The sequence below is a fragment of the Odontesthes bonariensis genome, chromosome 4, assembly GCF_027942865.1.
Source record: "Odontesthes bonariensis isolate fOdoBon6 chromosome 4, fOdoBon6.hap1, whole genome shotgun sequence".
Lineage (NCBI taxonomy): Eukaryota > Metazoa > Chordata > Actinopteri > Atheriniformes > Atherinopsidae > Odontesthes > Odontesthes bonariensis.
The window spans coordinates 32,133,645-32,273,371 of NC_134509.1; the positions used below are offsets into that span (position 1 = coordinate 32,133,645).

Genomic DNA, 139,727 nt, shown 5'->3' on the forward strand with positions numbered 1-139,727 from the left:
ATAAAAACAGATTCAGAAGCACAGAGGCAGATCCCAACAGTCAGAAACTAAGAGTAAAAAAAACGGGGAAACAAAGAGATTGATTTTCTTCGCTCTCTGTTCTCTCCTGCCCCATGAACACTAACTCCTGAAATGGAAAGGTTGCTTTGCGACCTCTCTTCTTCAACCAGAAGAAGAGCAGAGAGAGAAGTGCACCTGACAAACAGTAGGGTCGGGAGACAGTATCTCGTGGGATTGGAAATCCACAGCAATTAGTCCGCCTCCTCTCTTCTCTTTATCATGCTCATTCTGCACCTATCTGCTTATTCAAACAGTACTTATGACTTAATTATGGAGGCATGCGTGATATTTGCCGATTAGCTTTTTGACATTTTTGAAAAGTCACTGATCATTTTGAAAAAAAGTGTTGATTGCATTAGACAGTAGTCTAAGTGTCTGTAGTTTACAGGTTGGGAGGTAAGTCTCTTATTTGCACTTTTTTGTTTCCTAAATTGTCTTTGTTTTTTCATCTCTTCAGGAAACACTACCCAGATCAGCCCTCTTAGGACATCACCTGTTTCGTCCCAGCTTCCCACGCATTTTTTTGTTTCCTAAATTGTCTTTTTTCCCATTTGTCTAGGTACCTGACTTATTGCACTTACTCTAGCACTAGTTATGCTCTTAGCTGTTTGGTTTTGGAATTAAATGCACTTGTGATTTCTTGTGACCTGAAATTGTTGACCTACCGATGTTGAACACACTTATTGTAAGTCGCTTTGAATAAAAGCGTCTGCCAAATGACCGTAATGTAATGTAATGTAAGTCTCTATAAACTGAATTCTGAAGTCTTCCGAATTCTGTTGGTTTATTTTCTTTTTATTGCACATATGTGTGACCTAATGTAATATATACGATCCAAAACAAAGACCTCGGGTTCATGGAAAAGGAAAAAACACAAGCAGAGCAAGACTCCAGTGCAATTGCTCCACTCATGCATGCACATTTGAGACACTGAGAAACTCTGTCAGTTCATGATGTCTTCATTTTTACTTTTCAGGATTCAAACTCCCTTTGCTAGATTGTGGCTGAGTGAATCTCCGATATTTGTGCAATTATTTGACCCCCTGCTAAGATAGATAAGATTGTCAAACAAAGTAGAAAATCAAATGAGACAATCTACACTGATCAGATAATTGGGTCACTTCCTTATACAATTTAGAGCGCATTACCTTTGCATTAGCTTTGCGTTCTGTGTTTTCTGATGAACTGATTCATTTTTGAATAAATGATCAAAGCTTACTCATTCTTTCGTTTTTGTGAATGCAGTGAGCTAGTTGCTGTTTACCCCTCTGGTAACAGCTTTTGATGAGCGGGGAAAAAAAATAAAAAAATCATCCCGACCGGGTCAGTTAATGTGCAAAACAAATTGGAATAAACAAGACTAAGAATAAAGCAGCAGCTTGTAAAGTGTGATATTGCAAAAATAATATCTGTTCCAATTTAGTGCTTTGCACAGAAACTGACCCATTTTCATTTGGTGTACAGACTGCCTGTCATCTCAGTAATGGTCTAATTTGTTGTGTGCAATATTAGTATCGTCTTAAAATGAGTGTGGACATAGCTTACAGATGTTTCCACTGTAACTGAGAATAAAACAAAACAGGAAAGTGGAACAAGACAACTACGGTAATTATAACTGTCTCATTATGGATCTTCCTCCAAAACTCCATTTCGAGCAGGAAAGCTCTGAGAAAGAGGTCAACTAAATGAACAGATGGACGAACAGATGTGGTTGCGTTGCACTGATCATTTTCAGTGTTTGGGTTTACTTCATCACGACTGCACTATGACTCTTAACTCTGCACTACCGAGAAGTTCTCTCATTTAAGATATTGAATTACCAGGTTGTCCTCTTTGGAATACTTCAAAGTTGTGCTTTTTTATTTCTTTTTTTTCCTCTTCTTTCTTATATTCGCTCTCCCTCCCTCCACATTGCTAATTCACCAATCCACCACCTTTTTCTGTCTGGCTGTGACTTTGCTGGCGGTGCTGGAGCAGAGCAAAGGAGGAAGTTTCGAAGTAGGCCAGGTTGCAGCAGGTAACGCAGAGTCATCCATGCAAACTGGAAGCTCATGATGAGAGCGAGTGGAACAGGACACCCTGGTTTACCCTCAGGCAACAAGGGCCAGAGAGAGAGGAGGAGGGAAAGAAAAGGAGGAGATAGAAGACAATAAAGAAAAAGTGTTTTGGGATGTGACAAAAAAAAATTCATCAGTTGTGTGCTAAAAAGGAAAATGAAAGAGCAAAGACAAAGAAGGAGGAGAGAGAAGAAAAGAAAGAGCTACACTGACCTAAATTAGACATGTACAAGTAGGACTGTGCATGTGTCTACAAGAGCTGTTGAAATACTCATAGATCTGCATAAATTACCACTTGAAAATTAAAACGTAGTGCTAGTGCTCATGCACGAACCTCTGCACACTCTAAGATATCCTCCTTTCCATCCATTAGCTGTACGAATTCTATCCTGCAAGGGCTGAAGTGTATCACAGCTGACATTAAGGGAGAGGTGCAGCACTTCAGCCTGTCACAGAGTAAAACAGAGAAACTTACATAGAATAGAATAGAATAGAAAAATACTTTATTCATCCCCCCAATTCAAATGAGTCAAGTAGCTCAAAAAAAAAGTATTAATATTTACAATGATTGTATATTAACAACAACAATAATACAAAATAAACAATTCTAATAAAAATACTACTACTAACTAATAATAATGATAATAATAAATTACTAAATAAATAAAATAAAATAAAAAATCAATCAATTAATTTGAGAAGAACTCAATTGTCACTGTTAAAAAGCCTTATGGCTGCAGGGATGTCCTGCCAGGATGTTGTGGAGAGGATGTTTATTGTTCTCCAAAACATAATATAATTTCCTCCTCATCCGTTTCTCCACCACAGCACTGAGAGGGTCCAGCCTTCTGCCTACAACAGAACCAGCCCTTTTTACCAGTTTGTCCAGGCGCCTACAGTTTTTGTCTGTAGTGCAACTCCCCCAGCAGACAGCAGTATAGAACAGTGCACTCTCAATGATAGTGTGATAAAACATGCACATCATAGCACTGCAGACATTGAAGGACCTGAGCCGTCTCAGGAAGAAGAATCGGCTCTGGCCCCTCCTGTACACTGCGTCTATGTTGGCAGACCACTCCAGTTTATTATCCAGCACCACCCCCAGGTATTTGCAGGTCTGAACAGTCTCTATCTCCCCTCCATCAGTGCAGACTGACTGGTATGGAGTTTTAGATCTCCTGGGCCCAGTTGTTCAAAAAAATTAATCTGGATCAAAATTATCCGGATTTGGAAATCCCATGTTTTGCTATCCAGGATCACCTGATCCAGATTACTTTTATGCCAGTTTTTTAAAGAAACTTTGGATCACTGTGATCCGATCCAAATACCGAATTTCAGAATTACCAAATCTTGGTTAGCAGAAGTTTAAAATAGACTCAATAGTGTTGCCTACTGGCTTAGAAAAGAACAACAGGTACACCTAAAATACAGGTGGCCACAAACAGCCATTGTTTGTTTTAATGTGAAGAAACAGAACAATTATAATAAACTGAAACATTTATATTGCTTATTTTCTTATGATTAGTAAACAAAAAAACAGCACTGTCCAATATTCAAAAAATATTAGGCTTGTTTACAGGACATTGACCAGCTCTTTCCATCTCTGCCTTTAGGAGTTGTATCTCCATTTTAACTTTTGTCTGCTGCAGTTAGGTTAGCAAGAGTTTCTCTTTTGCCAGTTTCCGTTTCCCGTTGCAGAAGCAGCTCATAGGTGTCACCATCTTGGCCCGAGGAACGTTTACGTTTTCTCTTACCAACTCTAGATACAACTGGCTCCATGCTCACTTGGGATCCATCCATCTCCTCCTCCTGAATCACTGGAGTCAGGTCCAGGGCAAATTCCTCTGCAGGAAGATTCAGCTCACATTCTCTAGCCTCTGAAATTGTGGCCTCTCCATTCCCTTCTACACCTTCAATTACATGAAGAGCCTCTGAATTTTCACCTCCAATGATATCGAGGACCATGTCGGTGTAATCACCCCTTTTATATGGCTTGTTACCTGTGCTAGGGTTTTTTGCTTCACTGAGGTCCTTTGTTGCCTTGGCCCGCAGGTTTTTCCAGCGCAGTGTAACTTGTTTTGTGGTCCTCTTTTGGCCAGACCCCATGGCATTAATCCGGTTGGTGATGTCTTCCCAAATGCTCTCTTTACCTTTCTTGGTGACTTCCCCACCCTTTGCTGAGCTGAAACCACCTACAATAGTGGCAAAATTGGCCCGAACACCCTCCAGCAGTGCATACGTTTCTGCCACAGTGAAATTAGGCCCTTTTGACTCCATGATTTCTCCTTGGTGTAGCCAACACTGATCTTATAAGCCTTGACCATTATTGCTTTGGCTTGTGATCAATTAGGCATGCAGCAATCAGCTCGTTGGTGGTTAACTGGACCGACCACTTAAACACATCATGTTTTGCACACATTTCTCTTAACCTACAGAGGCATCCACATGGCGGGTCTTGTTCATCGTTACCATAGGAGAAGGCACCATGCTAGGGTATATGCTGAACGTGCCAAATCACTTGAGCAATACACGTCAGAAGAACTATATGCACGGTTTCGCTTTGGGAGAGATGACATTAAGTACATTGCAGATCTGGTCAGACCAACACTACAACACAAAACCCAAAGGAGTCATGCTTTGTCTGTGGAGGAACAGTGCTTAATTGCGTTGCGCTTTTATGCATGTGGGACTTTCTATCAAGTAATAGGAGACAATATGGGAGTGGATAAATCAACCGTGAGTAACGTGGTGAAGGTTGTGTCAGTGGCACTGGGCAGTCTGATCAATCAGTTTGTTTCCTTTAAGGATGACCATATTGCTCAGACTAAGCACACGTTTTTTCACATGGGGAACATGCCTAACACTATTGGTGTTATCGATTGTACCCATGTGCATATCCAAGCACCTCGTGAGAGGGAGTGGGAGTATGTCAATCGGAAGGGGAGGCACAGCATCAACATACAACTTGTGGGTAACGCCGACCTCATCATCACCAACTGTGTTGTAAAATGGCCAGGGTCTGTCCATGATGCACGCATTCTAAGACAGAGTGCACTTTACAGAGAGCTTCAAACCAACCGACCAAATGGCATTCTATTGGGAGACAGCGCTTACCCTCTTCTACCATGGCTAATGCCCCCTTTTCCAGTTGCAAATACACCTGAGCAGGCACGCTTCAACACTGCTCATTGCAAGACAAGATGTGCCATTGAGCGCTTAAACGGAGGGCTGAAGAGAAGGTTCGCCTGTCTGAACTACCTGCGAGTAGAACCGAAGGTGGCATGCAACATAATCTTGGCCTGTATTGTTCTGCATAACATTGCAACCAGGCGTCATGTCCCTTACGATGCCAGTGACAATTATGATGGACCTGAGCCTGATGTAGACCCAGAACAGCCACTACCTAATGAGGGACACACTGGACATGTAATAAGAGACGGAATGCTACGAAACTACTTTTAACTTAGCTACTGAATAAATGAGTAACATTTTTTGTTGTCTTTAATTCATATGGATGGCTGGTAGCTCTGAGATTTTTCTTTCAACATATCTCATTAGATATTAAATGCTTCATAGCTTTTTTTTGTTTTCTTTTTACTCATCATTATCATTTTTAATTATCATTTTTTTTTATTTGTATTCATCCAAAATATGAATAAATGTATATCATATGAAAACATTGATTTTGTCAGAACTCATTTTGTTTTAAAAAAACTTGAAATATTTGGAAAATCACAACTGAATCCACCCTTCTGATGGGATCAGGATTATCTTGTTTTTTTGGATCAAATATATCCCAAACCAAGTTCAAAGTTTTGAACAACACAAAACGAAGGTTTTATCCAGATCAAATGTAAGATCAGATTACATGATCTGATCTTCTATCGGAATCCATCTTTTTGTTTAGAGCAACCCATTTTCAAGATTTGATCCAATCCGTTGTCCGAAATCCCATTGGATTACTTTTGAAAAACTGGGCCCTGAAGTCCACCACCAGCTCTTTGGTCTTGGTGGTGTTCAGGAGCAAACAGTTATTTTTGGTCCAGTCAGTAAAGGACTGTAAGCATGTAAGCATGCTCACACCCACATGTACGGCTAATTAGGATTCACCAATTCCAGGGGTGGAAAGTAACGAATTACATTTACTCACGTTACTGTAATTGAGTAGTTTTTATGAGTAATTTGTAATTTTCTGAGTAGTTTTTGAAATGTGTAATTTTTACTTTTACTCGAGTACATTTTGACCCAAGTACTTTTACTTCGCTACATTTGAAACCCCTCACGTTACTGAGTAAAACAAATATTTATGGTGAAAAATTAAATGCGGGCGGAAATTTAAACAGCTGTCCCGGAACTGAAAGTCAATAGCTGGCTTTCACTTGACGTCACTTCTGTATTTTCTAAGCGCGCAAACCTAAATGGTGGGCAACTGGAGCTGGGTCCCATTGAAAACACTGTGTTTTGTCTGCCACTTTTTTGCCCTAAATGCCTCAGTTTTGTGCCGTTTTTGGATGTCGCAATCGGTCTAACCGAGAGAAGGGAAAGTGTTACTATCGAGTACCTAAGGTAATCGCCCATAGAGGTGAGAAATGGAAAAAACTCACAGAACAACGCCGTAAAACGTGGATAGCTAACCTACGTTTACAGACTGGAGGAGCTGAATCTGCAAATGCTCGTGTCTGCGGTGACCACTTCGTCAAAGGTATGCGCGAAATCTAACTGTTTTGTAGTAGTGCAGTAAAGTATAATGTTGTTAAATGCCAATCAACAGTAATGTAATACGGGCTACGTTTGGGCTTTGTTTTGAAGGCTGCCCCAGCGCGTTGTTGGCTACTGAGTCAGTGGACTGGGCTCCGACGTCAGTATTTGGACATTTGGATCTCGGCATTTTATCAAAACATAAACATTTTTTATTGTTATTCCACAATGAAGTCCCGCAGGTCAGAGGGTTCTGGGGAATTGGAGGGGTACCTTGCCTGTGTGTCGGAGAGCATGGACCTGCTGAACTCCTTCCCAAACATTAAGAAGCTGTCTCTGAAACTCAACACAGGCCTTCCAGCCTCAGCTGCCTGTGAGAGGCTTTTTAGTTCAGCCGGGTTGCTCTTCACAGCAAAGAGAGCAAGACTTACAGCAAAAAACTTTGAAAATCAGCTGCTGCTGAAATTGAACAAGAGCTTTTCCGGTCTAAAGTTGTAGATTATTGGCAGATTTGTGGGATCCTGTGGGCACTGTATTTTGTATAGTGGGATCCTGTGAGCATTTTGTTTTATTTTGAGATGTGGGATCCTGTGGCATTTTATTGTGAATAGTGGGATTCTGTGGCATTTTAGTTTGATTTGTGGTATCCTGTGGGCACTTAATTTTGTGTGCATTTTGTTTTTTTAATACTTTGATTGTAGTTTAAATTTCTTTATTCTTATCATAGTGTTGTCCATTGGACAATAGGACTGAAAATGGTTTGCACTTTATTCAATTCAATTCAATTAAAAAATACTTTATTTATCCCAGAGGGAAATTAAATGTTGATGTAACTGAATTAAATCAAGGAGTTATTATAGATGCTGATGGCTGTGGGCAGGAAAGATTTCCTGTAGCGGTCCGTTTTGCATCCAAACTGAAGAAGCCTTTGACTGAAGAGACTCTGTTTTCCGATAACAGTCTCATGGAGAGGATGTTCAGGGTTGTCCATAATTATGGTACAAGTTGTGACTGTCCTTATGAGGAAGTATGTTCCTGAGCCCAGTTGATCTTTTGCAAGTGTGGATGTGCACTTTAATACACCTCGAAATAGATTAAAACAACTTGTACTGAATTTGATTCATAACTCATCCTTTTTTGCATTAAGAAACTGAAAGTAATTAAGTAACTTTTACTCAAATTACATTTTAAATGAAGTAATTTTGTACTTTTACTCAAATAAATTTTGAGATGGGTAATTTTACTTTTACTCTGAGTAGAATTTAGGGAAAATAAAGATACTTTTACTTAATTACAATTTTTCAGTACTCTTTCCACCTCTGGTCCAATTCACATTGCATGTTTGTGGGGGAACTCAGAGCGCTCAGACAAAATGCACGCAAGAAGAGAGAGAACATACAAAGTCCACATGGAAAGGCCCCAACCACTATCCTCTCATGCATTCCTACACCAGTTCTTAGACATGAGGAGAGATGAATGTGGCGTCCATTTTCCCCAGAAGAATGTGACTCAATGAGTGGAGTTGCTGTTCTCTGTTCATTTGATAACAGTCATTGAGCTCTGCTCAAGTAATCTGCACTCTGCACCAAATGCAAACCTACAAAGTTAGCAAAATTAACCTTGTAAACAAAAGATGGGACATATTTTCACATTAAGTTCATGTTGTGAACATGTTGCCCCATCACTCTTCTTTTAGATGTGATTTGGTCTGTAAAAACTCTGCTGAGTGGAAAAGAATTTTGTCAATGTTCAATAGCTGCCCCCCTACTTTATCCATCTTGTGTATTTCACACCAAAGGTCACAATCGGTGAGTTGATCTGCACTGTTTTGTTTTAGTAGGCTAGATAGATACAGGTCAGTATAGCTTTTTACCCAGTCAAGTTCTGGTTCTGGTGTGTTTTGAGGGTCACCCGCAATAAAGATGACTACGTTGATTTCAGCCTGTAAGTTTTTGTATTTGGTTGTTCATGTAAAACAAGTACTTTGAAATATCTACCAAATAAATTCACCTGTGTAAAGTCTTATTTTGTCAAGATATTTATCATGCTGCACTAAATGCAAGTGCAATACATAGGTGGTTTATACAACACTAGAACATAGAGGCTGAACCAACAGCTGCACTGGACTGTTAGACCACCACTATGAGCAGAAAGAGAATGACACATTCCATAAAACTTTGAATATAATGGAACGATGGATTTGTGCAGCCTTAAACAAACATGGCATGTGGTTTGCAATTGGTCATCAAAAACAGCCAAGACCTCATGGATGTTTGGCTTTGTCTTATTTTTCTTGTGATCAAGTACATATACGGTATGCAGTGTTTCGAAAAAGGTACTGTAGTAACTACAGGGAATCAGTCAGTGGGGTTACATGGCACTGATAATTGGATAAATTACAATAAGAATGAGTTGAGCAAGGGTAATTATCCTTGGATATATGGCGGTGAATGAATCAAATCAAGCTCAGGCATTCGAGAAAATGGCGAATGAAGAGCAAGATGAAGCTACGTCCCTCTACATTTGGTCTGTGATGAGCTGCTTGTTGCACAAACGCCATGCACAACGGCGCATTCTCCATTGCGGTGTTTTTCTTTCTGACGGCGACAACAACAGTAATATCGTCTCTTCCAACTTCCGGTTCACGACCCCGGGAAAAAATCTCGAGCAAGCGCAGAACTCAAAACTAATTCATCACGTGCTTCATCGTCTGCAAACACGTTTAATTTGACTTTCAACCGAGTTATCTCGGGGTCTTACTCCGATCGCGAGTAATCCGATCCAATTTCTTGTCAGATTAAGGTGTCTACATGCACTTAATAAATCAAATCAAATCAAATCAAATTTAATTTATATAGCCCTTTACAATCACCAACTGGTACTCAAAGTGCTTTACAACAGGATAAAAAACAACAATACGTAAAACAAAACATAAAACACGATGCAAAAATGGTAGAAGTGCTAAAAGTGCTAAAAGTGATGCAGGGCATTAAAAGCCTTCCACAAGTGCAATAAAAATTAATTTAATAAAATTTGTATAAAATTAAGATAATTAGAGCGGAAAGAATGAGCATAGTGGCCCTAATCAGAGTTGGAACGCCAGTCTAAAAAGGTGGGTCTTAAGCTTCGATTTAAAAAGGCCGAGATCAGTGATGGTGCGGATATCAGGGGGCAGTTTGTTCCACAGTCTAGGAGCAGCATTGGCAAAGGAACGATCACCCCACTGCTTAGATCTCGACCTTGGGACCTCTAAAAGAAGCTGACCTGAAGAGCGCAGGGTTCTACCACAGTTGCGAAAAGTTAAAATGTCCGACAGATAAGAAGGTGCCAAGCCATTAGTGGCGTTAAAAACAAACAACAGGAGTTTAAAATCGATTCTGAATCGTACCGGAAGCCAATGAAGAGACGATAGCACAGGAGTAATGTGTTCGCGCCTAGAAGTGTCCGTTAAAAATCGTGCAGCAGCGTTCTGCACAAGTTGAAGACGTGAGAGAGACGTCTGACTGAGGCCAACATAGAGAGCATTACAGTAATCCAGTCTGGAGCTGATAAAAGCGTGGATTGCCTTTTCAAGGTCCTGCCGACTGAGGAAGGGCTTCACTTTGGCCAACAGGCGGAGCTGGAAGAAGCTTGTGCTGACGACTGAGCTGATCTGTTTGTTAAACTTCAGCCCACTATCAAATGTAACACCAAGATTTTTCACATGAGATTTAAAATGCGGGGCCAGAGAACCAGAATTTAATAATAACTCAGTCTATTTGTAATTTAGCCAATTATCCGATCCTTTTAGTGCCATGTAACCCCACTGAGTGGTTGGACTACATCTGTGTCTCCGACTTCAAAAAAAATATGAGCACTGAAATTGCAAGACAGCAAATATCAATGTACACGAGAATTTGGGGAATTAACTGAGTCTTGAATGTTAACAAAGGTAAGGTAATAATGTGTGTCCACCACTAATAAGCTGAATAATTAGGCAAATATTAGACAAAGGTTATTAAACTTATTTCCAAGTAACTTCTTTATCCTTAATTCATAGAGTTATGTGTAAATTATAAATTATACTAAGTCACTGGTTGCCTTTCAGAAATATTTAGTGATCATTATGACAACTCTCACACCCAGACATCTATTCCCTCTACCTGCTTTATCCTCTCTAGGGTAGTGGGGGCCTGGAGTCAATCCCATTCTCAGCTGTCATGGCACATTCTGGACAGGTTGCCACTCCATCACAGAAAACCACTCTTGTTTGCAGTGACTGTTGTTGGCCCTCTATCTGGTAAGTCTCCTATTTTATTTATTTATTTATCTTTTAGCAATTAACTTCTAAAAGAGAAACCTCTGTTTGCATGTTCGTCAAAGATCAGTAATGTTCTCCCTCACTTTGAATATAAAATTCTCAGACTTAAATCAGGTGAAGAAGGGGGTCAGGTCATATGTGGTCTTTGAGGCCTTTGTTGTTCAACAAGAAAGATTTGGCTAGCATTTGACTTTTGGACTGCAAAAAGAAAGCATATTTCAGAAACTGCCTTTCATGTTCATTCTATCTTTAACCTGAAAAGGTCCAGCCAGTTCATTGTTAATGATAGCAGCCCACAACATGTCACTCCCAGCTCACCTTACTAGAGGTCCGTTTCACGAAGCAGGTTTAGTGAAAACTCTGAGTTTGTTAACCCTGAAATGAGGGAAACTCTGAGTTTTCCGTTTCACAAAGGGAGGTAACTCAACCCCAAGAAAGAGGGGTAACTCTAGCCTGTTTCACAAAGAGAGGTAACTTAACCTCTCGGTCAGTTACCGTAGTAACAGACTCTCTGAACCTAACCTGGTCGGGACCAGGTTTTATTCAAGAAACCTCGAGTTTCTCTCTGTCTCCGCCCTCTTTGAGCCACACACGCCATTTGATTTCCTCATTCATTCAGTCAGCAGAGTGAGTTCTTCTACTTCTGGAAGTCCATTAGGCACAGTAGGAGGCGACTTTTTTTCACATACATGGCATGTCCTTTTGACAGCGATCCCGTGGATGAAGGTGCAGCATTATTGCGCAGAGAATTAAAGGTAGGGTAGGAGATCCTGGATTCTGAGTAGAAGTCTGTGTTATTTTAAATAGGCTTTATTATTTAACAGAACATGACAGAGATGAGAAGACATAGTTTATGTGTGTGAAAACAGCATTATGTTGGGGATAAAATAACTGCACAGTGAAAAAGCCACTTAATATTTATGTTACAGTGTAAAACATGATCAAAATGAGGTACCTCCATGCCGAGTTCTCACCTGTTTGAACAATGGGCCTCATGCAAGAACCGTTCGTACGCACAGATTTGTTCTTAAATCGTCCGTACGAGTGATTTAAGAGAATTTGCGCATTCACCAATCTTTTCTTATTTTACGTTTTCTTTCGGGTATGAACTGACTTTACGAGTGATCCTGAGCTGTCGTAGGAGTTTTGTAAAATAATCCGCTGTTGTTCCAATCAAGTTTGCTTGACTAATGTATTGTATATTTAATTACTTTGAAGTGTGCCATCATTATGAGGCAACAACTGATTGCACGGCTTTAGTTGCAGTCATCGAGCGCCTGCCCATGGCGAGATGTTTTTTTTTTAAGCTATTTTTATATTAAACTATTTCTTTTTTTTTTTTATTTCGGTGACATTACGAACCACATGTGACTTTGAATTAACAGCACTCCTAATTGCTTCCCATTTCTTCGCTTTAGCAGGTCCCGTAATTCCACTGCTGACACTGCTAAAAATGACAGATTTTCCTTTTTGGATCTCTGAAAGCAGAACTTCAGTCTCAGAGCCCGTAAAGTTGTTCTTCATGCACCTTGATTCCATTTTCATGACTCAACACTCAACTTTTCCTGGCAAAGGAGCGAGGAAGCACTGCCTTATATGGTATAATTTTGGGCGTTGAGTATGCAAATTTGAAATGTTCTTACATGACCTTCGTACGAAAAAAGTAAGAAAAATTTAGAATAAAAATACGAAAATGTTCTTGCGTGAGGCCCAATGTTTTTATATTTCATTTTAAGCTGCTGCCAAGTGCGCTTCTCCCCTGCGGGATTGCACCTAAATGAAATAAATGAATGGGCTACCATTCAAGCAGTTTCCCCCTGTAATATTATTGTGATTGCAAAGGACTACATTTAAACTTACGCTTTTGCTGCTGCAGCAGTGTTGCACTTATTTCTAAAAACGTATTGAAACTCGCCGTATGAGCGCATTAAGATTTCCAATTCAAAGTTGGTGAAAAACGTGGCCCCTCCTCTTCCCCGTTGCCATGATGACTCGTCGAATCGGGGCTCCATTGATGCTGGCTTTTTAAAGTTGTGGTGCACGCGCTAAACTCAAGGTGAACCTACTCAGAGTTGATTAACCTCACTCAAATCAGCGTTTCTGGAACCGAAAACTCAGGGTTTTCTATCTCAGAGTAGATCAACTCGGAGTTCAGTAATAGACTCAGAGTTTGTTGAACCTGCTTTGTGAAACAGACCCCAGGTGTCCTTATGCTTTGGTTACAGATGGCACATCTTCTAAATACTGACAACAAATGATCCAAATGTCATTCTACCTTTCTTCTTGTGTCCTTTATTTAATTTATTTGCTATGAAGTATTGATTTTATTTTTGCCCACCTAACTTTAGGCATTAAAATTGCTAACATGGACTCAGGCAACACATTTATTGGGTTAGTTGGGACATGTCCTACAACAATTTGATCATGTCTAAAAATGACATTGTAAGGGCACCCAGGGCATTGACAAATAACAGCAATACCTCCTGACCGAGCATCAGCATATCATCTCTGTATTAGGGAGGGAGAATGGGTTGATCTAAGCCAGGAGTCCACTTCCTCTCTGCTGGGGCCTGAAGAGGTGCCCTGTGCCCATTAGTGATCCAGGACAAGGTCCAGCCATCTGCTCCATCAATGCTCCACCATAAAACCGTGAAAAAACTGCCACTGGGTATTTCTTGGCTCAACCTTGAAGTATTTAGCAGGTAATTTGCACTTTTTCTCCTCCAGACAAATTTTGGGACCTTGTTGACTGTTAAATAAATAGATTGGTGATCACATCTGAATTCTGCTCTTTCAACAGTTTTGCATTCGCACAAAAGGCTTTTTATTTTTTTTACTTTTCAGAGGTAGTTGCAAAATTATGATGCATACAGTAATGATAAGATGTTCGTTACTTTAGGCCACACCATCCTTTGTTGCACACATACTTTTTGCCCACTAATTACTGAGCCAGTTAGCATTATAAGGTATTCTCTTATATACAGTATCAGGTTCAAAATTATGCATAGAATTAATAATTGGGCCAGAATGCTCACTTGCCAAAAAAGCGAGCACACAAAATGTAGTGGAAACTCTGGTGATTCCTTCTTTCAATTGCTTCATTCACTTCATATAAAAGTTATCGTGCTGTCACTAGATTGACTGACACGCTCTGATGCTTCATACAGTGCATATGATCTTTATGTAATATTGTTTAATAATATAGTGTTGTATTTGAGAATGTGATGCAAATGGAAATATAGTATTTATACAATCAAATACATTGTGCATTTCAGGCTAGTATGTTCATCCTATTGACTTTGTTGAAGCCCATGCTGTGCCCTTTATGCACCATTATGTAATACACTTCTGGAAATATGATCTTTAATTAAATGCAAATTCCGCAACTTCACTGGCCAAAGTCATATGTTTAAACTGTTTGTTTATTTTTTAATAAACAAACAGTTGATGTGATCAGACCACCCCCAGCACAAAGTGACATATTTGATACATTTTAGCAATTTACTGACTTTCGTATTTATACATTTTTACCGCAAAATCACCCTGAGTATATTGATACAAAACTTTAATTCTCTTATGGGTTTGATCAGCAGGCTTTGATCAGGAGTCTTTTAAGATGCAAATACCAAAAACAGAAGACAAACCAGCGTCAGATTTTGTTGGTGCAGAATGAGTTCATACGAGGCAGCAACAACAATGCAGTAACAATGCCGTGCTGGCCATGATTAAGGGATTTGCTGTGCCTCTCCTCTTGTCTCTGGCCATCAGTAACCAGAGTGCAGCAGGGACTTGAGGCTGTGGCTGGATGAGAGGAGAGAAGGAGGAGTCGAGTAGAATGTTAAACATGTCCTCTAGACCCAGAGGAGGAGGAGGAGGAGGAGGAGGGAGGGAGGGCAGCCAACATGGCAGACTATTCTCTCTTCTCCTTTCTATGGCTCTGTCTCTATCCTTCTGTATCACTTTCCTCTCTTTCTTCCTCCCACTTAATCATCATTTCATTTGGAAACTGTTCATACTTGTCATTCTCTGTGCCTCACTGGATCTCTCAGATTGTGTTTGTGCCTCTAAATGTAATTCACTAAAAAGCATGGAATGTTATTGGACTTAATGATTTGCGTCACTGCATGAGGTAAGGCTCATTTGACAAAAGTTCCCTCTGTTCTTTCAGAATGAATGAATGAGTGAGAGAAAATAAAATTATAGTACCTTGCAAAACTTTGTAAGTAATGGCAAAGCCTTATGCACACTTCACTAACACCCACATGACCACGTAACATGTTTGCATCTGCCTGTCACCAGTTTTATGCGATGGATTACAAAAATAAAGAATGAATAGACAACTCGAAGCCTTATCTTTTGCCTCAGATTTGCTCAAGGTCTGTATAAAGATCGGAGACAGAGAGAAACATGTAGCCTGGCTTTGTCATTAATTTGCAATATCTGCCTACATTACCAACTGACTTCAAACTTACAAACTAAAATATTACATAGCATCTAGTTTGTTTAATTCACACAAATGTGAAGTTTGATGACAAAAACACTTTATATCAAACAATGTAAGCTTAAGCTGCAGCCATTGACAGGAGCATATACACACATACTGTACTTATAGACCAAGACTTAAGCAATAGGTAGACTAAATGGCATGAACCATAAATGGTGCAAGCAACAAGGCAGTCAGTGACAAGACAGAGCCTCCCTCATTATATTCAGATCAGAATACCTGTAGTGCTGCAGTGTGTGGGGCCTTTTTAAAGTTATGACCCGACATGCAGCTTAGAAAAAAATTTAAATTAACAATGTAGAAATCCATTGTATGAGCATTATTTAGCAGTAGTAATGTTTATCATATGAAACGTGTTGGATGGATGCAGAAATGATCTGACAGGCTGATCTAGTTGTTACATCGTGTCTCTCATGTTATGCATTCACATCTAGTCTCCTGAACTGCTCTTTCAGGTCTGCACCGGCAGCAGTTTTGTAGCTAAACCTGCAGTGAGCAATTTTGCATATCAGAGGCAGCAAATGGCAGCTGGAGATAACTGTGAAAAATCTGAACTTTGGTACCCAGAAATCATAAAATGCTGTGCAGGATTGGCACCTCCTCTGCGAGTCAGCCTTTGTACTGCATAGCCCACAGCTATGCTGCTCCTTTATGAGTAGGATGTGAGCTGCATGCATCTAAAACGTCATAGCTAATCTTATCTCAAAGAATGCTTGGTGCCATTGTGTAATATTTCAGTTTAAATCAGGGTTTCATTCCTTATTTCTGATGTTGTTAAAGTGTAATTCATGATTAGTTTTGGTTAAGACATGATTGTTTCTTACCTTTTCTTGTTGTACCAGAGATCTACATGAGTTGAAAAGCTACCAAATGATTTTGGATCTTACTATTTCAGACATGAAGATGACATCTCAGCCCATGACAGAACATAAAACACCACATTGTCATTTAATGATCTGAAGGACCTTTCCAGAATTTGACCACTTGTGAACTCTTTTAAATTTTAACATAATCATAATATCCTACAACAAAAAATACACTTTCTGATTTCTTCAAAAGTGGCTCAATTCTTCTTGACCCATAAGAATAAAGCGCCAGGGTTGTAGTTATAGTTATAATTAAAATTACAGCACTGTGCAAAAGTGTTAAGCCACCCTTCAGTTCTTCATATTTTGCTTCCAAGGAACAGCCTTACATGCAATCCCAGATAGCAAACGGACTCCGGAACGGATTTAGGGTAGACTCAGGAACGTATCCGCAAAACGAACCCAGATCGGAGTCCACTAGCACACTGGACCGGATCCGCCCCGGACCCTATCCGGATCCACACAGTGCTACATCCGACCCGGATCCGTTCATAGATCACATCATCCGGCCCGGATCCGTTTTGGATCCATTAATAGAACACATCATCCGGCCCGGATCCGTTTCGGATCCGTTCATAGAACACGTCATTCGGCCCGGATCCGTTTCGGATCCGTTCATAGAACACGTCATCTAGCCCGGATCCGTTTCGGATCTGTTTATGATACTTATAACGGAGGTGGTATCATTTGGTCCAGAACCTTTATTTATTATGAATTTATTAACAAAAGTAGATACAGATAAAAACTTGCTTACCAACTAGAAATGACTCCCACCAGTTTAGCTTTATACACCTGAAAATGATTTATTGTGAAGCTGCAAAAGACCTAAAATTGGATTATTATTACAAGTAAATTTACAGTTTTGAGGATGCACAGTGGTGCAGTTGGTAGCACTGTGGCAGGTGTTAGAATCCAGCCAGGGGTATTTCTGTATGTGGATTGCATGTTCTCCCTGTACATGCATGGGTTCTCTCTGGGTACTTCATCTCATCTGCTATCCATTGTGCTGTACTGCTCTCCCTGCCTCCCTCATCCTCCATACCAGGACAGTAACCTCCACCAACCTCCCTGGAGATATATGGGACATTATAGTATGATCCTTGTGATCATATGATTGGTTGGATACAACCAATTAAGTGGAATTGAGTTCACTTAAAAGAGCTGGCACAAACACCAGATTGACCAACACATAACTACAAGTGGCTAATAAGATAATAGAAACAAAAAACCATGAAAAAATGTGATGGAAATTTTTTAATTTATTTATGAATACTCACATACTCATTTAAATGAAAAAAAAAATAATAATAAAAAAAGAACTGGCATAACATGTGATGTGCTGTCAGCAGGGTGAACCTCGTGTGTACTGCGTCTCCTTGAGGTTCCCCTATCTGCTGCCAAGTTGAACCACCGGATGGCATGCTTGCAGACATCATGTTCAGTGGAAGCACGAGCGACAGGATTTTTTCTGACAGAATCTGTAATCACAAAAGGAGAGTTTCAATTAAGTTATCATCATCCGCCATTATAATCACAATTTGTAATGTGACAGGATACACATAGTGATGCACTCCAAAATAGACAATCTGTCACATACTTCAGACATAGAATTTCTAAATATAGGAATGCAGTTTAAGACTAACAAAAATAACCTGTGTATTGTCAACTTAGATGAATGAGTGATGAGTAAATGATATAGTGACCAAAACTACCAGGGTTAACGCAAATCTACATTACCTACCGGCAATAAGCTATGTGAGCTAGTTAACCACGCTGGCCATTCTATATCGCTATGGTATGCTATATCACTATGGTATGCTATATTACTGTGGTATGCTATATCGCTATGCTATATTAGAAAGTTAAATGTTAAATCCTAGAGACAGATTCACCCGCTCTCCATCTGCATAAACAAGCACATATTAACAGTTTACTTACAGTGTACGATCTGCCGAAGGAGACGTTTCGCTGTTGCTTTCCAACTTCGAATGACGCTGTAACAAAGAATGGTGCGGATTCGCCTAGTGTGCAACGCTTCCGTAGCCTAGCAAGCCAGACCCCTACAGCAAAAAGTTGTACAGGGGTCTAGTGAAGCTGGATAGCAGTGTGGGCGGGATAAACGGTTGTCTGTTAAGTTGCCCCTGCACTCAACGCCACGCAATAGGATGGCCCAACAACCAATCAGAGCGATGAAGAAGGATTACGTAGTCAGCGCAACCCATGTGGAGACCCATGCGTTGTCCCACCAACGGAGGAAGCTGGTAAATTAAACTTTTACCGTACCCGGTGGGCAAAACTCCGAAAACGTCCTTTTTTTTCAAGAAAAACTTCAAAAAACTTTTTAAAAAAGTGCAGTTCTCTCTGGAAGTACACACTTAAACGTCGCACCTCTGTCGTCACTAGATAGCCCGGCCTCCGACCCCGCTCCTCACGATTTGATTGGCCTGATTAAGTTTCGATTTTCAGCCTCGCAAAACGACCACAACTGATTAGACTAGCCCGGGAGCAAATTCAATTTGCGGTCGCTAGGGGTGTCTAGATTTCTAGGCTAGCGCTTCCGCTGTTTCACAGTACATTGTTTGGGGGCGGGGCGTGTCGCTGACCAACTCCGAATGCAGCTGAAGCCGAGGTTTGAAAACAGCGTATACAATGTGCGGATCCGCCTAGAGTCAGCAACGGGTCCATTGAACACCGTGTGGAGGCGGGGTGAGCGGTTGATCAGGATGGCGGATCTGCCCCGGAGTCCACTGCTATCTGGGAAGCGCGTACAATGTGTGGATCCGCCTAGAGTCCGCAACGGGTCCTATAACACTGTGTGGAGGCGGGGCAAGCGGTTGATCAGGACGGCGGACGTGCCCGGCTTGAGGGCGGATCCGCCATCAAGCCGGAGTCCACTGTTATCTGGGAATCTTTTAAAGTTTGTCTTGAGCAATAGTTCTCAAAGCATTCTGAAGATCTTTCAAAGTTATTCTTTGAACAGTTGCTGCTTTTTCATTAATTTCCAGTCCAATTTTAGTCTAACCTATTAATCAGTCAAGCATAAAAAGCACCTAACCCAAGAGATGAACCCGGACAACTTAGAATTTAAAACCGATATTGAATTATATCTTTGGGCGCTTTGTGATGAGCAGCCTGTCTCAAAGACACATAATTTGTGCCCCTTTCCTTGGTTGTATCTATAAAAATGCCAACAATGGCACTATTTGAAAGGGCAGATAATTGTATTTTTGCTCAGAGAAGGCGATATCCAAAAAAACATATTGGTATATCTCAGCATTGTGTGCAGTGTGTCCTTTCTAAACATTATGAACAGTGAACAAATATCTAAAAGTGATGTCCTTAAGAAATAGGAAAGGACCTGAGAGATGCATCTGGCTCTTCAGTTGATCCATCTATAGTGTGTTTGCTGAAGCCTCATCAGAAATGGTTTCCATGGAAGGGTGGCTGTCAAGAAGCCATTCTTAAAGGTGCCATGGCATGAAAATAAATGGAGGCTTTTATTTATTTTATAGGCTTTAGTGGTCCCCTAATACTGTATCTGAATTTTTTTCCCCAAAATTCTGCCTTGGTGCAGAATTACAGCCAGTCCCAAAAATTAGCTTTCCTTAGGATCCTCAGAATGAGCTGTTTAGGGTCTGCAGCTTTAAATGCAAATTAGGAGGAGAAAGGCGGGGCAAAGATTGCTCTGGTTTGCAAAGATGCACGTAGCGCTAGTCATTTCAATCAGGGGAAAGGCAGATATCGTGTGCGCCATAACACCAACAGCAGGACGGCTATCAAAACAACAAATAAGTACACAACACTCGCGTTACAGTAAATGAGGTGTACACTCGCATACCTCATGCTATTTACCGTTACATTAACGACAGTGACTGAGCTATTAGCTGCAGAGCTAACGACACAGACAGACTGACCGTTTTGACTCTGGAACCATGAATGAATCATTATCCTGATGAAATGCACTGAATTTGCGGATTCATTGTTCTTCAGGAAGCTTGAAGTAGGGGCTTTTGGTCTAAAATGAGCGAGCTAACCATCTCATGGGCATGCAAACACTTCCCACAGCCTAGTTGATGCTATTAGCTGCATAGCTAACGATACAGACACTTTCTTGTGGTAACAAGCTATGTAACTATCAGAGGTGGAAAGAGTACTGAAAAATTGTAATTAAGTAAAAGTATCTTTATTTTCCCTAAATTCTACTCAGAGTAAAAGTAAAATTACCCATCTCAAAATTTACTTGAGTAAAAGTACAAAATTACTTCATTTAAAATGTAATTTGAGTAAAAGTTACTTAATTACTTTCAGTTTCTTAATGCAAAAAAGGATGAGTTATGAATCAAATTCAGTACAAGTTGTTTTAATCTATTTCGAGGTGTATTAAAGTGCACATCCACACTTGCAAAAGATCAACTGGGCTCAGGAACATACTTCCTCATAAGGACAGTCACAACTTGTACCATAATTATGGACAACCCTGAACATCCTCTCCATGAGACTGTTATCGGAAAACAGAGTCTCTTCAGTCAAAGGCTTCTTCAGTTTGGATGCAAAACGGACCGCTACAGGAAATCTTTCCTGCCCACAGCCATCAGCATCTATAATAACTCCTTGATTTAATTCAGTTACATCAACATTTAATTTCCCTCTGGGATAAATAAAGTATTTTTGAATTGAATTGAATTGAATAAAGTGCAAAGAATTTTCAGTCCTATTGTCCAATGGACAACACTATGATAAGAATAAAGAAATTTAAACTACAATCAAAGTATTAAAAAAACAAAATGCACACAAAATTAAGTGCCCACAGGATACCACAAATCAAACTAAAATGCCACAGAATCCCACTATTCACAATAAAATGCCACAGGATCCCACATCTCAAAATAAAACAAAATGCTCACAGGATCCCACTATACAAAATACAGTGCCCACAGGATCCCACAAATCTGCCAATAATCTACAACTTTAGACCGGAAAAGCTCTTGTTCAATTTCAGCAGCAGCTGATTTTCAAAGTTTTTTGCTGTAAGTCTTGCTCTCTTTGCTGTGAAGAGCAACCCGGCTGAACTAAAAAGCCTCTCACAGGCAGCTGAGGCTGGAAGGCCTGTGTTGAGTTTCAGAGACAGCTTCTTAATGTTTGGGAAGGAGTTCAGCAGGTCCATGCTCTCCGACACACAGGCAAGGTACCCCTCCAATTCCCCAGAACCCTCTGACCTGCGGGACTTCATTGTGGAATAACAATAAAAAATGTTTATGTTTTGATAAAATGCCGAGATCCAAATGTCCAAATACTGACGTCGGAGCCCAGTCCACTGACTCAGTAGCCAACAACGCGCTGGGGCAGCCTTCAAAACAAAGCCCAAACGTAGCCCGTATTACATTACTGTTGATTGGCATTTAACAACATTATACTTTACTGCACTACTACAAAACAGTTAGATTTCGCGCATACCTTTGACGAAGTGGTCACCGCAGACACGAGCATTTGCAGATTCAGCTCCTCCAGTCTGTAAACGTAGGTTAGCTATCCACGTTTTACGGCGTTGTTCTGTGAGTTTTTTCCATTTCTCACCTCTATGGGCGATTACCTTAGGTACTCGATAGTAACACTTTCCCTTCTCTCGGTTAGACCGATTGCGACATCCAAAAACGGCACAAAACTGAGGCATTTAGGGCAAAAAAGTGGCAGACAAAACACAGTGTTTTCAATGGGCTCCAGCTCCAGTTGCCCACCATTTAGGTTTGCGCGCTTAGAAAATACAGAAGTGACGTCAAGTGAAAGCCAGCTATTGACTTTCAGTTCCGGGACAGCTGTTTAAATTTCCGCCCGCATTTAATTTTTCACCATAAATATTTGTTTTACTCAGTAACGTGAGGGGTTTCAAATGTAGCGAAGTAAAAGTACTTGGGTCAAAATGTACTCGAGTAAAAGTAAAAATTACACATTTCAAAAACTACTCAGAAAATTACAAATTACTCATAAAAACTACTCAATTACAGTAACGTGAGTAAATGTAATTCGTTACTTTCCACCCCTGGTAACTACACTGTACATACAGGAAAGCAACACAATTATAGAGCGTTAAATTACTTACTTGTCCGAGGTCTGTATTTGGGCCAAAGAGAGTTGGTACTGATACAGGGTTAATTTTCAGACGTTCGGCAAGGCCAGCTCGGTATTGGCCCAAGTTCTGGAAACATTCGTCGGTGAAATGTTTGGCGCACACATACATAAATCCACTTCGGTTCTGTCGTCACTATCCTAGAAAAAACAAAATCTGTCCACTGGCTCTTCAGAGGTCCTGATGCAGGAGCTCTAAACAGATTTTTTACATCCATGTACAGAGCAATGAGCTGGCCAAAGAGCTGTAGGTGGGGAAAGGCAGTTTTGGCATAGCCATATACGGGCTCTGGGGGTAAATAACCTCAACGTCATAAGAGGCGCCACGTCATAACAGGCAGCTTTCCCGATCAGGCCATCTGCATGGTCACATTACCAAAGGCGGAGAATAATTTCCAGTTCATGGTTTAGGTCTATCGTCATTTTTAGCCACTGGGGGACCGCAGGCAGGCTAGGGGAACTCATATTAATATTAAACAACCTTAAAAAGGGAAAATTGAACTGAGCACAGAGTATCACTTTGTGCTGATGACCTTTTACTCTATGTCTCAAATCCCACTGTCTGCACTGAAAAGATCTTGGACATTCTACGCACGTTTGGCTCCTTCTCCGGTTATAAATTGAATATTAATAAAAGTGAATGCTTCCCTCTTAATAATGCAGCAAAACAGATCCTGGCTCAAGCACTACCATTCCGCTTAGCCTCTTCTAGCTTTCAGTATTTAGGTATTACTATCTTGGATAGTCTCCCTTTGTTGTATGAACATAACATTGGTTAAACTGGAACTGGTTAAAAAGGTTAAATCGGATTTTCAACGCTGGAATGTCCTCCCATTGTCGCTCATAGGTAGAATTAATTCTGTTAAAATGAATGTCCTACCAAAATTCTGATTTATTTTTCAGTGTTTACCTATATACCTGCCTAAAGCATTTTTCAAAGAATTGGATAAGATTATTTCACATTTCATCTGGGCAGGAAAGAATCCAAGGGCAAGATACTCAATTTTGCAAAAAACCAAGGATGAGGGGGGCCTTGCCCTACCGGATTTTAGGACATACTATTGGGCAGCCAATTTGCAAAAAATTCATACCCGGTATAACTCCCCCAGTACAGATTGGTGTCAGATGGAAGCTTACTTATGCAACTCCATCTCTTTATCAGCCTTAATATGTGCTCCTAGTAATGTACATCCATCTAAAGTCACCTCCAACCCAATTGTTTTGTCTACTATAAGAATCCTGAAAGAGTTTAAACAGCACTTCAAAATCACCTCCCTTTCCCCATTAATGCCCATCTGTGAAAACCATTTATTTCCCCGTCACTTGACTAAACACACACTCAGTGGAAAGAGAAAGGACTGGTGAATTTTGATCAAATCTTTGATAAAGACTTTTTTTTTCTCCTTTGCTGACCTACAAACTAAATTTGCCCTTCCACAAGCTCATTTATGTAGATACTTTCAAACCAGAGATTTTGTTCGCTGTAATTTTCCAAACTTTCCGCAAAAACCACCTCATACTCTCTTTAATGCAATTTTGTCTCTTCCTGCAGTTCGTGGATTCATTGCAATCGTGGTAAAATGAATTTTGTCTTCACTATCAGCCCCTCTGGCGACTAGGAACTCATGGGAAAAGGAGCTAGGTGGTACCTTGTCAGACGAATGGTTGCATAGTGCCCTTGACAGGGTTAACTCCACCTCTTCTTGTGCCAGTCTGACATTAATCCAGTTTAAGGTTTTACACAGGATACATTTTTCTAAAGCTAAACTTAAAAAAATTTTCAATACAAGTGACATGTGACAGATGCTTTCTGTTACCAGCTAGTCATACACATATGTTTTTTTCTTGCCCGAGATTGAGCTCTTATTGGTCCTCCTTTTACGGTACTCTTTCAAAAGCTCTAAACAAGCCAGTGCTTTCGAGCCCTTTAACCTCCATCTTTGGTGTGCCGCAAGATTTTACACTCCTCCCCAACAGGGAAAATAATTGTATGGGGGGTGCTCTGACAAATTCTATAAAACTTGGAATCCCATTCTTTCTTTGATTGATTCCATTCCATATCTAGATGATTAATGATTAGGATGGTTGGTGCTGATTAAGATATTGGTGTGTATATATCCTGTCAGAGTTCTGTAAGAAGCCAGTGTGTCTATGATTCAATGTAGTGGTGGTCATAGTGTATTTGTGCTGTTTGGACTCCTCTGAATGTTCCTTTTTATTATTATTATTATCATTATTATTATTTTTTTTTTTTTTTCCTGTTCACCCCTACCTCCCCCTTTTTTTTTCTTTGGGGTGGGGATAGAGTTGTATTTGCTTATTAGCATTATTACCCATTGTTATGTGACTAAATCAAGTAAATGTGACTCTAGGTTGGGGGAGGTGGTTGTGGGAGTTCTAAAAGGGGAAAAATAGGTTAAATGTATCCTTTCAGATTGATCTTGGATTGTATATTGACAACCTAATAAAGATATATATGTAAAAAAAAAAAAAAAGTGAATATTTCATGCCATGGCTCCTTTAAGGAAGGAAAATAGGGAGAAAAGATTTAGCCATGCCGAATGACAGAAGAATCAGACTGAAAATCAGCTGTAACAGGTCTTATAGAGTGATGAATCCTTCCCAGAGCCCAGCCTTCTACATTATTGAAGCAGTGTGGGATCATCTTGACAGAGAACAGAACAAAAGGCAGCCAACAGCCAAAGAAGAGCTTTGGAATGTCCTTCAAGAAGCCTGGAGATCTATTCCTGAAGACTACTTAAAGAAATTACAAGATATATTGCCTAAAAGTATGCTGGCTGTATTAAAGAAGTAATTAATCTTATATTCAAGCTTGTTAGAACTGTGCATAGTCTGTTTTTGCCTTCATACTGTCTTTCCATTTATGTTTGCCCATGTTTCAATTAATCAGTGCGAGAATTTTCAGTTTTCCTGGCAATATGTAAAGAAATGAGTGGTGGTTCCTGAATTTTGCACAGTACTGTGCTTCATTGAAGACACTAATATGATGATTCCATAAACAATTAATCAAAATCAACAAGAGGCAAACACTTTTCTCTTCTCTCCTCAAAGCCTGAAATAAACCAGTATCTGTTACTTCCAGGCCAGCCTGCTGCTCTGAGTCTTTTTATTTTTGTGCATACATCTATGTCTACAGTCTGAAAATACCATGTGGCAACAGTGTAGCCTATCACAAGAGGGAGACAGCTGCCATGCTTCTGGAGCCATTGAGGGAGCTGTCCATTTCAGCACCACGGAGCAGCAGAAGTCACCACACATGAGACTGTTAAAATGTAAACCATCACAAATGCAAACTTTTTTCTTTTCTTTTTTTAGTCTTTTTTTATGAGATCCACTTTGCATTTTATATGAATTCACAAAGTTTTGCAACTCTAAGAATAGCCTATTCAGTAAATGTAACATATCTGAGGGGTTATGACAGTATCAGAATCAATGTCTTTTCTGCAAGGCGAGGGGATATGAAACATATGACTGAGCCAAACATATAGAGCACGGATGAGTGACTTCTACAGCCTAATACATCTATTTTAGTTGAAGCCATCCAAGCCTCTAACCGCTCATTCAGGTGTTTTACACTCACTGCTCACCCCTTTCATCAACTGTCTCTCCCCAACCAGGAAATTCAAATACACCACAGCCTGCTAAAAAATAATAACATGCCTCTGATAACACCTGCCTTCTATGCAGAGGTCATATGTTGCAGCAGATGTCAGATACAGTGGGGAGTGTTGTTTGCACTTGGTTTGTATATCCACTGCCTCATGAAACTGAGTCATCATGGTCTCACATGATCTCACATGTACAACAATGAACAAATAGTATCATAATTAATCTTTTCTTCTGGTCTTTGCTTTGCCTTCAGTACACTGCAAAGGAATGACTACAGAAAAGTACATGTCAAGCAAGTAGGTGAGAAACGTGACATTTACTTATTAGTTATTTTTAAAAAAAGACCCACCAAGATTCTGTGTTGACTTGCAAGTGACTTTTTTTCTGTGCGCTTGTTTTTGCGTAAAGTGCTGCTGCGCACGGAACATCTCCCTCGCTCTCTCTCCCTCTTCCTCGCTCTGGTTGTGTCGATTTTTTCATCCCCTGCTTCTAACCATCATCCACCCCCTCCTCCTCCTCCTCTCCTCTCTCCACTTCTATCTCAGCTCTGCGAAGAAGAAAAACGAGGAAACAAGGATTGATGTGTTGCTCCGCTTGAAATCTCTCTTTTTTTGCGCACACGACTATCATTAATGCCGGCTTTGTCAAAATTTCAGCTTTTTGATTATGTCCGATCCTTTTTATGTGATGACAGTAAGTGGCCGTGTGTCTGTGTGCGCTCGTTGTTCTCATGTTGGCCGTGATATAACCGTCTAGGATCATTTGGATCCAGGAGGAAGAGGCTCTAGCGCTCCGGGAAGCTTCCTTCTCATCGTATCCCCCTCACTCTTGCGACCGGCTGCATGACCGGTGATGCTCGGCCTCTTCGCCTGGATGCGCCCCTCTCTCCGCGGTGTGCCGTCGCTACCGCTGCTCCAATCCCCTAATAGCAGATTTCCACTGTTGCCGGAGAAAGGTCTAGGGACCACATATGGAAACTGGGGATCAGAATTTTAGGAAAAAGGGAAACTAAGCGGGCTGTTGTTTGATTTTCACAGCTTTTTTTATTCTCTTTCAAGCTTTTTATTTGGAAGCTTGTCATCCCTGGTTGGTTTACTTTCCATCATCTCTTAAGGAATGGCTGGGTTTTATGGCAGTCATGGTACCGGCTAATGTTTGGCATTATTTGGTCTTCTGTCCTTGATTTAGTGGTAATGTTTGGTCCTTCTGGTTTGAATCAGTTATCTAATTTCTTTCAGTACATTTAGTACTAATTCTCTGAACTGGGCCCTACCTGTCTGTCTTGCCTGTCTCCCATCACCCTCTTTACACAAAATACATGTTTGTTATAGCTTGATTCTTCAGAAATGTAAGCGATGGGCATCCACATTTTACTGATCCTCTTGGTTACATCAAGGTAGTCAGATCATCACGTATATGTGTCATCCTTCATTTGAGATCTCTGCTTTTCTTTCTTTTTGGGGCTGTTTTAAAGAAATCAGGCCGCCAACTGTGTTAGTCTGAACCATACTCCACCCCCATCCCCCTGTTTTTTCATCTCTTTTCAGTATGAATTAATTCACACTGCATGCATGCGGCTGCTCATCCATGTACAGGTGTGTGCGGATGAAAGTTTCAGTCTGTAAGCGAGTGTGTGAACCTGTGTAGGTTGTATGTGACAATCCATGTGGGATAGATCAAATGGTACATGCACATTATTCCATACATCACCGCTGAAGCTGTGAGGATTGTATTACATGTAACGGCTATTTTAGTCAGTTCAGAAAGCCAAAGATCAGGGCTGAAACCGCCAAATAGACGCTGAACAAAATCATCCATCTTCTCATTATCTCGGCGACTTTCAGAGTTTGACGTTTAGAGGCCTTCAAACTCCACAAAGTAGGCCCAGATCCCAGACCAGGTCTCTTGTGGGATCTGCTTGAAGCCTGTGTTTTTAGGTCAATGATTATTTCTTTCCAGAGCAGGGCATATTACTGCCATTAGAGGACTAGAGTCTTGAAAGCTTTCAGCTCAGGGTTTTGTTGTCATCTCCAAAGTGTGTTTGGCCCATCTGTTGGGCCAAACGCCAAAAATCCCCCTCAAATTTACTCCCTTATCTTATTTTTCACCTGTTGGCTGCACCCCCCAAAAACCAACCATACGATTTCCCCCGAGCTCCCCTAACTCCCCCGTCCCCCCAGCAGCCCCCCGCTACCGTCGTCCACCCGACGTTGCCCATCCCCCGGTGTCCGAGCTGGCGTGGCGACGCAAACTTACAAATATTTACTTCCTGTACATAAAGAGGAAAGGGGGCCCCCCTTTCGTGGAATGCGGCAACATGGGCGTGTTTGATCGCGGAGTTCAGATGCTGCTGACCACGGTGGGGGCCTTCGCCGCCTTCAGCCTCATGACCATTGCCGTAGGGACAGACTACTGGCTGTATTCACGTGGCGTCTGCAAGATCAAGAGCACCAACGAGAATGAGACCAGCAAGAAGAACGAGGAGGTGATGACGCACTCAGGCCTCTGGAGGACCTGCTGCCTGGAAGGTGAGCTGGAGACACAGAGGTAGTCATACATCTATGGACAGATGCACCAGCAACTCCCCGCTCAGGCACATGAGCAGATCGATCCCTGAATGCCCACACACACACACACATTCACACAGTCCTGCATTTGTACTCACATGCCCACACATACACTCACATGCCCACACTATGCTGTATGTACTCTGGATCCATCACACATAGAAACATTCACACTTTCTAACACACACTTTTCTGTTTTCTCTATCTATCCATCTATCAATCTGCAACAACCTCTGACACCACACTTTTTGTGTGTTCAAATGTGGAGAAATAAATACATCCGCTTTCTAAGAGAAATGTCCACCAAACAGTTGCGTTCAGGGCTAAGAGTTTAATCTTGGTCTGTCAGGGCCAGAGTGCAGAATGGTCTTACTTTGATCAGCCATAACATTAAAACTACTGACAGATAAAGAGAGTCACACTGTTCATTGTGTTAAAATGCAATGTTCTGCTATAAACCTGTATTCTGTCATTTGACAGTTGCCACCCACCTAGACAGTTTTACATACCAGTCACCAAGTCAGTTTGCTGCAAAACAAAATGCTTTGGAAGGACTCAAAGAACACGGCAAAGTTGTCTGAGGTGTTCACCCAGACAGCAGATAAGGTGGGAATCCGGTGGGATCCGATGCTATTTGTTTGGCTGACAGACAGAAAGCGAAATGAATGGATATGTGAGTTGCAGTGTGACTTTATTTGTACAATAAGAGAACTGTAAAATGTCTCTTAAAATGTAAATGTAAACTGCAACTTTGACACATTCACACACAAACCTTGTTTCATCTATCATCAGACAATACCAGGCCTCACCAAAATCACAACACAAAGCTTGGTGCTGATGGCATCAAATCACTCCATTGGTAGAATTTTTTTTTTTCATGATTCACCTGGTTGTCTTTCTGTTTGTTTAAAATGGCCACATGATTAGCTTCTGTCTTGACTTTTTATGTGGGTTTATTATGGAACGGCATTATGTAGCGATGTTCGTGTCATATGGAAGCCTCTGACTATAGTATCATGACTTTGATTGTAAATATCTCAAAAGTCTGCTTTGCTTCTATCTTAAAGAACCCTCTGCAATTTAATGCATGTCATAAGCAGCAAAGACCCATTAGTCATTTGCTATGTGTGTGTGTGTGTGTGTGTGTGTGTGAGAGAGAGAGCGCACTCTCATGCATATCCAGTTATTGTGTGGATGATGTGATGTGTTTCTCCCTGATTGTGACCTCATATTATCGCATCGGTCAAGCCGTGCAGTCAAATCCTGTCCCAGACCTTGTTATTCATCCTCACTATATCAGAGCAACTATACGGCTAATTATAATGAGCTATAGTAGCAAAGATAGTTAAGTCTGTCTTCACGTAGTTTTCTTCATCTATTCTACATCAGCAATGCAGATAGCTGTCTCTATAATCATTTAATCAAATAAATGCAATGAAACGGCATGCATATTTCCTGATATCTCCCAGATAATTCATACTACTATGCACATCATATGGTATTTAAGGTAGTTGATGGACGATGGCCATCTTTGCTGAGTCTTCACATCTTGCTGATGCAGTATTTCTGTCATCTCCCCAGGGTTTTACACTTTTACCAGTTCCACTGTCAAACTAACTGTTCCTTCTAGTTATTTCTTGTATCTAATTCATAGAAAGTTAAACTGTTTCTGAATCTGAGTGTTTTAAGGTTCAGATGAGTGACTTTCTGATACTAACAGGCAGAGATTGTACTCTGCTCAAATATGTCCCCGTGGGGCGTTTGTTCATGCAGGTCAAAACGACCTATGCTTACAAGCATCTGAATGGGAATTCTAAAAATGGCATCCGAGAAGGTAACTGGGGTCTCGTAAAAAGAATGTATTTTACACCAAACCTTGATCTTTTTCTACTACTAATCAAAGAGCATTGCCTTAACTAAACCAGGAAATGACCAAAGTGTTTTAGTAAAGTCTTGTTTTTTTTTTTTTTACTGAATGAAACTTTGAGGTGAAAAAAACGTTGTCATTTGTTGGTCTTATACACATCATGAATGCATGATCATGCTACCATGCCATTTAACCTTCTCTGCTACCTCCTTATGAAGATTTTGTGGCTTCATAAACGAAACACACAAGAATGATAATCACTCTGATTTCAGTCTCATTCGAGTCATATTTTCCTTCTGCCCTTTGTAGAAGCGATACTTTAGCGCTGCTTTGGGTCATATTTAAGGATTTGAGTAAATAACCTAAATATTGTTTCAGTTGGACGGCTCCATTGTGATTAATGCATGAATTAATGAAAGAAGAATCATTCAGTTTAGTGTTCACAATTAACAAAGTATCACTTTGTAAGATGAGGAATCAATAAAGGAATGTTACTACAGAGATCATTCAAACATGAAGTGATTTGCAAAATTAGGCAAATGTTCATTTGCTGTATTCATATGCTCATAATATACATTTTTACATCTGAAAGCCCAATTTCATTACAAACAGCTTCATTTAGTTATGATCCTTGACTGGAGCAGAAGGAGTGAAAGCACTCAAATGCAGGACTTACAAGCAGAAGACAGGCAGATTAAGAAAACAGTGATTTTATTGATCAAACTAACAAAAGGTGCTGCCAAGGCAGGAAAAACAAGGAACTAATTATCAAGGAATAACAAGTAAAACAAAATTCCGGAGGAGACACATGACTGACTGACTGACTGACTGGAGAGAGAAATCACCAGGAACTGGTGACGAACAAAGAAAACCAAGGAGTATTTACACTGAAGGAGCAAATGACCAACAAAAGGAAGGAGGTGGTAATTAGCTAAACAAATTTGGGTGTAAAACGAGAACAGGAAGTAAGATTCACAGAAAATACAAAGGGCCAGGCTCTACAAAAATATCAAGAGGCAGGACAAACTACAATATTAGCGAAATCAGAACACAAGATACAGAACCAAAACATATAAGAACAGGTGTTCTGTTGATTCACTGTAGGAGAGGCTGAGATAATGTAGTTTTTTATGTAGCTGAAATCCACACATCAGTTTATCTTTGAAATGAACACTCCCAAACTGTTGATATATTAGGTTTGAACTAATCACATAAGGTGAAAATCACTACAACATTTGTAAGTAATGAGCATCAAAAATTCTTGATATATCTTGCATTAGTTAATGGATGAGTAAATAATTTGTGCCTTTTTTCTCATAGTGTTACTTACCCATCATACCCACATTTACTTCTTATCATTCAAATCAGTCCATCCATGCATATACTATTTCATAGCAAAGTCGTCTTTTCCTACCTATGTGTGCTCAGTCTGGGACTGGAGTCACAAAAAGGCTTTCATGTTCTCTAACAGTAGCACAGCTATAACCTTATGGCTCAGTTTTGTGCAGTACTTGTTTATTGCTATCATTGTTATTGTCGTTGTTGTTTTTATATATTTTTTTTATTTTTTAAGCTACTCAAGCTCTTGATGTGAGCTAAATTCAGTGTTCTGTCATTTGCAGCAACTACCAATACAAGAAATGCGGCCAACAATGTAGCAGACCCGAAGCAAACAGAAATAAATAACTGCTAATGCTGCCTTATTCAGGGCACAGCCTCTTCTGGAAAGCTTCTTTTTTTCCTGTAGCTTTATTGCACCAGCAGAGCCAAAATGAAGTTCCACCAAATCATCCACAAGGCTACCACTTTAGGCTCCAAGGTGCTAATGCTAGCTGTGTACGAACTGTTTAGAAAAGCAGTGAAACAGAGACAACTGCTGGGTGTCAGGCTCACCCACCGACATTGTTTTTCTTTAGTTTTGCTCATGAAAAGTGAATATAGATTTCCAGCATACTCTCATTGATGGTACCGAGATGGAAAGCAAGATGTTTTACAGTGTTGGCTGCTTAATTGTCAAAAAAAATGCCTGATTCTGTGCAGGTGTAAAAAAAAAAACAGTGATTATCTTAATTATGTAATCGTTTTAAGGATAAATATGTATTTGAACTACTTGGAGACATAAAACATCAAATCTTGTCAGGAGTTAGAAAAATGATGTCAAGTGTCATTTACTGACGTGAACGCAGCCACACCAACTCACTCCACGTGACGTTGCTCGTTTTCCTTGCTAAGTGGCTTTACTTTTCACAATCTAAGCTTGGTCAGTGTCCTTGGCATCAAAGATTTGAAATGGTTAAGAGCACAGAGGAATTCGAGAGCGATCCAGCTTGCTCTGTATGCCTCGCCTTTGGAGCTACAGTTGCTTTATAGCTGTGTGGTGCAGAGAGGAAAAACGAGAGGGATAAGGGGAAAATTGGGAGGTGTTAAGAAAGAGAAAAAGAAGGGAAAAAAGAAAAAGAGACAGAAAGAACAGGCAGCTCTGGTTTGCTGTCACACACCCTCAGGCATCCTGTGCTATCTTTAACACACAGGCCCACGTTCTATCTAACCTATCTTAACCCGGCTTTTGAGATAATACGTCACAGCTTGACTGTGATTTTTTTTTTTGTTTTAGTCCTTGGGGCATGGTGTATGTGATTTTAGGTACTGGTTTTGGGACTGTTTCAGTTTTGTAATCACAGTGACCTGTTAGCATTACAATGCAGAAAAGGTCACAAGTAACAGTGGAACCCAAGTTGAGCTTTGAGTTCTTCACAGTAGATTTGATCATGTTTAAGCGTTAATGCTCCAGCTTGTGTACAAATGTAAGAGTGTCTGTGAAGCAGACGGTCTCCGAATTAGAGTACATTAAATCTCTGATGTTAATCATCCTAATAACCAACGGCTCCAGTAGTTTTGCTGTGCTGATCGTCGACACAGCCTCAGTACGCTGCCGCTTTATCTAAAGCTGCAGTTAGTGATATGTTAGGATAGGGAGTATCTAATTACATGGAATCAGATTACAAAAATAATCTGCTGCTACAAAATAAAAAGGCTGATTACTTTTTTTTTTATCTAAAGCTCCAATAAGTGGTTCAGTGGCTGGGGAGAACAAATGACATGCAATCTGATTACCAAAGTAATCTGATTGGGGGGGGGGGGATCACATGATCTCTGATATCAAGCACCAGTCAGACACTCAGTATAGGTAATAATGACAATTAGTCAATTCGATGAGGTGTTGTTACAAAAACATTTTTAATCAAATGATTCATTCTGTGATGTGTGATAAAGTCCAAAGGTACCCTGTACTGGTAGTTTCCCAGTTTCCCCATCTAGTAATGAGTTTGATTATGGTTTATATTCCCAAGTGTTTATTCTATGTCAAAATTCTAGAAGTTTTATGTAAGTATCTAAGTTTGGGGTGGCTTAGATGCTGAAATATGAACCCAGAATATTTTTCATACTTTTTAGTTCACACAACACTAAAACATTTGACTACAAAATGAGGCCAGTAATTGACCAAGCAGGGATTTCACTGTTATGCACCTGCGTTGATATTAAGCAGAGCTAGAAATAAACCTTTCAAAGTCCCCGCGGTTATGGTCTGTATTTTGGTTTAGGTCACAAGAAAGGCAAACATTAATTACAGTGACTAGTTTTAGACTCAGAAATAATGCAAGTTAGTAAACTGTGATCGCCTACAATTATTGAACTAATGTTAAGGAGAGCAAAAGTCAAAGCCGCAGTCCCTTGATAAACAAAAAACGCTAAAACACATAACACATTATTTATGATGTCTGGCATAGGAGTGCTGGGTAAGGAAATAAGAGCCATTGTTCTTCCTCTACAATGAGGCTTGCAAACAGTCAGCATCCAGCAGCACTCTGTGGGCGGCCTGTTGATGATACTGTAATAGAAGTGACTGACAAGTCAAGGCTTCAAATTCTCAAACTTCAAATTCTTCCCAATAAAACAACAGATTCTTTTGGAGAATATTTGTGACTTACCAATTTTTGCATCTGTCATAAGACAGTAATGGCTATTTATTCTAAAATTCAAACACTGCCTTATTCTTGGAGGATAGAAACCATCGCTTTCAAACACCAAACTTATTGCATATTTCTCTTTTGTCATCACTTGATATCATAAGACTTTAGAGCCTAGTAATTATATAGATTTAATTGATTTTACCACGTTATTGTGAATTTGCAATCACACACCTCGAACTAGATGCTGGCAGCATAAATTATATAAATATATATATATGTGTGTATGTTAATCGCTTTAATGGCAGATGATATTAAAGTAGGGGGGGATACATACAAAGGTGGCATCAAAATTAAGCTACATATTCAAACCTGGATGTAACACTTATGTCTATCCTCTTCTGCCAAAATCCCACGCACCTACAGGATTAAACTTTAAATATCCAGTGAAAAGTAAATACAGTCCTGTCTGGTCCTCCCGATATACAGCCATTACTTGTTCCCTCGGACCCCAGGTCCCTCCATACAGCAGCTATCGAGTCTGCTCCAGCTGGATTCACCTATCGCGCCTGTCATTCTGGACGGATGTCCCCATGTCGGTGGTCCAGCTGTGGAGGTTGGCACTAGAGATCCAGTCTGTGGCGGACATTCATGATGGATCTTGCCTCAGGACAGTCTCTCATTCTTGGGCACCGACAGGAGCTGCCCTGGGGGCTGCAGCCTTGACAGGTGGAGCTCAGCAGGCTTTAAATGCTGCTATTAATCTCCATCACAGCAGGTATGAGAGTGGGGGAGGTGTGGATAACAAGAGATATGTTTCTGGGAATGAGGTGTGAGCTTCGGAGTGTACCATATATACGTGTTCATACCAGTAGGCAACTCAAAATCATTTTTTTAGTAAAGACATCTGAACACTTTGAACCTCTGAGAACCTTGAATGATTCTTTTTCAAGCAGGACTGGTTGTCATTGTCTTTGTTATGAAGTTTTTGTGTATGTATGCTTATTTCTCTTCATGCAAGATCAACAATTAATTCGATTTTATTTGGTTTCAGCTCTCATAATTGTGTATTGAAACTACATTTTGTGTATTTTTCCCTTTTTAAAATGTTAAAGAAGATACCTGGTACTTTTAAAAGTCAGGCAAGTTAAAATTTAAAAACTTTCTCTCTCAACCATATTTGAAAAAACAAATTGAAAAAAAAGGCAAAAATGATAATGATCGTTATCATGTTCAGTGAGTGTTTATTTGTGCACATATGACCAGGTTAGTTGTTATCTTATATGCTGCCACCATACACATACAAAGTCGCTAAAATCCTTACTCTTGCAGATGTTTTCTGCTTCCAACACATCAACTTTAGACATAATGTTTTAGATTATTGTGTATTTCATTCCACAGAAATAGGTGAAATGACCATAATGTCCTCATTACTACATTACAAAAGGCCTTGTAAATATGCTTAAATTACATGCCAGCAGTCATAGAATATCAGTGAGAGATGGATGACGCCACCATGACATCAGACTCTGCAAACTGCGTTTTTAGAAACCTTACTGAGCATTTAGCTGTTGACACCTTGGGTGTGGCTGCTAGAAGTGAAGAACAAGAGGCAAATCTAAGCTGGAGTGCAGAGACATAATGCACTTCTGTTCTATATTTGGCTGTCACTCAAAGCAGCCACAGTCATAATTATGCACAGTGTAAAAAGATGAGTTATCTTGAAAAAAAACATGAGACCTAAATATTTCTTTTGTAGCAGACAGTAGATGCAAATGGTTAAACACCATTTGCATGTTTTTTTAATGTGCTTGTGGCTTGCTACACACGTGTGGTTATGCCAATCCATTTATTTTCAGATACAAAAAAAATGAAACGCATACAAGAAGCATTCCAGCTTCATCTTGCCTGACTGTTAAAAAAAACAATAGACTTCTTTTGTACCGTACCTGTGCTAATTAGTGCAGCACTTACATATAATATCATGGTACCTGCATGTTTTGTTGTATAGTTGGTCATTTGAGTACGACAGGTATTGGCCGTTCCAAGTTGGTTTAGTTTTTCAGCGTATATATCTTGTCAACAGAAGAGAAACAATTAAAGTATAAAGTCAATAACTGGCTTTTTCACATCAGGTTCCTTGTTCATTTTAGGAAGAAAGAGATTGGCAAAAATCCTCAGGGTAAGAGATAGAAGATGATCAGAAACACAAGACCTGCAAGCAGGAGACTGCACTTTACCGCTAAAATTCCATGGGCTATTCTTACTTTTGTAAGTCAAACTGAATGAACACTCAAGGTATAGAAAAATACGGAAAAATGGACACTATTACTCAATTTCAGCTATTATATGAATGAAGTGCATGTAAAATCTACACGTGAGGGGCATCACTTACTGTCAAAACAATGAAGAAGACAATAAAGGAGAATGCCTGTGGATGTCTGAGGTGCTGCACCTTATTTGCCCACACTGCATGCCTCCAGCACACAACACAGTGTTCAGAGTTCATGGTAATTTTCTTAAGGCCAAGCGGATATTTCTTCTGAAATAATAGTACATATTGTAGGATAAACCTTTTAAAAAAAATGACTTTTATAGAACTGATATTTAAACCGGAACCCCTCTTATAATTACCTAATGATGCCATTCCACCTTCTACTTGGAGCAGCTCTTCTTGTCCTCTTTCATGGCATTGCCTGGTATTGATGGCCACATGACACAGTAACTATGGCGATGCAGCACTCTGTTGGCAGCACAAGGCCGCCTGTCAAATGGGCATCACGGCCTCTCAATCAAAGAGTCTGTTTACGTGCGCTCACACACCACCTGGGACTGACACACACTTTGCTCGGCTCCATGGGAGGGACATCACACACAAGTGTGTGTATATGGCACACACACACACATACATGTTAAACATATTAACATGCATGTAAATAAGATTGCTCTCTTGTCAGCCACTACATCAAATCCACTGTGTTTGTTTATTTTTTATACTGCTGTTTGCGTATGTATGTGTCTTCAATGTGCTCGCCAACAGGCAATCTAAGCTTCTTTTTCTACATTTTTCAGGGGTCAAGCAACTGCATTTACATGAAAAACACAAGATGATGTGGGGTTTTAGCGACTGATGTTCTCAAACTCAAGAAATCTAAACATTTCATATATATTTTGAAGAAAGAAATCGGCCTTTTTAGATTCAAATCAAATTAGACCATTAATTGTAGTGAGGGTTGTACATTGTGGTGGGGTTGCTCTGAATCTGATCTAATACACAATCTCCTCAATTCTACTGTGTAAGTCTTAATTTCTCGGATGTTCTGTGTGTGGACAAGTTGGCAAAAGCCTCCAGTGTAAATCTTGAAATTGCCTTTGAAAGCTGCAGCGGTGTGTCCAGTGCTGTGTTAGCTCTGCTGCAGATGCTGAAGTGTTTCACTAACAGGGTTATGCAACAGGACACAGTCATAAGCAGTCTGGGATGTGACTGGAAGCAAGTGGCCAGTGTGGAGTAGCAAGTATAGTATATAGCCATTACCATCATGCAAATATGCTCTATTATGACCATAAGCTTGAGTAATTACTGGTCACCTGCATTTCAATGGCAACGGAAGCCTTCAGTCCCGTTTTGATTATGTTGCTGTCTTCAAACGGCATCCCACAACTTCTCAAATTATGCTTGGCAGAGGGCAAAAAGGATCAATTATCTTGTAAAAAATGGTAAAATGCCTCACTTGATCTTTTTTTTAAACTGTTGAAGCTGTTTCAAGTTTGCCTCTGAGTAAAAAAGAGTTCACAATTAGGCCAAGTGAGAAACTAGAGCGTAGGCTCCTAACTCGGGGTTTGGGACGACATGGTAACTGGAGTATGAGGGACTGCCATCGTGATTATAGATAAACAAGCAAAAACCTTCAACAACAAAACATTTCCACAATTATACAATATTACAGAAATCTGAATGTTGGATAAAGCCATGTTGAACATTGTAGTTACATCATGTTGACATACAGTCAAAGTTATACTTTTTGCTAAGTTTTTGGGAAATAAATGCTCTATAAATCAGGATGTGAATGAGTTATGAAGAAACTCTTCAGGATATACTCAGGAGTAAAACTGTAATGTTTAGTCTGTGTAAATGTGTCCAAAGTGGGTCTTGGGAGAAACTTAAAAGAGACAGATTAGAAATTTGGATATACCATCTTTATCCAGTAAAGGCTCACTGGTAGTGAAGAACTTGCAGCGGAGAACTCTCTGGACCATCACAGCCAACGCAGACAATCAACACAGACAAAAACGCAGACTCATGCCTAGTCAGTTTTAAACTAATTCATCTAACATGCATGTTTTGGGACCAACAAGTCTTCCAACCCCTTATGGCCTTAAAGGTTGTTTGTTCATGCTGTTAAATGCAGCCCTGAGGAGTAATTCGAGAAATTAGATCCACTACAGGTGGCAGGAAACACATCACTTCTTAGCTCTAATGGCCACATAGGTAATTTGTTGGCACTGTCAAATTAGCATTTTTCGAGGCTTACTGTATATTACACACTAAAAACAAACATTATTATGAAGTTTTCACTTTCAAGCAAGTAAGCAGCCTGGATAAAAAGTGAAGACTAAAAAAGCATTGACTCAAGTTAAATGATTAAGATAGTTTTTAAATCTTTATCAGTTCATTCTTCCTATTCTTTCAGTTTCACTTCCTGTTTCATTCACTGTTTTCTTTGGTTTAGCCATCATAACTACCTGGTTATGGTTAGGCAGAACAGTTTCCTGTTTAGGTTTAGGAACAGAAGCTACTTGGTTAGGAATCAAAACTTCCTCGTGAGGGATAGAAAGGATTAGTCGCTTTACTGCGTGCTGTTTTGGAGGCTGCCTTGGTAACACACCAAAAGAACATTTGACATGTACTTCTTTACATAGCAGCAATTAGTCACATACCTTGGAAGAAAACATTACTATTTGCTGAACATACAACCCAAAATGTTTATTTTTTAATTTTTTTAATTTTTTTTTTTGTTAAAGTATTTGCAAAGACACATTGGCATGTTATTTTGGAAACCAGCAGTCTTTAAAAATTGTATGTTCTGTACATTTAATGTTTTTAAACTCATATCCAAAACCTCTACCTGTACATGCCTGCTGATCTTCCGGCTACTGGACTGATAATTTACATCAAGCCAACCATTTTATTTTTTTTTTCCCCAAACCATAACCAAGTATTCCAAGTTCTAACATTAACCAGGTATTTTAACTACTAACTTTAACCTGAACTTAACCAACTGATTTGGTTTTGTATGTGAAGCCAAAGAAAATTGTCGGTTGATAGCATTGATACTTACATGTTACCCAAAATTGTTTGTGTATGTGTTTAAAAAGAAAACAGTCATGTTAATATGGCTAAGGGGATCGCAATAATACAATAATTCATCATTCCACAGTCGAGAGTAACAGTTCCATGTCTCACTTGTTTTGTTTAACACAACAACACTAAACAGTGGTACGTCATGTGCTGTATTTCACAGTAGGGCCCCACATCTTAGAGTAGTAACAGTATGTCATACTCTTTGTTTTACAGCATAGTAGGTTGAGAGTGGTGTATCAGTGAGCTGTTGGCACCTCCAAATAGTCTCTTTAACGCCTGGTGGGAGAGGTGCTGACAGGCCGACTGCTCCCTAATCCTACAGACATCAGGAGCCAAAGGGAATGACCAGGGAACGCAGTGTGTCTTTGTGTATGTGTGTGTATGAGCAGCGTGTGTAAGACTCTACACATAGAGCTGTCAAACATTTGTGTGGATACAGAAGCTAGGTAGACACAGAAACAGAAGTCCATGCTAAATGGTCTTCCAGCTGATGGCCAGATAAATGCTATCAGTGCCCACGAATCGCCCACCATCAGTCAAAGTCAGATCGACCGGGCTGTGAGCACTGGATAAAGCCGCCATGAAGTTTGTGATAGTAGTAACATATGGCCAAACTGATGGAGTAACAATGCTGTCATGTAAGCCACATGACTCACAGTGCTTGTGAGTGTGTGTGATCCCAGTCTCTTTGTCTGTACACAAAACATGAGCTCATTGTTTAAATGATGTGCATTAGATCGAGAGTTAGATAAACAGACCCCAGCAACACACACACGTTTGTTCTTAAATCCCGATTTGGTTCTCTGTTGATACAATGCGTTCCCTAGCTGCTTGGGAACTGTTGACTTCCCAGTCACAGCTTGACCTATATGGAAACTAAGATCCAACTGTTACTTCCTTTTGATTGATCCTGTTAATCCCTCGCGTGTCTGGGCTCAAGCTCAACAAAACATTCGGTAGCTTGGTAAGGAGGGAGTCTGGGCTTTTAGGAGGCAAAAGTACACCACTGCAAAGAACGGGGGTTCATGGTTCAGCAAAGTGATAGTTATATCTTAATTATCTCATTTTCAAAATTGTTGGAAAGCAAAATGATGATTGGAAATATAGTTTTGGTTAATTGCTCCTAATACATGCTGATAAATTGGAAAGCAAAAACTAATTTCTACACTTAATTTTTTAGAAAAGACTATTTTGTACATAAAAATATAAAGAGGTTATGTACCTAAATACCATAGAGGTTGCATTCAGGTACACAGATACAGGTACATTTACCTGGTTAGTTAAGAATACAATACAAAAGGGAAAACGAGGACAGCAGCAAGAAAGTTGGAACTGGCTTTGAGCCCTTTGCCTTTATTCATTTTTTCACTTCAAACAGTAACAATAAGTCCATCCTAACCACATTTTTCATCTAACTTTAACTTGAACCAATTCTTAATGTATGCTACATCCCTAATTCTAACAAGGACCAAAGAAATTATGTTTTGCTTCATTGGGACTAGATTTTTGTCCCAGTAAAGACGACACGTTGCAATTAATGACAGTTGATGAAGTCTTTGCATGTTTGTCCCATCACATGTTGATGCTTTTCATAATACATATATGTAAGGATACAGCCAAGTGCAGAGTTATGCCACCTTGCAAACACCAAATAGTGTGTATGGAATAAATTAGGATTGGCTGTACTTCACTGTGCGTGTGCGCGAGTCTTTGAGTCAAGACTGAGGTTGGATGAACATTTTTGCTGCAGTTTATGTTCCAGATCTTGTTGCAAATCTTTTGGTACAACAAGACAACACTAAAGTTGATGCTACCCACTTGATCAGATGCTTTCCATTCAGATGTGTTTAACAAAATCAAACAGACAAACAAACGGGAAAAAAAATGTAATTAGGGTTTTTTATTTGTTGAAGGATATGTTTTTGATTGAACTTGTACATATTTTCCACATGTTCCTATTCTAAGTGAAAGCAATAAATCTGTGGGGACTGATAGCAAATAGCTCATCAAATGCAAAGTTAGACCCAGCAAAGTATGTCATGATTCATCGGATCTTCATGGCAAATGGTATAGTGTATAGCTGTGGCTAACTGTACAGTTGTGGCTAACTTGTGTTGACTGGAATGGTGCAACACCAAGAAGGCCATGATGGACTCTGGTGTCGCTTTTTATGACTTTTGATGTGCAATGAATCCTCAATGTGTTTATGTACCGTATAGTATCTGTGTGTGTGTGTGGATCTAAACATACTTTTATGAGTTTGCACTTTTACGGGTACAGTACCTCAGTCGATAGAATTAAATGAGTAGCCCTTGCAAAATTTGAGATGGAATCTCATTCAGAAACTTTTTGTTGGCTTTGGGAGATGTCGGAAAAATGTCGGATGAATCAACTACTAGGAGTGTTAAACTTATGAATAACAACTTCCATCCTCTCGACAATAACTATCTTTTTTTGATTGTTTTTTTTCTACAGAAGTACACGTCAAAATTAGTGAATGTTTTTTTTTTAAGTGTTACGTAATAAATAAAAAAAAGAGAATGAAGTGACAAGTGTGTGTCAATAAATATTACATTTGTTTTGACATGCACTGAACATTTCTTATCATTGTCAAGTGATTCAGCTCTCAGCATGCTGAAATGATCAGTCTTAACCCCTAAAGAGGAGAGAGGCCAAGTAGGTTGGTGAGTACTATTATTAGCAGTTGAGTGTTATCCTGGATTGATCCTCCAGCATTTCTGATTGTAATGCTACACTCAAAGGCTTGAAGGAAATGATATTCAGAACTATAAGCCCTTAGAGATCAAATTCAAGCAGTTCAGTTATGAACTTTCAGCATTTTTTTTATCCTTTTTTTTTTCACAAAAAAAAGCCTTACAGTATTAATTTTTACAGGATCAGGTCGCACATCTGCTATTTAATAAGGAAATAAAATGTAATTAACATTTAAAATTAAGATTAAAACTTGGGGAAAAAAACAACCCCAGATGCTCTGCACTGCATAAACCTTAACTTTACAGCTAATGACAAAAAGGCAAAAGTAGAGATGCATTTTTCCATGCTAAGTAAAGTAAAAATAAAATTGACTTTGGTTTGAGTTGCACAACTCTTCTAGCCTGGGAATTCCCATGCTGCTTTGCGCACGATTTCATTCACACTGCAAAGGCAGCCTGGAAGCCACCGCTCTTATTTTTGCCTGAGTTAGGGAACCAATCACAGAACGGGGGGGGGCAGCAAGACGATGACGACGTCTATGCCCGACACCGAAGCTTGTAGAGTGTTAATCCAACATGGCAGCGGACACAACGTTACCGTTCGATGCAGCCTTAGAAAGTGTTTAAGTAGCTTAGAACGCAAGTTTACTTTTAAAAAAGAGCAACGTTTGGCGTTGGCGTAAAGCGTCTTCTTCTTCCTCGTCGAATTTCTGTCGCTCTACATACGTCATCTGGTATAAGTGATACAATTGGCTATGAATCGCGCGCAAAGCAGCATGGGAAGAACCAGACGCCATTTGATAGACATTTGCAGCGCCTAATAAACGGCTCTAGGCATTCGTAAACCACGCCTCAAATACGAGAAAATGCACACCTAGTTCCCAGACCACCATCTCATCGAGATGTGGACGCGTCAGCCAGGCTACTACTCTTCTGTCCTGCAGGACTGAAAAGGAGAGTCACAGAGAGACATACAGTAAGTGCTTGTAAAGGGAATCAGTTACTCAGATGTTTAACTACTAATTGATCAACTGCAGCTACCAAATGACCCAGTAAAAGACTGGGGTTATATTGTGCAGGTGGTGGTGTGTGATGCTGTGTGAATGTAACAATGAGATGTGTGTTCTTCATCCATTGTTCCATTGTCAGCCTAAGTTACTTTCAGCTGTTTCTTTCGCATTATTTTGTTTTAAATAGACGCGCAGGAAAGACAGATCCAAATCCCCTGCTATATAGGGAAGTTACATGGACGATCATGTTAAAAGCCTGATTTTGGGATTGAAATTTATAAATGTTACAGAAATTTTAAAGTAAAGATTTGCTTCATTTGGCAGGTTGACATCAATAACCAAATAAAAAACCTCCCTGAACATCGGGGAAAGATCCACACAATGCCGAGCCTTCAAGAGCTTTTTGAGAGAATGTTATTGGACATTTTTTCCTTTGATCCTTTCTAATCAAATTAAGAGAAGAGTATCCTACAAGATAGACACTAAGTTAACACTTGTGATGTGCATGCACATGCAGGTGTATTTTTCTAATACAGTTCCCTGTAATATGATTTACTGTTAGAACTCAATCAATAGGTCACCTACTTAATGTACCGTGTCACTTCACTCTCAACATCACATTTAGGTAAAAGTTTGTTCTGACACTCCAGTTCGTCTGCTGTCATTTCAAGTCTGTCCAACAAAATGTTGTCCAAAATTTAATTTTTTCACTTTTCATCTTCACTGTCAGTCACAGTTGGTTAGGTTATAAATACATAATTCTGGTTGGCATTGATTAATACATAAACCGCTTTCGGACAGAGCCATTCTAAGAACGGTCCTCCTCGAACTGCCCTTCCCCAGCGGAACTGTTTCAGTCTGCATTCGCACATGAGTCGGGACCAGGTCGGGATTGATGTGGCGCAGCCGTCTACGACAGTGACGTGTTACTTTAGCGCCACATTCAACAACAAAACAAAACAAAATCTGCGAAAAGTAAGGAGAGAAGGAAAAACACCATCAAGAAGCTGATATGGAGAGCGGGAGGCCACCGTGTTCATGGTCTGCATGATGGTGATATTAATCATGGACGATCACATCGGGCGTCTAACAATCGAGGCTGGAAGAGCTCACAGAGAGAGTCAGGAGACGATGGATGGAGCGCAGGCGATACTTCTTCGTTTCATGACGGAAGGAGAGCAGAGCACCGCAGACAAAGGAGACAACGTGTAAGTTTAACTTATTAACACAGTGAATACCGGCCGTTTTTACAGAATTATGTCGTAGAATCCCAGCGTTTTAAACCATTTTTTTTTACGTTTTTTGTACAGTCACAGCATATTATGTGATAGGGCCACTGAAACATGTTATGGCTCGTTTGAAAGCTGAGACTTTAAACTCTTTGTGGGTCAAAACTGCGTGTCTCTAGGTGCCGCCATTAACGAGCTATCCTTAGCTAAACCAAGGCGGGTATCCACCAAAATCAACAACAAACTGAGATATCGGGGCTTTTGTGAAACGTGCGCTCTTTCAGCCTGTCGCACTTTAGATAGGCCTACTTACATATCCGGGTCAGAGGATTTGCGTCGTGTCGCATGTTGCAAAGCTAACCTGTTCATAAGACCGCCTCCTTAGACTTGTCGCGTGTCTTCTTCTCCTTCTTGTTGTTTGTTTATGTTACTTTACCGTCACCCTCTGGAAACCGACACGTGCGATTGGACAAAATGCGGAAATGCACAACAATCAATGCAGCGTTATCAAAATTGTTCTTGAGTTGACGCAAAGCCATTGGCGTAATGATCAAAATGTCCAGATGATGACACCAGTTTTTGACTGCCATCTATGTCAGTTCTGTTCATCACATAATTACAAAAATCACACAGAATGTGCATTTGAATGTATAGATTCAGAATCCATAAAAAAAAACGTAAAAACATATTTTTACCATGCGGGAGCCAACGCATGGGCAGTAAAAACGTAGTTTTACGTGACTTGGGAGTCAATGTGTTAAACACCCGCCGGTTGTGTCTGTGTCGTATGAGTAAACATTTCAGCCGTGACAGCATGACATGGAGCGTAGCTACAGACCACCACACACCTCCGTCAGATGTGTTCCTATAGAACCATGAAAAGACCCGACCTCGGAGAAGGAGCTGAAATGGTTATAGGAACTAAGGGAGATAGTCCCGAGTTCCTGTATGTCTGAATGCGGGAGAAAACGGCCCCGTGGATTAAAAGGCTATAGGAACTGCCAAAGGTTCCTACAGTCCGAATGCGGCTATAGTTACCAGCTGGTCTCTTGTCCCATGAACACCTCCCTATACAGAACAACAATCACGGCAAACATCACCAGTTTACATTTTCTGTGCCTTTGTTGTAACACTACTGTGTTTTGGAGATGTGGACAAACCCACCCACCACACGTGGTCTGTGAGTCTGGGGAATCACTCTAACCCTGAACCTTTCAAGGATGTAATAAATGAATGAATGAAGCTGAAAAAAAAAAATACAATCATCTTGAACAACACCAGAGGACATGCGTCATCTGTTGATAGAAATGGCTTACTCTAAGGAAATTAGAGCACAATTATTCTTATTTTCACATCTTTCTACATCAGTAAAAAGTTTATATATATTTCTTTTATTATTTCTGCTAAAAGATGTGCGGCTCTAATGTTTCACTAAACAAATGATCACTTTGGAAATATAGGCAGTCACAAAGCTTCAGTTAATTTATTAGGTCGCTGGAAGTATGGCAGATAGAACCTCAAAGTATGACCTTTTTTTTCCAGATACAAACTGCATAGTTTGAAACTTACTTTGACATCAGACAGTGAGCAACTATATTTTAGCTGTGACTTTGCTGAAAGCCTTGACCTCTTTGGGGAAGTCTGTCCTCCCAAAGAAAACCAACACTGTCAGACATTAGTGCCACCGTCTAAAAATGGCACATGTGTACATTTAAGGAGCCAAATCTGAAAGAAATGGGGCAGTCACACAAGTTTGTGGGAAGGAAGTCAGGGCGCAAAGTGAATGACTTTCATATCCATGCCATCCTCTTTCCTTTTAGCTGGATCTAAGGTGGCAGATCAGCAAGTATCGGACATTATGAAAGACAAACAATAGCTCCAGCAAACATGGAAGTTACATTGGAAAATACTTACATAGAATATAAATGCTTTATAGAAGGCACAGACAAACTAGACTTCAAGCTTTGATGGGATAAAGTTTGATATAAAATAAGAATCACTGTGGAATCACTGTTTTGAACTCATTGTGAAACAGCTAAAAGTTGGCCTCTTGGTTTCAGTGTTATTAATAAAACTAAACAGCCTATGAACTCAGAAGGGTAAATGCTTTCATTTTGTTTTTATCTCTAAGCACTTCACCCTCCCCCTCCCCTGACTGTAAGTTCCTTCCTGCTTGTTGCCAAACACTCAGGCATTTGTTGAATATTCACAGATGAATTAGACGACAGAGGTGGCACAGAAAGGCACAGGCTAAAAGAGAGTGATGAATGAAAAAAGTGGAAGAAGAAAAAGAAGAAGATTGGAGTGAAGGAGAGAGGGATAGATGGAGGTGATTTTGCAGATCCAAACTCTGCACACATTGGCTTTTTCTTAAACGAAAGACTGGAGGCGAGAGCTGTAGCGAGGAACTACTCAGAATACTGGATGCTCCATCCTCCCCTTCCTTGCTCTCTCTCAATCCCTCCCACATTCTCGAGGAATCAATAGTTGCAAATTAATCATTCTGCCCCAAGCACTTTGAGCCACAGAGAGACAGAGGGATGTTTTGCATGAGGCAGTGAAGCGGCATCAGTGTGCATAATCACACCTTCAGTGCGTTGAGCCTGATTAGATGTTATTCATTGTTGTTTCACTTGTTTGGGGATGAGTAATCATTGTTGTCATGGCGATTGTTGTGGCGCCCCCGTTAGATGCTCTTTATATCATTTCAGGGAGGAAATACATCTCGGCTGGGTTGGAAAACCACCAGTGGGAGACTTTAAATCCTCACATACACTGAAAATATCTGCTGTGGTGAAAAATATCAGGAAAACCAAGAAATTGTTTGAATTTTTTATTCCATATCATTGTAGTGTGGATATATTTATATATTTTGCTAACAGTTAAAAAGGGAAGGTATTGAAGGAGAAACCCTAAAAGTACAGAAAACTTGTTTGAACAGGAATGGTCGGTAGATTTTTCTAAGAGCGAGATGGCCTACAGTGCAAAGGTTTTTCCATGTCTATAATAAACCAACTGCTCATCATAGCAATGTATTTCAGGATCAAAGTAAAAGCTTTATTGATCTTCTCAATTAGTTCTCATTAAGAAAGCTAATAAGCATATTTCTTCAGTTTTCTGTCTGTGTCTTGTTTATAGTACCATTTTAGACCTTTGTCAAAATCAATGACCAATGTCTTTATCGTACATCTCCTGTGATACTTTAGTAAGAACCCAGAGAGATGTCATGTGTATTTGTACTGACCAAAATTAATTACTGGATATGTAAATACTGTCAACCAATTAAGACTTGTCATTGGTGATTTGGTCTGAAGATCTAAAACAAATCTAAAATGGAAGAAGAAACAGAGTAAAGTAGCAGTTAGGCACAAATCTTCCTTGAGTTTCAGCTTTTTCATATTTATTTAGCCGGACTGTAGTTGAAGCTTTCATGGAGCCGTAATCATGAGCATGGGTGATGGCATATGAAGCTGTGTCTCCTTAATACAATTGTTGGCGTTCCATTTTTCTTGAAAACACAGATATGTGTCATTGTAACATTTCACAAAAGGAGATCGGTGTCATTACCACCCTGTCCCAGAGAGACGCTTCATCAGGAACATGGAAGGTGTTAAGAGCCATTTTTTCAGCTAAATTATGATATTTGCCGACATTCTTGTCATCTAACTTGGGTTCCCAAACATATTCAGCTTTGTTAAAGTGATCAAATTGAAGACTGAGTTAGATTTAAACAAAAATAAATAAAAGGTTGAAATATGTATAGAAATGGATGAAAAGTGCTGTAAGTTTATTACAGAGATTCAATGTCTTTTTCACTCTAGATACCTATCAGGGAAATCATATAAAAAGACTAGCAGGGTGATTATACCACTTTTTTTTGTTTTTCATTTCTTTTATGTTTTTTCCCTTGAAACATCAAATATAAATATATATATATATGCGGCTTAATTTGACACAACACGGGAAACCTCACCCGGCCCGGACACGGAAAGGATTGACAGATTGATAGCTCTTTCACGTTTCTCGTATATATATATAAAAAACCTCTACATGGCTGTGTTGGTACCAGTGGGGTTTGAGAGAGATTATCTTAAAATATAAAACAGGAAGCTGAACATTATCTTCCTGTGGTATCTAGAGTGTCAGCAGAGACAGTCAGGACACTGAAATACTAATATTTCATAAATTCTTCACCTTTTTTTGGTTTTTCAAGATTCAAACTAGATATACCCATCCATTCTCAACCCTCACAAATGTGTGGTTTATGTACAAAGTAATTCACCTCTTAACAATCAATTTGTCAAATTGCTCTTTCAGCAGGACCCAAAAAGACTTTGGACTGACATAAACCTGCTTGTTCCATCGTAATGATTTAATTTGATTCATTGTGATGGAAAAACGCAGCTGATTCAGTGTTAAGGAAGGCTGGTTGTCCCTCGGTTCTCTCATGTGGTTCTTGTGTTTGGATCTGAACTCAAATCAGGACAGATAGAAGAGAATATACACGCACACACTTTTTGCCAGCTTGCGTGACAGTATGTGTTACTTGCTATATGCAGGCCACAGGCATTTCACTGTGACCATCCCACCCACCCCAAACAACAAGTTTTGCTTCTTTTGCCCCGGGAGCCTTTTCAGTTTTGTCATCGTTGCTAGATCATCTGTGTCCATCTGAGGAGAGATATTACTGTAGGGTGAGATGACAAACTGGGTTGAGAAGGGAGGAAAATGGGAAAAACAACACAGGAGGAAAGAGCAGAAACTGAGAGCATGAACAGTTGGGTGTGTGTAGAGGGGCAAGACAAGAGGAAAAAAGGATCAGGGGTGGAGAAAGGAAGAAAAAAAACAGATGGAGAGACAAACAATCTGCTGAGGAAGAGAAAGTGCTGAGAGAGGGATGGGAGAGGAAGAAGGAAGGTAGATAAGAGGAATATAGGGAAGGGGAGTCATGTGCCAAACAACATCTGTGAGGGAGGGAGAGTGAGATGTGGATGTGTATGGGAAGATGTTTCCAAATAACATCTGTACTGAGATCAACATCTGTAATGAGACATGGAGAAAAGAGGTGAGGTGAGAGGAAGAAGAGCAATGTGCTAAGGTGATGATTGATGCTGCTTTGAGGAATTCTAGCTCACAATTAAGCGAGTTGAATGAGCAGACACTGAAACCTTGTTTATATTTCACAGTCACAGAAACATCAGCTGAAAGTGACCAACACTTTCATCTTGCTTACTTCTTTGCTGATTTGGGGAAAAAAAACTGCCGCTGAGCTTTTTGGGGGAGAGCATCCATTAGTAGCACAGCTTACAAGCTTTGCTCTTTGCCCCTTCTATAACCATTTAAACTGGGGGTGCTTCAGGTCCAGTAGCAATCAGTAACCTAGAAATTATGTTTATGTGAAAAATAATTGTTATCTTGTTTATATGAAGGTAGTATTACAGTGCAAGCTAGACTGTGTTTGGATGAAACCCCTTTTAAATGAATGAAAGAAAGTGCTAGCACTTTCAATTCGACTAAATAATCCTGCCACTGGAAATTTTTACCTATTTTACCTTCCTCTAGGTCTGTCCATGGCACTGAATTTTAAAAAAAAATACATTGTATTTGGATTTTGTATTTGATGAGAGGTAAAAGAGTTTTGTAAAGAATGAATTCAACAATGTATGGAAGAGGCAGCCAATTCAAATTCAACAGATAGAAATGTTTTATTCTTTACTGAAGAGTCCAAATAATCAAATAATCAAATAAAACTATTCTCAGTCCAACAATACCACAGTTTCACGGCAGTTTATGGGATTTTATAGTAAACCTAGAGCCCTACTATACATCTTTTTCTTTGTCTGAGAAAGTTCACCTCCCCTCCAATCCAGTGCATTTTACTTTTACCTTTGTTTATAACTTTGCTATTTACGGTTACTTTGTCAGTGTCGTAGTGGCTGGATCATGATGCATAAATGATGAAAAAATGTTTTAATAAATTAACCAACAGAAGCAATACACAGATACTGCTGCAGGGAGACTGAGAATAGAAATCCTAAGGCTTGGGAAAACAAAGAACAGACCATGAACTCAATGAATAACAATTGGGAATAACAACAGGTGTGAAGACAGGAAAGAAGCCTAATTGGAGCGAACAAAGCAAAAAACTGCTTTGACAGAAATCAGGAAGTAAAGTGAAACACAAAACCAAACCCAGAAGTGCGAAATCTAAACAAACACATTTAAAATCATATACCAAGACACCTTGATTGCCCTTATCAGCGAAACACGTAAAATGTGATGCAGAAACAAGAAAAACTCTTCCTGAAATACATTATTTGGAAAGTTAGATAGATAGATAGATAGATAGATAGATAGATAGATAGATAGATAGATAGATAGATGCATTAAACAGGTAAGTAAGCTGAACACAGGAGGCACAATTAGAGGAGCACAAGAACAAGAATCATAGGAAGTTGACAGTCATGCGAAATGATGGCACAGGAGGTTCTTGAACTTTTTCTGGCATGCACCCTTCAGATGCTGAAAAGAGAAAACAGCAATACTTTTTCATTTGTTTTAGGCAATAGAATATACCTGGTTATATTCCTTCAGATGGTGAACCAAATATTAGAAATGTCCTTTCTCTGACTCACTGACAAGTCTTTCTGCATCTTCCAGCTTACAGTAACATGCAGCTTGATTTGTCTTTAATGTTTATTTAAGATTCCCTCGGTCCTTGTAAACTAGTCATGCAAACAATTAAGCCCACACGGAGTGGTGTATTTATGATTTCCTTGTGACCTGTTCATGCAGTGTTTATAGCCCAATGCGCTATCAGTTCTGGTTGCTATGGACATATATGAGCTTTTGCACAGCCGTTGCTACGCAGGGAAAGACAGCAAGCGAGAGCCAGAGGCCCATGCAGTGGATGAGTCATAGCCTCCCAGCCCCCCACCCCCCGCCCCTCACACTCTTACCCCCTGCTTTCCATCCACTGACTCAATGGGACCTCACACACGTAAACACACACAGTTGGGCGTACACATGAACTCTCATAGACAAATATTCACACAAACACACACAGCTCCTGGTGGTTTCTTACCAATTCTCTCAGTGGTAGTCAAACCTGTTAACACGTCTTCCCTGTGGATAACAACTAATGGCTCATTTTCAAATGCATGTATGCACATACACACAGACATACAAAGGTGCATTAGCTTTAATGCATGCATGTGCAAGTAGACAGCACACCACATGGATGTAATTTTTGCCTGTGAATATGCACTGCTGCACACTCATACAGTGCATAATTATTACACATTAAAATGAACGCATTCATTATTTTTCACACGTGCAGGTAGAAGGCACCCAATCTCACAGATGTACACAAATATAAATACATTGTAAGCTAATTTTAGAAGTGTATACACAAACACCCCTCACCACATTTTTTTCCTTAATAACCATTGCTGAGGTGTTGTTAGTGGGAAGCACTTAACCTCAAGGCTGCTTGTTGAAGAACTGTGATTGAGCTTTAATGGGTATGAAATGTGTGCAAGTCAAGGCAAAACAATTTTATTTATATAGTACACTTCAACAACTGGTGTTTCAAAGTGCTATACATAGAACATGAAAGCATTTAAACTAATTTGATTTAGAGGTACATATAATGAGTTCTTGATCAGAATCCTTTTATCAATGAAAATCCATTGAATTGAATTGTAGCTGAACTTTTTGTCAACTTTTTGTTCCCATTAACTACAAGATGTCTTCTGCCCCAGATAGAGTTTTGAGCTCTGAAATAGATATACCTAAGATCTTGGCCAGATCCCTGCGCATGCCCCTCAGTGACCTGCCTAAAATTAAGCAGCCAAGGACTTATCCTCATCTGCCCTGCAGTTTTCTGGCGAACTTGCAGTTGCTGCCCCACAATCCGGGGTGCTGTTCTGTTGTGAGCAGCTCTAGCATCCTTAAGAGAAACAATGAGAGGCAGATAATGAGAATGAAAGAGGAACTGGACTTTGAAATGAACACGATGGGTTGGATTTGATTCAGTTTCTCGCTTGCTTTGGCAATTTTTGTATGCAATTGGTTCATTTTCAGATATCTGGGAGGAAAGAAAAATCCACTTGTATTTTGTACATGTAGTCTGTGCCCAGTTTTATAATAAAGTAATGAGACTGTTAAAGCCAGAGCTGCTCAAAATGTCACCCCTTTAGTCTGGGTTCAGCATTACTTTAATTAAAATATCTAAATAGATTTATATTCAGTATGTCCAGAAAACGTTTGAGCTTCTAGGTTCTGTTACACCTTAACTAGAAATCGGTTAGCCTAGTGAATGGTTTAATAATTGACTGTTGGATGCCCAAACTTCCTAATACGGATCGTCACATGAAGCAATTGATCTCATGAAGCTTCACAATCGTCACATGAAGCTATTGATAGGTTCAATAAGTGTGAGATCATTTTTTTTTTTCGCTTTCCTTCTGACTCATAGTTTGGCCAGGTTTAGTTCATAGCTTTTTTAGGTTTATGCACCAAAAAGATCATGATAGGAGAAACACCAGGAGCCTTTACCTTGAACCAGCTTCAACATAACCAGGTTTTCTTTTTCTTATCTTGCTTAACCAGCCCAACAAACTCTAGTAAGAAGTGAATCAACTTTAAGTTAAGAGTTAGCATATTCAGATAAGAGATGACATAATGTGATGTAAAAATGTAAGGACACAAAATAAACAACAAATGAAATGAAGGAAAACGAGAAGCAAACAACACCATATCAATTACTTGGAGATGATGATTGTCATTTGGAAGAACCTAAACAAAGGAAACAATTTGTTTACTCTGAAAGATAAGATGACTACAAAAAAGGATCCCTCTCTGAAAGTTGGGTTGACTTCATCTAACGGCAGACAGGAGGACTGATAGAAAGGGATTTTTGAGTGTGGGGAAGAAAAAAGAATGATAGAAGGATAAAGGGTACTACAGTGCAAGAGAAAAAGAAGACCAGTGCTGCTGCTAGTATTGCAGTTATTTATAGTTTCATAATCCTGGCTCTTTTTGCCTGAATTCATTGTCTGCCTCTCTCTCTTTCCCCCCTCTCACCCTCTAGCCTCCTTCTTTCTGTCTCTCCCTTTCATTTTCAACTCCCTCCTCCATAGTTCCCCCACACCCAACAAACCCAACGTTCCTTATTTCCTGCCTTTATTTTTGCCATCACTTCGCTCCTTCCCCTCTCTCCCTCTTCTCCATCTCTATCGTCTCTTTTTTTCCCTCTCACTTTCGCTCTCTGCTCTTTCATTAGATATTGGGTCAGTGCTCCCTGCTCAGCGCCCCCCCTCCTCACTCCCCCAACCCTCACTGATGATGCTCACTAGTGTGCTGTTTCTTTGGTAATGTTATGCAACAGCCATCACAGACACACCGGGGGGTATAGGAGGGTGGTGGGGCGAGGTGGAAGAAAGACAGAAAGCTGGATGGGGTAGAAAGACAGAGCATGAGAGACGTGATGGGGAAAAAGGAGAGGGAGAGAGCTCGCTTTTTATTGGTCAGTCCCCCACTATCTTGCCTAGTCTCATGGTCCAGTCAGTCAACCTTCATGAGCTAATGGCTCATTCTGACCCATTTACACTTGTGTTTTCCATTGGAGCGTGAATTTATCTTAATACGGTATAATATGTGAAATCATGGATGGATACTTTATTAATCCCGAGGGAAATTTAAGGATCCAGTAGCTTATACAGTCAGTGCAACAGACAGACACAGAATACACAAATCACTGATCACAAATCAGAATACAAAATACAACAGTAGTGCAACACAACACACAACCACACTCAACACAGCATACTAAAATCACAATCATGACCATGACCAGCCTCCCTTGCAGCTTTGTAATCTGTCGAACAATATTCAGGTCAAAAATAAAAAACCCTTTCACTGTCTAAGTCTTTGTGGTGTATAATCGACAGAGAATATTCACGTTTTTAATTGCATTATAGCAGCTATGATTCACTCAGCAAGCTGAGAATAAGACTCATGCTTAAATCATTTATTAGATTGATAGGCTACTGCATTTAATTTGCATGGGCTTTTTAAGCAACAGAGCATTTACGGATATGTGAGGAGATATATATATATATATATATATATATATATATATATACATATATAAATAACATTTTAAACACTGGAAAATTCAGCTATAACTGCTGATAATCCTGCCTTGATAATTATGACGCAAAGATATCAGAACGACCCAGAACGTTTAATTAATGCAGTAAGTGTCCAAAAATATTGTTAAGATTGAGTGTAATCACATGGGACAGAATATGTCTCATTCATGTGGTTATTTGATTTTCTATTGTTCACATTAAGAGATTATATTGGATTTTGTCAGTAAAAAGCAAAAGTGTCATAATTTTCATTACCTGAGTAGTGAAATTCTCGGATTTGGTTTACTTCTGGGGTGTCTTGGTTAATCAATATATTTATAGATATAAAATTAAAATCATGTCCTGTTAAAAATATATTTAACTCTCTGAGGGAGATGGGCAGAACTTAATGTTATGCACTGGTCAGAAAACTAAATCTGTACATTTTGCAGCTTCATTATATCTGCAGGTAGTGTTACCATACTTGTAACTTGTGAACAAAATCAATAAATGTTTTGATTTGAAATAAATTACTCGAAATAAATGAGTTTTGACTCCAGGATCGAATCAGAAATGTAGATAAACTCTGCACCTTTGCCTAATGCCTGTCCTACACTGGCAGTCTTCGGAGGCTTTTGGCATACATGGGCTGAGTTAAACTGCTGAGTAGAAATTTGATGTTTGATTCCCGACATATCCATGCTCATCTGTTCAATAAGGGCTTCAGCTAAGTTATTCTTGAATTAAAATTGAGATAAAGGTGCTGAATTTACTCACATGCAGGCTTTATCTTATGTCTCTCCAGTCCTTCCAACAATCCAAATACCATTTGAGCACAGTTCACAAAAAAAATCATCCATCCATCCTGTAGAGCAGGGGTCAGCAACCTTTGTGACAGAGAATGTTTCACTGGGAAGAGAGGCCAAAACTGAGACCACAGTGCAACTGTACAATATCTGTACATCATAACAAAGCAGCCATAACATTATCATATCTTTTATCACAACACTTCTAGCTGATGTGGGAATGTCCTTTATTCGTGACTTGATCGTATCTGAGCAAAGCCTCCTTAATAAATAAAAAATGAAACGGCTTCCCATGCTTTGCAATGCAATGCACAATGTGATAGCTTGCTTCTGTCCCGTGATTTTTAACTGCAGTAAAAACTAGCTAGCTTGGTTATCATATCTGGTTACAGCACGTTTAATTGACTCTGCTTTGTCTGCTTGGTCTTTGAAAGTCTTCTCGCGCTTCGTCTCAAAATGCCGCTTAACACTTGACGTTGGGCACACAACATTCTCACAAAATAAAGTGCACACAGCACGGTCTTAAGAAAATCCAAACTCGTGTTTCCATGACGACTGGAATGCCCTAGTTTTGGCCTTTTTAGCAGCCGGTGTTGCCATTGTTGACATCTGTAATGCGCGGGTCTCTGGGAATGTGGTCGGCTACAGCGCTGCAGGGATTGTGGTCTGTCACTCAAACCTAAGAAATCAGGCCACACATAAAAACAACGATTGTCATAACACTGAGAGGTGCCAGCATGCCAATGTTTATGCAATGGGGTGCCACGAGTGCCAAAGGTTGCCGACCCCTACTGCAGAGGGTTGCAGGGATCCCATCACAGCTGACATCAGAGGCAGGTGCACCATGGACAGACAGGTTGCCATTCGATCACAGAGCTAACACAAAGACAGACACTCATGTCTACATATTTACTTGCACTGTTCATACGTCAGTATGTAAAAACCCAAACGTAAAGCAATGGTCTACATGGTGACAAAATATCATTCATCTCTGTTTTTGATATATGACCCAGTCAGTCCACCTGTCAAATCCAAAGAACTTCAACTTTTTTTTTTTTTTGATTAAAAATTCTACAACATGTTGGAAATCATTCAGATGTCTCCAGATGATTTAGCTGACTTACATAGTATCTTGGCTTCAATATTTCACTTATTGGCACTGATGTTGTGCTAAACCAAGCAGATACATTATCTTTATCTTATGCAGGCTTTATCTTATGTCTCTCCAGTCCAAATACCATTTGAGTCTTAACTTATGAGACAAATGATTTAGGTTCACATGGTAGTGACACTTTGTTGCCCAACATGTCATAACAGAGATGAAGATGTTATTTAGAACTGCAGAATTAGATCAGGTAGCTGTTCCACATACTGCAGCCGGGTTCCATTTTATACAGGACCAAACATCTGATTCAGTCTTCGGAGGCTTTTGGCATACATGGACTGAGTTAAACTGCTGGGGAGAATTTTCATGTTTGATTCCCGACATATCCATGCTCATCTGTCCAATAAGGGCTTCAGCTAAGTTATTCTTGAATTAAAGTTGAGATATTGGTGCTGAATTTACTCTTATGTCTCTGCAGTCCTTCCAACAATCCAAATACCATTTGAGCACAGTTCACAAAAAAAAAAAAACATCCATCCATCCTGTAGAGCAGGGGTCAGCAACCGAGTACGTTTCACTGGGAAGAGAGGCCAAAACTGAGACCACAGTGCAACTGTACAATATCTGTACATCATAACAAAGCAGCCATAACATTATCATATCTGTGTTTTATCATAACACTTCTAGTTGATGTGGGAATGCCCTTTATACACCTGTCAAATCCAAAGAACTTCAACTTAAAATACTGCGACTTGTTGGAAATCATCCAGATGTTTCCAGATGACTTAGCTGACTTATATAGTATCTTGGCTTCAATATCTCACTCATTTGCACTGATGTTGTGCTAAACCAAGCAGATACAGAATGAGATGTTTCCATCTCATTATAAATTTTTAGATTAAATGTTTGTTTCCTGTCTAACTTATGAGACAAATGATTTAGGTTCACATGGTAGTGACACTTTGTTGCCCAACATGTCATAAGACAGGATTCTGGGAAGATGTTATTTAGAACTGCAGAATTAGATCAGGTAGCTGTTCCAGATACTGCAGCCGGGTTCCATTTTATACAGGACCAAACATCTGATTCATCAACGAGCTTTGCATGGACGCTATCAGCTCTGAGAGTCTCTCACATTTATTTCATTTCTGTCACTCCTCTCTCCTTATCTTCCTCTTTCTCTTTCCTCTCTTACTCTTTTTATTAGGTTCTGTCACTCCCTTCTTCGCTGTCTTTTTCTCTGTGCCAGAGTGATTTATCAGGGCTGGAGGGAGAGGAAAACATTGCAGAAAGTTTTACAAAACAAAACTAGGATAGAGCAATGACGGGACCACAGAGAGCGCTGAGGGATTACTGAAAAGGGGGACAGTGTGGTGGTTTGCAGGTGTTTCACAGTACTCCAAATTAAAGTCAGATTTTTTTTATCGTTAAATGTAACTGTGAAATAGTTCAGTTCAACTTTTTTTTAACCAATCTGAAAGCTTATACCTGCTGTTGGTATGTATATGTCCCTTCATGCTGCCCCTATTTTCTATTATACTCTTATTTTCTTGTAAATTTTTGCAACTGAGACGTTATAATGATGTATTCCCAGATTGCAGTGAAATCCAACTCAATATAAACATCCTCTTTCATGACCCTGTCATGGCAGTCTCAAAAACATGTAATAAATAGAGTGTCGAAATCAAAGACCCAAGAACTTGTGAGGCGGTAACATTTTTCCTTCAGATGCATTTATCAATTTGTAACCCTAAACATGTTTCTTCAATCCCATACCTGAACATTCAAGAAGAAATTTGAAAAAAAGCTTTGTAGTGTTCCTCCATCTATGGTAATCTCACATTGATTAGCTATGCTAAAGTGTAAACTGCAACTCCAAAGACTTTGTATTGGTTTGAAATGACAGGGATGCATTGCGGAAACACATTCCCTTAAATTAAGATTACTTACCTCTTGAATGATTAATAATCACCGTACAAACACCCCGGGGGTGGATGAGGTCCGTCCTGAGTTCCTCAAGGCTCTGGATGTTGTGGGGCTGTCTTGGTTGACACGCCTCTGCAGCATCGCGTGGACATCGGGGGCAGTGCCTCTGGACTGGCAGATCGGGGTGGTGGTCCCCCTCTTTAAAAAAGGGGACCGGAGGGTGTGTATAGGGGGATCACACTCCTCAGCCTCCCTGGTAAGGTCTTTTCGGGGGTACTGGAGAGGAGGATCCGCCGGATAGTCGAATCTCGGATTCAGGAGGTGCAGTGTGGTTTTCGTCCTGGCCGTGGAACAGTGGACCAGCTCTATACCCTCCGCAGGATCCTGGAGGGAGCATGGGAGTTCGCCCAACCGGTCTACATGTGTTTTGTGGACTTGGAGAAGGCGTTCGACCGTGTCCCTCGGGGACTCTTGTGGGGGGTGCTCCGGGAGTATGGAGTGCCGGACTCCTTGATATGGGCTGTTCGGTCCCTGTATGACCGGTGTCAGAGTTTGGTCCGCATTGCTGGCAGTAAGTCGGACATGTTTCCTGTGAGGGTTGGACTCCGTCAGGGCTGCCCTTTGTCACCGATTCTGTTCATAATTTTTATGGACAGAATTTCTAGGCGCAGCCAGGGCGTCGAGGGGGTCCGGTTTGGCGACCTCAGAATCGGGTCTCTGCTTTTTGCGGACGATTTGGTTCTGTTGGCGTCGTCAGGCCGTGACCTTCAGCTCTCACTGGAGCGGTTCGCAGCCGAGTGTGAAGCGGCTGGGATGACCATCAGCACCTCCAAATCTGAGACCATGGTCTTCGGCCGGAAAAGGGTGGAATGCTCTCTCCGGGTCGGGAATGAGATCCTTCCCCAAGTGGAGGAGTTCAAGTATCTCGGGGTCTTGTTCACGAGTGAGGGACGAATGGAGCAGGAGATTGACAGACGGATTGGTGCGGCGTCTGCAGTGATGCGGGCTCTGCACCGGCCCGTCGTGGTGAAGAAGGAGCTGAGCCAGAAGGCGAAGCTCTCGATTTACCGGTCAATCTATGTTCCTACCCTCACCTATGGTCACGAGCTGTGGGTAGTGACCGAAAGAACGAGATCGCGAATACAAGCGGCCGAAATGAGTTTCCTCCGCAGGGTGTCTGGGCTCTCCCTTAGAGATAGGGTGAGAAGCTCGGTCATCCGGGAGGGGCTCGGAGTAGAACCGCTGCTCCTCCGCATCGAGAGGAGTCAGATGAGGTGGCTCCGGCATCTGGTGAGAATGCCTCCTGGACGCCTCCCCGGTGAGGTGTTCCGGGCCCGTCCCACTGGGAGGAGGCCCCGGGGAAGACCCAGGACACGTTGGAGAGACTATGTTTCTCGGCTGGCCTGGGAACGCCTCGGGGTCCCCCCAGAAGAGCTGGAGGAAGTGGCCGGGGACAGGGACGTCTGGGTCTCTTTGCTCAAGCTGCTGCCCCCGCGACCCGATCCCCGGACCAGCGGAAGATAATGGATGGATGGATGGATGGTACAAACAGTTTGACAAAACCAGGTTTCCATCCCTATCTGTTCTGCAAGGATTTACCTAATGTGACCGTACCACAGGCCGTCTGTCGATCTCAACACCCACTCGTCATCTTCCTGAAGATCCTTTTACAGCTGAAAGTTTTAAAACATATACCTGTGGACAGTGAAAATCTGCAGCCTCCATTTGCACTCACCCAGTTGTAACACTCTTGTTCTGATAGTGCATGTTACACACTGGTGGCACAGACACAGCACAAGGCCTACTTTGAGCTTCTGAACTACATCTGCTGTTTTTTGTTTTTTTTTAGCTCTTGTAAGTTATGTGAATTTGTCTTTGTTCGAGAGATGTTCGTGTCAAGCTAAAGTCGGAAAGATTCACTTGTGATGTCTGTTGCTCTAACTCTTCTAATGCTGATGACTAAGATGGCTGGTGTACTGTATATACTGTGCTGTGTGATGCAGGCATGCTTATATGTTGCCAGCGGGCAGGGTGTGGCAGGACTCTTCGCCTCTTAATAAAAATTTTCATAAAACAAACAGTTAACAAAACCCATGGAGATTTTTTAACATCTTCAGTTGTGCGGTCTATGACCACCCTCCCACTATAGTGTCCTCCACTCCACCAACCATTCTCTGCCAAGTCACAATTAACCAGCCATTTTCTACTCTCTCTTTTATGTCACATCAGAATACACTGCTCCACTTCCCTGTCTCACAGAAATCAAAAACAGGTTGGAGCCTTTTTTCAGCAACAAACCCCAGAAAGTCTGTCTCTCTCGCTCTCTCTGCCACAACTACACATGAAGCTAATTTATGTGTCGCACACACATATGCAGGCCTGCTGATAGGAAAAGTAATTGCTTACTCTAAATTAGTTGGAGCAAATAGGGTGAGAATCTAATTCTACATTTATTACAATTATCTTTAATAGGTCCCTCTATTGTCGAACGTGTTCTGAAATTGTGTGGAAATGAATTGGGTTGTCCGGGTTCAAAGATTAAAATGAAATGTAGCTCAAAATGAAGCTGTTTAATGAAGTGTGTGCTTTTTCTGTCGCCTCCATTCTTCTACATCAAAGTTTTATTTCTGAAAAGGGTGAGAAGTTCATTCTAATGCTAAATTTACTGTATTCATTTTCAAATGATTTTATGTGATTCTTATTGGCATTTTTAATGTATAGTCATGTCAATAAGAGCAAATTAATATACAATAAGACAAGATTAATACTAAAACAATCACAAAAAGAGAAAAACATGCACTGCCAGATGGAAACAATTAACCTTTCACATTTAATTTGTCTCGAATTATGTATAAGCTTTAACGGATGCCTTGAAATCAGTAAATCTAAAACGTAAATTGTTTCTTCATATTTAATAAATCCATTACCTACTTTCATGTACAACAAATGAAGTTAAAGTTTGAAGAAAAAAAACATTTGGCATTGTACAAAAAAGGTTTAATATACTGATTTATAGAGGCTTAATAAGCGACCCAAAAATTGCCAGCACATTTTGCTTTTAATTCATCAAAAATTTGAATGGTGCTCATAAATGCAACTATGATTGAAACCCGTCTTTTTCAGCTGAGCAACTACCCCTTCAATACAATGGACAGATCATTCAATTGACCAGTTTGACTAATCCAAATGGACTAAAATCTAAACAAAACATAACAGTTAGAATATATATGTGTGTGTCTGTATATATACAGATGCTTAGTATGGCTTTGGGACTTACTGAACTGAAAAAAATGTTTACAAAAGCACGAAAGAAGAGGGAAAGGGGATCTTGGCTGAAGAAAAGAAAGCAACATTTTCTGTGCATCACACTTGTAATGCGCTGAACTAAGCTGATGGCTACCTTTACTTTGCAGAACGTCTCCTTTGAGGTCTCGGATGTTCATCCACCTTTGCAGCTGAGGGATTACTTTAATGGCACCTTCGTGCACAGAAAGACTGAGCCATAATTAACATAAGAAATAAAGTCACTTTGCAGGGTATTTGCATAACACACAGTGCTGGTTCAGAGAAGGTCATTTATAATTCACATCCCTCATTCTTACACATGCACATACATTTTTTTCTGCTCCTCAATGAGAGGGTTAAGATGTTAATACTTCATAAAAGGTTGTCTGCAAGTGTTTCATCACACTACATTTACTTATCCTCATAAAGTCAGTCGATAAGCATGATTCCGATTGGCTTGTGACAGCAGGGAGAGGTCACCAGGGTCTCTTTTTATTGGTAGAAATGATGCGTTAAGAGACACAGTGGTCCCTCTTGCTGTGAGCATAAGTGGGTGACAGAACTGCCTTGACCCCTGAGGTGCAGGTTGGTCTCAGAATAATAGTATCTGTTTCGTGTTTAAGCAGAATGTATAATTCAAGAGAAGCAATTTGGAAGAGCGACACTTCATTATGAAAATAGTGTCAAGAGGTGGGAGAAAGAGGAGAGAGCAGATGAGACTTTACAGCAAGCACAGAAGGGCTTTTTTCTTAGCTAAAGAACAGTTGTCACTGCAGCTAGAAAACAAGCTACTGTTAATGCTTACAGAAGAAATTTCACATTCATGTGATGACACTGATAACAGTTGTACTGACATACAGTTTGTCAAGAATTTGAATTAAAGCAATACTATGTAACATTTCTACCTTAAAATAACAGCTTGAAAAAAATTGTGCGGCTAGAATGAGTTTTAATATTACGATTGGCCTGTCTCCTATGCCCTTCGGGGGTCTGAGTTGGAAAAACTGCGCTATGTAACTTTGCTGGATCGGCCCGGGAGCTGAGCGGAAGTACTTCGACTTGCTTTCTGGCACACCTACCGCAAAAACAAATAGACCCCTCTCACGCTCCCAGGTATATTTGATTACTCTTACCTTCTCGGTCGACATAGCTTGCACCTTCTGACTCCTCGCCGGTTCGTCAACAAACGTGAAACGTGAAAGCGAAAGGGTGTTGTATTTACGACAGTGTAACCGTACATTACCTCCAAGCCTGTAGGGGGAGCTCCATAGTGGGCTTTACTTTTATTCGCAGTCATGGTTTTGTTTTACAGACACACCTGTACAATATCATGACTAATCATGCCCTGATCCTACCAACGTCAGATCAAGTAATGCCCAGAGAAAATTATAAATAAAAGGAAAAACATTTGCTACATCTCAGATAGTCTCTCAGCCTCAGCATGTTGAATGTTGAAGTTCAGTCCAGTAAAATTAGAAAAATACTGAACAAGTATGGCTTTTGTTGCAGTATAAAGTCTCTTCTCTTTAAAAAGAAACATGGCAGCACAGTTTAGGTTTGCAGGAGGGAATTTGAACAATTGAACAATGTCCTTTGGTTAGACGAGACCAAAGCGAAGATGTTTGGCCATGATGCACAGCAGCACGTTTGGTAAAAACCAAACACAGCATATCAGCACAAACACCTCATACCAACAGTCAAGTACGGTGGTGGAGGTGTGATGATTTGGGCTTGTTTGCAGCCACAGGACCAGGATACGTGCAGTCACTGAGATAATCATGAACTTTTCTGTCTAACAAAATAGTTTGGAGACAAATATGAGGCCATCTGTCCGACAGCTAAAGCTTGGCTGAACTTGAGTCATACATGACAATGATCCCAAACACGTTTGACAATAGAATGACAAAAAAAAGAAAGGAGTCAAGGTGATGCAAAGACCCAGTTAAAGTCTGGACCTCAACCTGAATGAAATGCTTGTTGTGGGGTGTTAAGAGAACTAAGGAGAAACAGACGCTGCACACCTCAATTAACTGAAGCCGTGTTGCAAAGAAAAGTGGCCAAAATACCTCAACAAACATGTGAGAGACTGCTACAGACAATGATTACTTTAAGGTAATGCTGCTACAGGTGGTTCTACAAGCTGTTGAATCATGGGGTTTACATCATTTCTCACACACTGCTTCTGCACTTCAGTGTTGTTTTTTGTTCTAAATTAATAATTAACATGGTGTAATATGTCATGTGTTGCTTATCTGAGGTACCATTTACCTAATTTTGAGACCTGTGAAGCCCCATATAATTCTTAATCTTGTCTAGGTGCATGCCATTTTGAAATGTCAGAGGGTTTACTTTCTTCTTCACATGACTGTACATTGTGTACCTAACCCAAAAAATCTGTTAAGGTATATGCAGCACTGACTTCTTCCCTCTCAAGATGGTAAAGTATGCTGTTGAAATGAATTGCAGAATGTGTAAACTGAAAGAGGAGCAGAGCAAGAGTGGAGGGCTTAGCTGCCAGCTCAGTTCAAATGGGAATCTGGTCTTCAGGGACCAGGTACATGTATGCATGTGAGAGACAGATAGGAGAGCGGGTGAAAGACACAGCGAGGGGGTTGTGTGTGAGAGAGATAGAAGAAGAGAAGGAAGGCAAAATGCAATTCCAGATTGCATGTGCTTGTGGTGCAGCGTGGGTGGGCATGTGTTGGAGCAAGAGAGGGAGCGTGTGAACGGGAGAGACAGACAGAGCAGGGAATAATATCATGGAGCTCCTACATTGCAGTGCGTATGTGAACTGATGCACTTGACATATTGATGGATAATCACATGAAGACACGAGCACTCATAGCAAGAAACTGTAGTTGAAAACCAAACATTGACACAAACAGCAATGCAATTACGGTTGTGGGAGTGATAGGACCGACAGAACAGTGTTTTTACTGATCTTCTACTTTGTACATCACCTAGCAACCAGCATATAGGAATGTTTTACATTTTATACTGCTGATGTAATGATAATATTAGGGCGGTAATGGCACGAGTATAGCCTTTGAAATAGCAATGCACTTGCTAATTCTCGAGAATTAGCGTTTTAAAATCTTTAAAATCATTTTAGAATATCGTCAGCAGCAACAGCCTCTCAGTCCTCTTGCAGTATGAACAGAGATAACGGCAATATATTTCTCAGCAACATAGTTTCACTTCAGAATATGCATTAACTATGTTGCTCCACACTGCAAAAGCAGTTACACAATAAGACTTAAAAATTGTACAATGGCTACACTTTCTGGGCTGTAAAATCTTTGCATGCCTAAGTCTTCTTTCAAAAATCATAACATGCCTACGTTTTGCCTTACATGAAGCTGTCACATATGATCAAGTCATATAAACATTGCTACATTTTCAATGCACTAAATATGTTACATTTCTATATATTTTTCTGCGTGAAATGTAACATATTGCACAACTATAGAGTGCTCATAAATACTTTCACAGAGGTTGGAGGGGTTGGAAGGCGGTTTTACACTGTGTACCGTCACACCAGATAACCCAGCGTGAGCCCCATCTGACTTTTCACTTTTCAGCGTAGCTGTCAGTTGTGGTTTGGTTAGGGTTAGGCATGAAAAATACAAGATTAGGTTTAATTATTAAAAAGTACACATTTCCACCGGGGAATCGAGCCTTGTGATTGGTGACCTCTACAAAACAACAGCCACAGGAAAACATTACGTTTCACAATTTTTGTCCACTGTGTGAAAATGCCTCTGCACTGTGCTCAGGGTCTTCTGCTATTTAAAACCCTGAAGATGACAGCTAAAATATTGGGCACATTCAAACAAAAACATAAAAAAAACTTGAATGAACATCAACATAACCAGCAAAATGTGGAGTATATTCCACAACGAATCAATATGTGGGCATGTCTTATTTTCATTTTGTTATTTCTTAAATCAGCTGTGTAACTATAGTAACTGCGCTGGTCTAGATGCGCAGAGTTGATGAATGAGTAAAACGAACAGAGATGGATCACACATACAGTAAAAAGTCAATCTGGAAATTTGGATCTGCAGACAGGGCAACAACTAATGAAAATGTTGGCCCTTATAAGGAGTCAACAGTTTAATGGGTTTTTTTTACCAGTAAAAAGCTAATATGTAGACTGCAGCATTCACTCTTCAACTTTGCAACTTTTCATGCGGGGATTTTTTAGGCATATTTCAACAGTTTTTTTTTTTCATTTTTTTTTTTCATTCTCGTCTCATCTGCTTTCCACCGGCTCTCATCTATCAATCAAAAATATATGCATTGTCTGTGGCAATAATCTGAGACTCCTGTGACATGATGAGACATTAAGGCGAGAGGCCTTGTCATCAGGCAAGAATGCCTTTCAGAGATGAAAAATTGAACAATGTTTTGAAATCTCATGTGTGGTGAGCTCTCCATCACAAAAATCTGTCCTCCTTCCAGTCAGAGAACATGTCTCCTGTGAAACTTCAACACTCTCTCTGAAACTTTTCCCTCTTCCTCCTCATCCTTCCACTTCCACCTGTTATTCTCTCTGACCTTACACAGTCCTTTCTTGTTTCTCCTCCCCCTCAGTTCTTTGTCACTCTTTGTCTTTACCTTTCCTCTTCAAGGCTTAATTTACCATCCCTCATGCTCTCCTCCCTGCTAAGGCAAGTTATTTTAACAGCTGATACCTAGACTGGATATCATCTGCCATTTCTGTTCTAGAATGCGCTGCTGAGGGTGGCAGCATGTTGGAGTAGCTCTGTACCTCACATTGAGATTTTTCTTTTTCTCTAAATTTCATTCCTGTTATTTCTTGGAAGAAATTGCATTTTTTGGACAACTGTTCCTTCCTGCCTTGGATGCTGTGCAGCTGGATTGATATTTCCCAATACTTTTGTATATTTTACTCTTTTGTCATGATGCATCACCATAGCAACAAGGTGGTTTACAACAGGGAGCAGCTGAATAACATTGGAAAAGCAGAAATAATTCGACAACTGAAGCCAGAAATCCCACTGCAATTGAAAAGGAGGCGTCGTGGATGCAGAGCAGGAGCAAAGAGGAGAGAAAGAAAGAAGAAGTTCAAACCATCTCTGCCATCCTGCATCATGGGAAATGTAAGATCGTTAGCTAACAAGTTGGATGAACTTTTAGCCTTGATAAGGACTCAGCAAGAATATCGGGAATGTAGCATTATGTGTTTTACTGAGACATGGCTACAGGATCATATACCCGACTCCAGCGTCTCTCTGCCGGGCTTCCTGACTGTACGAGCAGATCGAGATATAAAGAGTAGCAGGAAAAGGAAAGGGGGTGGATTGGCAGTGCTTGTCAACAACAGATGGTGTCATCCAGGACATGTTACTGTGAAGAGTCGTCTCTGCAGTCCTGACATTGAACTATTGGCAGTAAGTTTCCGTCCATATTATTTGCCAAGAGAGTTCACCAGTGTTGTTTTGGTGGCTGTTTACATTCCACCATCAGCTGTTGCCGACACTGCATGTGATGTCATCAGTTCCGTTGTTGCTAAGATACAGACGCAACACCCCAATTCTTTTGTGGCAATATCTGGTGATTTTAATCATGCCTCACTCTCTGCTACACTGCCAACTTTTCAACAGTTTGTCAGCTGCTCTACCAGAGAAAACAAGACATTGGATTTGTTTTACACAAATGTCAAGGATTCATACATTTCCAAATCAAGACCTCCCCTGGGAAAATCAGATCACAACCTTGTTTTTCTCTGTTCAGCATATAAACCCCTTGTCCAGAGACTACCTGTCACAAAAAGGACTGTTAGAAAGTGGTCAGAGGAAGCTGAAGAAGCCTTACAGGGTTGTTTTGATGCAACCGATTGGATTTCTCTTTGTAAGCCACATGGAGAGGACATTAATGCCATGACTGAGTGTGTGACTGACTATATAAACTTCTGTGTGGACAACACCATCCCCACCAGAACAGTGAGATGCTTCCCTAATAACAAACCCTGGATCACCAGTGAGCTAAAGGAACTATTGAACAAGAAAAAAAGAGCCTTTAGGGAGCGAGACAGGGAGTTACTGAGGAGTTTACAGAAGCAGCTCAAAGTCAAGATCAGAGAGAGCAAGGAGGTGTATAGAAAGAAGCTTGAGAGTAAACTGCAGAGGAATGATATCAGAGATGTGTGGTCAGGAATGAAGAAGATCACAGGCCTCAAGCAGAGGGAGGATCAGATGGATGGGAGTCTGGACAGAGCAAATGAGCTGAACACATTCTTCAACAGGTTCAGTTCAGGAACAAGCTCACCATCCTCCCCTCCTGTTCCCAGCCAAAGAGACATCCCACCCTCCTCTGACCCACAGCTTTCCTGTAACATCTCCACCTCCACCTCAGTCATGGATTCTTCTGCTTCCACTAGTTTGTCTTCAACCCAATCAGGAGATGCTGCTGTCCCCTTTGCCTCCCCCTCCCACTTTTCTGTTTCTAGAAGTCAGGTGAAGAGGCAGTTGGAGAGACTGAACCGGAACAAGGCTGCAGGTCCAGATGGTGTCAGCCCCCGAGTCCTGAAGGCCTGTGCAGAGCAGCTCTGTGGGATTCTGCAACACCTTTTCAACCTTAGCTTGACCCAAGAGAAGGTACCACTGTTGTGGAAGACATCCTGTCTGGTTCCGGTACCAAAGAAAACTCACCCCTCAGACATCAATGATTACAGACCTGTTGCCCTGACATCCCACATCATGAAGGTCCTGGAGAGACTCCTGTTGACCCACCTGTGTAAGCAAACCAGCACATATCAGGACCCCCTGCAGTTTGCTTATCGCCATGGAGTTGGAGTTGAAGACGCTATCATACACCTGCTTCAACAAACCCACTGTCATCTGGATAAAGCAGGCAGCACTGTGAGGATCATGTTCTTTGATTTCTCCAGTGCATTTAACACAATCCAGCCTGATCTGCTTCGTCTGAAACTCCAGAAGACTCAGGTGGAGGCCTCAACAATCACCTGGATTAATGACTACCTGACAAACAGACCACAGTTTGTCAGACTGAAGAATTGTGTGTCTAACCAGGTGATCGGCAGCACAGGAGCACCACAGGGGACTGTACTCTCACCATTCCTTTTCACTCTGTACACTTCAGACTTCCAGTACAAGTCAGACTCCTGTCATCTACAGAAATATTCAGATGACTCTGCAGTTGTCGGGTGTATCAGAGATGGACAAGAAGCTGAGTACAGAGAGCTGGTGGACTGCTTTGTGGCATGGTGTGGGAACAATCATCTCATCTTGAATGTTAACAAAACAAAGGAGATGATTGTAGATTTCAGGAGAAACAGGGTCAGATCAAACCCTGTTTCCATCATGGGAGAAGAAGTGGAGGTGGTTGAGGAATATAAATACCTTGGTGTTCATGTGGACAACAAACTGGACTGGAGACAAAACAGTGAAGCCATCTACAAGAAAGGACAGAGCAGACTGTACTTCTTGAGGAAGCTAAGGTCCTTCAAGGTTTGCAACAAGATGTTGCAGATCTTCTACAAGTCTGTTGTTGAGAGCGTCATTTCCTCTTGCGTCATCTGTTGGGGCAGCAGCATCAGAACCAGGGACCTAAAAAGACTCAACAACCTGATAAAGAAGGCTGGTTCTGTTCTGGGGACGACTGTGGAACCTCTGGAGACAATTATGCAAAGAAGGATTTTGCATAAAATCAAGAGAATTATGGACAACCCTGAACATCCTCTCCATGAGACTGTTATCAGAAAACAGAGTCTCTTCAGTCAAAGGCTTCTTCAGTTTGGATGCAAAACGGACCGCTACAGGAAATCTTTCCTGCCCACAGCCATCAGCATCTATAATAACTCTTTGATTTAATTGAGCTACATCAACATTTAATTTCCCTCTGGGATAAATAAAGTATTTTTGAATTTGAATTTGAATTTGAATTATTTATGAATGAATTCTTCCCTGTCAAAACAAAGTCATGCCACTTTTACCAGCTATGTGTATTGGGTTCCCACATTTAACACATTTGCTGAATGTAGTTTGCAAAAATCTAAATGTGTACTGGTATTTCTGTCTACTGATAGGCCGCACGTCCAGTTAACATTATTAATGATCATTGACATACACAATTATATTTTATTTTAAATTATTGATATCAAATCAAATCAAATCAAATTTATTTATATAGCACATTTCATGTACAAACAATTCAAAGTGCTTTACATAAAATAATAGCATTGCAGCAGGGAGTGGAAGAAGCATTAAAATACATAAAAGAATATATACAGAAGATATACAGAAAAGCATTTCACATTATCAAAATATAGATTCACTCACCAGAATATCAATTTCAGACAAGCTCAGAACATTCTTACAAATAGAAAATAAACTTTCAGATATCATATACAAGTCAATAAAATACATTTAAAGAATTCGAACATTTCTTAAATGTACTTGATTCACATTGTAAAAATCAGTTGTCTGATTCTTCCTAGTCGAAATAAACATGTCAGATAACAACTATGATGTTCTTTTATCTACAATGATCATATCTTCCTACTATCAGGTTTGTCATATTTGCCAGATCTGTGTATTGCACTTTTAATTGTACATGTCTCCATTTACATCAGAAAGAAAATCTGAGAAGAGAGTCACACATCAAATTGTAATAATTAGTAACAAGATCATTTTCAAAAATGCAAAATGAACAATCACGCTAAAAATCAATAATATAATTTACAATATGCATAGATATGTTTACTTTGTTTTAACAAAACATCTAAGAGTAGAATAATGCTGCAGTGTAAGTGAACAATTTGGTGGGGGATAAAAAGGATTCCCCTTTTTCTATTGAAACATTCAGTCCCAAGAGATCTGCAACTTGCAACTGATTATATGATAGATGATGTCATTTGATTTCTTTTAAAGTATATCTTCATAGCTCCTTCGCCACATATAGATATCATTTCGGGAACTTCCTTTATGTCCACTAGAGGCCAAATCACATCACCTACAAGTGCTTTACTCATCGACACAGTATTTCTATGTCTATCACCCCCCTGAATATACATGGCATGATTCAGATATATTTAATTTTGTATTGCCACTCACATTTGCAAAAGCACAGTCACGAAGTGGGACGAAAGTGAAGCTATTTCTTCTAGCTCATGTAGTCTTGTCACTCAGGGTCCTCTCAGGAACTGAAGGGAATTTCAACGCACAACTCACATTTCACCCAGAAATGATGAAATAATGACAGCATTTTGTGGAATGCTGAAAGCTTTTCTGTTTCTTCTTGGTAAAAAAAATTCTTCCTTAAAGGGGAAGTTCGTTTTTTTTTAAACCTGGACCTTATTTCAGGCATAAAATGCATTCATCTACTCACCGATAACAGTTTGGTGAAAGTCGGCGTCCTTTGGACGCTATTTAGATCACTGGATCACGTATATCCATATAACGGGAGTGAACGGGGCATTGACAATACAGCCTCTAAATAAGGCATTATCTGTCTTTATTTCACCAGTACTTTAAGACAAATGAATGAATGAACGCGTACTATTGCACTGCCATGTTGTTTTTATTGGGCACTTTCATTTTCATTTTCCCTGTAGTCATGATAAACATGCTAAAATATTTGAAAGTTTAGCTGTAAAAGGCTTTCACAACAGTGAGGCTCTTGACAAGCTGTCTAATGCTCAAGTGTGAATGCTCGTGTGTCCGTATGGCTGTTAGTGTGAGGCACACTGTGTGTGTGCGTGTATTTGTGTAACTGATGCCCATTTCACTGCCGGGTACTCGTCTTTCGTCCTTCAATTGCCAATTAACAAGGGCCCACTTAATTGCAGTGGTATGGGAGGGCATACAATTACCACAGAAGCTGAACCAAGCTATACACACGCATATAAAAACACACACACAAGCACAATCCATCTTAATGAGCAACACTATCAGCAATCCCTCCTTTCTTCTCCTCTTTTATTTGCATGTGGCTCACTCTTTTCCCGCAATTACCCCTCACACACCCACCTGCATTTTTTAAGCACTTAAACACTTCCCATCTTCTCTTCTCTTCTTTCATTTTCTGTCCTGACAAACCGCCCTGCTTTTACTCAACTCCTTCGCCTTAAATTTGACATTTTCTTTTCCGTCCTCCAATTTCTCAGAATTTTTTGTCAGTTTTAGTTTCTCGATTTTTCTGTTTTTTTTCTTTCATTTTTCTCACCTTCTTCTCTGATTCCTTTTACTGTTGTCCTTCTGTGGCTATCTTGTTTCTTTAATAAGTGGCTGGTTAATTTCTATAATAGTTAAAGCGTTGTGCAGACATTTTAGACAGCAAAGTCATATCAGATTTCACAAATTTATCGTTCATGTGGAGTTTCTTCTGTTTGTATTACAATATCTTCATAACTCTTTCTTTCTTTCTTTCTTTCTTACTTTCTTTCTCTCTCACACAGGTTCTTTTAAAGGCATGTGTAAGCAAATAGATCACTTCCCCGAGGATGCTGACTATGAGGCGGACGCTTCAGAGTACTTCCTACGTGAGTTCCTCCTTTCTTTCATCCATATTCCCCTGTATTGTTTTCACCCTTACAATTACTTCAGATTTGCTTTGTTGTCAAAAGAGTGATATTTTCTGTGGTCTTTCGAGCAAAGTTTGTGAGAAGATAAGTCAAGGTACCTGGAGGAGATAAGCAACAAACACAACAAGCGCAAACAAGCACAATTAATATGTTAAGGAACCCCTAACGTTTCCAAATAGTCTAAAGATGCCATCCTCCAATCCAGAAAAACTGGGAAAACATTTGTAAGAAAAAGTCTCAACATTTCATCAAGCATCCCATAGTTACATATAAAAAGGACTAAGCAAAAGCAGACTCACCAGTGAGGACAAAAGGAAAGTGAAGGAAAGAGGTCAAGAGGATGAGAGAGGACAAAGATAGGGAGTGGCAAAAGGCTGATGAGGATGATGAGGAGGAGAAACTAGAGAGGACAAGGTAAAGTCAGAGCGGAGAGACTGAAAAGAGGAGGGAGGGGTAACATGTGGAAGTGGCAGGTTTAAGAAGAGGTCACTGATGTGGAAGAGGAGCACCCAGGAATGGCCCGAGAAAGAGTGATGAAGTTTTCAAAAAGAAAGGGAGGAGGGGGTAACGGAGAAAAGCAAGACTGGGAGATGATTAGGTTGAGGAGGTGAAGGACAAGGAGTAGAGTACCAGTGCAGGGCTGTCGCTCTCCCAGCGGCTCACCAATTAGGACACTTTCTTCTATAAATACTCCAGGCTCCACAAAGTGGGTCACACCTCTCCCTCTTCTCCTTCCTTCCATGCATTCCTCGCCTCCTCCCTCTTGCCTTCCACCCATCTGTCCGTCCACCTCCAGTGAGGCCTTCACGCCCGTCTGACAGCTGGTGGATGGAGGCTGCAGGGTGAAGCTGGAGATGATGGGGAACGGGAGAGGCTGAATTTGTTGTCAGGTCCATGCAAAAATATAAATGTAGAAAGTTTGTAAAAGTTTGAAGGTACTTTATTCAGAGGAAGGATACACAAAACACAACTGTTATTTTTAGGACAGCTAGTGTTTCTACGTTGAGAGGATTCTCTAAATGTCCTTAAGTATATTACTGCAGTCCCTCAGCATGGTGCTTTTGCAGCCATTTGTTCTGTGGAGATGGTTGCCAAAAATGTATCCCTTCAGATAAAATGCGTGACAGAGATAAGACATCAACTGAGATGTGCTCCAGTATCCTTTTTATACCCTCGTGGCCACTAAAGCATTCATTTTCAAATGAAAGATAGAAGTAGCTTTTCTTTTTTTTTTTAACCGTGTTCATTGCCTGTAAACCTTCATTTATACTGGTATCATTAGATACACAAAGTGAGTAGTACATAGTATTAGAGAGTTTTAGTATAATCAGTGGATGTTTAGCCAGTGTCAGTTTTTCTTTTCTCATTTTCTTCATATTGGAATTGCATGATTTCAAACCGCAGATTGTGACACTAGTACGTTTCAGAGATGAGAACAAACATCGCTGTTCCACATTTGTTTGTGTGATTGGCCTGGTTGTAGGTTTTTGTTGGCGTATGTAAAAGTCTTTATGCCTGGATGTTTACCAGATGTTGCAAATAGGAGGTAAATATCCCTCTCTTTGTCTGCTGTGCGGCCTTAGAGAATGCCACATACATGATTTACCTATTCTGGTGGTATACAAAATGTGTAAGTCTAAAGATATTAGACTCCCTGTTGCTAGGGGATAGCTCACCGACGATAAATCAATATTGACATGTGGATGTCTTCAGGCCAGGATTCCTGGGAAGCATTAGAATTAACTTGATTGGTGTGAATCATAAACTATTTCTGGTTCACTATTTGTTCTACAACTTGCCACTGTATTTAAGAATGCTGTTCATGACCAAGTGTGAATGCATAACTGAAAAAAAGTCACTTAGTTTGCCTTAAGATTAGACTACTGAATATGATGCTGATCATACTGAATATATTATGATCCTAATTAAACTAAATATGATTAACGTGCTAAGAGGAGTGGGATATATCAAAGATCAGGGGAGTAGCCAAGTGGTGGCCTCCCCAACACATTCCTTCAGAGGGCTACTAAAGTAACTGTGGAACTGGAGTTGCACAGGGAGAACATGCAGACTCCACCCAGAAAGGCCCAAGCAGTGATTCAAACCAGTAACCCTGCTGTGAAATGGAAGTACTAACCACCACACGTAATGTGAAATTCTGTATAATCAATAAAAACAAGCATTGAAAGCTTCCCACCCTTGAAGCCTATCCAACCCTACCCCAGCTCCAACCCACCTCCAAGCCTAAAGCACTCACGGACTGTGTTCCGAATTAAAAAGACAAGCAAAAAAAAACAAAAAAACATCAACATAAGGGACTAAAGAGCCATCATAAATTTTGTAGAACGGTAGTACTGAAACATTGAAATTGAATATAATTAAATGTATATTAATAGAATTTAAATTATAAATATTCAATTTGCAAGCTATATCATAGATAAAGTAAACAGAAAAACTACAAATTGAAACAATAAAATTGAAATAAATCGATATATCGTTTTAATTTAATTACAGACAAAATAAAAGGTAGGCGACAATTAAACCAGACACATATACTGGGACGCAAAACCAGCTAAAATGAATGGATGAATAGAGAAATAAGATTGAACTCAACAGTGTATGTTTTCAATGTCTATAAGCAACAATGCAATGTCAAATCTTTCATTCTACATGATTGTGTTCATCTTGCACAAACTTCTGCTTTTATAGATTGCATTATTAAATGATTATTATGACTGCACTAACATACTGACTCCTGTCCACTTTACTTGTGGTTCCCTGAAATATTCAGTGATATTGCAATCAGTCATTTTCATGTTGCATTTACTGCAAGTCACTGTGAGTAACAGTGTCTGCTAAATTACAGCAGCAAATGTTTAAAGTGTGGATAATGCCATACTCTGAGAGATGGAGATGATAAAATATTACTTTATAAAGTCTTTTTTTGTCTACCTATCATTCTGCCTCATACTGACAATCTGGTACACATTCTTTCCTGGAAGATTCTCAGTGCTGTCATAGACTCATGCGACTGGCCACTAAGCAGCCCATCTAACCTGGCTGGCTGTCTTGTTATACGATAGTTAAGACATGTGACCACTGCTTTTCAAACAGCCACAAATGTTATCGCTACCATTCCCAGGCCAACTGACATCTTGAATTTCAGATATTACTGTAATATAGACAGCCAGGGAAATTCAGTGAAACAGTGACACATTGTCCACACTAATAGGTGCCCATACATAACCAGAAAAAAAACTATCACAGGCAGTTTGTGCGAGATTTTACCTAATTTGAAGACCTGGTAAAGACTGGATATTTTAAATGATGTCCTCACATGCAAAACCTTATAACAAAAGAAGGTGCCTTTTTCTTTTTCATATGACTTTACGTCCACTCTTATGTTGCGAGCCTTTAATTTTTACCCCTTTGCAATGATGCAATTCCTTATCACGACACCACGCAAAAGATGTTCTGACATTGAAGACACCAATGAGGTGTTTCAGGTGTTATTTTGTACCATCTCAAGATTCAACAGTATAGGGTTGTCATTGTCAAAATTTATGTCCAAAAATCTCCACATAAGCTCTACTTGGACCAGGTCAGGATAGCAGGCAAGCCAGTCCAGTACCTGTACCTGTAATGTGTGCAGAATGTGGTTTTGTATGGTCTCATTGAAAAATGCACAAACGTTGCCTGAAAACATGTCATCTTGAATTAAGCATATGTTGCTCTAGAATCTCATTGCACTTTTCTGCATATTATATATAATAGTATACTAAAGTTTGAAATGGCATTTGTGAATCTAACTCTGTATTGTAGTGCTTGACAAAGGTTTCCCACAGTAATCTCTTGCCCATGTGGTTATATCAGCTACTGATGGATGACAGATGGTGTTGATGCGGTGCCGTCTGAGGAACTGAGAGAGTGCATTGGTGAGGCTTGCACGCTTGCTCTTTACACACCGGGATTCTTGAAGATTCATTGAATGGTTCAATGATTTTGTGCACTGTAAAGAGCAATGCGTAAATCCCTCCTTATCTTTATTTGAGGAACTTCTCGCACATTTTCTGAGAAACTAGAGATCTTATGCTCAGCATTTCAGACTTTCGTTGATACTGCTTTTATGCAAAGTCAAGATTACAGTCTCCTTTCTGAGTCAGTCACCTGTTTAAAATGATTTTTTTTTTTACTTAATTACAAGCCCTGATTGCCTTCATGCCAACTTTTTTCCTTTTTTTTTAATCTGTTGTCGGCCTGAAATACAAGAATGGATGTCTCTTTACAAATTAAGTTAATGAGACAAAACACGCAATATCTTGGGTTCCGAAAGCTTAAGCTTCATTAAGTTAATACTAGCTAGACCACCTGGTTTATACTTGGTCGAGTAAAGAGTGACTATTACAAAAAATGCAAAGTCAGTTGGTATTGCCAGAGATAAAATTCTCAAATTCAGTTGCCACAGTTTATTAACTTATCTGCATGTATCCTGACATGAGTGGATGCAGTAAGGAACCATCTCAACATTTTTGGGCAATTCAAACTTCAATCACAGTTGAAACCATTCTTTTTACAGCAGTAAAGTATTTCAAATGAACATATTTAAAGCGGCACTATGCAACTTTCAGTAATACGGGGTTTGTTTACCATGCAATACACACCCCAAAGCTGTAGGGGGAGCTCCGTAGAAAATAAGGCGACAGTCTAGCCATATTATATATTACTACTCTAGAAGCTAACCACATTCAATTTAGCCGTCGACAGCTAATGGAGAGAGGTGTGTCTTATCAGGCTCCCTGGCTCGGCTCAGAGCCCTTTAGACCTGCTGTGAAGCAGTAGTTCTCGGCTCTCGTGTGTCGCGAGACTTCCAGAGGTAAACAAAGCACGCGGCGCCACAGGCAAAGTTGCAAGCGTTGTTTCGGGCTAGGGCCACCAGATGGAGATGGAAATGTCACCGTTTTCATCAGAACGGGTCAGCCAAGCTATCTGATGATTGCCAAGCAATTTTATGACCATGAAATAGTTGCATAGTGCCGCTTTAAGTAAAAGAACGGTAAAATATTAAGATATATTTAAGTACAACTTCCCTCCAAGTCATAATGCATAACTTTAAGCTGGAACCAAAACAGATGAGTCATAAAAAAATATATATAAATACGTTTGAAATAAATCACCATCCAAGCAGTTTATCCTTGACTCTCTTTTTCAAAGCCAGCACCGAGTGGCCAATTGAGGAAGTGCTCTAATTTTTCGGCCACAACATTACTGACTGGCATGCGTCCACAAAACAATGCAGCAATTTAGGGTTTGTGTTACTGGAATAGATTCACATTTTTAATCACTTCAGAGCCAACATGAACAGACACCGTTAAGTGCAGCAGATACGAAACTTCATTGAGAAAAAAAAATCCACAACTTTAAATGTGGATCACATTTCCTGAGGAAATAGAAATGTCACGAACAATGCCACCATTTAGACAAACTGGGACAAGAAAAACAGAAGGAGATCAATATGATATATAGAATGTAAACTGTCATTCATTTTGAATTCTTTACACACTCACTCTCTTTATTTCTCTGTCTCTCCCTTTTTCCCCCCAAGGGCCTTTTCAGTCTCTCTCCCTCAGTCTCTTGATCTCTGAGCTGTCTCACGCTGCCTTCCCCTCCATGCTCTATCTCCCCTCTCGCTGGGTGAATTTGCACATGTGGTTATGTAAGAGCAAGCAGTCAGCCTTCATCCTGCAGCAGTCGTACTATGAGCTACAGCCACAGAGAGAGACAACAGAGTCACCACCCCCAACCTTCACTACAGCATAATATAGAGGATGGAGCTTGTGATTTACCTTGCTGGTGCACCTATGTAATTTTGAATTATATCCATCATTTTGGCACCATGACAGGATTGCAGTACACTCAGTCTTCAAATGGAGCCCCGGAGAAAATTAGGGAGAAGAACACTTCATTTTACAAGCTTCATGGATGAGATAAAGATCACATTGTGGTGCCGAAACTAAGTCACAAGCTCTCCAGAAAACAATTATGGAAGGACGTAACATTCACCTCAGTGCGCTGAGGCTGTGATGTACTTCATAAAATAGTGTTTGAATTGCCTACTGTCCACCATATCTTTGTTTACTGCTTGCTATTCTATTATTGCACCTGAGCTCTTGCCGTCTGTGACACCTGCAATTATATTTGTCATATCATGGATTTAAGTAACTGTTTGTCTTTGGGTGGATGTATTATTCCTCGGTCACTTTACCCTCAAACAAGGATATTTAAGATTACACTTTGACTAACAACAATTTTTGCCTGCACCCACAGCTTTCTGGTCATAAACGTGATAAGAGAGAGATTGAGTTCTGGTTTTGTGGCTGAAGAGATAGCTAGCTGTGTTTTTTTAAAGAGCAAGTTTAACTTGTGTATTGGTGGTTCAAATAAAAGGAAAAGAGGTGTAGTGGGATGCAATCGTTTTTTGGCAAATTTCTGTTGCTGTGACTAGCTGGTAAGCAAGTAGGAGGCAAAAAGTTTTAGATAATATCTTAAATATTTTATCGTTAACATTTTCACAAAACACAATATTGAAAGAGTCAAAAGTTAAGGCTTCCATCATTTCTAAAGAACATACACTTTGGCAAGGGTCATGGCTTGCAAATGCTTTTTATTGACTGCAACGAGCATTGTGAGTCTTGATGTGGAAATTTCCCATTCATTGTGCATTCTTCTGTGAAATTCATGCGTTGTTTTGCCTGCGCAGCTCCTTTGTGGTCAGTACACAGATATTTAGGTCAAGGAACTGTAGGTGTAGCTTTAAGATTTTTCTTTAAGAAGAGCTGTGTTTAGGATCATCATCCTGTGGTAGAGGTCATCCTTTTTTTCTATCTTCAGCTTTTTCTTTCTGTACATGATGTGATGTATGTTTCTAGAATTTGTGTTTCTACTGAACCTTCCCTCGACCAGCCAAATGCCCCCCAAGCCTCTTGCTGCAAGTCAAAACAAACACGTGATTGATTCACCTTCGTGTTTAACAGCTGAAGTGATATTCTTTACAAATTCTGTATCGTTCTTTCCCAAATTACCTGAACTCACTTAAGTCTCAGAGTTTTAAATGTCCCGACTGCTTCAAAAATGCGCCAGGCATCGTATATTCAAAAACGTCTAATGCTGAAATTTGAAGTGATGTCCATTTTGTGCTGATTGTTGGGACATTGTTTAAGGATTTAGATCATCACCTGGTCTTGCCTAAAAATGACTGTGAAAAAGCCATAGTCCTTAGCCTACAAGCTACTTAAGGTCTGAGACCTCGGTGACAGTTATGTGAGAGCCCAAGACTTTGAGCTCACAAGGTTGCACAAGGTTCTCCTTTTCTTTTTTCTCCCTAAATTTGTACAAAACAAAGACTATACTCTCATCATGCCGAAATGTTAGAAAAGAAAAGGTTAAAATAATCTTTATATATACATTATATATAGTCATCTATCTATCTATCTATCTATCTATCTATCTATCTATCTATCTATCTATCTATCTATCTATCTATCTATCTACTTTATTCTTTACCATACAACTTCAAATAGGCTACTATAGTGCCTGTATGTTTGCAGACTTAGAAATGGTGAGAAGTGAAAGGGTGTGAAGCGTATAACGCATTGTGTGTGCACCAGTGTGTGAGTGAGTGTGTGGTGTCTATGTGCATTGTGTCATGCATGGAGCCAGTGAATCGGATTAGATGTGGCTAACAACAACTCAGCACTGTCCCTAACTGGCTTGAAAAACACAGTAACACACACACACACACACACACATACTTCTACATTTGTGAGAACCTTTCCAGTTACTTCCCTAATGTAAATTTTTACCATTTACTTAATAGTTAATAGAATTCTGTGGAATCTAAGATGACTAAAGGAAAGATGTTGCTATGTTTTTGCACATTCACACAGAAAGATGTAACATTCTTAACACCGCATCTGGATAAAGTCATACGTGTTCACACTGACAGTTTTACACCTTTCCACTAAGTGACAGTTAGTGGGAGGAGAGCAACAAAAAATCCACAGTGCATAAGGATGAGAAACCTTTCATTTTTATGGTAAAAAAAAAAAAAAAAAAACTACGGGAAACCTTTAAATAAAAGAGTTGTCACGAAAACCTTGCCTGAGCACATTGTGTTGCAATTCAGCTTACTTTAAAGTCGTGCTGGTGGTGAAAGACTGACACATGCTTTTCCTCCAGGAAGAGCATGTGCTTGTCTCCACACAGCTAAAATTGCTCAGTAATACAAACCCACATAGCCCAGTTGACTTTACTCAGTTGATGTTGACTTGTGAGCACTCCCTGACTTGGTCTAGAACCAGTATAAACCAAGAGCAAAAACCCAAGAAATCATCAAGGAAATATATGCAAATCCCAATATTAAGTAAAACTCCAGAGCTAAAAATGTTTATCAAGAAAAACTATCATATAGAGAACTCAACTTGCCCATTACATTATTGAATAATTATGTATACTGTTGCAGCTGAATAACATGGGCCATATTTTTTATTTTCATTTACATTCACAAGATGTCCCTATTTATTTTTCAGGCAAACATTTTGATCCTCAAAGAAACAAATGAGGAGAGTTTAGATAAATGTCATGAAATAAAAGGTACTATTTCCTCTGATATGTAGTACAGCAGAAGAAAAGGAGGCTCTTTGAACATTTTCAAAGTCTAATGAGTTACCTCACACCTGTGAACTTTAATTCAAACTTTTTAACAAGTGAGACCCAGACGAAAAAATACTTCTGTCACAACAATGTCTCCAGCCTTAAGGTCTAAAACTTTGTCCCCACAAAGATAGAAATATACACCGCTGATTGGGTCTTAGCGCTGAGGTGGAGGCAGTGCGCAATCTTTGTGTTGCTATAATTAGAAAGCTGGATGCTCGTACATAATGCTAATGTCTCCGATCAGGATGCTAGAGACACGTGATGTCACCCACTAATGACGTCATCTGACTCACTGATGTCACTGCAGTTATTTTTGTCCAGAGAGTAGTGACATGGGGGCATATCACGCTTTACATGAGTAATACGGCATGATAATGACTGGCAGGCTGCACAAGCTCCTCCGTGTGTGTACTATATTCATAAAAAGTCACACACATGTGCACACATTTACACATGCGCATTCATGCTGCTTTTCCTCTTCTTCCGACTTCTAAACATGACTCCTGTGATGAACATGTTTGTCAGTCTTGCATCGCAATGTGCACAGGTGCATGCACACACACACACACACACACACACACACACACACACACACACACACAGAGATAGTTATTCCCCCTTAAGCTGTTTTGCTGAGTTCCCAATACCACATGTTCTTTGCTGTTGGGCTCTCCCACGTGGGCGAATTGTGTGTGCGTGTGTGTTAGAAGTTTGATGTGTGTGTGTGTGTGTGTGTGTGTGCGTGTGTGTGTGTGTGTGTGTGAGAGTGTGTGTAGGAGAGGGAACGAGCAGATTGTTCCTGCACGGATCATGCACAGTGTGTATGGGAAACACCCCACTTTAGAGAATGAGCAAGTGAGTAGGCGATAGGCTGATCGATGAGTGTGTTCACTTTGTAGCTTGTTGAACTAACGTGTGTGTGACAAAGTAATGGGGGTTCTCTGCACCGTAGATTGTGCGCACACATCACACTGTGTGTATGAGCACCCAGGGAGCTCCCATGCTGGTGTCCACCCCCGCCTCTATAATTCAAGCACAATTACAAGGCTCTCCTCTGCTGCAACTAATGAAACCATAAGTCAGCCAGAGACACACATATAAACACACACCACTGCAGCAGAACCAACCGAGCAGTGGGAGGAATGAAGGGAAGATGAAAGTGTTTAAGAGAAGAGGTTTGAAAGTGTGCAGAAGAGGCAACACTTTCGTTTGTGTGTGTGCCTGCTCTGCCCTCTGGATGCAGGTGCTGCTTATCTTTGTTTATTTGATCAGGTTCTCTCAGGGAAAATCTAAACAGTAGAAAAAGAGCCTCTCGTCAGCTCCTTGCCAACTCCTTCCAGGTTACAATTTTTCAAGATGAAACATCACTAAGCTGATTATTAGGAATATCTCCAGCAACAGTGTCATCATTGAAATTCACTACCCCCAGCTTTTTAATTATTTAAAAATGGTTTATCTATTAATAATAATAACATAAAACCTTCTTGGCACAACACCAATTAACCAATAATCTTACATTATAACACTCAGGTGCTGCTTTCTACGTATTTGTTGGTGTCGTGTGTGAATTTATTCCCCCTTTTGCTTTTCCATAACATTTTGAGTTGGAAATCTTTCTAGTTCAGGCCTAGTAGTGTACCGGAATCATTTTCAACATTTCAATGGCACAAGTGTGAACTCAAGTGATCGGACTAATCCACAAACACACAGCAGTGGTGCGCAAATTTGATATATGGTCAGTTGTTCAGAGGATTCTCAGAGTGTTATGGGTTTTGCTGTGTTTGGCTTTAGTCAGGCCTCAGTTAGATTTTTCTGTGCTGTTTCCTGCCATTATAAATAGATGTCTTCTGCTGTCTTTGCTTTGTTACACTGCCACTATGTTACCACCTGCTCCTTGTGATCTCACCTGCTTTAAGTCATCCAATCGCTCCTCTAAGTATGTATGCTCCTTAGTTTTAATTGTTTCTTAGTCTGTCTGTCAGTCATGCGGCTATCATGAACAGAGATTAGTCTCATTGTTCATCCTCAATTAGTAGCTTGCTTTTCCTGCACCGGCAGAGCCTTTTGATAGTCCTTTCTAAAAGTCACTATTTTACTCATCTGCCCGTCTCCTGCCTTTTCGTCCTGCATTTGGCTCCTACTTCTCCACCTCCTCAAGGCATTGATTGTGGTGGGGAGATTGCGATTTTACATTGATAGATAACAGTGCTGCTCAAAATTTCCTCTCCATGGTAAAATAATTAGCTGCAGCTCCGAGAGGTATTTTTTTTTCTCAATACCTGAGATAAATGACTGGGAGAAATGTGTTTGAGCCAAAGATTAAGCTTCCCTACTCCTTCTGACCGTACTTCAGTATTATCCACTGCTGCCATCCACCATTGTTTTGTTTAACACAATACTGCATATTTGTTTGCTCATGAATTTCTATGGCAAAACAGTATATTGTTATGAGAAAACTTTAACTTTATAGGGACTTTAAGAATTCTGTGTGATGGCACAGCTTCTCTTCTGACAAACTGTTGTGACTGTGTAGAGACAGCGTCCTGAGCTGAAGTCAACATCACATTTGTCCTTACGTTTCAAACTGTGTTGTAACAATAGTGCAGGTAAACCCTCAACAAGCTTAACCATTTTGAAAAATGATATTTGCAGCTGCTTCCATCCACCGCCTCAATGTTTTAAACAACCATTTACACATGGGAATATTTATGGCAACATGCTGTGAAAAAAACTCTTTAAGGACAATGAGAGTACTGTCAAATCTCTTATGACTGGTGAATAACCTGCACACATAGGCTCTTATATCCCTTTCACAGGCAGTTTCATATGAAAAGAGAAGGAGACTAATGGAAAAGTGCACAGTCTATGAATGACTTAATGCCATCACTTTAACAGAGCGATAAAGCCATTCATGTTCCATATCTAATGTGTTAAAAAGGTTTAAGTCTCTTTAAGCTTTTTTTTTTACTTTGATTGAAGAAAAGGTTCAGAGCAGACACCTTTTTTTTATTACTATTATTATATTTATTTATCTATTTTTCATAACAACGTTCTATTAATTTGGCTGGGTGTTTGTTGAAAGTAAAAAAAAACTGCACAGCAGTGCTACATGTGGCTATATGAGGTTATGATTGGTACAGCATGATAGAGTACAGTGGCCTCAAGTAAACAGAGATCAATCCACAACCAGGAAGAAAGAGCTTCAGCTTCCACTGTGGCCTCAAGCATCCTTAAAAAAGAAACCAAAAACATACTGTACACGTCTCTTTATGCTGCTTCCACTGCAGAGCATTCAGTCTCAGCTCAACTCTGTCTCTCTGTCTCTATGCCATGATGTGCTTGGTGGCAGGGTGTGCCTGGAGGCCCGCGCATTTAAAAATTCTTCCTTTTAAACTCCCTGCCTTCATCTTAAAGCACTAGTGCAAAAAGAGAGGGAGAGACAGGGAGACAAAGACTGCTGGAGGCATAGCAGCTTCACAGAGAAGTGAGGGCCTGCAGTGTTTGTGCTTTTTCCCTTGTTTCATCTTCTTTTTCCTCCTCTGCACTCATCTTTTTCTTTCAGCTCCTTTTGGTTTTACTAAACATTTTTATATTCATTCCTCTGTTCTCGTTTTTGTCATTTTAAGCTTTGCAACACAGGTTCCCTTAATATATCAGCTTGTCCCCTCTCCTTTGAAATCTAAAATCCAAGATCATGCTAGTCACCATTACACTAGCCTCTGTAGGTCATACACGTATATGACTAACTCTAACGTGTCATTCCTCACTGCGAAGTTTTATATTCACAGTCATTATCAAAAGAATAGTTACACAAAACAAACAGTTCAATTCGTGAATATCAGTCAATTTGAAAAAATGTCATCACATTGTTTACATACTACCAAGTCATATAATTGCCTTATCAGGATTGTTTGATAAAACACTGAGACATCAATTTTCAACAAACAGTCTAAATTCCTGGAACAATATGTTTTCAAATCATAAACCAAACTGCCTTGAAAAGTATCTTGTAAGCCAAACCACAATCTTTTCCACAAGCTGACAAAGTAGTTTTGACTGCTCAACCTCAGCAAGAAATTAAAGATAAATCTAATTAAGAGTGCTCTGCATAACAAAATAAAAGTGAAAAATTATTTATCTATTTTTTTATAGTATCCTTCAACCTCTACGAACATCCTTTAAATTGTTGGTCCTTGAGCTTTATTCTGCTGTAAAATTGGTCAAAGAGCTGCTTTGTGAAAGAGTGCTAAGAAATATGAACTGTTATTGATTGTCTGGTGCAGCGATTGTCTGTGTCTGTGTCTTTGTTCTTTTTTGTTTTTGGCACTTTGTCCACATCACGATGAAATTGCTTGATGTATGTCCCTGCTGGCTCAAGCTAGCTTTCAACCAATCAGTATTTGAGCTGATGTTTATCATCATATTTGAGGGCTGTGAGCTGTTAAGTGTTTGGAAGACTGCATGCAACAATACCCAGAATCCTTGGCTCAACATTTGGTGAGATCATCAGAGAAGGATACCCATGTGCTTCCATAAGGAAAACCCGAAACACGGGGTGTAAAAGCAGGGTGAGAAATGCTGCTGTGCTATACCTACTTGTTATCAAGTCTCACTTTGCTGGTTTATACTAATTTTGTTAGGACTCCTGGTGTCTATTATTGATTAAGAAGGTAGCCTTTAATATGAATATTCAACACATCAGGTTAATTGGTACTATGAATACAGTTGTCATCGTAATCTTTATATGGTAGAACAAGTCAAGACAGGGGTCACCGCAGTGATTAAGAAGCGTCGGGCTTGGCACACGATCAATAAAATTTTGATTGCAAAATACAGTCACGCTGCCATATATTGCGTGCTGTCAACAGTAATTTGTGCTCACTGCATGACTCATATTATCACAGTGAAGCTCAAACAGCAGTGCGTTCACCTCTAGTTAGATAAATTAAGTGCAGCACAGGTGTAATTGTGAATATGTGTCATCTTTTTTACTCTTTAAAGTAAACAGAAAAAAAATATATCTTCTCATACTATGTGTGCACACTTTTAGAGGCTTTCCACTTTTGTGTCCACCTTCCACCAAGACAACTTCCCCTGATGCCACATGTCAGTGAAGATGAGGAGATGATGTTAAAACACACAGAGGAGGAGGAGGAGGGAAATTTTGGTGCAGTGCCAACTCTGAGGTCATCTTAATATTCGATCTGCTTCAATGAATGAAACCGTCGCACTGCTGCTCTGCTGCTCTGCTGGAGACATGAAGAGAAAGAGATGCTGTGGGACGCCACAAGTTTTGTGTATTCAGTGTCAATTCATAGTAGCCTTAGGGTAAGGCTGCAAAGGCTAACCCAGGTTCGTTACAACACCAGTGCTGCTTTGCTTATTTTGGTCAACATTTTGTTTTTTTTAGGACAAAACACAGTGACTTGCATAAAACATTAACATTATGCCGGACAACAAAATAGAAAAATAAAACAAACAATTAGTATGCAGCTCAATAGTGAAATTTGTGAATGACAGAATAATTACTTGTGGGAAATATCAAGCTGTTTCAAGATGGAAGGTGATTTTGAATGAGATTCTGCTGGAGCCTGAAATGTTTTGGAGCCAGCGCAAAGTGGTCATCAGTGGAATTGCTCTGTAAGGCACTACTTTATTGATTTTTGAAAGTGGGTGACACAACGTCCGTCTTTTATCTACTGTTTATACTCACAGCACAGCATTGTTGCTTGTTTGTTTTAATTTTGCACAAAAAGTAAATACTGTACTTTACTATAATCATAAACATTTGTGATATTTTAGCTGCCTAAAATAACCTATATTACCATTTACCACAAAGAAATTCTTTATGTGTAAAAATCACTTGTCAAAAGATGCCTGAATGCTGTGCTATTTATACACAGTGGCATGAGATCAGGTTGGTTTCTTGTCTCCTCAAACTTTATAACTGATGTTTGTTAGCTGACATCTGAGTTTTGTCACATCCGTGACATGTATTTCACCCCAATAATTACTGAGCACAATCCGTTATCAACTAAGCAAGAACAAATAAAATGTCTTCAAAGGAATACCACATACACAGCAGTGTTTCTCTCCTGGGTGCCAGCCAGGGCAGGGGTACAACGCAATAAACCAAATAAAGTCAAAACTCCAGCGTGATATCTTGGTGTAAGCTGGAATTTTTAGTTTCTGATTTGTTCTGCTTTATTTGGTTTACTCCAACTCACACCGTGATACAAGACGGATCCATGCTGATGTACATTTTTGGTTTTCAGATAAGAACTATCATATCTAACACAAGCGAAGCTACATTTGAATCAGAATCAGACAAAGTTGCTGAAAAATTGGTTGTGGTTAGTTGCTCTCATTTACATAGAAACATATCTAAACAATATAAAAAAAATATTTCAATATCATCATTAGAAATATAGTTAAACAAAAGTAAAACAGAAATACAATCAGGTAGCCTGATAAACCAGCCTAAATGGATTGGATGTCTAATTTAGTCTGGCACCGATCAATGGATACAACGGAACATTGTTGATGAGCACAACCCGTTGTCTTTCAAACCGCGTCTGTGCCTATAGGCCAACGCTCTGACCAATCAGCGCAAATGACTGTGACGTAGTAAGCGCGACAGAAAGCTTTGGTGGGAGGGGACTCTTCCAAAACTGATGCCAAGCACAGATTCTATAATAGGACAGATACGCCACTCACGGTGCATTTCCGGTTTCCAACGAGGCGATTTTGGTTGCAGTTCCACCCTCTTTCCACGTGGGGCGCCCAATTTTGGAGACCAGAATGAATGGAGTCCTATGGAGCTATACGCCCTTTCGTGCCCTTATCTCAAGATATAATTTTTTCTCTAGTAATTCTAATGTTGTTTTCGAAAAAGGGTGTTTAGAAAATACCCATGGCTGAGTTTTAGATTTTTAGAGCCACTCATTTGCTTAAAAAAAGGATTTGAAGTGTATATGACGTCATACATAGCTGGTCGACCAGCCGTCATTAGCACAATGCTAGCGCGTTGTGGACAACAAGAAGCCAACCAGTAAGAAATCAAAGCGATATATGTACTCGTTCAGTAGATTTTTTACTTGAAACCCATGTTGAGCTCTCAGAAACTACATTCAAATCTGAGCGCTCTTGAGGAGACTTAGGTGAAACTGACCATTTGTAGCATCTAGCTCCATAGGGCCCCATTCATTCTGGTCTCCACCGACGCTCCCAGTGGAATTCTGGTGGAACTGCAGCCAAAAAGCCGGTACAATGGGGCTTAATACAGAGTGGCAAGGCTGTTCGTTATAATGGCTGTGTGCCAAGGCTGAATCAAACGAGCACTGTTCCATTGCCGCCGCCATCTTTCTTGTTGTGCTTTCGCTTGTCTATGTTCGCTTCCACTGCCCAACGTCGCACTGCTCTGTCGTCACTCCCTCAAAACCCCGCACCAGAACCCTCTGGCCCGCCCGCGTTGATTCAAAACACATCTCTGCGTTGTGATTGGTTTAGTTGCCATCTGCCAGATTCAGGGCAGTATTTTCAAAATGACAAGTGGATCGAGGCCAGACCCAACCGCAGGCAAAACATTTTGCCGTCCAGCAGTTGGCGCTGGTTTTCCAGGCTAACAATCAGGGGTATCTTTGTGCAGTAAGTCTTGCTTTTAATGTGCTATCATCAGTGTTTTAAATCCAGTCTAAGGTATACACCCTCTGGTATTTGTATGCAAAAAAACTGCATCAGCTTGAAAATAACCAGAAGTTCAGAAATGAGACATTGGCTGCCTCTAAAACAAGTTCCATGACCGCAGCAGAGCCGTGACAACACTATGGTCTATCAGCTAAATCGTCCACACAGAGGGCAAACAGATAGCCGATAGGCAAGCTGATAGAGGGAAGAAAGGGAAGACACAGGTAGATGGAGAGATGGAGCGATAGGACAACGAACATTGGTCTAATGAGCGAGACAAACCAGATGCCCATGGGAGGAAAAACATTTGCTACAGATGGAAGGAGGTTTTTGCAAGTAAAACAGTTTATCCAATGCTCAGTCAAAGAGCAGGATCACATGATTCTTACAGTATTAAGTCCTGCACAGGGCATCCAAGATATCAAACACTGATCAAGCTTTTGTTTCATTTTTGCCCAGTTCTGCTGCTGAATGAATTATTGTACTACTTGCCAACACATATGCGTACAGACGTACACAGTTATTTTCATATTTCATATCATCTTTTAGGTGCTACAACAGGTGAAACATCAGCTGCCAAAATGCAATATTATTATTATTGCTCACATTAAGTCACAAATGTCCTTTTTTTTCTCGATAATCTTATATTTGGCAAGTGTCCGGTTGAGACAATCCTGACAGCTGTTTTTTCCTCAATGTGTGTGTGTGTGTGTGTGTGTGTGTGTGTGTGTCCAGGCGCTGTACGAGCCTCCAGCATCTTTCCCATCCTGAGTGTGATTCTGCTCTTCATGGGGGGGCTTTGCATTGCCGCCAGCGAATTCTACAAGTCACGCCACAACATCATCCTCAGCTCTGGCATCCTCTTCGTCTCTGCAGGTATAAAGGAAAGACGGGGAACTGCAGAAAGGGGTGGGGTGGGGGGGTGGAAGCACTAAAAGAAGGAGGACGGCTGACTAACCAGGAGATGTCAGAGTACAAGTCAGTGGGTGGGGCAAAGGGAAGGAGGGATGATTCAGAAAAAGAGATCAAAGTCAGAGTAAATAAAAAGAAAGATGAGGAAACTAAAGCAGTAGAAGGAAAGAGAAGATCGGTATCGTGAATGGGCAGAGCTGAGGGGAGAGACTAAAAAGAGGTGAAGATATCCTTGTTGCATCACAGTATCAAAATATCTGACTTAAATGTCTTTTTTTGTAAGTAATAGAACACAAAATGTTCTGTGGATGCTCATGATGGTTCTCGATGACGACCTGATAATGTGGTGTGGTGCATTGTGTGACATATACAGTACAACATTTGCCTTAGATTGAAGCAGGCCCAAAATGGATGCAGGTTGCCATTCTATGTTCTTATGTTTTTGTGTGTTTATATGTGTGTCATGGTTCTAGGCCATGGCCTACTGTGTTGTGCTAGATAACTAGTTCCCCTTCAAGTCAGAAGTGAGAGATGCAGTTCTCTGTGTTTCTCTCTTTCTTTTTGCTGTCTGTTTCTGTCTCTCTTGCCCTGTTGCTAGGCTAAGAGGAGGCCACTGGGATTACACTCTAAAAATAAGGTGTCCCTGATACTCTTTTGCTCTGATCCATCTCAATCAGGCCTTCAGTCCAAACTCTTCAGTCTACTTATCTCTATCTTTATATGTTGTTATTTTTGCTGTTTATTTTCATATTTTCATATTTGAATGTTTATTTTTCTCTGGCTATTTGTCCAGGTTTAAGTATGCATTTCAGGCTAAGCACAGCAACGGTACAAAATATTATCATAATATAAGCAGAAAAAAAGGTTTCACAGATCAGAGAGATCAGCAGAATGTATGAAGTTAAGCATCTTCAAATGTAGGAAGTGCTGAGGAGAGTGAAATATGGGGATACAGAGAAAGATGTCCAAACGCTGTAAGGAATAGAGGTGAATCTGCCCCAGTTTGAGATAAAAATGAAAAAAAAAAGAACAAAATACAGAAAGTGCTGGATTGTCAATTACCACAACGGAAATCTGTGCATGTGGGAAAATGTGCACATCTGATCGTACTCCCATGAATGCTGTTGATATATGGACATGGTTAAAAATGTCAGGTGAAGTATGTTTTGGTTCCCTGTCACTCGTATTGATCAGCTGTCTTCATTTTCTTTCCAAGTCAAACTAATTTGGTTACTCAGGCTGATGAGCATCAAAAGTAACTGAAGTCTGTAAAACCCTTTGAAATCATCTACGTGCACATATGTGCAGTATTTAAAAGCACCAATTAAATATGATAAGCCAGTGAGTGAGTAAAATCCCTTAAAGCCTTAACAAGTTTAGCCCCTAGTGATACAAATATAAGTTGTCAGTAAATATTGAATAAATGACGCTTTAAATGAAGCACTTGTCTGCTGTGTAAGTGTCAAAGAAATACCAAAATGCAAAACGCAACACATTTTCTTAAGCTCTTGGACACTTTTTTTCAATTGCTATAGAACAAGGAAGCACTAATCTATATAGTTATGGGGCTGCATATTTATGACATATTCTATTCAAATAACAGCTTTTAAAAAGGAGTTTTGAACTATGTTTGTCTAACATTCGCCCATCCACGCTACCTGGGGTGTCTTTCCACCCCCAAACTCGCTATTATTCAGTGTAAATCCAATTGTCACTCGTTCGAAAGCCAAAGATGTTCAATCATTCCAAATCTCCAAACATGAAAGACATAAGACAAAAAGATCTTACTGATTAGCTTATTATATTTTCAAACTGTATTCATTTTTGTTTCATAAGTCAACAGTTAAAGGTAGGGTAGGAGATCCTGGATTTTGAGTCCAACGAAGCTGCATTTTGAAAATACACAGGTAAAAAGTCCCAACCCTTTTCTTCACTTTCCCCCCGAAGGCACGCCTCTAGAGTACATGAACGCGCACGAGCACGAAGGTGCACGAGCGCTGTTCTGACAGCAAGCATCGATCGTTGCCGTATTTAGTATTTAGTATTTAGTTTATGCTAACTATACGTTTCATAATGCTAGGTGCTAGCCAAGCTGGCTCTAGTTTAGCTTCCTGCCAAGCTTCTGGATGCGTAATTCGTTCACGGAGCAGGGTACACGCACAGGGGGGGGAGAGGGGGAGGGAGGAGCAGATTGCAGTTTGATAGACGGCATCAGTATCCAATCAATGTGAACGGTCCGTTCACAATGATTGGATACTGTTTTTCCTAGATTGTACGTTCTAGAGGCCACTAAAACTTTTCATATTTGTGTCAAACTTTTTAATTAATTGGTTGCAAAGAGGGTGTGAAGAGTATTTCAAGCAATATGTAAAAAAATGTTCCAGAAAAAGATCCCCTACCCCGCCTTTAATAGATAGAAAACTATTAGGGATATTAAGTCTGAAAGGATATTTAAATATGGTCATACTTTTAGTATTTTGGAGTATTTTGTTAAACATTGTGAGCAAAATTCTATTTTGAAAGTTTGAAATACATAGGATGTGATTTTGTTGATATATCATCAGCCAATCTATAGAATAATAAGCAAAAAATTAAAATCGGCATATTTTGTGTATATTTACATTAAAATGTTCTGATTCAGTTAATAACTTCATTGATTGAATTTCTTTTTGCTGAATTTTCCTTTACAAAATGAAAAGGTTAGTGGCCAACCTGCAAGCTGCACCACATTTGCCTCTCATGATATCACCTGATATAAAGAACTGCCCCAAGATGCCAAACCAATGGACCATAATGCTTACACCAGGGCCTTATAACTGATTAAGGATTAGCTTGGTCTCACCACAAGTAAATCTCAAGATGTACTGTAAATGTCTGGGTATCCTTTTTGGGTGGCTAATATTATTTTAATTTTCAGATTGCAAAGCATCAGCCTAGAAAAGCTCATTGCTGCTAAATGTTGGGACACGCTTTAAAAAATTGATAAAGTTTATGAAACTTTGAAATTTGCATAATTTAGCCTCTCCAGCTGTGAAAATTAATTAAAGCAACAAGCTATTTAAGGCCAAGTCTCTTATTATTAAAAGTTATCCATGAGCTCAAATATCTTGGGATATTCAAATTTTCCATGGTGCTCCTTACTATAAATTTTCCAAAACAAATAATGATGCAGCGATCTGGTTTAAATTAGTCGTTCAAACATTTGATCTTTACCACTTGTGGTTCGGTTAACCTTCTAAGCAGTTATTCAGGAAAACAGACATTTTGAGGGGCTTTGAGGAAGGATGTAATTCCATAGTTTAGATTTTCAGTCCCTTCAGGAAAGTTTTGTTGGTATCGTATCAGGTTGTTATGACAAAATAATCCTGTTCATGAATGTATGTAACATATGTAATATTTTATATATGTCCATCCATCCATCCATCCATCCATCCATCCATCCATCCATCCATCCATCCATCATCTTCCGCTTCTCCGGGGATCGGGTCGCGGGGGCAGCAGCTTGAGCAAAGAGACCCAGACGTCCCTGTCCCCGGCCACTTCCTCCAGCTCTTCTGGGGGGACCCCGAGGCGTTCCCAGGCCAGCCGAGAAACATAGTCTCTCCAACGTGTCCTGGGTCTTCCCCGGGACCTCCTCCCAGTGGTACGGGCCCGGAACACCTCACCAGGGAGGTGTCCAGGAGGCATCCTAACCAGATGCCCAAGCCACCTCATCTGACTCCTCTCGATGCGGAGGAGCAGCAGTAGTTCTACTCCGAGCCCCTCCCGGATGACCGAGCTTCTCACCCTATCTCTAAGGGAGAGCCCAGACACCCTGCGGAGGAATCTCATTTCGGCCGCTTGTGTTCGCGATTTCATTCTTTCGGTCACTACCCACAGCTCGTGACCATAGGTGAGGGTAGGAACATAGATTGACCGGTAAATCTAGAGCTTCGCCTTCTGGCTCAGCTCCTTCTTCACCACGACGGGCCGGTGCAGAGCCCGCATCCCTGCGGACGCCGCACCGATCCGTCTGTCAATCTCCTGCTCCATTCGTCCCTCACTCGTGAACAAGACCCCGAGATACTTGAACTCCTCCACTTGGGGAAGGATCTCATTCCCGACCCGGAGAGGGCATTCCACCCTTTTCCGGCTGAGGACCATGGTCTCAGATTTGGAGGTGCTGATTCTCATCCCAGCCGCTTCACACTCGGCTGCGAACCGCTCCAGTGAGAGCTGAAGGTCACGGCCCGACGACGCCAACAGAACCACATCGTCCGCAAAACGCAGAGACCCGATTCTGAGGTCGCCCAAACGGACCCCCTCAACGCCCTGGCTGCGCCTAGAAATTCTGTCCATAAAATTTATGAACAGAATCGGTGACAAAGGGCAGCCCTGACGGAGTCCAACCCTCACAGGAGACATGTCCGACTTACTGCCGGCAATACGGACCAAACTCTGACACCGGTCATATAGAGACCGAACAGCCCACATCAAGGGGCTCCATACTCCCGGAGCACCCCCCACAAGAGTCCTCGAGGGACACGGTCGAACGCCTTCTCCAAGTCCACAAAACACATGTAGACCGGTTGGGTGAACTCCCATGCACCCTCCAGGATCCTGCTGAGGGTGTAGAACTGGTCCACTGTTCCACGACCAGGACGAAAACCACACTGCACCTCCTGAATCCGAGATTCGATTATCCAGCGGATCCTCCTCTCCAGTACCCCCGAATAGACCTTACCAGGGAGGCTGAGGAGTGTGATCCCCCTATACACACCCTCCGGTCCCCTTTTTTAAAGAGGGGGACCACCACCCCGATCTGCCAGTCCAGAGGCACTGCCCCCGATGTCCACGCGATGCTGCAGAGGCTTGTCAACCAAGACAGCCCTACAACATCCAGAGCCTTGAGGAACTCAGGACGAACCTCATCCACCCCCGGGGCCTTGCCACCGAGGAGTTTTTTGACCACCTCTGCAACCTCAGCCCCAGAAATGGGAGGCCCCACGTCCGAGCTCCCCAACTCTGCTTCCTCATCGGAAGGCATGTCGGTAGGATTGAGGAGGCCCTCGAAGTATTCCCCCCTCCGCTTGGCCTGTCGGTACCCATCAGCTGCTTCCAGAGTCCCACTGGCCAAAAAGGCCCGATAGGACTCCTTCTTCAGCTTGACGGCTTCCCTCACCACTGGTGTCCACCAGCGGGTTCGGGGATTGCCGCCACGACAGTCACCGACCACCTTACGGCCACAGCTCCGGTCGGCCGCCTCAACAATGGAGGCACGGAACATGGCCCATTCGGGCTCAATGTCCCCCACCTCCCCCGGGACATGGTTGAAGCTCTTTATATATGTAAATATGAATAATACTTTTTTTTTTTTTATCTGTCTCACCTCTGCACAGTAAATCATCAAAAAGAAGTTTATTATACTCTTGGTCTTGCAAGCTTACAGAGAACACATTACAATAGAAAAGCATGGGAAAGGCAGTTTCATGATGTGTTACTTTATTTGAGTTTAGCTGTATTTTAGTTTTGATATAATTAGTCTCTCTCTTTTCCTTTTTCTAGGCCTGAGCAACATCATAGGAATCATTGTGTACATATCAGCCAACGCTGGTGACCCTTCTAAGAGTGACTCCAAGAAGAACAGCTACTCCTATGGTTGGTCCTTCTACTTTGGCGCCCTTTCCTTCATCATGGCTGAAATGGTGGGTGTGCTGGCTGTGCACATGTTCATTGATCGCCATCGGGAGCTGCGAGTTGGAGCGCGAGCCGCCGACTACCTCCAAGGCGCGGCCATCACGCGCATCCCCAGCTACCGCTACCGCTATCGACGCCGCTCGCGCTCCTCATCCCGTTCTACAGATCCCTCGCACTCTCGCGAGGCCTCACCAGTGGGCCTGAAGGCCTTCGGGACGCTGCCCTCCACTGAGCTGTCCATGTACACGCTGCCCAAGGGCCAAACGGGCACCCCAACAGCTACCTATAACTCCACGGAGAGGGACCACAACTTCCTGCAGGTCCACAACTGCATTCAGAAAGACCTGAAAGACTCAGGTGGCCACAGCAACACCGCCAATCGGCGCACTACACCTGTATGAAACAGAAATGGACCACAGACGTTGGCATAAATTAGAGGGGTGTTGGGGTGGTGGGGGGGGGGAGCAGCAAAAGACAGATCATTGAATAAGGAAAAGAGAGGGGTAGAAATGGATAGATGTAGGGGTGATGAGTAAGAAACGGGGGAAATTCTGAGCGCTCCACAGCACCTCAGATAATCATTGAGTTTCTGTTGGAAAAAAAAAAAAAAGGAAACAGAGTAAAAATGCATAAAAAAAGAAGCATGCATGATTTTCCCATGAACCATTGTTTAACAAGATCTGAACATGTTTGTAAAGAGTTTAGGGGGTGATAAACCGGGAGAAGTGACTTCTGGGGTTGCTGGGGTGTGGTGGGCAGTTGTCTCGGGGCTGTGGGACCGTGGAGTGGTGGGCTGGGCCAGACTGCCTGTTCAAAGGCGAACTTTATTTTTTTACTTTTCCTCAGTCTGAACAAAGAGGGGCATTGTTTTCCCCTCGGCCCAGCCTATTAACCTGCCCTTGCACTACCATACAACAAGCCCCAAACACATACTCTGCAAACACCCTTACACCCAACTCCTTTGTTTAGTTGCTGTATCTTCTTGATTTCATTCTTTAATCACATTAATACTGTGAACCATTGCGGTGTGGGATTCAAGCAGGGAGCAATTCAGGCCGCAAAAAAAAATATGAATATATATATTTAAAAAAAAGAAAAAAAACACATAAGTTAATATATGTATTGATTATATATAAATATATGAATATACATGTTAATATATCATGAATAGACGTCCCTGGCGCAAAAAAAATATCAACAGGAAAAAAAGTGAAGTAACTTGAGAGTTACTTAGTTAAACTAAATCGAGTCATCATGGAAACAAAACCAACAAGGAGGATTCAGCGCGACTCGCTCATTTGATAGCAAAGGCTACAGCCAGCTTGATAAACTGATATTGGTTAGTATTAGACATTGTCACATTCTTTTACAATAACAACAAAAAAATATTTTGGAAGTCTGCCAAAACCCTGGCAGCCATCTTTGATCAGTGTCAACTCATGGTAAAAAGTTGACCTTACTTTTTTCTTTTTTTTCTTCCTTCCTTCCTTCCTTCTTTTTTTTTTTTGTTTTTAACCCCTTAAAGGGGCGGAATGAAGAGAGAACTCTGGGTAATGGATTATCTCTCTGCAAACTTGAAGATGACTGTGGACAACGAAACGTCACTACTGCCAAAGACACAAAGTAGTACGTGAGAGAACACGGCTACCATCGAGCTGAAGCAAAGTGACTCCAAAAAATTAAGAATTTACGTGCATGCTAATCAAAATCATCCAATCTGCTTTTAAGAAACCTATGTTTTGAACAACTGAACAATGATATCATGTAAGGGCAGTGGGAAAATAGAACTTAATGTTACAGTACTGTGTCTCTTCATTTATTTATGTTTTTCTTTGGAGTGGGGATTTCGGGTGGGGCCTTTTTACGCTTGAAGGAAAAAACAGACTTTGGAAAACGTATCACAGCTTCTTTTTTTTTTTTAACAGAACAATATCTTATCTTGGCTTTTTCATTTCTTTTCACAGCTCAGCTGCACTCTCACACAGCCTTATTCTTTCTTTATCTCATTTTTCTTGCTCTTTGGTTTCACATTGTGTTGTTGTAAATGAGAATATTAAAAAAAAGCGTAATATCTTTCAAGGTGCCAAAACTGAATGAATCTGAACTTGGATGCATCAAGTCCTGATGACAAATAAATACTGACCCCTTCCCCTGTAGGGAACTGAATGAGTATTTGTTGTATTATATTTGGTAAGAAAACACAAATGGGCTTCATACAGAAAGTTCCTGAGATTCAATGTTAGCCTCCTTAACTCTCTGAAGCTTGATTTATGCTTTAACATGTGACCAACGCTGATCCTACGTGGGAGTCTACGTAAGTAACTTTGCGCAATGTATGTGTCTGTGCTGGTCGGCAGTTTTGACCCCTGTAGCCCGAGTTGGCAGCGGGCTTCCTGCCACCGCTTCAAACAATAGATAATAGAAGACAAAAGTCTGTTGATGTAACAGCTCTGTGACTATGTGGGGAGCAGAGAAGTGTTGAACAGCAGTCATTTTTAACTGGAACTACTGCAACACATAAAAGAGAGACGTTGTATCGAGATGGATGTCGAACAGATGGAACAGACAGATTGGCAGAGATTTTATAATGAGAAAATGGCTGCAGGTAGATTACTGGTTGTTGTGTTTGCATTATAACCAAAAATGATCCGATTACAATGTGTTACATTTTACATTTGTGTTCCACAGAGGCATAATATTTCAGCAAAGCTGCATGCTGTGTAAACGCAAGCTGCACCAACATGACCAGTCTCAGTTGTTACCGTGTGCTTCCCCACGTTGTGTTGTTACCTTCATCAGAAGGTGCCCAGGCTACAGGGAAGCTGTGCAGTAGGGTACATGTTGATGGCATATCTACGGCAATCTGATTTTGAAGCGTTGAACCAGCTTTCAGTAGGAGAAGTATTTTACAAGTGGCCAAGAACAATCTTACTAGGGTAGGAAAAAAGTCATATTCACAACGTGCAAATGGTTTGTTCAGAGAAAAGAAATGGATTTGAATTGAGAAACATAGAAAAAGACCTCATGATCTATCACATAATTCAGTTGAAATGATGATTTGCCTGACTGTTTGTAAAAGCTTAAACATATATGAAAAGAGCTTGAGCTTTGTTTGACACAATTACAGCATGCACGTTTAGTTAATATGAGCTTTTATAAAGGCACGAGAAAATGTCCTAAGAAAACTGCCTTTATCAGGGCTCTCTATCACACCAATTAACAGACCAATCTAATGTGAAAAGCAAATATTGCACACTTACCGTGGCTCTATCCATCGGTATAGTGGGTATGTCTGAATGAAGTTATGAGGAATATTATTGTAAAGGTGACCACGGCTAAATAACTGAATGCTGTCATTTTATTTGTCTGAAAATGATTAGACACTTAGACATGTCCAGCTAAACTCTAGCAAAAGTGATGAAGTGTATCAGTGGAAATCCCATATTTTAGCAGGGCTAAATATGATAATATAATCTAAAGGATTTCCTGGATAAAGTTAAGTAAGAATCTCTGCTGCAACTGAGAAGCTGGACAAATGTTAGCAAGCCACAAGTGTCTTCCTTCATGTGGACAAGGTAAGTTTATGATTTAACATAACATTGCTCACAGAGTTTTGGTAAACTTCAAACTTGATCTGTTTGACATCAGTGGATTCCTTGCCTAATGGCTTCAAAGAGGAAATTAAACTTAAGATAAAGTATATTAAATTAATTTTCTGCTATAATTTCCTCAAAGTGACTTGGTCCTTGAGCTAAATGATCGTATGTGAGCCAGAGTGAAAACACAAGTTAGTGAAAAAAAAAAAAGTCTGATGATATGATTAGAGAAATTCTGGCTATACTATTATTAAAATATATTGCAACTGACTTAATTTTGTACAGATTTCATCAAAATTACATCACTTCATTTCAACAAATTATGTCTGGGAGTTTTTCAGATGTTTTCTGTGGTTATTGCTTTGGATTACCACAGGCCAACTTTTGCATAGCAATAAATGTAACAGAACAAGTAATCATTGGGTGTATTGTGTTATTTGTGGCATCAGTAGTTTTTAATGTGGCAGATTAAAGGTTACAGAACCAGCTGAACATTCCCATCATCACAGTGGTCAGCTTAAAAGCCTATGCAATGTCTCTCCTTGACCAGTTACCTATAGTTGCTAACAGTGCACCAGCTTGGTCTGCTGTCCGTCAAACGCTTACACCGACCCATCCAGTGGCCTGGACAGTGATGGCACATTTGCAACCGTTTGGGTTGATAATGATTAAGAAGTTTTATATTGATTGAAAAACGTGCTTAGCACTTCCTCTGAGTGTAAAGTTTATAGTACATGTCTTTCTTCTTTCCCCCTATCCATTTCTCTGTTACTCTATCACTTTCAATAACTCACTGTCATCCATTCACTGTCTTTTCTTCTCAATTATTCACTCAAAATATCCCTTTTATTATTTATTCATTTCTCCTCTATCTCCCTGTTGTTTCTACATTTCCTGTCTGGCCTGCAGAATGATAAATGTCAAAATCTTAAACATCAGCCCAAATGTCCTGAACAAATGTATTTCTATATGCTGTCCTTCTTTCTATCCCTCCCTCCCTCACTCTGTCCTCCCCTGGTGTGATGATCAGAGTAGCTGGCATGTCTCTCAGAAGCACTGCTGTGATCACTGAAGAGAGACAAGGCTGGGAGGAGAAGGAGGAAAGAGAAACGGGGGTGCAGCAGTTGTTCAGCCTGACTGAAACAGTGCCACACTGCCTCCATCTGGGCTGGAGGTACATAAGGATCCTCTCACGTCAGTGTTTGAACTTGAGGGCCAACAAAAAACAAGTCTTCCTCCCAGTATTGGGATTTGGGGTGCACTGTACCAAAAGGATTATGGAGTTTAACGTATAAAATCACAATAATTAACTGTACATCATGGCCTGACTCCCAACACATTAAACCTGTCCAGTCCAGCTAGTGCAGATGCTGAAAATAAACTGGAAAACAGCGTGTTTGTGGATCACATTTGAATGTAATTTAACTTGAATATGTTATGATTATATAATGATAAATCAAAACAAAAATGGGAGAAAAAAATGGACGAACAACTGCATTGTCTCCATTTTGCAAGGCTGACTTCACATGTGCCTCTTCAGGCTTCCTTATTACCCTATAAATTGAATGTCAAGGAGGCAACACACACAGTCAGTAGACAGCTGATAAGGAGCAACAAGAAATTCAAAAGGAAATAATTATTTATTGCTACATACAGCAGTGTACAAAGCCAAAAGAACCAACAGTATTGCATGAGATATAGCTTGAGAGATAGGAACTGCACAAGGTAGGTGGTGTTTTCTTATTTAATATTCTGTCTTTAATTTCTCTGTTGATTTACCCTCTCTACCCCGCACCCTGATGTCTCTGCCTTCAGAGAAGGCTTTGCTTTGTTGTATGGTTTGTTGCATGAGTAATAGCCTTCGAGCTGATTTGGCATTAGATTATGTATTTGGTCTTGTTTAATACTCACAAATAACAATATTTTCAGTTTTTGACATACTCAGATAGATTATGGCAAACTTTACTGTGAACATGTTTGCAATTGTCAGCTAACATTGGTAAATCACCAGCACACAGGCTCAGTTTTCCACCGGTCCACCACAAACCACAAATGAATTTATGTCTGACAGACACTATTTATTCTTGTAATTTCCTGGTCTTTTTTTGAGGCTGTGATCCGTTACGTGTGGATGTTTGTGGATTTCTTACTTTTAAAATTGTCTTAACTTGGCTACATGTCACTGGGGTTGCCGTTCTGCAAGTTGCACTTTAAAGTAGCATATAGTTTATGTGAAAGTATCAACTTATTTAGAAATGTTAGTGCAACCTCATCTTTCGTAAATGTTTTAAAGCAATGCCAACAAAAATGGCAGACAGTAATGCAAAGTGCGTTTTTTGCTGCTGTACAGTTAACCTGGTAGGATTTTTTGGTAGATAATCATTGCAGGTTGCAGTTCAGACAGGAGGGCTGCAGATCTGGGGTAACAACTGCTGTGTCCTTCCTCACCTGTAATTAGCGGGCTTTTTAGGTCATGGACTGTTTGAGGCTAGAGAACAAACAATGCCGGCTACACAGATACCAACACACAGATGCAAAACAGCAGTCAATTGAAGGTTGAGGTTAATTGTCCTTAAATGCAACAAACTAAGTAGATTATTATTTGTGAACATACCTTTACATGTAGGAAAATTATATAATTTGGTGTGTGAGATAGGCTAACCTTCAGGAAAAGGGTGAGGGAAACAGAAAAAAAAACTAGTGCAGGTTTGTTATATGAGCTGGAACTCACCCTGCATTCAGGATATGTTATGAATACAAAATTCTGAGTTAGTGTTTGAGCGAGGAGCACTGCTGTGAAATATAGCTGATATAAAGTCCCGAAGTCCCAAAATAGACTAAAGATCTTGGAAAGATGTGTAGATACCCTCGGGTCAACTAGAGATTTACTGCCTGATGGCCCATGGTGGCACTTCTACGTAATATAAATTGATTAGGTATTGTACAAATAACTTTAGCTCTTTGGAGTTTACTGAACTTTTGCCATTGGTAGCATTTGTGAATATTTACAATGCAGCAACTCAGGCCCTGCTTTGTGTTGAATACAGCAAATTAAAGATAGATAGATAGATACTTTATTCACAAGTTCCATCAGTATCCACAAAACTTAGAGTAAAAATGTATGCAATAGATACTAATAATGGTAATAGGTCCAATGAAAAGCCAAAATTAAGAGCAAGTAGCACAAAGGATAAAGTGTGAATCAAGACCCTGCAATGGATTGATCTCGCAGATGTTTGATGCATCTCTCAGTTCAGTTCATGCCATTGATGGGCATATACGCAGCATCCATAGCACACCCCAGGTGTTTTGTCACTACAAATACTTTCACCTTTTATGCATGCTTGGAAGCAATTTTGAAACAACAATCAGCCACTAATCAGGAACTCTTTCAAAGGTTTTTCATTAAAGCCGATAATCGGTGGCCAGAATATCAATGCATAAATCTATCATGGTTTCTCGCTTGCAGCACCTTCTATTCAAAGGAGCACAGAAATTATGATAAAAGCACGGAGGCCCTTGAGGACATTAATATAAATCTAGGAAGTTAACTTATCCGGATCCTTATGAATCACACTTTTAAACTGTATCCATTCTGATGTCAGAAATCAAGGCTGTCATAGTATTACCATCCAATTATCATGGCCAAAAGAATTTATGATAATGATATTGAAATATCAATAGATAATTGTAGTCAGTCAATTAGAGGTGAAGAGAGCCTTTAACCTAACAGTACAGAAGTGTAAAAATACAAATAGGTCATGGTTAACAGATTGCACTCTGCAGTCTTATCAATGACTCAAAGCGCTTTACACTGCAAACCACATTACCCCATCCACACATTCATGCAATGCTTTTTGTTTTTTCATTACAGTTGCTCACACACACACCAATGCCTCATTGGGGAGAATTAGGCGTTCGATATCTTGCTGAAGGGCATATTAATATGTGAACAGGAGGAGTTGGGGATCAGACCACAATGTAAGTACAGGATGACCCAGTCTATTTCCTAAGCTACAGACATTAAATGAAAATCAATACATCCATCCATCCATCCATCTTGAATACCAGGTTCGTCAGTCGGGCTGCGGGGGGGCCGGTGCCTATCCCAGTGGTCATCGGGTGAGAGGCGGGGCTCACCCTGGACAGGCTGCCAGTTCATCACAGGACCACACAGAGACAAACCAGACAAACAACCACACACACGCTCATACTCACTAAAATCAATATAACATAAACAAATTTACAAAAGTGATGATATTGTCAACACACTTTACATATTCATTTTATCAGCCATGGTCATGATTTGATGGTCATTTTTTTCAAATCGACATTTGCATGGTAGTGCTTTACCACCAATCTCAAGAGGTACACCATGGACTAAAGGGTTGGAGTGAGCCATTGTGAACTTTAACCTTTTGAAAACCAGCTGCTCCGAATAGGGCTGTAAAGGGTAGAAAAGGATGCTAAGAAAGAATATATATATTCTTATATGAGTATAACCTGATCAACTGATCATGATCATGATTTTTTTAAATCTCGATTCATTTAACACCCATTGTATGTGGACCACCAGACCAGTTCCTTACCATCCCTGTGTTGGTGTGGACACGTTCAAGCAGAGCCTGATCAACCGCTGCAAACAGCTTCGACAGGTACCACTTTTGCTTACTCCTATGGATGAAAGGTGAACAGTTGCTCTTGTTATAGGTCTCCTTCTGAAGGAGTAAACGTACTGAATGAATATTATTTATTGAGAAGAGATGACTGACATAATACAGAATGATGACAGAGCAGAGTAGCTAGCCATGAAAACAGACTGAGATTGGCATTCAGTGATCTCTTACCACCTGTCTCAATATCTGTGGATATGAGGAAGTCTCTCCCAAACCAATAAAAAGCAGCACACACTATCTTATGATATTATTAAGTTATATTCCCAAGATATTATCATTCTAAATTGAGTCGAGGGCCGCAAGGATACAGTTGAAGTTCAGTACCTGGGACGACTTTTCAGGATAGCGTAGAGCTTGTTTTATACTTTAATAAGTGTGTGTGTGACTGTGTGGATTAGCGCATCTTTCTATTTTTTTAACTTTGGATGGTCTTTAAAACTTTTGAAGATTTTTTTGGGGTAAAATATTTGATTTTATTAAGTGTCCTCACAAAGACAAAAAGATATGTTTGTGTACTACTCACATTACAGCTTAAGCAATGAATAAACATCTATAGCTTGTAATGCCACATAGATTACAAAACTTTAGGAGCATGTTGTTGGGCAGAAATAAAGAGAATGCTTTGACATGTATCTGTGTATACAGCTATACGGATTACCTACATGTGACAGCTGCAGTTATTCTTTCTGTGTATTTTTATATGCCTGATAGGAGGAAAGGAAGAAAACAGCCAGACACACTCATACAAAAAATACACAAAACAAAGAGCGAAAGAACAAGGATAGAAAGCTTAATTGCTGTAATTTTGATCACCCACTCAAGCAGGAGAAAAACACTGCGCTGCAATAACAATTTCAACTTGTTAAGTGCAGATTTAGTAAAGAACCTCATTAGAAAGCACTTTACATTTTACAAGAAACATCTGATTAGTTCCTTTATAATACGGTCGAGTATCTTCAGACGCGCTCTCCAGATGTTAGGGAATAAAGACTGAAGTAAATCATTAAATGTCCTGCATTTATGAACAAATGGTGTCAGCAAGAGGACTGAAACATCAGTCAGTGCCAGCATTTGGGCTTTTCTCAAACAGAACAGAGACTGTCTCATTATTATTACGTGCTGCTGTCGCTCAACTGGATGTGGTGCATAATGTGAGAAAAACTGCTGCGCCTGGCTCGAACTCGTGTGCCATCACTTGAACGTGGAAGCTGGTCTGAGAGGCAGCGAGACAACAAGGACATGGCTGTGACCTGGTTTGAATAGGAGGGCGTTAATTAGAGAGGTGGTTACTGGTTGTTAGCGCCACACTGGGGACATGACTGAAATGATGGCTGGAGCTGGGGAATTAACACAACAAGAGAGCGAGGTAGACAGACAGCAAGAGAGAGCAAGTGGGAAGAAGAGTTTATTTTTAAAAAGTGACAATGAGATAGAGAGAAAACATTCAAAAGGATCATCATCATCATCTGTGAGAAAGCAAACCTCCTTATCAGCACACATCAAGGGAGAAAAACAACACTGTTCGCGACTGATTATCACAGAAAAAGTCCTTTATTTGAGGTCATATCAAAATATCATCTTGAACAAGATGTTTTGCAGTTGGGGGAGCATAACACAAAATCTTGTGTTTCCACATGCTTTATATGTATTATATTAAGTATAAACAGCCCTCAGCCAATTGAATTATCTGAATGGAAGTCTTGTGTCTGTGCCTGTGCGTGACTTGGAGGGGATCTAGCCTGGGCTGAGGTTTTGGATGGTCTCACGGCGCTCTTGATAGAGGGAGTGGAAGGCCCGAGCTAAACTAAGGAACGGTGCATCACAGTTTATCATCTCCTTCTGTAAGAGACCAACAGCATACAGTAATTAATTCAGTGTGATGTCATAGTTGTTTGAAGGCTACTAATGCACATATTAAGTGCCTTGATGTATATTTCAAATAGCCATTTACATTTCACCATTAAAATGTTAGAAATTATTCATGTCTAAAATATCCACAATGCACAGTGTAATGTATAGTTCAAGCTACACTCACAGCTGATGTCTCATGATACTCCAAATCATGGCTCTGGGCCCATTCTTTGGCCATGGATGCCTGCACTTCCCTTCTATCGGACAAGTCTAACTTGTTGCCCACCAGGACTCCTGGAAAGCACAAATGAACAACAATCTGTACACATCAGAATCACTGAAATGACCCTGCAGTTGTCAGGTGAATCAGTGGTTGACGTGGGGCTGAACGCAGGGAACTTCGTGGCACACTTTTGTGGCACAGTGTGGCAACAATCACCTCATCTTAAACACAAACAAGACAAAGGTGGTGATTGCACATTATAAGAGAACTTTGGGATAAACCAAATGCTATTTCCATCCCGAGGGAAGAGGTGTTGGTGGTGGAGGGCAACAGATTCATCTTGACAACAGACTGAGCTTTAGCTCCTTTAGTGTTAGCGTATTTTCAATAGGTCTGAAGTATAAAGTGCTAAAAGTCTACAATCTGTGTCTGTGTCCCAGAAAAAAGTCTGCATGTAAAATCCAAAATCCAGGACATGGATAGAAAATGGATGGCCAGGTTAAAGAAAGACTCTCAAATGTTTCTTACATCAGTTTCCATCCATCACTTGAAAACCTGTTTCGGATGGCCCATCACTGTTTAAAGCAGAAATTCAATCATTCCATTTTGATTAGCTTACAGCAGTACAGCACGATGCCAGAAAAATGTCCAAAATCACTCCAGTTTTATATGGAGGCACATGTGCCACCATCGTTTTATCTGAGTGTTTAAAGTAAATGTAGTATGTACTTAGGTCGCCAAATTTGACTGTGGAACAAAGGAAAGCAGGTGCCTACAGTACGTGCTCCCCTTTCTATTTACAATCCCATCGTGCAATGCTGCAGCAATACAAATGCATAGAGTTGAGCTGAGACTCCAGCCTTTTCATGATGGATGCAAATTAAAGATGATAGCTGTATCCAACATCTAATTGTATTGCTTACTATAAAGGATTTGGTAACCTCCAGATTCTTCATGACTTTTATAATGGTCTTTTTATAAAAGCCCACATCTGATCCACAACTCTCCTGGGAATCAAGACTACTTCATCAATTTGCTACAAAAAAAACCCAAGATGCTTTGAGTGATACCGCTTTCTCGTAAGGACCCATTTAACTTTGAGTGAAGAATAATATCAATGAAGGGATGCGGTCAGAGTAGCACTTAAACTAAATGAAAAGAGACTGACTACGGCATTTCTCAGGAGTGACTTTCTGAGGGTGTGATGTCTTAACATTTGAACTTATACAGCATGATACAACTCTAACTGATTTTGTGGGATGTGTAAAAAAAAAAAAAAAAGATCAACCTAATCAGATTTAGAGATGTTTCAGTCTTACGAAGCAAGATGGTACTTATGTTTTTAACATTATTTGAGGAGTTTAAGATACAACACTTTCACAAAAGTTTGAAAGCAAAGAACTCTAATCTCATTATTCTCATTAATCTCATCTCATCATTTTTAAGAGCACAGGAAATTATTTCTTGTGAGAAAAAGCTCAACTTCCTGTGATAGTTGCAAATGGAAATTGTCTCATTTTAACTACAATCAAAACAGTCCTTGTCAGTTCTTTTGTTTTTCATTAGTTCTATATACTAAACTAAAGGGATTTTTACCTGGAACATGGAGACCCTGGCAGTGTGCACGGACTCTCTCCATCCAACGGCTGCAGTTGGCAAAAGACTGCTCACTGGTTAAGTCAAAAACCAGACACAGCAACGAAGGTTCACCCCACTATGGAAGGGTAGAGACGAGGGTGACAAGGAGGTGCAGGGAAGAGGTGGAGATAATGTCAGAGAAAGGGCTGGCATTACATCAGCTTTCTTCTTTTCACTTCGTCCCAAACAATAATCATAATAATACTTGAGTAGCTCCTGTCTTTTTGGAGCTCTGTTTGATGAATTTTATAAATTTCATGAAAAGGGGATCAATTCGAGAAGAGCAGTCTGACCATTTTCTCACAGGCCTCCTGTAGCGCCTCCTTCCCTGCAGAGTCCAATATATAAAGCTCCTGGAAGGGAACGGCAAGAAGAAAAAGGGAAGGAAGAGATGTTATACATGAAGATTTAGTCAAATTACATGGTTTCAAACTCTTTTCCTCTTTGGCAAAGACATTAATGTTTCTTCTACAATGCTGGTATATTGCTGTGTGAATACAGATGAGAGACTAACAGCGTTAGATGTCTGGAAAACTTGTTCAACAGTGAGTGATGGTTTCCAATTCTCAGCATCCAACCTCCTGTGATTTAGATAACACAAAGAAACTCAGAACCGTAGTTGGGTGCCTTAGAACTTTTTTCTGTAGACAAATTAACTTCCAGTGGTGCTTTAAAGTCTGAAAAGTCTTCAGAATTCTGTGTTAATACCATTTAAGATTTTCAGTCCTAAAAGTAGACAGTGAGCAAAGTGGATTAAGTGAGTTTAAACCAAAGGATGGATGGATTTCAGCATCTGGTGTCACCTCTTCAGCTGCAATAACCGCACTTCAACATTTCCAGTAACTGCAGATCAGTCCAGCAGATTTTAGCTCATTCCTTCGTACATAATGGCCTCACTTGTGGGATTTTAGTGGATTTCCTCACATGAACGTCTCATGTCAGGTCCTTGAACCAAATTTCACTTGGATTGAGGTCAAGACTTTGCCCAACAAAAGGTACTCTAGTCTTTCATTAACCATCATTTGGTAGAAAAATGTGTTTGCTTCGGATCATTAGCTGGTTTTTCAATGCTGTTTTTTGAGGCACGTTTAGAAGATGTCAAGAAAAGAACATGAATGAAAAATGTTGAAAATGAAATAGACTCTCACGAATGCACACACACACACTAAAAAAATGTTATGTAAAATACTTTACGTCTTGCAACCTGGCAAAGAATAAAGTGATGAGATATTCTCAGAGTTAAAAGTAATTCTGGAAAAAGAGCTCTCACCATTTTCCTCTTTTGGATGTCCACTGCAGTGTTTATTTATTTCTCTATTGACTGGTTGGTACTTCTTCTAACATAATCACAGTCTCTTGCACTGTATCCTATACCGCCATCCTCTGGCAAAACTAAATAAAAATTTGTTTATTTACTGTAAAAGAATGAAAGAAAAAATGTCTAATTCCTCTTTTTGTGGGGGGGCTTTTCAAAAGATAGCTTCAGATTTGCTTGACTAGTGAATGTAAACCCGGCTATGGTCTTGCTGCGCGTCCCACCTTCTGTTGAGATTCATACGAGAGCAGTCTTGAGATTTTCTCACGGAATTTGCCTGGTGTGATTCACAATTCATTGTTGCAGCAACCAATGGAAAATTGACTGGATTTAGCCAAATGGATCACCATATTTTTAACAGGTGGCACAAGACTCTAATGCTTGAATGGATTTAATGTATTTTTAAGATCCTGTAGATGGGCATCAATGTTTTCTTTTGGAAAGTAATGTTTATTTCTTTGCAGCCCTTTCAGGAACACTACTATTGTTCACTGTGGCCTTTATGTTAGTTAATGAAGATGGGACAATGGCTCACCACACTGTCACTGGTATCTGGGATGCTGACATACTTCATCAGCAGCTCCACTCCTGCAGTCTGACAAAAAAAAAAAGAGAAAATGTATTAATTAAAAAGTAATTATGCCATGTAAAGCTTAAGAATCTACATGACATGCTTAGTTTGTGTCTATATGCCTTAATAAACAAACAGTCTGCCAGTCACATCAGGAGTGTGCCTGTCTGAGTGATTTAATTTCTTTCTCTTTTTTTTTTACAGTTTCAACTTTCTTTTCTTTGAGACGTAGAGTCAGGAAGTTGCCTCAGGACACAGTAAAACTGCCTGATGTGATTCATGGTGAATGTCAAAACAAAGACATCGCTGATTAGTGACTTGGCTTGGCTTGAATGCAGATTTACCATCCTGACGTTCAAATCTTTACTATTATGCTGTGTCTCCATTACTCTAAATCTTATTTCTCTTAATGGCTCAATGAAGTTAAATGCCTGAAGAGAAGACTTCCAACTCCAAGTTTAATAGTGCTGCGGTGGCAATCATTTAGACTTAGTGAGAGCCCTGACGTTTAATGAAAACCTAGTTGCCGTCTGGCTATTGTCAGAATCTGGAAATTTTAACAGCATCATTTAAAATACTATTAAGAGCGCCTGTAAAACACCAGCATTGTTGAACCAAATACTGGCATTTTCATGTAAATTACATTTTCACAAATGAATACACTGAAGAAGAGAAAAACATACAGGCAGTCGAGGGTAAGGATGTTATGGATATAACTTTGGTCTCATCACAAATGCACTATAGGAGCCACAGGATCTAAACACGGCTTAAACGGACAGGAGAGATGGAAGCTGCCATTTCTCTCTATGAATTCTCTGGTTTGAGATCGGTGGTGAGTGACCTTGAGGAAGCAAGCCGTGGTTTCTTCAAATCAGCATCAAACTCTTATTTGATCTGATCTTGAAACCTTGCAGCTAACTGAGCATGTCTAATGAAAGAGATTAAAATCCTGGAAACACACACATACCTTTCACGCTCAGAGCCTCTGTGAAATACTAATGCACACACTTCAGATAAACACTTACCTGATTTACACAAATTCACAGTTTCTAACAAGCACACAAAGTACACGTACACACAACAGAACAAGCTGCAGTCCCACTACAGAACGGTCTAATGAGCTGGTGTGATGCATAGTAAGCTTCTCACTGGAATGTCAATAAGGGTCTATTAGCAACAAATAAGCTTGGAATATTGCTAACAGGCAGTCTGACATTTTCAAAGGAGGACGTGATCAGAATGGCTGACAGCCTCGGCTACCCTTCAAAATTAAAAGTTGAAGAACCTGAAGGATGACTTGAGGGTCTACACAAGGAGTAATTCCTCACAGTACTGGCTGCTTTTTCTTTTCTTTTTGACATCAATTCCATTCTCAATTCAATCTTTAGTGGAAGGCCTATATGAAATGTACAATATAACATAAAGTACAATTAGAGAGAAAGCTATGGAGAAAAAAAGTAGGGCTCGTAGCTCTTTGGGACATGAGTATACTCAGCAGGTTTTATTTTAAACCCAAAGGTGGAAGCAAATCAGAAGCTCAGTGTCCAAATAGCAGAGGTTTCAACCTCCTAATCAGTCCAAAAAGATTTTAACATTTCATGTGCAGCTAGAACAATTCCACACACGTGTCTTTGAGTCCATCCAGCTTATACACAGAGCCTCAAGTCTTGCTTTAAATGTGACATGCCTTTTCATCTTCCTGCTGGTTGTATGGACATTTTTTATTTATTTTTTTTACACAGCTTCATCTGTATTCTCTGCACATATTTCATTTTGTTGGATATTTTCATACAATCCATTAGACTTGTAAAACTTTTTCTAGAATTCATCAAGCAAACATAAAAGTGCACTGCTAACTAAAAATGCAACCTCTTTCTATCTTGTGAATGCTCTCCTGGTCCAACATGAAAAGACATACAGGATCACAAGCGTGTGTATAAGCCTACAGTATGCTGTCCTGAAAATAACTCTGTTGTGTTTCTGCACTGTTGTGTTATACTGTTTGTGTTTGTGTGCGTTTGCTTGTTAAGTACCTGTTCTTGTGGCTCTCCAGAATACTACAGTATTAATTATCGACCTTCCTGTCACCTCAGAACCCCAATACTGCTGACGCAGTAAGAGCTTAACACGCACACTTGGCTTTTGTAGGGTGTTTTTCACCTTTTCTATACCTTAACAATCCACGAGGCTTAGAGGTTAACTATGAAAATAGGCGGATCTTTCAAAAGAAACTAAAGTTTGCAAATGGTTTTATTACGTATTCCCACTCTCAAGTCAACACATACACTGTACCTGCATTTGCTTGCAGTGCAGAGGATGCACTTAATCGAAACTAAGCCCTCTGAGCATTGACAGAGGGAAACTGTGATGAGCAATGACATCAATATATTACAGAGTCAGGTTAATGACACGGTTCCCTCCCTCTTGTACATAGGCATAAATAATGCAGATTACCCATTTCTGTATCAGCATTAACTGGTAGTTCATGCTGTTCTGCATTTCAGTTACAACCGTTGTAGAATTAAAAGATCCAAGCAGGTCTTTAAAAAGCTTGCAAGAAGCGGCTCTATCACTGACCATTATCATTCTTCACTTTTTGCAACCAATGTGTAATTATATCTTGAGTCAGGATTGAAAAATGGACTATAAAATAAATACTGCAACATGTTATAGCACAGAGATCAGGCTGTCCCAAATGTAGTGTGGTCTATTCTGGGGTGGACCCATTTCAAAGCCTTTCTTACCCTATATGGATTCAAAAAGATACACCCGTGACTAGTAATATAGCACAGCCCAATCCCTTCATCCTTCAACAAACTGTTTTTAACAACCAGTTTATCTGTTTGATATTGTCATGCAAAAATAATACATTGGGTTAATATGCATGTTCAAATGAATACGCCTCGCGCAAGCCAGTATATTTGGAGCAAAAAGCCTTTGCTCTGGGTTAGCTGACAGCATGACACCGTCAACCTTTTGCTGATAGTGTATTAATGCTCTCACCATACTATAGTTCTTCTGGAAGAGATTTCCATCTCTGTAGAACACATGAGAGAGGGAACTTTTCCCAACCGCAGCATCCCCTACACACACATACACAGGGACAAAAACACAAGAACAATTTCCTCATTTGACACTTTACATTGGTGTTTGTAAGTTTTTGTGGGTATTAAGTTTGAATTAATTTGAGATTCAAGTATTCTTTCTAAACTGCTCATACTTAACAGAGCGAGGATGATATGTTATTATCGAGTTCCCTGACAGACTATACATTACAGGATTTTTTGTTGTGGGGGAGAGCCAACTGAGATGGCATCCTAAACATACATAAATATCTTTATATACATAGAGAATTAAAAAGTGTTAGACATGTGTGCACCCATGGTCTTTTAACGCTTAAGTTGAAGTGAACAATGAGGCGGGTTTTCAAGGAGACATATTAGCATTAGCTTTCGTGCCGTAAACCTTGAACAGCAGAACGACCTAAATCTACAAAATCTTACCAAAAAGTAGACACCTTGCCCTCAGCTTCACCATTGCATCGGGTACCGCTGAGGCGCTTTGAGTAATTTCATATGTTTCACTTGTGAAACTGAATAAGCTATCTGTTTTTAGCCTCTTTAACGCTCATCTTGATATTCTTCCCTTCCACTCGGCAACTTGGACACAACTAGTCTCCTAGCAACCAGCCATAGGAGTCTCATTGGTCCACCAAGCGATTACGTTGACGCGTAGATTGTGCTCTCATTGGCTGTCAGTGATAACGTAAAGACTGTTAAAGGGTAATTTTTCCCTTGAAGAGGTCTGTCAGGCAAAGTTTTCTTAAACTGTCAACAACCAAACTCATCTCTGATAACCCATATCTGATAGTATCTGCTAAAATGACTGACATTGCTATTAGCACTTTCCAAACTAAGAAGAAAGTGTTAAGTAGGCCTATTAGAGCTTTCTGAAAGTGAACATGCCTGAAGCCAAGAAGAATTCGTGGATATAAGCAAAGTGTGACCACTAGAGGACAGAAATGATAACATCAATAATTATAACACAAGTTGTATACATTTTGTATACTTTATGTTTTCTAATTCAAAATTAGATTGTTGCAGTGTTTCAGGTATGTATAATAAGCCTCTTTTTCGGTTCTAAGAGGACAGACGCACCTCAAGACAATTTGAAAGCTTGTGACTCCCTGAGATCCCAGGAGCACATGCGCGTGCGCCATAAACAGTACCGCGTGCTCGTAGTGTTTTTTTTTTTTTTTTTTTTATATTATTTGTTTGGTTTGTTTTAAGGGGGTAAGCTTCCATAGTTGCGATGCAGTGATCTCAGTCCGAGGCGTGACATCGGGGGCGCGTTCACGTGGTCGCCACCGGCCACTGCTGCGCTGACAGGGAGAAAAAGCATCACCAAAACACAGGCATCCAGCTTTCTCTGTCCAAAAACTGAAGAGATATCAGGGAATTTAGAGGTTAAATTCAATGCAAGAAGACTAGGGCAGGACATCCTTCAGTGCCGAGACAACTGGCGAGAGCACTGGCAGGAGCACAAACGGGGATTTTCTGTGTCGGTTGCACGGTGCTCCACACACCCTTGCGTTTTTGAACCAGCCGTGGGGAAGGAGAGGGGGAACTAAGAGGCGGCTGTCCACAGAGCAGCAGGACAATGGAGGGAATGCAGGCATACGGAGCCGGTAAAGCCGGAGGAGCCTTCGACCCTGTCACCTTCTTCCGGCAGCCTCAGACCGTTCTCCGCATAGTGTCTTGGGTAAGCCGCCGCTACATAAGAGGGCAGAAATAATAATAAAAAACAACAACGTTTGTTTGATGTGGCTGCATTGAGGGTCAGTGATTTCCAATCAGAAACAATTAGTTTACTTGTGTAGGCCTGTATCGTATAGTCGAGGCTTCACTTAACCACCATTTTTTTTTTTATTGGTAAATCTAAAAGGAGCGTCATAACTAGATAGACAATAAACGATTCTATTGAGACAGCAGTGAGACATAATCAAATAGTTTCTAGTATCTAGTGTAATTTGTCTTCATTATCAGTGTTTTAAATGATCCCCTACTGTATTGTAATGATACCATAGGCTTGTTGATGGTGCTGAATTGCTGTGTATTTTATTCACCAAATCATAATGAACACAGTGAGAACGAGAAGGCACACTTTTAAGATTTGATAACGAATCTTTTTTTTTTCTTAGGAAGTGCCTACTCTTCAGTCCACTGAGGTCAGACTAAAGACCAGGGATAGCAAGAGTTGGGGAACTTTTGAGAGGCATATTAAACAGATGGCAACAAGTCTCCAAAGTCTTTAAAACTCAAAGGAGTCATTTCAGTCCCAGTTTGTAGATGACGCTCGATAGAAAGAGGATACCAGTTTGTTGTGGAAAGATCTTCCAGTCATGCCTTTATGCTGATGTGTATTTTGAGGGGGAAAAAAGAACAGTTGATGGATTTTAGATCAATGTCTTTTAGTTATAGATGAGTTTTGTTTGGCCTTCAAGGATTGATAGACATGGTCCTATTTCTGTCCTTTGTGACTAGAGCTTCATGTGACTGAGAGTAAATTGAACTTTTGCATAATGCATGAAATGGGATTCAAAACTTTGCGAAAGAAGTGTGAACGTTTGCTGCATGTTAACCCCCTTAGCCCTGGATAACATGTGAGGGCAAGTCATGTGGTTATTCAGCGGACCATGAAATTATCAGATGTGATTTCTCAGTCATGAGATGAGGTATTTAGGTTGAAAAAAAGTACGCTGAAAAACAGTTATTGTACTTATCGGTGAAGCATCTTGTTTGTCACTTAGTTTTTTAAAAAATGTCTTTTAGCAAGACAGAACATGGAACTTGCATCTTTCGTTCCCAAAGTCAGCGTAAAATAGCCTATGATAAAAGCAATGGATTCAGTTGTAAACGAGACAGCTGTGACTTTTAAAATCTGCATTTGAAAGCTTAAAACGACTTAATATAGACAAGTTTAGCTTCCAATCATCACCATAACAACTTAAGTGAGCTGCAGAAGTTATTCTGCCACATGTTGTTTTGCGATTTGTCACACAGTAACAGCAGAGCAGCTCTGTGTTTGCCACTTCTTAAAAGTCCAAACTCACTTCCTGCCACGCTGTGACATCTCTCGATCAGCTGATCAAAGACCATGGAAAGGTGAAATCATTCCAGCTTCTTGGAAAAACTAAATAGATACAGGGTTTTATTTTTTTTTTCCAAGTGAATGAGGGATCATGTCAAGTCATCACAACCTCAGTACTGATCCAAGTAATGGTGACGTAATTACTGTAATGAAGACTTATTTTCAGCTGCAATCATAATTATGTTGAATTAGTTCGGTTTAATTAGTTTATTAGTCTGAAAAAGTGTTTGAAATCAATGACTGTAGCTATAAAAATACAGTGGAAAAGTGTTTTCACATACAGGTGATAAAGTTCAAGATGACATGTCCAGATTTTTTTTGTCATGCAGACAAATAGTCCAAATTTGAAAAAAGGCTAAATCAGCAAATATTAGTTAATTATGTTTGATAAATAAATGATCATAAAAACTGTTGTTTATTTCTTTCGAATTGACGTCTTATTTCTGTACTAATGATTATGGTCTGGGATTGGCTGGTGGACTAAGCCTGGCTGTACCCCGGCTCTGGCCCTATGCTCACAGCTCTGAGTTGGATAAAGTGGGTATAGAAAATGGATGAGTTGATGGAATAATAATGATTTTTTTTTTTTAACTTTAAGGGTTTGATTGAATGTTTTATTCCACATCAGACTTATAAAAAGGTATAAAGTGTATTCATGACTCGTCATCAAGGTGTCTCCAGAGCAACAACATGTCTCCATAGTAACAGCCAGAAGCTGAGTTGGGATGTTTTGTGTGATGGTGTTAATACTCAGCAGGTGTGTGTGTGGGGGAGGAAACTATCTGCACTTAAAACATTTGTGGATGGAGGATGTCAAGCAGTTTATGAATGGTAGTCCTGGGTTCTGTATGTCCCGCTTCTTCTGACATGTGAGGGCGGACTGTGGAGGTGATAATTAGTTTGAGTATGATTTAGCCTCAGGGAGTCAGCCCTGCATGTATGTGATGATGGATGGTGGAGAAGAACAGTGAACAACGCGACAGATGGAGGGGTTTAAATGAAGAAATTAGGATAAGGGAAATCATCTATTGAATTAACATACCATCCTTAAAGGGGCCATCTTAACCCCCTTTTCAAGTTGCTGTATCACTCGTAATATAAACCCACTATATCATGACTTTTCCTAAAATGGCCCCCTCGAGAATTATGTCTGTGATACCAAATAAGAGAATGCCGGCCATCTCTACCTTGATCCGAGGAGAGGGTCAATTTTACCCCCATAGAAAACAATATAACAATTTTGCAATCAGCCTTTGAGCCACAGCAAGGCAACTGTGTTGTGGCTAGTTTTCTACAAACTATTTGGATATCGCAATAAAGAAGACGTGGGTACTCTACTGGAGCTGCACTGTTCACAGAATCACCCGATGTTCGTTCATTCCTGAGCTCTGTGTACAGTTGCACAGTGAGTATGTCCCCAGCCCAACAACGGCACTGAATGCACCCAAGCTTTTAAGTATTTGACATTTTCAATCAGAAATATGAGGCTGAAGTAATCATATTGTTTACCAATTGTCCCAAGTTGCTGAATCTAGTCTTAGTCTACCGTACTTATAATTTACAGAATTGATAAAAAGGAGAAAAATACTATCTCTGTAAATGTCATCTTTGTTATCGTTAATGCTGCTTTGGCAGGGGTTCAAAAGGACTCCCTCTGACGGTTCCAGGGAGCGTTTAAATGTTGGCGGTTCTAGTGTTAAACGAAACCGAGTCCGCCTGACCTAAAAAGTAGAGATGACATCCTCTGACTGGTTCTACTTTGATCTGTGTTTAAAAGAGCATTTCTTTTGAGACGTGGAACATTCCCCTCTTTTGCTTTGAGCTGAGTTCCTTAAATCCTGCTTCCGCGCAAGGATTTAGGTTATCGCCCAGGCAACAAATCATTATACACGCAAATGGGCTGTTTGATTAAGCTTTGCGCTTGGTCGTGTTTTTGTTTTCAACATGCCCTGAGCAGCATTTCTTTCAGCCTGCAAGATGAAAATGCAGATCAAAGTTTTCCACTCAAAGGCTAAAAAGGAAGTGATATGTGCTGTGTGCCTGTGTATGGACCGTAAGTGTGTGTGTGTGGTTTTCTTTGAAAGCTTAATAAGGCAAAAGCAAACATTTGTTCACTGTCTCTGCAAAGTCGAGCTTTGTTAACATTATATAGTGGTGATAGGATTCCCCATGCATTCATCAAATGCTGCGTTTATGTTACAGGAGGACCTTTCCACACATCACACTTGTGTGAGGCGCTTATTGGACGAGGCCTAGCTTCCTGAAGAGTTGAGCTGCCACGAATCCTGCACAGTGGTTCACACCTTATTCTGAAATGTTAGATTAGCTCAGACAAACTTTCCACTTTCAGTAGCAGAGCTGTTGAGTCTCTGATGTTAAACCGAACACGCATCATTCTATAGGCTAAAGGAACGGTCAAACGTCCAAGATAAGTCAGATATCCCAAAGTGCAACTTTTAGTGGATGGAGATTTAAATGGTCTACTCTTCGGTTACATGCTTTTTAACTGAGCTGTTGCTACATGACAAACGTGGATGGCAATTGAAATTTAGCTTTGATTAGCATTTCAGTGGTTAGGAGATTTTTGTCATTGGCCAACACAAAAGTGCGCACTGCAGTGCAGCACATTCTGACAGTTGCATGTTAAGCAGGAGCACAGACCCGACACCCCCCACAGGTTGTTCGTGCCGAAGTGTCAGAATTCAGACACACTTTGAAAGTTATTTATAAAACCTAAGTCACATATTTGTACTGTATAAATGCCTTTATTTGCTTTCAGTAGTCATGTGTGGACATAATGTCTGCAGATTTTATCTCTGACACAGGACTCAGAGCAAAATTGGTGCTGCAGACAGAGTTCTGTTTCTAAATCTGGAATTTTACTGGTTACTGTCAACAGCACGGTAAACTGCCCTCTGGTTGGTCTTCATACTGCATTAGAGTTAGAAGTTGTCTTTTTTTATTGAATCTCACTGATTTTTATCATTTTATGTTAAGTTTTATTTTAAACAAAACAGGCATGTGATCATGCCTGCTTTGTTTGACCTTTTGTTAAAGTCTTGTGGAAAAGTTTAGTTGACTGCAGTTTTGTGCTTGCAACTGACAGACTGCTAAAAAAAAAAAACTAATTTAAATCTGTTGTCAAACTGACTGGCCTTTTATGCTTGTGATAGATAACTTGTTTAAATATCTCATATAAATGCCAGTGCAGCTGTTTTTCAGCATCGACTGTTCCTCTCCGAATGCTGTTTGCAGGAGTGATAATGACTAGTATCGCTTTAACTGCCTTGACTTCAGTGAACATTTTCAGTTTTCACTTTCTTACCAATTTCCAGTTTCCTAGTCCTGAACACACTCTTTATTTGTGTGAAGTCATCAAAGTGCACACTTAAGGTCAAAGGACTGAGAAGGGTATACTTCATGATGGTGTTGCAGAGATTACTTGCAGTTCTTTCTTGATGATTGCTGGACTGGTGCATTTAGAGCTGAGTGGTAATGCCACACCCAAAGCAATGTCAATGTAGCTCAGTAGTTCACGAACAAACGGTGTACAGTGCAGTTGTTATCAGTGGATCAGGAAGTTTTTGGGTCACACGGACACAACAGGCAACTCACAGCACTTAAAGACAGATTTACTCAATGAGTTAAACAAGGAAATGGGAGGATTTGCTCACAGATGATGTGTCATTTTCATCTTATGGAAGCTTTGATCACAGTAATTCTCACTGTGACTTATTGATTGACTGATTACCCAACATACTGTATAGAAATGGATGAAGAAGAGATGCATTGAATAATAGTTTGCATTGGTAAGTGATTGCGTCACAGTCTAGTAGCAAAGTTAAGGAATGTTACTGGTCTTTTTAAGGGGACTTTCAAACCTTCAGCTGATTTCAATCATATCAGCAAATGGAAACATTTTCATTTCACCCATCACCATCAACAATGCATTACTTTAAATTAGTTTAATAGATGTCTAATATGATGCTTTATGAGCCTACTGGTAATATAGACATGTGTTTGCATCTGTTGCTCAGTGAGCTGTGTGCAAGCACAAATGGTCACAAAGCCGGTTTGTCAAACCTGAAGAGAATGGCCTGTAGTTTTGGCCCAATCTACATTTGAACAACTACCCTTTGAATTAATTTGTGACCGGATCAAGTCACGAGCCACACAAAAAGGGAAAATGGGAAGGACGTTCTGTCAAGAGCAGAGTGTGTGCAAATGAGTGACTTTGTCGAGTAGGAGGTAGATGTGTTGTTATGAGTGCTGCTGTGGCCTGGATCTGTGATTATGTATGTCTCCCTGTGCACACTCGCTTCTGCAGTGGCTCTCCTTGAGTAGTACTTTAACAAGGCCGTCTGTCTCTCTCACTCTAGCTCTCATTACATGAGCAGCTGCTGCCATGGTGACAGCAGGTATCCCCAGCCCAGGGCAATGCTCTGCAGCATTCAATGAGCGCCACAGACCATCACACCCATCCAGAGGAGGCATCTTTCACAAGATAACTCACTGCTTACTCACGTCTTCTTTCACAACATTTTTTTTTTTTTTTTTTTTTTAGATTAGTCACAGTGTTCGTTGTTGTGTCATTTTATTACCCTGCTCTGACAGCAGAGCAAAAATAAATTACACACAATCCCTGATTTTCTTATGTTTGATATGACTCCAGCTTGTCTGCCAGCTTTGTCTTCTGAATCCGCATGAATGTGTCATAATGCTGGTTAGAATCAGTCTTTTTGTCCAGCATCAATATGAAATGGTGAAAATATTCAGAAAAACCCTTGTAGAAAAAAGGAAAAGGCTTTCTGGAGGAACGTTTTACGTTGCCCGAGACGAAGATTCAGTTGTTCTCAAAGTATCAGCTGCACAGGTGAAATGTGGAGACACAGATTGGTGTTCCGACATATTAAAAGGACCCCGAACAGAAATCAAAACTGTGGAACAGACGTTGCTAGCGAAATTGTTTGTGCTTTATTTCTAATCATGCCCCCCTTTATTTTATGATATCTTTTCCATTTAATTAATAAATGTAAGCCTTCAGACTTCAATCACATGTTCCATGGTCCGATGTGGATATTCTCATGAGAATATTGCAGAAAGCTGCAGCTAATTTGCCAAATTCCCCATGTGGGCTGGCATATCCCAAGTGCTATAACCTAAGCCTTTTTCCTCCTGAGTCAGAATGTAAACAGTCTATATCTTACAACCCAAAGAAATTCTTGGCCATGACTTTAAAATGTACATTTCTAAACTTAATTTTAATGTTACGTGTGTAACGTGTATGTGCATCTGCCAGGTTCGAATACAGGATTTGTTGGCGTGTCTGAATACCAGAGTGATACGAGGCCTGGCTCAATAGTCTTGCCTTTGCTTTGAATCTGAAAGGCCTTTCAGCAGGCCCAGCAGCAGCTTTAAATCATTCACAACCAGTAGGAGTGCACTGATATGATTTAGACTTAGGGAGCAGCTGATATGGGTGTTTGAGTGCTGCATGTAACAATCAATATTTTAGACAGGAATTTCCAGAATTCTTCATGTAAAGATGTAGCAAGACAAAAAGAAGATAAATACTGTTTTGGGGTGTTTAAAAAGGGCAAAGGAACAGAGAGCAACATTATAAAAAGGGAGATTCTTCAGGAAACGCATGCATTCACGCATGCCTGCCCGCAGTTTCACAATCATGCGTGTAAACTCTTATTCGCACAATTCTGGCAATCAGTATACCTAATGTGTAATTTGTGAGCGACCCTCAGGTGGTCACAAGATCGGAGACCCACGTGGTATCCTTCACAGAGCCCGCTTTCATCACCTCCAGAAGCCTTGTGATCTGTCTACAGATCGGAGGGGTGGGGAAAGCTCCTTCTAAACACACACACAGACATGCTCTACTTTTTGTGGCTGTAACCATAGCGAAGAATGTTTCACCGTTACAGAGAGTTAACCACATTTAATCTGTTGCATATATATATATATATATATATATATATATGCTTAAGCACACATCCTGAAAGAACATTTCGACGAAATAATTGCTAAATGCTGTGCAGTTCCTGCGCGTGTGGGCCCCGGCTCCAGCCATCACAAATCCAACTGGATTTCTGCTGGCAGCTACAGAAAAAGATCAGTAATTCAATCTGCCTTGTGCCATGTGATAGCAAATACAATTGTAACCCTGAGGACGATGTATGTTTTCAGTCTCTGCAAATGAGGTCGTGCCAAAACCAATCCCTATTTGTGGGTTTGGTGTTTGTGTCTCTGGAGCAGGCTGAGAAAGAGAGAGTTTGGAAATTGGAGGCACAAAAAGAAAAGGAGTCTCTGGTGGTGTGATTATTTCCCAGTGGAGTTTCTCAGGGGAGCATAAAAAAAAACCTAAGTGCGTCGCAACACCAAAAACTGGTGGCCCTGCAGGTCCTATTGTCCTTATTACAGAAATAGTAACTCCCTTTTCATAACTCCCTTCGGCATCCTGATCACAAACAGGTAGGGGTGAACATGGACATGCTCCCTAGTCTAGTTATATTTGGAGATTGAAATTTTCTGGACAACAAGCAGTTCACAATAGGGAGTGGTCTGCTGTTGTCATTAGTTAAATATGTTTAGGACAGTAATCCTTCATGAACAGCAAACAGAAGACAGTGACACATTAAAGATGCCTGATCAGAAACTCAACTGTGGATGTAGAATGTTGTTGTGGGGCATCTCATTTTTAAAGCTTCTGGCTAACCTTTAGGCAGAAAATGAAAGGTAGCCAATATGACTCAAAAACATGTGTCATGATGTCACTTATGGTGAGCTTCCTTCAACAATCATTGATTGAGCCTGTATTTGAAATATTTTGGATCACCCAAGATTCACTTTAGCATTAAATGATTCCAGGTGAGCTTTTAATTCTCCACATCTGTCTTAAGACATTAAGGATAATGTTTATAATGGAAACCTCCTTGGTGGTTCATAAAAGTCATAGAAAAACTGTTTAAAACAGAATAATGGTGTATGGTTGTATGTGCTTTTTCACATGAATGTAAGAATCTATTTTCATGGTTTCTAACATTGCATCAATCTTTATATAAGTGTTTATACACCACATTTTGTACAGCTTTGCACCCCGTCAAATGGAACATATGTATGTTGATTGTGATGAAAAAGAAAAGAAAGTTTAGTTATTTTAAAGAGGAAGATGTTAAAGTAGCTGAATGAAATAAACACTCTTGTGTACGTAGTACACTGTATATGTATTTATTACATAACTATCCTGAGTGTTCTGAAATCCGTATGACATCATGTGAGTGCCGGACCACAAAGGGCAGGTGGAGGGGGTGTTTGTGACTGTGTACTCTGACCTGAATCTAAGCTGTAAAGCAGTAGGCACTGCACATGCATTTTAGCTATATGGTGGCGAGAGCGCGTGTCGGAGTGCGTTCATTCTTCTCAAGAATGCTTGTGGGCAAAGGCAAGGCCAGTAACGAGTGGAGATGGCAGAAGATGAGTGGGAGAGAGGGAGCTATGATGCAGCCAGTCTAAAAATAGCACCGCCTCCATATCCCCTCTCCCCTGAACAATTTCCTCTGCAGTCCCTCCATTTCTACCTCCATTTCTACCTCCAGTTCTTCCTCATGCTTCTGCTTAATAATGATAATAAAAAAAGGCTGCAGGTAGATGAAGGAGGGGATTTAGACGTTTCTATCCTCCTCAATCTGTCCCATGATGGGAGAGAGGAGTGCGTTTGTTGGGTCAGAGTTCCAGGAGTGGACGCAGGAAGGACGAGGGAAACAAAGGTTGTACATGCTCACTGATGATCTGTTCCAGTGTACCATCAAGGCACTGACTCCAAATGCCACATTGTGTCTCCACTCTTCACGCTGGATGCTGGAAAGCAGATGCGATTGGGTCACTTTTGTAATTGCTGATTAATCTGATTTATCTCACTCAAAGATTACTTTGCTTTTACAATTATGAAAATTCACAATATAAGGGACATTCTCTCTATTATTGAGCTAACATAGCGACACACACATTGCTCGAGGAACCTAGAGTTTTTTTTTTTTGTTTTTTTGTTTTTTTAAAGAGTTATCTTTTTTTAGGTGCTCTGATGTCTGGTGTGTGATGCAGGGTGTGACTCCTGACCTGAGTAAATAAATGTATATGAACTCATTTTATAGGATCATTTTAATACCAAATCAACAAGAAAATCCATTCATATCTTGAAATGAGAAAACACAAATAAGAGTGACGGTTCTAAATTAGTTCCTCAAATAACAACCAACCAAACAAAGGACAAAAAAAACCTCCCAAAACATTCACAGTATAACGGACTAGTGCTTTTTTGTCATGATCTGGAGTTTTGTGTTCTGTTTTTCTAGTGTTGTCATGGTTTACTCCGTTGTTCTTTTGGTTCTATGTTCTCGGTTTGCTTTTGTTCTTGTGATTTGATTCTGGTCATTATTCCATAGTTTCCTTAGTTCCATCCTGTTCTCGTCTTTAGCTCCACTGCCACACCTGTCACCTCGTCAATTACTCACATCCGCAGTCACTTCCTCATTAGTCCCCGCAGTATATATTCCCCTTGGTTTATCTCAGTTCTTGCCAGATCCTTGTTACTGCCTTGCTGGAATCTAGTGCTTCTCTGCTCTGTTTCTTTTGCTCCCTGTCGAGTTGTTTTATTATTTTGTCTCTTGGTGTTTCTGGGTCAGCTGCGTTATCTTTCAGTAAAATTCTTCATTATTCATCTGGTGCCTCTGGATTGCTGTTCCCACATTTGGGTCCTCCATATCATTTAGCTTGTGACACTTTATTTTGTATTGATCACATGATGCAAATGAACCAATAGACGATTGTGATACTGGATGAAAAAAGACTGTGGTGGAGATGTCTTTACAAAGTGTAAGGCGGTTGCTAAAGATTTTGAACATTGTTTCAACAGTTTTTCATGATATCAAAGAGTTTAAATGTTAGGAAGTTGTGCAGATGTTTTCAGGATGTAGTGCTAAAAAGAACCTCAATGAGAGATGGCAAGAGCTTTAGCTTCAATCTTGAGTGGTGGTCTGTTTGTACCATAATGCTAAACTAATGTTTGTGCAAACTTACAGGGTTAGGGTTAGGTACTTATGCTGCTATATTACAGTGGGGTGCAGGGATATAGCACATTAGATGTTTATCACAATGAAAGGCAAGTCATAAAGAAACATCCCTCCAGTTACAGTAAAACACAATGGAGTTTTTTATTCTCACAATGTCTCTGGCATTGGAAGAATTAAGGCTCTGTCCACACGAACACAGATAGGTTGCAAAACAAACTTTTTCTTCTGTGTTTTTAGTCCAAAAAAACCTCAAGATTTTTCTTGAAAAACCTCTTTCAAAGTTGAGATTTAAAAAAAAGAAACCTCAGAGGTTTTATGATAAACAAAGGTTTTGGGAATCTCAGTCCTCTTTCGGTTATGAGCATGCTCTGTAATCAATAGCAATGGTGCCCATATATATATCTGGACTTTTATCACCTGTCACATCACTTTGAGCAACAGCTCCACGTCATCGTCTGTCCGCACAAAACAATAGCTTTTTTTTCTTTTTTCTTTCGGTTTCACCATCACACAAACGACTGTTTTGGTTCGGAAGTTTTTGCCAATGGAAAATCAGCTTAACCCTAACTTTATTGGGCACTTTATAGGCATATAACAAGTGATCAAAAACAGTCACTTGCCCTATTAAAAAGGGTTTAATAGACCTACTCAGAATATTCTTATCTGGGCACGTCATTAATTTTGACTTTATCGCCACTTACTGGCTCGGCATGGTTACTTCAGGGTTTGTGGAATTTCTGCATTGAGGGGAAAATATAAAAAAAAAAGAAAAAAAATTCTATCTGTCGTAGAGCAGTCTTTGAAAATATAGTTAAAACGCGATAATTACTTTCTCCTTGAGTTCTTTTTTTTTCTGTTTATTTTTCAAATATAGCAGATACTTTAGCACAGTTCACTTGCTGTCTGTTCTATGTGTCCACAAAAAAAGAAAAGAAAATCCTGGTCTTTGTACACAATTTACATGTGGAAAAAGACTGCAGTGGTTAGTCCACATGGAAAGTTATGCAAAGATTTGCAAAGTACAGTCCATGGATTCCTAGACAGTTCTTGGAGGATGAATTTTTGTGGATTTCCTAAACATCACTATTGCAGCTTACCCAAGCAATTGAGAGAGCAGCGGCGACCTACTCATGTCCTCCTTGATTATACGGAAGCAGAGAGAGGCCATTTTTTTTTAAATATCATTATCTACAGTTGATTTGTTAACTATCTCATTATCTAGAGATAACAAAGATCGCTTTACGATAATGAATACATTTTTGTCGTTATCTCAAGATAACAAGGCTTGTTTCTAAAGATAACAGGTTAATGTAATTTGTTAGTTCGGCTTCGTAAAGTTTGCATTCCCATCAGTGCAAACAGTGGGACCGCTTGAAGGGCAGCTACTGGCTGAAACGGCTCTAATGCCCACAGATGCGTTCATGAACAGACATTTACTAAACTCAGTGCAGCAAACAGAGTTTCACCGGTCTGCCTTCACTTCATGTCGTAGATCATAGATACGGTGATATCAGGTGTTGACACAGGAACAACACATTTTCAGGTTCATCCTCGAGAAAATGAGATAAATTTACTTATCACACAAAGGCAAGCTTTGCTATCTTGAGATAACAAAATAATCAAATTGTAGTGTTCAGAGATAATGACATCAAAATCAATTATTGCCGGCATGTCTGCTCTCGGCTTCCATATGGTTAATATTTTGAAGTATGTTGATTGTTACAGTGGTTGATGCACCATAACAACAAGTCCTAGTACTTTTTCTTGCTTCGGATTGTATTCAGACTCTATGTTGCACTCGTCATGCGGAGCTCGGTGGCTCTCATTTAAAAATCAAACGAATCGCCTTGTGTTCTTGCAACAGCAGCAAAGTGCATTCATGATCATAGTATTTCTTCGTCCATAAACCATTTTACTGTGCACACAGCCAACACGACACTGTACTTGGAGCAAACTTCATAAACAAAATAGAAAAACTCTGTGAGTATCCAAGAACCTTTTATTAAGACTAAATTATTTTATTACAGACCGGTTTCTTGAGTAGATTATCCATGGGAAATTAAATCTGTTTTGTTGTCGTGTCTTGGAACAAAAAAGTTGTCGCAGCAATTGTTTATATCAATTTGCCTCACATTGCATTGCAAGTCGTGCCGTGTGATGGGAACATTGTAATATCAGTACTGAAACAGCTCATGTTCAGATTCTTCGGGCAGTTCAGATGTTGACTTCCCAGTGTCGACATTTAAATGGTGTTTTCCTAATCATGGATCAGAGAGGGGATTAGATTGAGTAGTCCTGAAAGGAGAAGGATTTGAAGAGGAAAACTGGGCTGTAATCCTTGTCGTGGACGACACCCTCGTCTCCTCCTAGCCTGTTTGCAGGCATTGATAATCAGGGGTGTGGCAGTACAGTCTATTGTGCACAGTACTCTCATGTTGGATTGCTGTCATTTACTACACAAAGACAGACACAACAGCTGAGTAAACTACCTCTGAACTCAAGGCTCACTTCTAGCTTTCTATCTCTTTTCTACTCTCTCAGTCACACACACACAGACACACTTTGACTCCATCAATCACCCGAGCAAACTCCACACACAGGCTGCCAGCAAACATGAACTCACTATCCCGATCTTACCCAGACAGTAAAAGCTCCCTGGAGGTTTGTTCTGAGGGTTTGTCAGCTGGATGGAGTTGTGTGATCTGCTGATATCAACTGAAGTACAAAGCAGACGGCTATATAGCACTGCAGGGTGGGATACCAACACTGTGGGTGTTTGTATGTGTGGTCTCATATTTATGGCCTTGAGAAAGGTGTCTCTGTGATGCTGTACTGTAGAGCAGAGGAGAGGAGAGGAGAGGAGACAGGGATTAGATGGTATCTTAGTAACCTGCTGCTTTTGTTGACTCCATTTTGTAGCACTTTGTGTTTCCACTCTTTGAGGGAAAGGGAGGCAGAGGGAGAGAAGAAAATGAAAGACGGGAGAAAGGATGGAAGGTGAGAGATGCAGAGGAGAGGGGAATTAGATGCTATCACAATAACCTTGTTCTTTCATTGTGTCCACTTTTCCTCAGTCACTGCCTGTCTGACCGCTGCTGAAGGGATACAACTTTCAGCAGGTTCAACATTAACAAAAATAAGCACAACTGTACATTTAAAGGCAGAAAGCCTTAAATTGTCTTAATTATTATTATTATTATTATTATTATTATTATTATTATTATTACTTGCAGGAACTGAGTCGCATGTTATCGTCTTTAATAATACGGGACATATGTTGTACATTTCAATAAAGTTTCTATCATGTTACTGACACAACTCTAATCATTTCTGTCTTGTATATTGTCCAGACCCACACATTTATTTCTCATGGCTTTGTCAGTGAAACCGCTCCTATTGATTTACTGTAAATGTACGGTGAGAAGTTTTAAACTATAGCTAACTGTATGTCCTCGTGAGTTACAATAGACCTCCTATTACACACTAATTATTTTCATGTATGTTCAACAGAGAGATCTTTTTTTTTTTTTTTTCTTGTTTTTGGTTCCAACCCAATACCAGTACCTGAATTTAGATGTCTGTCTCTATCGATACATAACCATGAATGTTGTTGTTATGGTTCATGATGGTAATAGTTTTGAGTCGGGTTACATGAGGCTGTGGTAAACCACACAGTGCAGTCTGATTTGTGCATATTAACTTTCATGAAAGATACAAAGCTGAGTACGTAGCGCTTCGTTATACTAAGATTTTACTCTTTTGGATGGTAAAAAATGACTCAATTGATATGGATTTGACATATTTTAATCCATCTTTTATCATCGTTTCATGTTGCTTAGTGTTGCTAACTGTAATGGCACTCCTTGTATAGTTCTGACACAGCAGTCTGTGTATTTCCAGGATGGTCAATAAAGGCCACCTTGTTTCAAGGTTTTCCAAAAAGCTGCAAAATCACACACGTTTCTCAACAGGTAAGGGTTGACCGACAAGTATGATGAAGTAGAAAAACCTTTCTGTCACCTATTTTATCCTCATGTTGTCGGCTGAATTTCATCGCTCCTCTGAGAGGCATCAGCACGAGTCGGCTGCGTGGTCCTCTTTTCGACTGTTAATAATGTAACATGCAACGCAGCCTTGGTCGTTCAAAATCCTTGCCTCACACATGAAGAATTTACTCCGTTTCCACACTAAAATATCTCCAAAGGAATGCTGTGCTGAGCTTGCAGGTTATTCACTCTGTAGTGAGCAGGCCTCCACCTGTAGGCCTAAACTCTGAGAAATCTGGGAGACAAATATGTATCTGAGATTACTGGGTAACTGATTGATGGATATCTAGTGATTAACTTATTCGGCAGTAAGATTTTGGCTATAAGCTTAAATTTGTATTTGAACACTGACAAATGTATGGTCTGTAGCAAGATCGGAATAAGGACTCTGGATCCATATTTGGATCACTGACAAAGGATATCAGTCAGATATCCAATCCATGAACAGCGAAAGTGTCGGAGTTCAGTACTGACATTGTATCTGATCACTAAATCAACACTAAATCAAAAAATTACAGAAATGGGCAAAGATTTCACATGTCAGGAGAAAACCCAGAGGCTTATTGAGCGATCCTTTTGAAGAGGATACAAGGGATGATTCACATAACTCTCTGGCAGGGTGATCTTGACTTAATGGGCTGACAGCTTCAGCCTAATGTGGCATCTTGTTCATTAATTACCAGTCCAAAGATATCATCTCACTGCAGCAGGTGGTGTTATTTAGGGTTGTAAATGACTTTGTATGAAACGCTCGGAAAAATATGCAAATACGGAACATGAAGAAGTACGGATTGGTGAATTTCTAAGAAAAGAAAAACGTGCCCTCATTATCTCACTGTGTACGCTCTCTAAGGAACATCTCCAGTATCAAATTATTCTGCTGTCTCAGTTTTTAATATCAACCAAGTATCCTCTATTTATGTGTTCTTTGACACGCAGGGAGATCGTTTTATTGCTCAAACCATTAGTAGATGAATCATTACATGACACAATGATCATCAATAAACAGCGCTGTTTTTATTTCAACTTATTGAACTGTCAAGCAGTCGCTTCTTTATATGATGGTATAATCCTCAATAAATGAGATGTCATAGCACGCATTTTGTTGTGAAACTCCACAGGTTTTGGTGAAGTCAGTCAGTGCATGACAGTGGTGCTTTTGATTGGTTTTGTTTTGGGGTGCAGCTGAAACATTAGGCTATTCTTTCAAAAGATTTGTTTGAGGAGGTTCATCAATACTGACAACAAAAAGGATAGATGAAGAGCTGTACTGACACATCTGTGTGCACGAGGATGAACCTAATAAGAGAAATGAACCCATTAAAAACACTCAAATACTTCTATTTCCGAGCATATGGAGAGTGACAGAATGTCACAGTAAGGCCTGTAGATGGCAGTGTTCGGGAATAGCTTTTCTCCTGTCAGCTTCAGACTCAATTAGTTTGCCCTACAATAGCATAGCAGCTCCAGTTTTGCCATCTTCACCGAACACATCTTTCTTCTGTTCCGCTCAGTCACATAAGCAGACATGGTGAAAAAGAGCAGCTGAGAGGTGGAAAACTAGTGGAAACATAGTGAAGACTGCACACTGGGCTGAAATGAAGCAAGTGCCGATAACTTAAAGGCGGGGTAGGGGATCTTTTTCTGGAACATTTTTTTACATATTGCTTGAAATACTCTTCACACCCCCATTGCAACCAATTAATTAAAAGTTTTGACACAAATATGAAATGTTTTAGTGGCCTCTAGAACGTACAATCTAGGAAAAACAGTATCCAATCATTGTGAACGGACCGTTCACAATGATTGGATTCTGATGCCGTCTATCAAACTGCAATCTGCTCCTCCCTCCCCCTCCTTCCCCCTGTGCGCGTACCCTGCTCCGTGAACGAATTACACGTCCAGAAGCTTGGCAGGAAGCTAAACTAGAGCCAGCTTGGCTAACACCTAGCATTATGAAACGTATAGTTAGCATAAACTAAATACTAAATACTAAATACGGCAACGATCGATGCTTGCTGTCAGAACAGCGCTCGTGCACCTTCGTGCGCGTTCATGTACTCTAGAGGCGTGCCTTCGGGGGGAAAGTGAAGAAAAGGGTTGGAACTTTTTACCTGTGTATTTTCAAAATGCAGCTTCGCTGGACTCAAAATCCAGGATCTCCGACCCTACCTTTAATCAAATAATATGTGTCTGAGGGTGATGGTTTACACATGTTATTATGTTGCATATTTTCTTGAGTTGATACTGTAGCCATTAAATTATTTTGTGTGGACCTCAGATTCACTATAAATCTTTAAGTATTTAAAGTGTCGTCAGGATGTGCCATTTCAAGTCTGCTTAAACTGTGTTGTACTCCACTAAGGCGCCGTTTACACATACCCGGGTATTTTGAAAAACGCATATTTTCTAACCTTCGTTTTCAAAAAAAAACCCGTGCACACAGCCCCGTTTTTTAAAAAAAACCCGTCTACATTGATCCGGAGAAATACGCTATCAGGAGCTGTTAAATTACGCCAAGCCTGACGGTGGCAATGTTAGAACAATGAGAATTCCACACAAGTGCCTGGTGAACTTTATTTTGTTTATGGTGTGGACCAGGGGCGGTTCTAGGGGCGGGGCCACAGGGGCATTGGCCCCAGCTGAAATCTGATTGGCCCCCTGACGTGCCCCTGTCCTGTCACTCATCTGTCTTTTGTCCGGTTCAGTTCCCGTCACAAAAAACGAAGAATAATGCTGTTTTAGAGGAGTGAAATGTACAGTAGTCACCCACATGCAACTTTGTCTATGTTTGTGAGAGATGTTTTGAACTGACAGTATTTGTGAAAAAGTAAAAAGGTTTTAAAAAATTAAATAAAATGCTGGATTTTCTCACATGCTGTGTGTGTTTGAGAGCATTTTGTCAATGTACAGTAAAAATGCATGTAAAATTGGTTAGGAGTTTTTTTTTTAATTACGTGTTTAATTAAGTGTTTGAACATGGTGTGACTGGTGAAATGTATATACAATACCTTACCAAAACAGGGAATTGTGTGCAAGGGTGTTGGACAAATACTTGGCCCCTCTATGAACACTGTGGCCCCTTAATGGCCCCTTACTCAGAAATATCCTAGATCCGCCACTGGTGTGGACTCTTTTTTTTTTTCTTTTTTTTTATCTTAAGCTCTTACAGAATCTCCGATACATGTGTTTATGAAGATATTCTCCTCTATTCCCCCTCAGCTCTTCTCCATCGTGATCTTTGGCTGCATTGCTAACGAGGGCTACATCAACAGCCCAAAGGAACAGGAGGAGTTTTGTATCTTCAATCGCAACCAAAACGCCTGCAACTATGGTGTTTTCATGGGCTCCATGGCCTTCCTCTGCTGTGTCGCCTTTCTGGCCCTGGATGTCTACTTCCCTCAGATCAGCAGCGTCAAAGACCGCAAGAAGGCTGTGCTCGCTGATATCGGGGTGTCAGGTAAACACAAGCATGCATCTTTCATGCATCATTTCTTGACAATTATAACACAAAATAGTGAATTGTTAGTTGAAGCATCTTGCTTTCTTTTGTATTTCTGGCACGAAAACGTTTTTTTTTCTTCTTTAGATATTTATGACTTACTTTTATCTGTCATTGAACTATTGCATGCAATTACAAACTGGGCAGTGTAATGATAAACAAGTGAGCATCAACCACATTAAAAAGATAAAGGCTGTTTTTTTTTTGTTTTTTTTTTATTACATTACTGTGACTTTGGGGGAATGGGTGCTGAAACCAGTCATTTCAGAAGATGTGTGTGTTACCATGGCAGTCTAGCTTGATGACATTACGGTTGTAGTTACAGAATTACATTTAATGATCAATCGAGCGCACCAATTGGATTACCACAATGAAACAAATCTCAGCATTTACTGACCCCATTAAAGTTGATATGCTTTGAGACTCGCTTTTGAACAACTTACTGATCAGAGTGAGACTACAAAATTGTTCAGATAGAATAATCTTGGCCAAATTTGATCTCCTCTGCATGTCAGTGTTGATCTTTGGCAGGTAAGGAGGACAAGCCGATATTCTGCCTCCCTAATCCAAAATCATTACCCTGTTGAAAGATGCTGGCCCCGTTATAAGAAAGCTTCCCACACATATGCTTACATTTCTAGTCTTTCACCCAGGGTTTGGGCTGTTTTTTGATGAGAATCTTCTTGCAGATTTCCTTTTTTTTTACTATGCAGATTTTCCCAGCTGTTTACAGTTAACCTCTACAAGTTTTAGGAAAAAAAATAGATTTGTAGTCAAGCTATCATCACAGAAAAGGAGAGGAGGTGTTTAAGGGAGGGACAATGAGGATACAGATACTGCTGTAGCCCTAACGAGCCTCTAAGATGTGGTGCTTTGGTGTGTCTGACAGCGTCGCTCTCTTCCTCTCTGCTGCACTGCCTCTGCAGTGAACACAGTGACAAGATAGTCAAGCACCGAGTCTGTTAATGAGGTAGTTCCTGTCACAGCCGTGATTCTCCGTTCCTGTTCTCATCTTTCACAGACTTCCTCTTTTTCTCTCACCATAACTACTACATGAGAGGGTTAGTGCGTCAGTAAAACCAAAGAGCAGCTGGCAGTCTGATGGACCTGGATGTTTCTGATTAAGCTTTCTATATTTCCTCCCTCACCGCCACACTTCCAGCTCTGCTGATATCTTCCTCTTCTTTTGATTGCCTCTGTTGACCAGCTGGAAAGAGCTGAGTTTGAATCTGTCGCTGCAGTAATTCTAGCCATGTCATGGCTCATTTTCCCACGTGGCACTTGATAAGAGTCAACTTTTGGTCCCTAAGTTGATTTTTTTTTTTTGTTTGTTTGCTTTTTCTGAAGGCTGATAATGTAGAATTTAACTTCTCACTCTAGAGTTCCTGCTAATCTAACTGAGCTTTGTTCTTATGCATGCCCTGCCTAGTTTGGGTAAACAAATGACATCACACTCTCAAACTTTTTCAACTCTGGCCGTTTCATTGTTCTCTTGTTGTAGGCATAAATGTTCAAACCCCGTTTCCATCCAGTTGCACTGACAACATACCTCCTTGGTTCTCAGTGGCCGTAGTCGGTAGCTTGAATAGCTTGACAAGATATGTGGAAGGTTCAGCAAAGGAATATGTGCAGCAAACGTGAGTGACTCGCTCCTGTTGGTCACAATTAGAGCACGTTCAGCCACTGACTGGCTAAACAACAACAGACCAGATGCCCAGCTTCCCTCCAGCTGCAGTCCGAGGACAAAGAAAGCAGGGTGTGTGCTTTAAGGCCGTTAGGAAAAAAACATGTTTACGAGTAATAGGAAATGGAGACAGAATTTATTTACCTGGAATTGCCTTGGTTGAAGTAACTATAAGCATAAAAATGTTCTAAAAACTGAAATGTATTCAAAGTGGTTTCAGGGATTCCCATACACTGTTAATACTTTGGCCACTCATGTACAGTAATAGCTGCCCAAATATATTTGACAACCCATTCACATATTTTCATTTTTTTCACAATCTTGGAGAGTAGAATCTACTTCTGTAAAGTAGGGATGGCAAACATGGGGATGGAACAATGTGGAGCCTTGAAAGCCTTGTAGTTGAAGGTATATTTGAAGCTTTTGTGAAACATCTACGTTTCACCTCCTCTCCCTCAGCCTTTCAGTCTGCCTACACAACGTTTGAAAAGGAAGCAAATGGATGATATTCATAAAATAATTTGACTGTTCATTTCACAGATAAATCTGATCATAAAGGCTTTGAAGTGAGACACTGAAACTGAGTTCCTAGTGCTGCTGTGTTCCTGTTACTTCTCAGTTGGTATGTAAACACTGATTGCCTGATTTCTTTTCTTTCTCTCTATCTTTCCAGCATTCTGGTCCTTCATGTGGTTTGTGGGTTTCTGTTTCCTGGCCAACCAGTGGCAGATGACCAAGCAAGAAGACAACCCTCTGATGGAGGGCGGGGATGCTGCAAGGGCAGCCATCACCTTCTCCTTCTTCTCCATTTTCACCTGGGTAAGGATCTCCCGTAGGTCTCATTAGTCCACAGAGTAACTCAACATGGCACAGCATCGACGTTAAGTGAGCAATTTATTTAACATTTATTAGGGTGCTGTGGCCTTTGGGGAGACTGAGCTCCTGCACTCTTCTCCCTTTCCTCCCATGCTTACCAGTATAGACAGTAGGCTATATAAAAGTGAAATATAAAAGACTTCTCTTCATTTCTTTTAGATATTTGTGTCAGTGTGAACTCATGAGGATTTGACTGTTTCTCCTACAGGGTGCTCAGACCCTCTTCTCTATGGAGAAATTAAAGAACGTGTCATTTGAAGAGGAATACACCAAGCTGTTCCCTCCTCAGCCCCATCAACCTTTTGCCTGACTCTGTTTCGTCTTCTCCCCATGTTGCCTTAACCCTCTGCAGCTGCTCACACACACACTCTTGTTGCTGAACATGTTTAAGGGCACCTGATAACACGTGAGTGTGAGTGAAGTGAGTGTAATCCAAACCCGACGTAAAAACGGTTGCACCAGGACTGTCGGTAACCTTCGTGTCCTATGGATTCCTATTGTTGATGGTTCCAAATTAGGAATAAAAACTCATTTACAAAATTCACTGTGTCTGGCTTTAAAAGCTGTCTGCTCTGTCTTAGAACTCATGCACACGTCTTCCTACAAGAGAAGGAGCCGAAAATAAAGAAAAGCAGGCAAATTGAATGTTTGAATATGCATTTGGCAATCAAGCCATCGTGAATCGTTTCCTTCCACTTTGTGGTTTTGTGGTATTTCTACCAGGTCAGCGACTCGGCGACTAAGCTGCTGTATCGTAATTATTCAGTGTTACACACTCCATCCAGCTGTAGCTGCACCACCAAACCTGGAGCCCTTAAACAAGTGTCTTCCAGTCTTTAACACTTTCATGTGCTTTCCTTCTTTCTTTAGTTGTTAAAAATATTCATAAATGATATTTGTACATTTGTACATTGAGTGTCTTGGCTGAAATATTAATGGTTTTGCTTTTTTTGTTGTTGTCGTTTGTTTCCTTTGTCATGAAAGCTTTCAGTCACCTGCGTCCAAATCTTGAAGGAACAGTTGAATAATTTGGGGAAGAGGGCCATTCAAACCTATCAGTGACAAGTGTCCCACACACAGTGGGATAGAACTTCTTAAATGAGGAGCTTTGGTGGATTCCATTGCCCTCAGACAAAGCCGTTTTGTATTGTTAGTATTAGTGTTTATGACAAACCAAGCTTATTTGGCTAGAGGCTACAGCTCCAAATAGAACTGACTGACAGTAAAGGGGGATGTTTGAGAAAGTGACGAGGCCAAACTTTTCCTTGAACGTCTTCGGTTTTGTAAATGAAAGTCTCTCCCTGCCTCTCTCATGGCCACGCTTCCCCCTTCCTAACTGTCTCTTTAAGTTTGGCCGGTAGATGTGTTGTTGTAAAGCTTTTTGAGAGGCACTTTGTAATGATGAAGTGTTTTAAACAGTTTGGTTTAATTCAAGTGGCAACAACACTTACTTTGCATAGCCATTGGGTGTCTATGACTTCTGCTGTTTCACAGTGCAGCTCCTCGGAAGTTCAGTAATGCACACTGACACTGCTTGATTGTACTACGATGATTCCACTTTAGACTCAGGTGGTGTTGAGGTTGCGTTTCTCATTATGGAGCTGAACAACAAATGTAGCCTTCTCCTTCCCGCCTTTCGAAGTAACCCGCTGTGACTGTCTTAATGGCTCATTCAAACTCTCTAATAAGCTTCACAAGCTTTCCAGCCGACTAATCGATGTTTCCTTCTTTTTCTTTTTTCCTCCTATTCCAAACTCTCTGCTCTAACACTGCTGCTTCATCATCTACCTTCACACCATTCAATTGCCATCTATGTGGCTTTTTTTCTGTCCATCTCTGTCTCCCATCGTCTGTCCCACATCTCTAAGGCGGGCCAGTCTTTCCTGGCCTTCCAGAGATACAAGCTGGGAGCCGACTCAGCCCTCTTCTCCCAGGAGTACACGGACCCCAGCCAGGATGCAGCCGGAGCCCCCTACACATCTTTTGGCGGAGAAGACTTGGAGAGCCCAAGTGGGGGAGGAGGCCAACCCAACACTGATGGAGCCTTTGATGGCACTGGAGGCTACCAGCGTCAAGACTACTGATGTGTCGGAGATTCAGAAATACTTTGGGAGTGATGAAGTTGCCCAAAAATTCAAATTTGAAATAATATTTATTTTGTTTCTGTCAAACAGACCCAGTCTGTGGTTGCTACTGGATCAACTTCATGCACTACTATGGGTTTTCTGACCCAGTATAAAGTTGTTGTCTTGACAGTCAACAAATGAAATAAAAAATTTTAAAAAAACTACACATATTAATTCTGATCAGGAACAAATACTTAAATGCTTGTTTGAAAACAATGACAGTTTTAACTTGAATGACTTTTGAAACTATTTGTAAGTCAGAAATCTTGGACAACTCTCCTGATTTCTGAGACGCAGCTCAAGATGGTTCACAATCTCAATAAGACACCTGCTGCACAAAAACATCTGTGGGGAAGGGTTATGGAAAACAAGGAGATGATAAGTTTAGGAAACTCTCATTATATCGAGGATGGAAGAATGGTCACGATCATGGTGATCACATTCCTTTCATCTTCTGAGATCTTTTTTCAGTCAGCAAATGACTGATCAGTGTTTGTTAGCTGAAACCCACGTACAGAGCAAGACACACATTTAGAGGATATGAGTTTCGAGCTGGTACAAGTTTATCCTTACAAAAATCCCAAGTGATGTATTGCAGAATATATCAGCATAGACAAACAAGCATATCTGGCAACTAAACCCTTCACCTGTTTTACAAGAGTGCGTTTCTATGTGTGTATTGACAGGTTTGTGTTTGTTTTTTTCAGTGTGTGGATTTGAAAACTGTGTTTTCTTGTTTCTCTGAAAAACGTGTTTCTTCTCCGCGATTGTTGCCTTAGTGCTGACTGCCAAGCAAGCTCCAACAAACACAGGATGACATACAGTAGGTCCAACATGCACCACAGTTGTCTTTCACAGTTTTAAATGTTAAAGTTGAGCTGATGGAATTTTTTGTTGTTGTTGTTGTCGTCGTCACAGTGAGAAATAATTCTCATGTAATTCTGTTACATGAGCACATGTAACAGAACCAAGCTTTTGTTAGCAATATAGAGTGTCCCAAACAACAAACGTGTCACGTTTTTTTTAATCAGTAAATCCACAGAAGACTTCCAGCTGTAAATGATTTATCTGCTATCTCTTCTGCTTTATTTCAACAAATCCACAGACGAGGCAACCATGAACATCCTGAGTATTTATGAACATGCATCGATCCACTTTCTTAAAGAATAAAGTATACTTAGATCTCTATAAATATTTGTAAATCTACAATTAAAGTGTCTGAAGAAAAGAATGCTTTATTTTAGGGCATTATGCTAGTTACACACACACACACATATATAGATAGACATATATGTGTATATATATATATATATATATATATATATATATATATATGTGTATGTCTATCTATATGTATATCTACATATACATATATAGGTATATACGTATATATAGATGGACAGAAGAAAGAAGTTCTATGGTCTGTTGAGTGTTAATGTGATAAGATATAAAGTATTGTTGCTTTCAGGGTAGAGAGAAGCTTTTATTTTGGAATAACAATATCAACTGTTAAAAGGAAAAAAAGATCAAATAAATTAAGTATGTATATGCATACATATATATGCTTTACATCTGTGTATTTGTAGAATTGTGTGTTCACCTGTGAAATCTGTTTAAAAACAAGAAAAACAAAGTGAGACTTAAGAAAAAGAACGTGTAGAAATGTCTGTTTTTGATGTTTTGATTTTAACCTATAAGAATAAATAAAACTACTGATGAGGTTCGTGAATTGGTTCTCTTATCTTCCTTCCTCTTTTTTTTGGTTGTGATTGTTGTATTTTCCATCAAATATATTGTTTTATATATTTTTGCCATTTGTCTGATCATTTTTAAAGACAAAACTGTGGCCTCTCCTTCCTGGCAACATTTATACGTGCAGGTGTTTATTTCTCACTTTATTTTACACGCCCTGCTCAACCTGTTGGAAAAAAGCTCACTGTAAAATAACGAGTGTGTGTGGGATCAGCGTTAGAGGGAGCGTTTATTTTACAGTAAAGTTTTAAGATCTATCATTTTTAAGACCACGTTGACGAGTCTGTGTGTGTTTTTCTTCAACATCCAGTCACAGTCTTCTAAAGCATGTGTCATATTCAGCAACAAGGTCAGCCACACCTCCACAAAAAGATGAGTTTTTCTTTTCCTCACTCACAGTTGCCCTAAGCTTGGTCCTGCAAAACTGCTCTTAAGCTGCAGGATTGTTAGGCAAAGTTCTTTGATCTCTGAGAGGATTGTCAGAAGATTTACGAATCTTGGTTCACTCCTAATCTTAGGAAGCTACGCCAAGCCAAAGAGGAGGCCTACAGGAGTGGGGACCGGGATCTGTATAAGCAGGCCAGGAACAAACTGTCTAAGGAAATAAATGTAGCCAAAAGATCCTACAGTGAGAAGCTAAAAAATAATTTAGCTTCAAATGATCCTGCATCAGTTTGGAAAGGTCTGCAACAGGTCACCAACTACAAGAAACCATCCCCCCACCCTGATGATAATCCCAGACTGGCTGATGACCTGAACGACTTTTACTGCAGGTTTGAAAAGCACCCACTATCACACCCATCACGTACAATGGGTTTCCCCTCAACACCCAACCCCCTCCCCCCACCTGCATTGACGATTTGTGAGAGGGA

General features: G+C 40.2%; 3 protein-coding genes across 5 annotated transcripts; 2 read left to right on the plus strand and 1 right to left on the minus strand.

Moving 5' to 3' along the window:
• The first annotated feature begins 28,472 nt into the window (after window positions 1-28,472).
• cacng2b (calcium channel, voltage-dependent, gamma subunit 2b) lies at window positions 28,473-97,935 on the plus strand. The gene is made up of 4 exons (XM_075463973.1): window positions 28,473-28,766; window positions 72,658-72,741; window positions 89,917-90,057; window positions 95,638-97,935. The coding sequence occupies exons 1-4, from the start codon at window positions 28,556-28,558 to the stop codon at window positions 96,168-96,170; spliced, it is 969 nt and encodes a 322-aa protein (XP_075320088.1). The 5' UTR covers window positions 28,473-28,555; the 3' UTR covers window positions 96,171-97,935.
• Window positions 97,936-105,573: 7,638 nt separating this feature from the next.
• Window positions 105,574-113,298, minus strand: ift27 (intraflagellar transport 27 homolog (Chlamydomonas)). Of its 2 annotated transcripts, XM_075464577.1 has the most exons (7): window positions 113,143-113,298; window positions 112,643-112,722; window positions 109,604-109,663; window positions 108,047-108,106; window positions 107,712-107,829; window positions 106,077-106,186; window positions 105,574-105,880 (listed from the first exon to the last, which is right to left on the minus strand). In XM_075464577.1, the coding sequence occupies exons 1-7, from the start codon at window positions 113,174-113,176 to the stop codon at window positions 105,776-105,778; spliced, it is 567 nt and encodes a 188-aa protein (XP_075320692.1). In that variant the 5' UTR covers window positions 113,177-113,298; the 3' UTR covers window positions 105,574-105,775. The 2 variants fall into 2 exon arrangements, with proteins under 2 accessions (XP_075320692.1, XP_075320693.1); XM_075464578.1 differs by lacking the exon at window positions 109,604-109,663.
• A 611-nt stretch (window positions 113,299-113,909) lies between these two features.
• Window positions 113,910-138,832, plus strand: syngr1b (synaptogyrin 1b). Of its 2 annotated transcripts, none has more exons than XM_075463975.1 (4): window positions 113,910-114,400; window positions 132,138-132,375; window positions 134,775-134,920; window positions 135,186-136,838. In XM_075463975.1, exons 1-4 carry the CDS (start codon window positions 114,299-114,301, stop codon window positions 135,285-135,287), a joined length of 588 nt encoding a protein of 195 aa, XP_075320090.1. In that variant the 5' UTR covers window positions 113,910-114,298; the 3' UTR covers window positions 135,288-136,838. The 2 variants fall into 2 exon arrangements, with proteins under 2 accessions (XP_075320090.1, XP_075320089.1); XM_075463974.1 differs by lacking the exon at window positions 135,186-136,838 and adding an exon at window positions 136,846-138,832 and having other exon boundaries at window positions 113,917-114,400.
• The last annotated feature ends 895 nt before the right edge of the window (window positions 138,833-139,727 follow it).

Excerpts from the sequence above, each read along its gene's own strand:
- ift27 (XM_075464577.1), bottom strand. The coding sequence starts at position 113,176 with ATGGTGAAGCTGAGGGCAAGGTGTCTACTTTTTG. Across the intron at positions 109,664-112,642 it reads TCCAGAAGAACTATAGTATG|ACTGCAGGAGTGGAGCTGCT; the intron begins GTGAGAGCATTA and ends TTTTTTTGTCAG. Across the intron at positions 105,881-106,076 it reads AGTATCATGAGACATCAGCT|AAGGAGATGATAAACTGTGA; the intron begins GTGAGTGTAGCT and ends GGTCTCTTACAG.
- syngr1b (XM_075463974.1), top strand. The coding sequence starts at position 114,299 with ATGGAGGGAATGCAGGCATACGGAGCCGGTAAAGCCGGAGGAGCCTTC. Across the intron at positions 114,401-132,137 it reads TTCTCCGCATAGTGTCTTGG|CTCTTCTCCATCGTGATCTT; the intron begins GTAAGCCGCCGC and ends ATTCCCCCTCAG. Across the intron at positions 134,921-136,845 it reads TCTTCTCCATTTTCACCTGG|GCGGGCCAGTCTTTCCTGGC; the intron begins GTAAGGATCTCC and ends CACATCTCTAAG.
- cacng2b (XM_075463973.1), top strand. The coding sequence starts at position 28,556 with ATGGGCGTGTTTGATCGCGGAGTTCAGATGCTGCTGACCACGGTGGGG. Across the intron at positions 28,767-72,657 it reads GAGGACCTGCTGCCTGGAAG|GTTCTTTTAAAGGCATGTGT; the intron begins GTGAGCTGGAGA and ends TCTCTCACACAG. Across the intron at positions 72,742-89,916 it reads CGCTTCAGAGTACTTCCTAC|GCGCTGTACGAGCCTCCAGC; the intron begins GTGAGTTCCTCC and ends GTGTGTGTCCAG.